This window comes from Nicotiana tomentosiformis, chromosome 4, assembly GCF_000390325.3.
Source record: "Nicotiana tomentosiformis chromosome 4, ASM39032v3, whole genome shotgun sequence".
In the NCBI taxonomy this organism is placed as follows: Eukaryota; Viridiplantae; Streptophyta; class Magnoliopsida; order Solanales; family Solanaceae; genus Nicotiana; species Nicotiana tomentosiformis.
Window position 1 is genome coordinate 12,042,093 of NC_090815.1, and position 144,179 is coordinate 12,186,271.

The 144,179-nt window shown below is 38.2% G+C and overlaps 9 protein-coding genes and 1 long non-coding RNA gene across 12 annotated transcripts; 9 read left to right on the plus strand and 1 right to left on the minus strand.

Annotated features, from left to right (window-relative positions):
• The first annotated feature begins 17,880 nt into the window (after positions 1-17,880).
• On the plus strand, positions 17,881-18,411 carry LOC138908873 (uncharacterized). Of its 2 annotated transcripts, none has more exons than XR_011415268.1 (3): positions 17,881-18,065; positions 18,170-18,283; positions 18,391-18,411. It is a non-coding gene; the product is annotated as an uncharacterized lncRNA (long non-coding RNA). The 2 variants fall into 2 exon arrangements; XR_011415269.1 differs by lacking the exon at positions 18,391-18,411 and adding an exon at positions 18,354-18,373.
• Positions 18,412-19,299: 888 nt separating this feature from the next.
• On the minus strand, positions 19,300-23,155 carry LOC104088808 (actin-depolymerizing factor 2-like). The gene is made up of 3 exons (XM_009593546.4): positions 22,942-23,155; positions 19,657-19,922; positions 19,300-19,560 (listed from the first exon to the last, which is right to left on the minus strand). Exons 1-3 carry the CDS (start codon positions 22,942-22,944, stop codon positions 19,446-19,448), a joined length of 384 nt encoding a protein of 127 aa, XP_009591841.1. The 5' UTR covers positions 22,945-23,155; the 3' UTR covers positions 19,300-19,445.
• Positions 23,156-29,126: 5,971 nt separating this feature from the next.
• On the plus strand, positions 29,127-34,803 carry LOC104096016 (ras-related protein RABE1c-like). Of its 2 annotated transcripts, none has more exons than XM_070199562.1 (9): positions 29,127-29,314; positions 29,419-29,532; positions 31,242-31,314; positions 31,732-31,832; positions 33,529-33,594; positions 33,813-33,910; positions 34,165-34,227; positions 34,318-34,410; positions 34,540-34,803. In XM_070199562.1, the coding sequence occupies exons 2-9, from the start codon at positions 29,460-29,462 to the stop codon at positions 34,621-34,623; spliced, it is 651 nt and encodes a 216-aa protein (XP_070055663.1). In that variant the 5' UTR covers positions 29,127-29,314; positions 29,419-29,459; the 3' UTR covers positions 34,624-34,803. The 2 variants fall into 2 exon arrangements, with proteins under 2 accessions (XP_070055663.1, XP_070055664.1); XM_070199563.1 differs by having other exon boundaries at positions 29,441-29,532.
• Positions 34,804-35,763: 960 nt separating this feature from the next.
• LOC104096022 (uncharacterized) lies at positions 35,764-36,369 on the plus strand. Its single transcript, XM_009602303.1, has one exon. It carries the CDS (start codon positions 35,764-35,766, stop codon positions 36,367-36,369), a length of 606 nt encoding a protein of 201 aa, XP_009600598.1.
• A 12,985-nt stretch (positions 36,370-49,354) lies between these two features.
• On the plus strand, positions 49,355-50,296 carry LOC138909268 (uncharacterized). The gene has a single exon (XM_070200453.1). The coding sequence runs from the start codon at positions 49,355-49,357 to the stop codon at positions 50,294-50,296; it is 942 nt and encodes a 313-aa protein (XP_070056554.1).
• Positions 50,297-68,867: 18,571 nt separating this feature from the next.
• Positions 68,868-71,813, plus strand: LOC138909269 (uncharacterized). Its single transcript, XM_070200454.1, has 4 exons — positions 68,868-69,057; positions 69,514-69,944; positions 70,574-70,651; positions 71,466-71,813. The coding sequence occupies exons 1-4, from the start codon at positions 68,868-68,870 to the stop codon at positions 71,811-71,813; spliced, it is 1,047 nt and encodes a 348-aa protein (XP_070056555.1).
• Positions 71,814-71,816: 3 nt separating this feature from the next.
• On the plus strand, positions 71,817-72,871 carry LOC138909270 (uncharacterized). The gene is made up of 2 exons (XM_070200455.1): positions 71,817-72,196; positions 72,433-72,871. The coding sequence occupies exons 1-2, from the start codon at positions 71,817-71,819 to the stop codon at positions 72,869-72,871; spliced, it is 819 nt and encodes a 272-aa protein (XP_070056556.1).
• A 19,430-nt stretch (positions 72,872-92,301) lies between these two features.
• Positions 92,302-92,736, plus strand: LOC138909271 (secreted RxLR effector protein 161-like). Its single transcript, XM_070200456.1, has one exon. The coding sequence runs from the start codon at positions 92,302-92,304 to the stop codon at positions 92,734-92,736; it is 435 nt and encodes a 144-aa protein (XP_070056557.1).
• A 27,902-nt stretch (positions 92,737-120,638) lies between these two features.
• Positions 120,639-128,404, plus strand: LOC104116207 (uncharacterized). The gene is made up of 9 exons (XM_009627020.4): positions 120,639-120,779; positions 121,743-123,397; positions 123,608-123,834; positions 123,919-124,251; positions 125,825-126,071; positions 126,650-126,778; positions 126,859-127,074; positions 127,402-127,525; positions 127,809-128,404. Exons 2-9 carry the CDS (start codon positions 121,850-121,852, stop codon positions 128,045-128,047), a joined length of 3,063 nt encoding a protein of 1,020 aa, XP_009625315.1. The 5' UTR covers positions 120,639-120,779; positions 121,743-121,849; the 3' UTR covers positions 128,048-128,404.
• A 7,875-nt stretch (positions 128,405-136,279) lies between these two features.
• LOC104116206 (WAT1-related protein At2g39510-like) lies at positions 136,280-140,865 on the plus strand. The gene is made up of 7 exons (XM_009627019.4): positions 136,280-136,569; positions 137,309-137,371; positions 137,468-137,584; positions 138,352-138,589; positions 139,475-139,639; positions 139,782-139,933; positions 140,376-140,865. The coding sequence occupies exons 1-7, from the start codon at positions 136,361-136,363 to the stop codon at positions 140,557-140,559; spliced, it is 1,128 nt and encodes a 375-aa protein (XP_009625314.1). The 5' UTR covers positions 136,280-136,360; the 3' UTR covers positions 140,560-140,865.
• Positions 140,866-144,179: the final 3,314 nt, after the last annotated feature.

Sequence of the window (144,179 nt, forward strand, 5' to 3'; positions counted from 1 at the left end):
TACCCCACTCCCTAATATCATTGCCAATATAGGGTATACCATTCCTTGACCACATTATCCCAACATAATCCTTAGTTGAGACATCTTTTTGACAATAAAGGAACACCATCCAAAAAAGAAAAATCAAATTATCATGATCTTTTTAGGGTACACCATTCCCGATATTTTATTGTTTTTAATAAAGAAGTAGGTTAGAATTTTATTACAATAACTCACGAAATTTTTCTAGTAAAAATTGGGGCAGAAAAATTTTGTTCGTTTGTTTGTTTTGATGTCTGAGCAGGTTTTACCTCGAGGCATAAGGTTCGAGATGACCAAAGAAGAATTCTTAATCCAGAATAAAGAAAAGAAAAGGAAAAGAAGTGAATCCAAATGCATAAGCAGATAGAAGAGATATGGACTGCTCAAGACATGACTGAAGTCACGAGAATTGCATTTCCCGTTTTGATTAGAAGAAGTTGTAGAAGAATGAACTAGCACCTGAAGCTAGCAAGCATCAAGGTTCAGATAAGAGTGTGCGTAAAGAACCAATCAAGATTCAAGATTAAGTTTTAGAAGACTTATAAATAGGAATCTTGTAATTCATAGCTGATAGGCTTGTTTAGTTTCTTTTGATTTTGATGTAATAACAGGACCACAGACCGGAGCCTCGACGGAACCTCACTCGACTCTCCAACTCATCATTCCATCACTCTTCTTAAGCTACACAAAACCTGATTCCCTTATAACTCAGGATATATAGGTTGTCCATAACCAAGAGTTGGTCGCACTCTTTTCTCTTATCTCTTCCCTTTTGAATAATGGTATGGCTAAAAATTAGTCATATCACTCATCTTTTCTTTACCTGAAAACTCTTTATGTTTTCAAGCAAAGAGGGGCATGCTGTGAGCACCTAATTTTTGACCATGCTTGAATTGTTTCCCACTCATCTCACCAATACCTCACTTCTCACTCTATTTTTCCCGCTCCCATCTTCCCATGCCACTTTCCTTTGCTCCCCACTCTTTGTCCCCCGTTCTTTATCCCCATTCCGCTTTCCCTTTTCCCCTACTCACAACCCACATATCCCCATTTTCCCTTCACGTAAATAAACACACGAAAGGGGAAAGAAGGGAGAGATCTAGGAATAGGGAGAAACAAAAACAAACAAAAAAAACAATGAGGAAAGGGAAGGGAAAAAACGAGCAGATGTTTTCCTCTTCTTCTTCTTAATCATGCACTCATCTTCCTCGCCTCATCTCTTCCAATAACCCACCAAAAACAACCAGATCTTTACCACCATCTTTTCCGTCGAACTAGCTCCACAATTACCCCAAACTTAGCTGAAATTTCAGTTGAAAAAGTGCTGAAAAACAACCCCCTTTCCCAGCCAAAAATCAGTCGAAATTCGAAAACACCCCAAAAACACTCCAGAATCCATATAAACACTAACCCAAGACCCATTGGTTCCAGCAGATATTTTTAGTCCAACGTCTTCATCCATAACTTCAGTTGGGTTCAAGGTCGTAGTTCGATTTAGCCGGCGAAGCTCCGTTCGTAGTTCTTGTCTCGATCAAGAAATATGTAATTGAGATGCTATGGTTGAAAGCAGTAAAGGTCCTTTATTTTACATTCATTTTATCTCCATATTCATTTTGCTAGTTTAGCGAATGATTTTGATTAATTATTGCTCTTTTGTGTTAGTTTGCCTTTCGTAGTAGTCTTAATTAGTTAGTCTTTTGTGTCACGACCCGAAATTTACCACCGACTGGACCGTGATGGCGCCTAACATTTCACTTGCCAGGCAAGCCAACGTTAGAGAATCATTAGACCATTTCCTTATTTCGATTCAGTAAATAACAATAATTAACTCAAATAAAAAATAATATGTGTGGAATATCATAAAACTGTATTAATTACTACTACCCGGATCTGGAGTCACAATTCACGAGCATTCTAGAATTTACTACAAATAATAGTCTAAAAGAAGTACAATTGTCTGAATGAAAGAAAACAGTATGACATAAAAAGATAGACAGGAACTTTAAGGTCTGTGAACGCCGACAGATCTACCTTGAGTCTCCGGACAGCGGACCAATAGCAAATCTCGATCAACTTGAGCCCATATCAAAATCTGCACAGAAAGTGCAGAGTGCAGCATCAGTACAACCGACCCCATGTACTGTAAGTGTTGAGTCTAACCTCGATGAAGTAGTGACGAGGCTAAGGTAAGACACCTACAATCAACCTGTACAATTTAACAGTGTATACGCAAATAACAAGAATAAAGAACTAAACAGGAAATGTCAGGAGGGGAGAGATACTGAGGGGAATACAAGATAAAGAACTACAACAGAATGATCACCGGAGTAGTCAATATACCATGAATCAACAGGAATAATGAATACAGTAAAGAAAAATGCACGGCATCACCTTCGTGCTTTTACTCTCAATCTCACCATAAAAATAATAGAAACGGCACGACATCACCATTTGTGCTTTTACTCTCATATCATGACACGACATCACCCTTCGTGCATTAACACTCACAATATGGCACGGTATCACCCTTCGTACATTAACACTCACAATATGGCACGGCATTACCCTTCGTGCATTACCACTCACAATATGGAACAACATCACCCTTCGTGCATTAACACTCACAATATGGCACGACATCAACCTTCATGCATTCACACTCTCCCTTACCATAATACAATGCATAAATAACAACCGGGAGATAGAATAACAAGTACAAACTTTACTTCAACATTTGATTCCATAATATCAATCTCAACTTTGAAATAAAAAACTCAATTATCACTAGAAAATTCCGTAAACATGATAAGAACGATAATTTGAACAACACTAGTATAACACATAACAATTTGGCATAGGAATGAGACAATATAAAAAAAAAATAGAGAAACATGGAAAAATAGGTAAATTGGCGGCGCATAGGTACTCGTCACCTCACATATATGCCGCTCACATGAATTTCACTTAGCAAATAATCTAAGGTTCCTAATTCCTTCAAGTCAGGGTTAGACACAACACTTACCTCGCTCCGAAGGCCACTTAATTCTCAATCACAGCTTTTCGTTTAGAATTCACCTCCAAACCACACGTATCTATTCAAAAATGACTAAATAATATCAAATATTGCTAAAGGAATCAATTATATTGCATAAATTAAATTTCCCAATTTTCCCTACAAAAAGTCGAAAAATCGACCCCGGACCCGTTTGGTCAAAACCCGAGGTTCGGACCAAAATCCTTTTACCTATTCACCCCGAGCCCGAATATGTAATTAGTTTTGAAATCCGATCTCAAATTGAGGTCTAAATCCCCAAATTCCCGAAATCCCTAGTTTCTACCCTAACCCCTAATTCTACCACGAAACTCTAGATTTTTAGGTTGAATTCTAGTAAAATGAAGTAAAATATTGAAAGAAACGAGTTAAGGAACACTTACCTATGATTTGGGGAAGAAAAATATCTTTGAAAAATTGCCCTAGGCCTCCTACCCTTTTGAAAACAAGAAGAAAAATAGCTGGAGTCTGAAATAAATGCTCACTGCCCAGTGACATTCACACCTGCGGTGCTTTGGTCGGACATGCGCATCCGCATCTGCGGACAGAATATGCGCTTCTGCGGAGAAGGACTGGGCCAACTGAGGCCGCACCTGCGGACAGGGTTCCGCTTCTGCGGTCCCGCTCATGCGGAGAAATGTCTGCATCTGCGAAAAAAATGAAGTCCGGGCCTGAGTCGCATCTGCGGGGCTTTCGCTCGCCCCTGCGACTAAAGGCTCGCAGGTGCGGGCACACCAGATTTGGTGCAACAGCAACCTTGTTGAGGTTTGAACTCAACTTGCGCATCGTCTGAATGGCACCCGAGCCCTCGGGGCTCCAAACCAAACATGCACGCAAGTCTAAAAACATCATACGGACCTGCTCGCGCGATCAAATCGCCAAAATAACACCTAGAACTCTAAATTTAGCACCAAATCAAATGAAATTCTCAAGAATACTTTAAAATTTCTATTTCCTCAACTGGACGTCCGAATCACGTCAAATCAACTCCGTTTCTCACCAAATTTCACAGGCATGTATTAAATATCATAATGAACCTGTACCGGGCTCCGAAACCAAAATACAAACCCGATACTAACAATGCCAAATATCAATCAATTCTTAAAAATAAATAATTTCCAAACTTTTAATTTTCATCAAAAATTCATAACTCAAGCTAGGGACCTCCGAATTCGATTCCGGGCATACATCCAAGTTCCATAATTCGATACGGACCTACCAAGACTGTTAAAGTACGGATCCAGGCCCGTTTACCAAAAATATTGACCGAAGTCAACTAAAATCAACTTTTAAGGCAAAAATTCTTATTTTCATTAGTTTTCAACATAAAAGTTTTCCGGAAACCTGTCTGGATTGCGCAAGCAAATAGAGAAGGGTAAAAATGAGATTTTTAAGGCTTAAGAGTGCAGATTCGAGTTCTAAAATATAAGATGACCTTTTGGGTCATCACATTTTGTCTTATGCCATGACTTGATTTGTGAGATTCATGATCAGTTTATTATTTACAATTTAATATTTGTGATATGTTGATTTGCCATCTCCCCCTCGTTATAGTTGATATATTAGCATCATTTTTGATTAAAAACGCTATTGTTTGAATTCATTAAAAGTTTAGGATAATTAATCGTGTTGGGCTTTGCAGATTCATGGTTTTGTGTTAATTGATTTAATTTTGAGTTTTAGTTTATTCTTACCCTTTAAGAATCGGGTCATTAACATTTGGTTTGAAATAAGTAAGTTGGCCTATTTTACAAAATAGATGATTGTTTAAATAGCTCCAATAATTTCCATAACTCTTGAGTCTCACAACAATCTCAAATGTAGCGAAGAAACAAGTCTTGAATACGGGTCTTTACATTTTTGTTTATTCTTACCCTTTAATAATCGGGTCATTAACATTTGGTTTGAAATATGTAAGTTAGCCTATTTTACAAAATATATGATTGTCTAAATAGCTCCAATAATTTTCATAACTCTTGAGTCTCACAACAATATCATATGTAGCGAAGAAACAAGTCTTGAATACGTTAGTATGATTTTAGGCACGTTGTTTATTTCAAATTATCGTGATTATGTATATGTTCGCGTGACATTATTACGATTTTCAAAATTAAAGGCAAGGTATGCGTTTACACAACTTTGACGGAACAATCTTAATAATAATAAAAGTGTTATCAATTGTGTACACGTACGTGTGATATGATTTTTAATGCGCCAAAAAAATGGATACACGTACGCGTGACTCGTTTCAAGATAATTCCTTAATTACGAATAATCAAACTATAAAAATGGATAGATAAAACATAGAAATCAATAAAGCACAGTTTATCCAAAAATTAATTCAAGCCAATTTTACTCAATAAAAGCGATTGTGCTAGAACCACGGGACTCGGGGAATGCCTTACACCTTTTTTCTGATCAACATAATTTCTTACCCGAACTTAATTTTCGCAAACCAATAATAATAGAGTCAAACCTTTCTTTGAATAGGGATTCAAATAAAAGGTGACTTGGAATACCCAAAAATCAATTCCAAGTGGCGACTCTAAACAATAAAATAATCCCTATTCAAGTTTGTCACTTTAATTGAAAAAATTCTTTAACCCACAACGATTCCATGACATATATATCTTTGTGGGATAAAAAAGGGGTGTGACAATAAGTGTTTTAGGGAAAAGTGATAAACTTTTGAATACAAATAAAAGGAGAAATTCAAAAGCTGTGAAAGGGAAAAGCCTTATATATATATCAAAAATTCTTTACAAGGGTTGAATACCCCCGATACATATTGTTTACAAAAGCTGAACGACCTCAATAAAAAGATAGTACAAAAAGCAAAAAAATCCTAAATGGCCTAATCTTTATCGAGGGCTACATCATCGCCTACGCGGTCTTCGACACTATCGGACCTACTCGACTCTTCGGATCCCTTGGGATAAGCCACCTTTCGGGCCTTGGCTTCGCATATCTTGGCATTCTCGATTTCAGCCAATATGTCAAAATTCTGAGCATGGACTCCCTCGAGGGCCTCCCTTCAGGATTGCCACCTCGCATGCTTCACCGTGTTTCTTGCTTGTTCCTGAATGGCCTTAACATCGGCCTTGAACTGGGGCCACTTTATCATTAGCCTCGGCCTCGGTCTTGGCCACGACGACCTCTAGCTTGGCCGCCTCATGCTCCTTGGTCAGGTTCTCTTGACCAGAAACAGTCGAGTTTAACTGATATTGGACTTCCTCAATCGTATTGACCTGCACCGAGTATTTCTCCCTTATAGCCCGAAGCTGAACCTCAGCAGCTAACTGCGCCCGAGTAGTCTCTTTTTCCAAGGCCATGCGTTCCATATTTTTCTTCCATTCTTCGGCCTCAGCCTTCACCGTGTCCACCTCCACCTGGAACTGCTCGATCCAGTCAAGTCTCTTTTGAACTTGTGGGTTTGGGTCTTTAGCCAATGTGTCTGAATCATCCTTACTAAGTTCGAATATTCGTCTTACCTGCTCGACCAAATTGGCATGCTCCTTCCAAGCCGCTTCAAACTCGGCCTGGAGCTTCTCACTAAGAAGCTTGTAAACATCATTCTTCTCAGCAAGCTCCCGAGTCACGACCTTGTGACGCTTGAACTCCTCTCGATATCGGAGAAAGGCCTCGTGATGAAGCACCGAGGCCTGTAAGCACAAAGGAAAATGTTACGATTGTTCATGATTAAAGCTAAGTACATAATGGAGGGACATTCAAAAGTACCCGATTCAATGCTTGTTGAGCTTCGTTGAACATGTAGGGCGCTTCCGCCCCGTTCATTCTAGCTTGTTCCTCTTCGGTCACCAAGCACCGAAGGTAACTGGAAATCCCCACCGGGGCAGAGAGAACTCGGGCGTCCTCCGGAATGGACATATAAATTGCTCGTCTCCGAGTAGGATCAACACTCGGAGCTGGGAACCGATTCACTAATTTTGGGCTTGAAGAAGACCTTCCAGCTCTCGGGAATGGTATCTTCTTTAGTACCGGTAAGTCGCCCAACCTGGTAACATCCTCCGAAGTTGTAGAATACATGCCATCGAAGAAATTGTGGAAAGAATCGGCTGCTCCTTGGGCCCTTTCGCCGAGGTTACCTTTCAACGTCTGAGCCTCGTTTATCATAGAATTGGTAAACGAAGGCGATCCAGAGAGATCGATCACCGCAAGCACCTCCTTAGGCATATTACCTTATGACCGAGACGTACTGTTCACAGTTTCTTTTTCGACCTCCCTAGCTCAGGGCAAAATGATCTCGACCCTCCCTCATACGGAGACTTCAGCCACAACTTCTTTTACGACCTCCATGGCTTGAGGAAGTTCGGAACCGCTTCTCACGCGGGTCACCAATTCAGAATTTTCTTCTTCAGACTCATGCCTCAATTGGCATTCTTAGGTTTGCACGCCAGCCGCTTCCTTAGTCTCTTCTTTTTAGGGCTCGAGGAACTCAGATCTTTTCCTCTTTTCTTCTCTTTATCCTGCTTCGGAGTTGGGCGATCGGCGTATATGTCATCGTCAACTGATAGAGGCCTCATTTTGACATCTTTTGGTAAACCTACAAAAAGAAAGTAAAACGATTCATAGATCGATGATGTGGAAGTAAGATCAAATATAACTTAGAGAAAATATTCTCACCATGGTTATGGGCCTCCCATCGGCCCTTCGAGAGCTCATGCCATAAGCGTTCGGAATACGGTCTCTTTGTCACAATGCCCTCGACCCACTCCTCGAGTCGAGGAATGACATCTGACATCTGGGCAACAACTACATCATCACATAATATCGATGAGAAGGGAGGGAAACATAAAGCAATAAAAGAAATTTTGAAGGCGAAGTTACACTTACGTTTCATGTTCTCAGGAAATGGCATGTCCACAACCGAGATTAAGTCTGATGTCCTCACTCGAACAAATCGGCCCAACCAGCCCCAGTCCCAATCCTTGTCGATGCTCGAGAATAAGGCCTTAGTTGCTCGACGTGCGAGCTTGATTAATTCCCCTCGGTAAAGTCGAGGGCTATATAGGCGCATGAGGTGGTCAAAGGTAAATGGACACCCCTCAAGCTTGCTCACAAAGAAACGAAGCAGAATTACAATCCTCCAAAACAAAGGATGGATCTTCCCGAGCGTCACTTCATACCTATTGCAAAAGGCTATGATAACTGGGTCTAAAGGACCCATCGTGAAAGGGTAAGTAAGTGTAAACACTTAAAAACCCCTTCTCGTAGGTGGTGATCGATTCCTAGGGGTAAGGAACCACTACGAGTTTATCTTCCCAGTTGCAGTCCTCTTTGACCTTATCAACGAAGCTGGGAGTAATAGTACATATGTACCTTGAGACCGGCTCACACCGACTCGGTACCAAGGGGGTTTTCTCGATATTGAAGTCGGCCCCGGTTGGGCACCCCAAAGGGAGAAACGACTTTAGAGGGGGTTCCGGTGTTTGTTCCTCAGTAGCAGCAGACGAAACATTTTCAGATGGTTTTCAGGAAGAAGGGGTTTCTTTTTTAGGAACAGATTTTGAAGTCTTTGCCATTTTTCATGAACAATGTAGAAGAAAGTGTTAGCAAAAGAGGATGCGTGCTTAGCGAAATAACTTATGTAAACTTTCAAAAGAACTAGAAGAGAAGGTATAATTATCAGATAACTTGTAAGAACTCTCAGAAAACCAGAAGGGAAGGAGCTTGAACTTAAGCTTTCAGAAAACCAGTCGATGAGGGTGATGAAGTTTTCTCAAAACACAAGAGCGAATCTTTGAATGTAAAAGTTCTGGATGAAAGGGATATTTATAGTTTTCTCAAACGGCGGTTCGCTTCCTGTAGCGGCCGACCATCAACTGACACCCATTTAATGCCTTGAAGACTGGACCGACGAGATGTTTTCAACTGTTCTTATCACTTACGTCATGAATACGTCGTCATGATTTATCAGAGTGAGAATCGGGAGCCCGTATCGTTTCTCATCATTTACTCTCCGAAAAATAAAGGGATTTGACGTCATATTTTGTCTCTTACGTCATGATATATCGAAATGAGAATCTGAGGCTCATATCGTTTTTCGTCACCTACTCTCCAAAAAAAGAGGGGACTATCTATGTACGGGTAAAACCGAGCTCGATGTTCGATTGAGCCTGAGAAATAGATAGCCAAGATCGGTACATCTGTAATAGGGTAAAAATCGAAGGCTGAGGTTCGATCTGACATCCAACATGGTCACCCGATGGCGGAATATAATATTTAAGATCGGACCCAAAGCATCATCAAAACTAGCCATCGAGATTATCAGATTTGCCCATAAGTCTACCGAAGGCGTAACCTGTCCTGTTTCTGACGGTCTCGAAGAAAGCTCTGCCAACTAATCTGCCAAGGGTCCGTGATTCTTGCCATTGACCAATAATTATAGCATAAATCACAGAATTAGTCAAAAAGGGAACCAACGGTCTTCAAAATCAAGGACTTATATTTTTTATAGTACAATTAAATAATACTCTAAAGGGTAGGTCTCCTAAAATATATAAAGGGGACTTGACAGTCCATGAAAGACATTGTAACATATACTGATAAGCAATATATTCTCTAAGTTCTTACTCTTTGATATTTTGGTGTCAAATAAAATGCATTCAATTCAAGGGGTGGCATGCTTTCCTAAGCCGAAATCATCCAACTCACGTGGTTTACAGTTAATCTATCGTTATTTATTTCAATTGCAATCTAATTTATCGCTTTGTATGAAGTTAATCCACATATAACCACTAACAAATTCAATTGTTATTCGATTTTGAGGGTAAACAAACTTTATTGTGATATTTACTCTCTCGTTTATCTGTTCTCCTGCCGAGTGTCTATCAAAACAGTCTCTCTGCCCTTCCATGCTAAAGGATGGAAGCGTACATCTTACCCTCCTCAGACCCCACTTGTGAAAAATCACTGGGTTTGTTGTTGGTATAAACTACTAGCACTTTAATATTTTATTATATTATATCAATTAAAGCATATTAAATTTGTTCCTAGTTAAACGCTAGCATAAAACAAAATAAAAGCTATATTTATTATTTATATTTAAAATATTGTTTAGTTTTGATGAGGCGAGCTTCAAATTGGACATAATCTTTGATTTTTATCATGCTATTCTAGTATATGCATACAAAATTTATTGGGGTTATGAAAAGAATTTCTGTTGGGTGACCCTTTTGTATTTCGCGAGATACATGAACCAACAGTAATAGTATTTACCTTGGATCCTCTTTTTGTCACGACCCATCACGAGGTCGCCCCTTAAGACAATATCTATGCTCTCACGTGCTCCTTGTACTGTTCTACTTTAATATAATATAAATAGTTATCCTTTGAACTAAAAAAAGTAGATTAAGAACTATTGACCGATGAGTAAGTGTGACATATGACATCGACAATTAAAGGGTAGTACAATTAAATAATACTCTAAAGGGTAGGTCTCCTAAAATATATAATGGGGACTTGATAATCCATGAAGGACATTTTAACATATAGGCTCTATGTTTTCTTATTCCAAGATATTTTCAAGAGTTTCAAAAGCTGCTCATATACAATTTTGCAAAATATGGTGCTACTTCCTAAGATGTGTCCGGTGACGTGATGCACTTGAATGCACTTTAAAATGACATCCCATTTTTCTTATTTTCTTTTATCACTAATTAAAGGAGACTTTACGATTATAATTGAAATTGTATTATATGAGTTTAAAACTTTAAATGCTTTTGCTCTCGTGGTTGATGTTGATTGATTGACTTTTTTATTCTTATTACGGGGAAACTTTCGGCCGTAAATTTACACTTCCAATAATACAAGGACTTTTCGATCTTTTGAGAAATGTTATGAAATAAAAGCAGATTAGTAAAACATGAACAAGATATGTTGTTATGAAATAAAAGCAATTTAGTAAAACATGAACAAGAAATGGAGATAGAGAGAAGGAAGAGATTTTCTTCTTCAATTGTGTGTATTTTCTTATCTATTACAAGGCCTTTATATATGCATGAAAAGTGAAGAAAAATATGTCATTGAATATGTCATTAAGCATAGAAACATGTCATTGAATGTCATTAAATATTTGAGAAGATCATGGAGAAAGAGTAGACATCCACCATAATTTAATTTTTCTTATAACACCCCTCTTGGATGTCCATAGATAAAGTGCCTCGTTAAAACCTTATTAGGAAAAAAAACTATGGGAAAAAGATCCTAGTGAAGGAAAAAGAGTACACATATTTAGAAATACACCTTTTGACTGCCTCGTTAAAAACCTTGCAAGGAAAACCCAATGGGACAAAACCTTGTAAGGGAAAAAGAGTACAACGCGTATTAACTCCCCCTGATAAGAGCATCAATTCACATCTTTGAGCCTTCGCTTCCCAATCTTGTACACTAGTTTCTTGAAGGTTGATGACGGTAGAGATTTGGTGATCAGCCATATTATCACTTGAACGGATCCGTTACACATTGATATCATCATTCTTTTAAAGATCATGTGTGAAAAATAACTTTGGTGAAATTTGCTTTGTCCTATCCCCTTTTATGAATCCTCCCTTCAATTGGGCTATGCATGCTGCATTGTCTTCAAATAATATTGTGGGTAGTTTGTCATACTTCAAACCACATTTGTCTTGAATAATGTGTATTATAGACCTCAACCATACACATTCTCGACTTGCTTCATGAATAGCAATTATCACAGCATGATTAGATGAAGTAGCTACGATTGATTGCTTAGTCGATCGCCAAGATATGACAGTTCCTCCATATGTAAATACATAGTCTGTTTGAGATCGAGCCATGTGTGGGTCAGATAAATACCCAGCATCGACATAACCAACAAGATCGGAATTGCAATCATTGCTATAAAATAAGCCCATATCGGTAGTCCCTATTAGATACCGCAATATGCGTTTGATTCTATTTCAATGTCTCCTTGTAGGAGCAGAGCTATATCTTGATAAGACATTAACCGAAAAAGTTATGTCAGACCTTCTAGTGTTAGCAAGATACATTAGCGCACCAATTGCACTAAGATATGGTACTTCAATACCAAGAAGCTCTTCATTATTTTCATGAGGTCAGAATTGATTTTTATTTATATCGAGTGGTCTCACAACCATCGGGGTACTCAATGGATGTGCTTTATCCATACAGAATCTCTTTAAAATCTTTTTAGTGTACGCTGATTGATGATAAAAATTCCATCTTTCATATACTCAATTTGTAGGCTAAGACAAAATTTTGTCTTTCCAAGATCTTTCATTTCAAATTCTTTCTTTAAACAGTCTACTGCTTTAGGAAGATCCCCAAGAGTTCCAATGATATATAATCATCAACATATACGACGATTATAACAAATTCAGATCCAGATCTTTCTATAAAAATACAAGGACAAATTGAATTATTTTTGTACCCTTCTTTCAACAGGTACTCACTCAGGCGATTATACCACATGCGCCCTGATTGTTTCAATCCGTATAAGGATTTTTGAAGCTTTATTTAATAAATTTCTTGGAAACCTTAATATGCTTCAGAACAATTTAAATCCTTCAATGATTTCCATTATACGCATATCACGTTTTTCTTGTATTGCCAGATTAAAACCTGAAATGGCGACATCCACCACAGGAGAACATGTCTCTATATAATCAATGCCAGGATATTTAAAAATCTTCTTGTGACATAAGTCGTCTTTATGTTTATCGACTTGACCTTCTTCCTTTTTTTGCACAAGAACACATTTATACCTCCACTGACTTTATACTTTCAGGTGTTGGGACTATCCATCCAACTTCATATTTTTCAGGTGAAATCAATTTTTATTACGTATTTTTCATTTGGCCAATCATTTATTTGTCCAAATTTCATGACAGATTTGAGCTCAAGATCCTCGTCAATATTAATAATATTGAGAGCTACATTATATTAACAATATCGTCGACGGTCATTTTATATCGGTTCTACTATTACCCAATAAAGACATAACTTATTGAGATCTCTTTATCTTATTATTTTCAGGTACCTGAGCCTCTCCCACGAGGTCTTATAAAGTGTTATGTCGTGGTGCTCTTCTGGAGCACTTGCCTCCTTATTGTGACCATCTTGAACATTTGCTCCTCTATTTCTTCAAGGAGTTTTATCTTTGGAACCGATTAATCTATTATGCTTCACGCATGTCATAGACTCTATTCATTATGAACTTTATTTTATTTGGAGCATTAGCAGCTGACTATGATATTTAGCTTTGGGTCGGCAAATACGCCTGGTAATATTTTTCAAATGAATTATCACTTGAACTTCAAGTTCACATTTTGTCGTAAGAGGATCTAAATGTACTCATCATAATTCATTACATGCATTACTTTTTCAGCTGCCCATTTTCTTCCCATATTGTTGGTATCACCAACACATATCCCTAACCTTATTTGGGGATCCATCTTTGTGCATTGTGGTGGAACAATTAAATCATATAGCACATTCATATTTCTAGATAGAAATTATTTGGTTCCTGACCCTGAACCGATTGTGATAGGAAGAACTTATCATAACTTGGCTAGATATGTACAAGTGATGTTGTATATTAAATAATACATCACATATCAAATTTTATTTTGGCAGTTTTGTTCTCATAACCAATGGTTTAGATGTAATTGGAGGCATACAATTTATGTTAAACCAACTTGGATTTAAACCAGTATTATCAAGATAAATCATCATAATTTATATTCTGGAACCATGCTCTAATAATTTGAGCAATCAATATTGCAAAAGCCAAACTACAAGTTGATAACAAATGCACATGTGCCCATAGAATAGATACATATATTAAAATCATATAATAGTAAATAGTCCACGTGGAAGGTGACTGGGCCCATATATTTATCACCTTTTATCCGTTCCAGAAATTAAGGGATTCAATCCCAACCTTAACTGGTATATCATGAGAATAAGCAGCACAGGAAAATTCTTGAAGAATCTTATATTTCTTCAATATATGCCAATGTAATTCTCAATTAATTTTTCGCATCATAATTGAACCGAGATGGTCAACCGGTCATGCCAACTAATATTTGTTTCAGTAAACCTCTAGTTTACTTGTGACATATGATTCCATCATCATGCTTGTATTTGTGTAGTACAAATAGAAAGAAAATTGGGTAATCTTTCATATTTACCCGTTATGATTATAGAAATATGAAGATATTCAATATTTCATTCATTTGTAGTCTCAAAATGCCAACCACTTTGACTTATACATTTTGAAACTCAAATAGTTTCTTTTGAGACTTTACAATATCAATGTCGTGAATAATTTTATTCATCCGGGTAGTAACAAATTAATTTTTTCGGAGCTCTTAACAACTTTTGTACTACAAGATCTTTTGTCACACCATTCATATGGTAAATGTCTCCTTTACGGAGAAACTTATATCTTAATAAATTATCATGGTTAAAATCATCATAAGCAAAATCACTTCTTGCTTTAATTTTGCCTTTAATAACCTTTTATAAGGCGCACCAAAATATATTTTTTGGCGTATCACATGTACGCGACCAATGACATATTCATGTAACCACACAATAATATTTATTCTCTTTATTTCACTCAAACCTTCCTTAGAGGTGAGTTATGTGGTATTCATCTAATCATGCATTGCATGTCTTTATTCATTACTTTTATCATATATTGCCACATTCACCTTTAGGAATGAGTTTGCATTCTCAATGCTTATCACAAGTCACATTCTCTTTGAATCATAATCAGCGCCGTGCTTTATTATTTTTCATATCAATTTGATGGCAAACATTGCCTTCACATTTTGAAAGACTATTTTGAGAACCCTTATTGTTCTCCTTTTATAATCATAGTGATAATTATTATTATTTTGATCTTTGGAACACCCACGTTCATTATTCAACCACTTGTCTTCATTTAGACTTGTTATGCACCACTACCACATTCACTTCAAGAATGGAGCAAATCAAGTGGGGCAATATTCATGCCTTTTCATGAGAAATATATTATTTTTCTTTAGTCATTACTATATCATCAATATGGTATAGTGGGACTCAAACCTAATATCTTACCAATATAAAGACATGTTAGGCCATAATAAATTGTGAATCAAACCCAACTCTTATCATCATGGAGCATCAAGACTTGATCCTGATGTCTTACCCTCATGGTTCATTGCGACTTGAACTCATTGAAGTTGATATCATTAATAGCAAAGGACAAAAATAATTTCAAATACGAAAGAAATGCTTACCTTTTGAGTTAAACTCTTTATAATGTCATTTTAATATAATTCTCAACAATAGACTTTTCGTTTACTCAAATCAGCTAAGTAATTAGTGTTAAACAGATATATGAAAATATAAAATAATATTAAAAATTCACATGTGGTCTTAAAGAAAAATGATGTATCAAATAGAATAATATAGTACTACTAGTTACCATACATTTTTGTGAAAACTAAGTATTATGCTCTCTAGAAAAATAAAGAGATATATCAGAACCTTTAGGTTAATCAGGAATCAAAGAAAAATTAGGGGATAAATCTCTTTCTACTATCTACTACTATATGCTTTCCATATAGAAATTATTCAATGTGTTAATTTGATAAGAACTATCACAAATGAAAATTTGGTGTAGTACATACTTCTTGTACTAATATTTTATCTTATTAAAATAAAATAATTATGATTATTATTATTATTATTATTATATTTTAATGGTGTGAATCGTTAAAATAGTAAAGAATAATTTTTTACTTATCCTACTCAATCCACAAATAAGTTTTACTAAACATTAAAGCTACTTTTGATATAATAAGACAACAATGTTCTAATCAGATATATATGGAATACAAGTGTTAGGAATTCTTTTTCTTTTCTAACCATGTAGGCATAAAAAAATAATTAAAGCTAAGTGTCACACATATATGCAGATTAAGATTTTTGGTTTGATTATCATGTTGTCATATTGCATATAAGTGTAAACTCAAAGCTAGACATGAATTAGCAATCATATGCTGACATAAGAATTTAAAAGTAAAGCTTACTGGACCGAAAAGAAATTTGACTAACTCTGGTTGAAAAAAGATAAAATCCAATTAAAGCACATAATCTCAGTTGGTTAGAGTATCGTGCTGATAACGTGTTATGAAATAAAAACAGCTTAGTAAAACATGAACAAGACATGTTGTTATGAAATAAAAATAATTTAGTAAAACATGAACAAGAAATGGAGATAGATAGAAAGAAGAGATTTTCTTCTTCAATTATGTGTATTTTCTTATCTATTACAAGACCTTTATATAGGCATGAAAAGTGAAGAAAAATATGTCATTGAATACGCCATTAAGCATAGAAACATGTCATTGAATGTCATTAAGCATTTGAGAAGATCATGGAGGAAGAGTAGACATCCACCATAATTTGATTTTTCTTATAACAAGAAACACTTTTAAAAAAAAAAAAATTATTTTGTTACTAGGAGCTACCTTTTAGCAATTATGCCATGGTAGTTTCCTTCGTAACAAAAAAAAAAATGGGATGTCATATACATATTATTTTATCGAGTAGTTACATCTTGGTAACTTTATAGTTGTAAAATGCTCATTTGGTTATAAGGAGATTGTGGCAAAAAACATTTCTAAAGTAGACCATAACCTAAATTACATCCTTAGAATACTATTGTGAATTACCAATATATATGAACAAATACATTCTTGATATTTTTAAAAGTGAGAAAGTTTTATCCTTCATTTAGTCGCTATTAAATGACTAAGGGCAAACACATAAACGATCCTTTATAGTTAGCTCCAATTTGTATTTTAAGTTTTTAACATAACTAAAGCTAATACTATCGACATAACTAAAGCCGGTACTTGTCGATGCAAATCTAAATTAGGACTCCAAGCTAGAGATATGCATAATTTAGTAAATATCGAATTATTGTACCGAAATCGAAAATTTTAGTATTTGGTATTTGATATGCTATTTGGTTTAAGTTTAAAAAAAAAATTGGTATTAGATATGGTATTCAGTAATTAAAAATAAAATATTAAAATACCGATACCGTACCAAAATATATACTAAGCTAGAAAATACACATATAATTGATTATAACATAAAATATTAAAGTTCATTATTTTTATAGTTTTCTTTAACCTTTATCGGTTTTTTTCAACTATACTTGCCTTTCTCCCTTTTTTTGGTTGTCTACTTACGTTTCAAACTTTCTCCTGTCTAGGTTTAACATTTTTGGTTTCCCTCATTTTTTTACTATATTATAATAGTTTTATTTTTATATTTGTGAATACATTACTTAAAAATATTAAAGTCTATGGCTTTACGCACTAGTTAATATTTGAACCAAACAAACGAAGTTACCGAACCGAGTAAGTTGAAATCGAAAAAAAAAGGTATCGATTTTAATTATGTATGGTATTGGTATAACATTTTAAGAAATTATTTGTTGGGAAATAAGTTATCCCGTGATTCATTATCCCACCCTCCTGTATGAGGATAAAGAAAATATTACAATCTCGAGGATAACTAATCTTACCATAATTTTATTCCAACTAAATATGGATAAACTCATCACAAATTTAATTCTAAAATTAATTATTCATTATCTCTCGTACCAAACTAGCCCTAAAATCGAAGACAGACAGTATTGAACCAAGCCAGTATCAAATACCGAATAGAAAATAATAAATAAAAAAACTCTTTTGTTTTTCCTTTAAAAAAGAGAATTGGAGGAAGAAATGGTCCAATTCCCAAAGATTACAAATACCAATAACCACTAGTCCTAAACATAGACAAGAAACTATACTTAACCCCACCCGGGCTTCGTATATTCTTGTTCTGACCATTTTTCCCCTTCAGCCAAATGTTGCCGACGACTTTCTGACCTTCTCAAAAACCTCTGTATTTCTCTCACATTTCTGGTCCCTATCTCTTGGTACGTATATTTAACTTTATTTAATTTACAACTTTCATTATTTTTCTATACGAAAACAAAAAATGCAAATTGATTTATGATATAATCAATTTTCTGATTTCTAGGGTTTTGCATTTGGTGATTCAGACATCTATTGGAGAAGACGATGGCAGCTCCACCAGCTAGGGCACGAGCAGATTATGATTATCTTATCAAGCTCCTCCTCATTGGCGATAGCGGTTAGTTTTACTTTTTCTTTTTTACTCGTTTTGTTTTCAATTTTTTTTAATTTATGTACCCATTTTCAAGCAAATAAGATTAACAAAAAACAAAATTTGGAGCTTAGGGACGGGGACAAATTGGATATTTACTTGAAATTGGAGAGATTTAGTTAAGATGTTAGAATGAGCTTTGGGTAATATGTGATATATAGGCACCCAAGGGTGTGGCCTAGTGGTCAATAAAGTTGGGTTGGGAACCTAAGGTCTCAGGTTCAAATCTCAGCAGAGACAAAAACAGTAGGTGATTTTTTTCCACCTGTCCGAACCTTGGTGGGTAGAGTTATCTGGTACCTGTTGCTCGTGGGAGGTGTCAAGTATCCCGTGGTATTAATCGAGTTGCGCGCATGCTTGCCCAGACACCACGGTTATAAAAAAAAAGTGGTATATAGCGAACAACACACATAAAAATTGTTTGTCTGGAATAAGTTTATCTATGTACTCTTTCATCTTTTGATGGCATCTTAGATAAAATGTTGTTACAATCTCTTAAAACATTGAAATATGGATTGGGATAGCGTTTCTGTCAAAGTCAGTTAAGAAAACTGGTATACTCCCCACCGCAGTATCTATGGACGTTAATACTTTCACTATACTTCGTGGATCACTTAGATCTTGATGAATTTGGTGCTATTCATAAGCTTGACCAGCTTCTACCAAAATGCTTGATTTGTTAAATGATTTTGTAAGGCATTGCAAGATATTCGACGTTACATTCATAAAACTCCCTTTAATATTCACTCCGGCTCTCATGTATGATGTATTCCCCCCCCCCCCCCCCCCCCCCCCACCCACACACACACACACACACACACCAACACCAACACCACAATACGCCTTTCTCGTTTTCTTTTCATTTTCTCCCTTTTTCCACTATAACCAACACCGAACCCTATACCACAACCACACCCCCTTCATGCCTCTTCTGTAACTGCATCTTCAATTACGAATTAAATCTTGAATTTTTAGGAAGTAGCTGAAACTTAAAAGTTCCCTCTTATGATAATTGTGGAATTAGTTGAAAATACAATTCTAGTAAGTTGTTATATTCAGAAAGTAACTAGGAGTACTATTATTTACAGGTTGAACTTCAGGTACTGCCGATTTTTCAAGGAAAAGCTTTTCATAAGATAAAAATTTCCATCTCTGTAGGATCAGTTGCTTGCAGCTCTCTCTTGAACCTGTCTTTGGAGCTTGCATAAATCATCTTGCTTCTCACTCTTGCAGTGTCAGGTGACCTTCAACAAGATACACAAAAAGTCACCCCCTCAGGCAAAGATATAAACAGGCAAGATGGAAGTTTAAATCACTATATATACTTTTAAAAGGATTACCACGCAATGAAGAATATTTTGCTCTTCTGGACGTTTTCTTCGGTCGTGAAATCAAAGTCATAGACAGCATATCGACACTCATCAGCAGGGAGGCCTGCGGTGAAATCCTCATAGCTTTCAGTTGGTTCACCAAGCTTTTCCACAACAACCTGCTTTTGCTTCTCTTCAATCTTATAGATGATGAACCGGTGAGTTCTTTTTGCCTTCAACTCCAAAAACTTCAGCTTGCAATCGTCATGCACAGCCATCCCAGATGCTGCGTTAGCCTACAATTTGTACGACATACAACATTACCCCAAATGTAATACAAATACAGGGAATAATGATGGGATAAATACCCCTGTATCAGTCTAATGACTCTTCCAGATGCTACTCCTCCCCCAAAGGAAATAGAATCAACAAATAGAAGAACAAAGAAAGGACCCACAGCCTCCAGTATTTCAGATTTTCAAGTCTTATTCATTTCTTCTAGAATTTACAATTCCCACTTAAAAGTCCTCCATCCAATGATTGTGAAGAAAACATATACAAGAGAAAGAAAACAATTGCATTTTCAACTTAACAAAAATTAGGTTGGTTATTCTTCTGCCTCAGAAGAGCAGAATACATTATTTTTCAGATGTTAATTAAAAAGACCAGTATGCATAATAAGTCAAAAAGATGATTTCATTTTCTTTATCTTTTACTCTTTTCTTAATGACAAAAAACGAAGATGGCGGAACAAACTCCTCCACAAGTAGATATTGAAATTGCCATAGAAGTTGAGGCTAATCTGGAATTAGTCTCTTATTACCACCTAGAGGGAGGAGTAACTTAACAAAATACAGGGGACAGTGGCATCAACCTGTGAGACCTTACTATCACATCAATGAAATTAATACAAACTCGAAATGCAACTTCCAAGGTACAAGTATTCCGGCACCAGAAAAACCGTATATTCAAGGCCAGTGTCGTTCCAAAAACATCAAGTCAACACAAAGCCATAGATTCTTTTTGGTGTTCGAACCTCAATAAAACTCAGAACAGAATAAAGCACAGGCAGAAACATAGCAGGTGTTTGGACATACATGATTTGCACATCAAGGTCTGTTTTAAATCTGACTTTCAAAAATTAGTCCGAGGAGTATTTCAAGTGAAATAATGATTTTTACTCAAAAAAATTTCAATTCTTCCAAGTGAAATCCGAGCAAGAAATTTATCCAATAAATCAAAGATTTTATCTCTCAGACATCTCCTATTGTGGGACCTGAGATTTACCCTGAACTTTTAAATAAGCAGAAGTCCTACCAAGAATAATATCTACATGCCCAGACATAGAAGGGTTACATAGTCAAACTCACATGGGACGATTGTGCATGCAGGACAGGCCTTTTGAGATATGTGGTCTTGAATAAGCCATAGCATTAGTGTGACTGTAAAACTTTTGAAATTTATGGTTTTAAACCTGCCATAGCATTTGCGTGGTTATAAATGCTTCCTATTAAAGAAATATTGAAAGGTGCCAATCTTTTGAAATTGACTAATAAGGAAATAGTGTCAATCTTTTAGAAACAGAGGGAGTATCATTTTTTGGGAGAATTCCTAGCCTCAGCATATGTTGTCAACACAACACATGTTTGTCCAAACGGCAGACTACATAAGTTTGCAGCCGCAAGTTCAATGCAGTCAAACAAAACGCAGTTAAAGATCATTCAAGTAAAGCAAAGACATTCCTGTATGCTTTTCAATAGAAGTTACTTAGAGCAACGGAATCCATCAACTCCACATTGCATGATATATTGATACTTGACAACCCATTACAACAATCAAGTCAGTTAAAGTAACTTAAGATTTGATTGAAAAAATACAACTGAAATAAAACTCATATAATACATTAGCAAGGCTGCTCATCAAAGGAGGAACAGATGGTTAGTGATCAAACTCTTAAACTGCAATATCTGGTAGCACACATGAATTCATATCCACGTATCAACAAATAAAGACTAATATCGATAACAATGATATTCATTTGTATGACGTACAAAGAATTTTGCATAAATGATATTGACCTATTAGCATAATTCAATTTATACCTCGTTTCAATATGAAATTACGGAGAGACATAGATACTCCGCAGGAGGTGTGAGCGATTGTCCATGGCGGGTCTAAGGAAAGGAAGGGGTAGGTCTAAGAAGTATTGTGGAGAGGTAATTAGGCATGACATGTCATTGCTTCAGCTTACCGAGGATATGACCCACGATAGGAAGGCGTGAAGGTCGAGGATTAGGGTTGTAGGTTGACAGATAGTAGTGTGTTCCTCCTAGGCTTACCAGTAGCACTAGGACTATTTTTGTAATTTCTTAGTCATGGTTCTTTATTATTACATGTTGTGTCATTTTCGCCCGTTACCATATTACATTGTTGCTACTATTATTTGCTATTTGGTTGCTTTATCTTCCACTGTTCCTTGAGCCGAGGTCTATCGGAAGCCTCTCTATCTCTAAGGGGTAAGGTCTGCGTACACACTGCCCTCCCCAGACCCCATTTATGGGATTACACTGGTTTGTTGTTGTTTTAAAGATTTATTTCTTAAATTGAAATTAATGAAAAACTGAAAGGAAATGGTACATTTATAATTGCATATTTCACTTGGGAGTAAACTAGAGAAATTAAATGAATTTTTTAAAAAAAAATAAAAAAAAAATAAACTGTGATTGCGGTATGCCCTTGGTGACTTGGTTAAATCATTCGTATCATTCAAGCAATGACTTGGTATGCATCACTGGGCGACACCCATTTTCGACACGCTGGTGTTAACCATTTTTTTGAGCAGATAATATGGGTTGATCCATATTTGACCCACTTTCACGTATCCAACCCATTTTTTAGCGGATAATATAGGCGGATACTTGCAAATTGCATCCATTTTGCCATCACTAGCTATGCCATACCCTTGAGTTAAATACTTTTAAAAAAAAATCACCACAACCAACTGGCTACTGAAACAAAGATCTAAAGCTGGACTTTCAAAATGAGATTAATGCCTATCAAAAAATCTCACAAGCAGAAAAGAAAAGTGTCATACAAAAACACCTAATATTCATCAATCTATAGTATCAAGTGAAATCAGATCCATAAAACATTAAAACAATCGGCAACCTAACTTGTAAATTTCATTAAAAGTCTAGAAATCGTGTCTATTATGCATCTCCTTTAACAGATCGAACTAGTAGCTAAACTGGAAAATTTAAAGATAAAATTTACATTTACGCAAAGAGTTAAAACGAAAAAAGAGTATTGACTAACCATGATTTTGAAGGAGAGAGATCGGATTGAAGAGAGGAGAAAATCTAGGGCTCCGATAAAGTTGGTCTTTTCTTGTCGATAATGAGACCGGATACGAAGAAGAAGGGTCCTTGTTTTTTCCTTTCTTTTCCTTTTTATCTTTTTTTCTCTAAATTTATGTGATATGCTTTTTTTTCTTTCATTTTAACACGTCTCAAAATACTTCGTTTGGAATGAAAATAAGGTGAAAAGGTTTGTGGCTAAACTTTTTTAAAATTTGACTTCAACAAAAATTTGGCCAAAAGAAGTTTCGCCTTTCACAAATTTGAAGAATTTATAAGTAAGTTTGTATTAAATTACTCACTCATTAGCTTTAATGTGATATTTACTCTCTCTTTTTTATCCTTTTTCTAGCCAACTGTCTATCAAAAACAGTCTCTCCGCCCTTCTATGTTAGGGATATGGTTGTGTATATCTTACCCTCCCTAGACTCCATTTATAAAAAAATATTGAGTTTTTTATTGGTATAAACTACTAGCACTTTAATATTTTATTATATATCAATTAAAGCATATTAAATTTGTTCCTAGTTAAACGCTAGCATAAAACAAAAACGAAAGCTATATTTATTATTTATATTTAAAATATTTTTTAGTTTTGATGAGGAGAACTTCAAATTGGACATAATCTTTGATTTTTATCATGTTATTCTAGTATATGCATATAAAATGTATCGGGGTTATGAAAAGAATTCCTCTTGGTAGATTAAGAACTATTGACCGATGAGCAAGTGTGACATATGACATCGACAATTTTTTTATTGTTTATTTTATATATTTTGTGCCTACCTAAAAGATGGGGTCTAAGTTTTCTTACTCCAAGATATTTTCAAGAGTTTCAAAAGCTTCTCATATAAAATTTTGCAAAATATGGTGCTACTTCCTAAAATTTTTGCAAAATATTGTGCTACTTCCTAAGATATGTCCGGACTCCGGTGACGTGATGCACTTGAATGCGCTTTAAAATGACATTTCATTTTTCTTATTTTCTTTTATTATCCCTAATTAAAGGAGACTTTACGATTATAATTGAAAATGATCATAATTGAAATTGTAATATATGAGTTTAAATGCTTTTGCTCTCATGGTTGATGTTGGTTGATTGACTTTTTTATTCTTACTAGTTTCTATGTACGTATCTTTTGCTAGTAAAACGTCCAACTTAATATTTAAAAAAGAACCTTTATTTAATTTTGGCAAAAGGGCCTAAAAGTTACTTAAACTTGTACCAATTTACCAATCCGGTAAACCAACTTATAATTTTTTTATTTGAACACCTCAAGTTAACTATTTGCACATTAATAAATACATCTGACCGTTGACCGTGCTTATGTAGCAGTGATGTAAATGACGTGGTAATAATACTTGTCAATCACACACAAAAAACGCGTGAATATAAATTTTTATTAAAATAAAATACTTAAATCAGAAATAGAAATTAAAAATAAAAAGGAAAGACCCAAAAGAACAAAAAAAATTCTATCATATCCCTCACGCCTCCTTTTTCTCCCTCCCCTTTTCTTTTCTTTCTCTCCACACCCACCTCCCCCCATCCTAGCACCTTAATCCCTTCCTCGCCAGATGTGTTTCCCCTTGCATTTCAACCGCCACCCCTTTCTTCCCATCCATATATTCCTTTGTTTACAATGGTGGTGGCAGTGGTGATAAATACTAATGTATATTGGGGTTGATAATTGGAGTAAAAGAAATATTTTTGAGGGTTAGAGCATTTTTTCTTTTTGTTGAAATCACTAAATCATAGTTTGCATTGGCGGAATTTTCCAATTTTGCCGGCGCCATTGAAATTGAGTTTGACATTGAAATTTTATCGGTTGGAGTAGCTAAAGGTTGTTGTGGTTGATTTGGTATTTTTTTCTTTTCTGGTGATAGGTCTAAATGTCTAATTAGTATTTATGGCTGGAGCTTATGGTGCTGGTAGATGAAGTTGGTGGTTCTGGACCTTCTGATGGTGCTTTGCTTCACCATTGGAATTGTTTTGATAGAGCTGGAGAAGAAGAGATTAAGAGAATGATAATGAATTTAAAATTTTCAGAAATTAATTTAAAAAATATTTAAAAATGGGACTCACTAGTTACACATGTCAAATAATAAAATGTTTAGCATGTGATTTGCAATCCTTGTCGGCGCAATTGAGGTTCACGCTCTGGTGGAGGTGTTTAAAATATGGGTTTTGATCAAGTAGATGTAAGTTCAAATGAAAAAATTATAAGTTTATTTACTAGGTTGATAAACAGGTACAAGTTTTAAGTGGTTTCGAGGCCATTTTGCCTTTAATTTTAGACAATATACATTTTCTACATTTTTTTCAGAAAATTGTATTTTCTACCCCATGTCTCAAAATATTCGGTGTCAACCAAGCAATGATTTTTGAACGACAACATCACTTAGTACATAAGTAAATAACATGCAGAAAGTGCTGGGAGAAGAACATAAAATAATAATTTAGCAGTGGCGGCCCAAGAAGATTGGTGGCCTAAAGCCAATTTTTAATTTGAGGCATTTCAAAAGGGAAAAAAAATTATCATAACATCGCTGATTCATTTTGATATTCCTACACATAGAACAACACAATTTAGCGCAATTGTCGCATAATAGCTCACTTAAACCAACAAAATATATGACGAATAATGTGCTAAAAGTATAAAATTTTGGCCTAACATTAGTTGTTAATAGTTTCTTTTATAAATAATTTAGTCTCTCCTAAGATATTGTTGATCTTAAATAATAGAACCAAATTCATATAGAAACCTCGCTAATGATGTCACTCGTAAAATTTAAATAATGAAAAGTTTTATATTCGCGACAAGGGTTTAGGGGGAGTGATTCTCTTTCTGCATTTTTTTTCTCAAATGGTTACATCACTACTAAATTAAAAGTTATCTTGAATTTTTATAAAATATTTTATTTTTTATTTTAACATACCCAATATATTTAGACCCCGTCTCTAAAGATTGTTGTGAGATATATTTGATCCAACTTACCTTAATTAAATATATTGGGTTCGAGTCCTGTGGTTAAAAAAAATCCTGTTAAAACGTGTTCTCTCTTTTACTAGGTCTTACGCGGTACGAATCTAGATTAGTCGGGGTCTCAATACAAATACGACTAAAAAAATAAAACAAAAATTGGGACCTTCAAAATTTGGAGGCTTAAAACGTTTGCTTTAGTGGCTTGACCCTTGGGCCCCTGTAATTTAGCTAAAATATATTTGATAGCATTGGCTTTCAAAGATTCAAAAGATTCTAAAATATAGAACTCATGAAGAAGATAACACGGGTAAACAATACAAATTACAAAGTTAAGAAAATTATGAAAGAAGCCAAGAACATACGTAATAACTCTAAGAGATAATCAGTTTCAATTATGGTTAGGTATATAGATACATGCACGGCGATATTTGTTTCCTTTGCCGGGTCAGACCTAGCCTTCTACTTACGGGTTTGGTAGAACTAATTAATTAATTTTGACTCAAATTTTATATTTATATTAAAAGATTCACTTAATATGTATAAATAATTCATTCAGAACGCAATAAATTATCTTTTTTAAAATCTAAAAACTATAAACTCAAAATTCTGGCTCTGCTTCTGCGGTCTTTGATACATATGAGCACATTTGTATATTAAGATAGTAATATATAGCACATCGAAGTTTTACAATAATGCCTAAAACATACATCAATAAATAATGTAAATTTAAAGTAAAGAAAATAATAATAAAATATTTACATTCCTCACACGTAACACTCCAGACATGAGAAGAGAAAGATGAGAAAACAAAAGTCATATTATGGTATGAAATAATACTACAGATATTAGGACCGTATAACAATACGCGACTAATTAATGATTCACGCAAAATAGGCGAATACTTGTAAGGAGAAAAATATTGATAATTTCATGAATGTTACATATGAAGATATTAAAGATGCTACTTTGTATATTTACCTGACCTCTATGATGATTTATCTCTGAGAAATTGTTGATGGATTGTTTTACTCTATGAGATGCAGATTTGTTGTCCTTTGCAGTTACCGTTTCCAACAAAGTCTTTTATTTCTACTAAAAGTTGGATTGCGTATGAATTTTTATTTAAAAATATATTAAAAGGGACATAAGCGAACAAATTTGCATATTTTTTTAACTTGGTTTGCTAACCACGTGTCTTGTTTATTTTTGAGTTCATAAAGGGATTATATTGCACATAGTAAAATTTATAAAACCTTTCAAACTGTTACCGCTAGTCTACCAAACATAGAAAATATTGCACAAATCATCTAAGCCTGATGGCTTCCCGCGTAATGTGCACCATTTTTTCAAAAGAAAGGTCATGATTAGCATAGGTTATTTCCTTTGCTTAGTAAAAAATAATGCCAAATTAATTAATTATATTATTTTCATTCTATAAATAGGTAAAGCTTTATTGATCATTTAGTAGGAATTGTTTGTTGGGCACCAAATCAGCATTCAGAGACCGCAATGCTTAATAAAGAGGTACATAGAACTCTCTTCTTTGTATGTTATATTTGCCAAATTGTCTACAGAAGTATAAATTCTTTTTTATTACCTTGTCAGCCTATATGGTTAATATAAGAGTGATGTGTTCGTCGTAAAAGTCTTACCATACTTAATGTGAATAGGAATAAAATCAATCCACAATTTTTTACCCAAATTCTAAGTGGACATAATTCTCGTTCAATATAAAGTTCGATTAATATTAGGTAAAGTTTAAAAATTACGATTTTATCCAATTTTGAATTATTTATTGATCAATTATTTTGGTAAATCAATATTGTATTCATGTTTTTATAATAATATAGATAGATAAATTACGGAAAACTTTTTGCCGTAAATTTACACTTCCAATAATACAAGGACCTTTCGATCTTTTGAGAAACATTTTTTTTTTTGAAAAATTATTTTGTTACTAGGAGCTACCTTTTAGCAATTATGCCATGGTAGTTTCCTTCATAACAAAAAAATGGGATGTCATATACATATTATTTTATCGAGTAGTTACATTTTGGTAACTTTATAGTTGTAAAATGCTCATTTGGTTTTATATATATATATATATATATATATATATATATATATATATATATATATATATATATTAATGTGACTAAGGCCAAACACATAAACGATCATTTATAGTTGGCTCCAATTTGTATTTTAACATAACTAAAGCTAATACTATCGACATAACTAAAGCCCGTACTTTTCGATGCAAATTTAAATTAGGACTCCAAGCTAGGGCTATGCATAATTTGGTAAATATCGAATTAGTGTACCGAAATCGAAAATTTTAGTATTTGATATTTGATATTTAGTATTTGGTATGCTATTCAGTTTAAGTTTTAAAAAAAATGGTATTAAATATGGTATTCAGTAATTAAAAATAAAATACTGAAATACCAATGTTGTACCAAAATATATACTAAGCTATACAATACACATATAATTAATTATAACATAAAATATTAAAGTTCGTTATTTTTATAGTTTTCTTAAACCTTTACCATTTCTTTTCAACTATACATGTCTTTTTCCCTTTTCTTTGGTTGTCTACTTAAATTTCAACCTTTCTCCTATCTAGGTTTAACATTTTTGGTTTCCCTTATTTTTTTTTACTATATTATAATAGTTTTATTTTTATATTTGTGAATACATTACTTAAAAATATTAAAGTCTATGGCTTTACGCACTAGTTAATATTCGAACCGAACAAACGAAGTTACCAAACCGAATGAACTGAAATCGAATAAAAAAGGTATCGATTTTAATTATGTATGGTATTGGTATAACATTTTAAGAAATTATTTGTTGGGAAATAAGTTATCCCGTGATTCATTATCCCACCCTCCTGTATGAGGATAAAGAAAATATTACAATCTCGAGAATAACTAATCTTACCATAATTTTATTCCAACTAAATATGGATAAACTCATCACAAATTTAATTCTAAAATTAATTATTCATTATCTCTCGTACCAAACTAGCCCTAAAATCGAAGACAGACAGTATTGAACCAAGCCAGTATCAAATACCGAATAGAAAATAATAAAAAAAAAAACTCTTTTGTTTTTCCTTTAAAAAAGAGAATTGGAGGAAGAAATGGTCCAATTCCCAAAGATTACAAATACCAATAACCACTAGTCCTAAACATAGACAAGAAACTATACTTAACCCCACCCGGGCTTCGTATATTCTTGTTCTGACCATTTTTCCCCTTCAGCCAAATGTTGCCGACGACTTTCTGACCTTCTCAAAAACCTCTGTATTTCTCTCACATTTCTGGTCCCTATCTCTTGGTACGTATATTTAACTTTATTTAATTTACAACTTTCATTATTTTTCTATACGAAAACAAAAAATGCAAATTGATTTATGATATAATCAATTTTCTGATTTCTAGGGTTTTGCATTTGGTGATTCAGACATCTATTGGAGAAGACGATGGCAGCTCCACCAGCTAGGGCACGAGCAGATTATGATTATCTTATCAAGCTCCTCCTCATTGGCGATAGCGGTTAGTTTTACTTTTTCTTTTTTACTCGTTTTGTTTTCAATTTTTTTTAATTTATGTACCCATTTTCAAGCAAATAAGATTAACAAAAAACAAAATTTGGAGCTTAGGGACGGGGACAAATTGGATATTTACTTGAAATTGGAGAGATTTAGTTAAGATGTTTTGTACCCAAGGGTGTGGCCTAGTGATCAATGAAGTTGGGTTGTGAACCTAAGGTCTCAGGTTCAAAACAAAAACAGTAGGTGATTTTTTTCCATCTGTTCGAGCTTTGGTGGGTAAAGTTATCTGGTACCTGTTGTTCGTGGAGGTGCCAATATCCCGTGGTATTAATCGAGGTGCGCACATGCTTGCCCAGACTCCACAGTTATAAAAAAAAAGTGGTATATAGTGAACAACGCACATAAAAATTGTTTGTCTGGAATAAGTTTATCTATGTATCCTACATTAGTAGAAACACTTTCTTTTCCCTTTTTCTGTTACTCTGTGCTTCACATTTTATATGATTGGACACGAAGTTTAAGATGTTACTTGACATATCGCTATGAATGATTATGTTAATTTGATTTATATATTTTTTTAATAATGAAGGTGGAAGAAATGTATTTAAGTAATGGTTGAAAGGTTAGTTTGATGCACAAAACATTATATATTCAAAATTTAAGTACTCTTTCATCTTTTGATGCCATCTTAGATAAAATGTTGTTACAATCTCTTAAAACATTAAAATATGGATTGGGATAGCGTTCTGTCAAAGTCAATTAAGAAAACTGGTATACTGCCCACCGCAGTATCTATGGGCGTTAATACTTTCACTATACTTCGTGGATCACTTAGATCTTGATGAATTTGGTGCTATTCATAAGCTTGACCAGCTTCTATCAAAATGCTTGATTTGTTAAATGATTTTGTAAGGCATTGCAAGATATTCGACGTTACATTCATAAAACTCCCTTTAATATTCACTCCGGCTCTCATGTATCTCCCCCCACAACACCAACACCACAATACCCCTTTCTCGTTTCCTTTTCATTTTCTCCCTTTTTCCACTATAACCAACACCGAACCCTATTCCACGACCACACCCCCTTCATGCCTCTTCTGTAACTGCATCTTCAATTACGAATTAAATCTTGAATTTTTAGGAAGTAGCTGAAACTTAAAAGTTCCCTCTTATGATAATTGTGGAATTAGTTGAAAATACAATTCTAGTAAGTTGTTATATTCAGAAAGTAACTAGGAGTACTATTATTTACAGGTTGAACTTCAGGTACTGCAGATTTTTTAGGGAAAAACTTTTCATAAGATAAAAATTTCCATGAGAGTATTTGTAGTTAATATATTTGTAACTAATTTAAGCCTAAGGGGAAAAAATTGAATATGAAAGTTAAGACCACGACCTTTTTTTAATACTTATTTTGGTAGTATTACAGTTAAAAATGTGAAATATATTAACGAGAGGAGTGAGGATGGTCATTTTGTCCAGATTTATCGAGGGAAATTGGGGATAAATATGGTCAAACTCTCATTCTAAATACATGAGGCTCACGGTTGAATTGGAAGGAAAATGTAACAGTTTCATTTCATTCATGATTGAGTAGGTTAGTTATTGATTTTCAAAATAGAGGGACGAAATTTGCCACAAAGGAAATATTTTCTATGTATAACATCTTTTATCAGTTCCTTGCACTTTATGATGGTTTTATTTGTAGGTGTGGGAAAGAGTTGTTTGCTTCTGAGGTTCTCAGATGGTTCCTTCACAACAAGTTTCATCACCACTATTGGGTTTGTATCCTCGACCATCCCTCCCTCCCTCCTCTGGAAGTACTAATTAGATTGTGTTTGAAACACAAAAAATGCATCTTTTGGGATTACCACAGTATTATGTCATAAGTTAGTTTTTTTATTTTGGACAAGGCTCTCTTTTTAGTCGAATAAAGGGCAGAATATTAAGAAACTGGTGAAGAAGTTACACATCAATCTTGATTGGTAGCAGGAAAAACCATGTTTGGCCAAAAAAGTAGAAAATTATGCTCTCTTATGCAGGAAGCTAGATGAACTGTCTAGTTTGGGAATCATCATTTTTGAAAAATCTAATAAATTGTATACCTTATGCACTATTTACTGCTTTCTCTCAACCTTTTCTCGGCCTTGCATTTTCCTCTTCTCCTCCAAATTTACAGGATTGCTCTGCTTTTACAGAATTGACTTTAAGATAAGAACAATTGAACTTGATGGAAAGCGGATTAAGTTACAAATTTGGGATACAGCTGGTCAGGAGCGTTTCCGCACTATCACGACAGGTATATCTAAATCTAGTGTGTATTCGGTAAATGTCATAGGTTCCTAACTTTTTGTAAGGGTGAAAAGAAACAAGATAAGTTTTTTTGGATCTTCAGATGTCCTAGAGTGCTAGCTTCTTGCACTGGTGAAAGGAAACAAGGGCTTCTTTTTTTGTAACTTTTGTCTTGAAAACTTGAGTTTTGAGCGATCACATGTACTGGCTGTATTTATTTGAAGCTTGTAGGTGGCTAATAGTGAAAGTCATGACATTTAAGTGGTACTCCCTCTGTCCCAATATATATGGCACCCTTCGTTTCTTGAGGGTCAATTTGGCTATTCTTTGAAGCTAAATTGTTTACTGGGTGGTTGTATGTGTGTATGTATGTATTTGAAGCTAAATTGGATTAGATCAACTCGATATTTCAAATTTAAAATTTAGACATTCAAAAACCATATGAAAAGTACTGTAAGTTGCAAATCTTCTCATGTCAGTATGATGAAAAATTATATTTTAAAATACTTGTTAAAGTTCACATAGTTTGGATTAGAGGTGTTTAACGGGTGGGCTGTACACAAAAAAGCCCGTCCGTTTAACGTTCAGGGCTGTTAGCGGGCTGAATTAGCGGGTTGTACTTTTTCGGGTTTTTTGGTCCGTTCTTGTTCGGGCTTAGCGGGCTAAACCGGGCCGGCTAATTTTTTTTTTTTTTAAAAGTAAATTTTGTTTTTCTTATTTAATGTTATTGATACTTAAGTGTTTGCAAACTTTTAAGGCTTAGAATTAAACTTTGAAGTTTTAAGTTTTAAATTTGAATTTTAAAATTGAAATTTGAAAGTGGCTACAAAAAATTATTTAATAAGACCAATAGGCAATATGTAAGGATCAAGCTCCGAAGGCTTTCATTTGATATTTTTATTGAATAATATATAATACTTCAAATTAAGTTGCAAGTTCTTAAGGGGGTAGGCCGAAATGGCCATTTCTGCAAAAAAGGGCCGTTGGCCAACAGTCATTTTTGAATTTGACCGTTGGCAACGGTCCAGAAAATAAAATAAAATAAAAAATTGTAACGGATACCGGGTTGAACCGGGCTGTAGCCCGTTAAAAACCCGTTAACGGGTTAGCGGGTTCCGGTGCACCAGTATAAAAAAACTGTTAGTTTGAAACCCGCTCCCCGCCCAACCCGTCCCAGCCCGCCCCCAATGCTACAGTACCGGACTGACCCGGGTTGTAAACGGGTCAGCCCGGCCCGATTAACAAGTATAGTTTGGATCGAGAAGTGGAAAGTGCCACATAAATTGGAACAGAGAGAGTACTTAGTTATGGTGCAAGCTAGGAGCAGACCTAGGATTTTCATTAAGGGGTCCAAGAAAAGCCAGGGAAATGGTGGTTGGATTGGAATACAAGATCTCATACAGATCTTGAATCTCCTTGAACATTGTTGTGGAGAGAATCCTTGTATCAAGGGGATTTAATAACATGTATATACACGTACTTCTATTTTTCAAAATGTACTATACCATATAACAATGAAACTTTTTGATGATGGGGACTCAGTTGATGACCCCCTTCGGCTACGTAAGTCCGCCCCTGTACAAACTTCTTGGACTAAAATTGCTAGGAGATTGAATTGAATTAGAAGGTCTGTTCAAATGTGAAGTTCATTTTTCATTTTCAATGTGTGCCTCTCAATCAAGTTTGAATTTTGTTGTTCACAGCGTATTATCGAGGAGCCATGGGTATTCTGCTGGTGTACGATGTCACGGACGAGTCATCTTTCAATAGTAAATTCTCTCACTATCTTGCTTTAGCGTCCTGCTTATGTCAAATGTTCTATCCTTCAGCACTATTTAGGTTTTCTTTTGCAGCAGAGATGTGATAATTTTGTTTCCAAATTTCAATCTTTAGCTGGTTTTATGGTCTGATTTGCAGCTTCATGCCCAAATCTAGCATTGGTGAGGCAGATTTAACTTATTATTTAATGTTTAACTGAATCATTCAGACATCAGGAACTGGATTCGCAACATAGAGCAGCATGCTTCTGACAATGTCAATAAGATTTTGGTTGGGAACAAGGCTGATATGGACGAAAGCAAAAGGGTAGGTTATTGTGATTCTGAAATTGTCACTGTTGGAGTTTCTCATCTTCCTGAATATGGCTAGTTCTATAATGGGCATTCACCTCTCTATGGAACCTTGGGCATCCATCCAACCTATGGAAATTTTACCTCCTCCCGTAGTCTGTTTGTATAACTAATTTGCTTGGTTTTTCTCACTCCTTTGATCAGGTACTTATTTTCTGATGCACAGTTTCCATTAGATGCTGTTGATATTATTCCTTTTTTCCTATCTAGGCTGTTCCAACTTCCAAGGGTCAAGCTCTTGCTGATGAATATGGCATTAAGTTCTTTGAAACAGTAAGTCCAAGTTTTTCTGATGTTGAAATTGAAATTTTCTGCCGGATGGAGTAAGTTCGGGTCGCTTATAAATGATAAAATCTGCTGCAGAGTGCAAAGACAAACATGAATGTGGAAGAAGTTTTCTTTTCAATTGCTAGGGATATCAAGCAAAGGCTTTCAGAATCTGATTCCAAGACTGAGGTACAGAGATATTTCTTTTCTTTATTCTATTGTTTCAATGGACTAAAGTTATCAACTTCTACTCAGCTCTAGAATGTGTTGTTATTATTACTTCATCTCGTGATGAATATGTTGTCTCGGTTCGTGCAGCCTCAGGCAATCAGGATCAACCAATCGGATCAGGCAGGAACTTCTGGTCAAGCTGCCCAAAAGTCTTCTTGCTGTGGTTCGTGAATGGAGCCAATCGTGTGGGAAGAACATTCGTTAGTTGCATTTGGATGTAAAAATTGGATGGGATGAAAAACTGATTCCTGTTAACTTCATTACCAAATATTTATTCGCCATCTGATGGCAAGCTTGATGTGTCAAAGGTTTACTGCTTTCGTTTTGAATCTATTGTCATACAGTTAACTACCCTGTGTTTGGATATCCTCCCAGAATTTCATTTATTTTTCGTCTTTTAAATATTGGAGCTCTTAGTTTTTGCTCCGAGTAGAATGTTAAAAAAGTAGAAACGTAATGCAGGAGTTTTACACATGCTTTTACCTTTCACTTGAATTCATAATCCTGCTCGTTCCAGCTGCATGTCCTGATGAAATAAAAAAAGCTATATTGTGTGACCGCATTTTTGCCATTTAACCTGAAATTTTTATGTAAATAAATAGATTTATTTGATGGCGAAATATCTTAATTGTTAGAAGAGTCAAGGTATAAACTTTAATAGATGCTAAATCAGAGAGTAATGGCGATAGTACTGATGGGTGAGAAACCATTAGATTTTCTTTGAAAAAGATGTTTCAGAATTTAACACAATTTAACGGTGAGGAATGATTAAAACAAGAGCAAACCGTTTTCTTTCATATTAAATTCGGCCTAAGACCTATCTGGAGGTAGCTGTGGGTCGATAAATGACAACAACCGTCAATTAGTTGAGCAACACATTTTGAAGGACGAGAGAATGTAGAGAGAGAAACACCGGCGATCGTTGAGCAAGGTAGTTAGCCTCGCCGATCAGAATGGCTCACCATAATAATCTTCATCTCCCTACACAATCATCTCTTTCAATTGACACTATGACTAGGTTAATTACACCGGAAAGTGATATCCCCCCCGAAATTAGCCCCAATGCAACTGTTACATTGGTTGCCAGGCATGGGGAGTGCCCCTACTATCATGCAAGCACCACCGGAAAAGGAGAAGGATGAATCGCAAGTAATGGAACCATGAATGCTTACAACGGCGTGGAAATTAACCTACTCAGCTGGGTCTCAAAGTACAAAGCAGACCATGGCAGAGGTAGTGAAAGGCAACAGAGCTCAAACATAAGGCATGCAACTGAAGTTCTACCCTCCGGTAGTGAATGATGGAGTGAAAATGGCCAAGTTAAACCCAAATGAGGTAGAACAACAATGCCAGCGATGGAAAACAACTTTGATTGGATACGTTCTAGGGGGAAATCCGTCGTTCAAAGAGATGCTCAAATTTGTCTATGGCGTTTGGAATCTAGTCACGACACATACGGTCCTTCTACATGACGACGGGTATTTCATTTTCAGATTTGAATCTGTGGAGGACAAAAACTTAATTGTGCAAAATGGCCCTTATACCTTCAATAGCAGACCTATGGTATTGAAGGATTGTGATCCGGATTTTCAGATTCAAAATGAATCTATGAGGATAGTTCCTATATGGGTCAATTTACCCGGGCTGCCTGTTCAGTGTTGGGCCGAGGAAAACCTAGGTAGGATTGCTAGTCTGTTAGGCAAACCTATTTGCACTGATAAGCTGACAACAGAATGTGAAAGGATTTCATATGCTAGAATACTTGTTGAAATGGACATCACACAACCATTACCAGAGGAAATTCTCATAAAAAAGCCAGATGGGAGGAGCTGGATGCAGAGAGTAGATTTTGAATGGAAACCAAAGTTTTGCTTGGATTGCAACAAATTTGGTCATAGTACTGGTGAGTGTCAATAAGCAACACAACAGGATGAGTGATGTTTGGCATATTTCGATATGTGTTGATGTTACTTTACCCATGTTTTAACCACTTCTTGATGTTATTTAATCTTTAAAACGCCCAACATGGTGTAATTATTGGTTTGATGACTAATTAAGTTATGTGTGACGATTTAAGGTGTTCGGAGTGCAAAATATGAAGAAAAGGTGGTTTAGCCAGAGGAAGAAGGGTTGGATGCGTCGCATCCAACCTAGGAAAACATCATCCTGCATGCAACCTTAGCAGTGAAGTTGGGCCATAGCGTTCGCCATCGCGTGCGAAACTGGGAAGTAGAAGAGAAGGCTGGATGCGTCGCATCCACCTTCGCAGGCAAAAATTGAAATGGAGGACAAGGTGGATGCGTCGCATCCACCTTAGCATCAATCCCTGAAGCCGATTTGGACTAGGAATAGGAGAGCTTTGGCCCACGACTTTTGTACGCAATATATAAGCTAAAAACGCCTCTTTTAGGTTATCTAACATAGTGGGAAGGGGAAAAAAGCCACGACAAAGCTGTGGAGGCCGGAATTCATCAAGTTCCATCTTTCTCCCACCAAACTTAGTAATTTTTATGTTTCTTTATATGATTTGTTGTTTGGCTACCATGTCTATATGGAGCTAAACTTCACGTTCTAGGGTTGTGGTTCTTTCATGACTATTGTTATTCGGATATTGATTTTGACTTCTTGATTTATCATATTAGTTTATTTATTCAATCTTGTACTTAATTATTTAATTGCTTGATCACCAATTGAATATTATCTACGAATCTAGAATTGAACTCGAAAGTGGGAATTCTATATTGCATATAGGATTGAGTAGGGCAAGTTCTTGAACTCGGGCATCGGGGGACGGATTCGTAGTTAGGATAGACATATACCTAATTGCCTTGCTTAGTTGATTTACAGGAATTATAAATGCGTTCTTGTTGATTCTAACTCCATAGACATATAGGCGTTAGGTTAGCTTGAATAGGCGAGTAAGAACTCGACAGATTCTTATGAGCATTAACCCTGTCAACCAATAAGCTAGATAAATTAGTCGGTCAATTCAATTGAAGAATACAATAGGATTGTTAGATAGCCCATAACCCTAGATCGTTTTCATTACATTGATATCATTAAAATCTGCTCTCTCTCTGTTCAAAGTTTATTATTTATATTTTTCTTATTTAATTAGTTTAGAATAAAATATTTTTAGATTTAATTCTTGTTTAGATAATTAGGATAGTCTAATTTAGTTAATAGTTAATCACAAGTCCTCGTGGGTTCGACATCCGACTTTTAGTCACTTTATTACTTGACGACCACGTATACTTGCGTGTGCGTTTGGCTCGCAACAAGTTTTTGGCGCCGTTGCCGGGGACTTAGAAATTAGCTACGTGACTAAGTTAAGCTTTTATTAGATATTTGTTTTCAAGTTTTAATTTTCAGTTTGCCTGGTTTGTGTCAACGCAGGGTCTTCTCTCGAATGCAGAGGAGTAGAAGTGCAAACAACCTCATTCCTCTTGATCCAGAAATCGAACGAACACTACATAGAGTGAGAAGGGAACACGAAGCTAGAACGAGAATAGAAAGAGAGTTGGACATCGCAGTCCAACCACAGCCAATAGATATGGCAGGCAATGAAGAGCGTCCGGTAATTGAAGCCGCAAGGCCCAATCTTGCGAATATGACTCAGGCTATTGTGAAGCCTGATATCACTGGGCATTTTGAACTCAAACAGTACATGGTACAGCTGATTCAGTCCACAGGACAATATGTGGGTCTATCTCATGAGGACCCGCAGAGGCATATTCAGAACTTCTTGGAAATCACGGACACTTACAATTATCCGAACGTCTCCAAGGACTATGTCAGGCTGACACTATTCCCTTTTTCACTGTTGGGGGAAGCTAAAGAATGGTTGCAAAAGGAGCCCGCGAACTCTATCCACACTTGGGATGATCTAGCAAGGAAATTCCTGATCAAGTTTTTCCCAACTAAGAAGACAAAGTCGCTGAGGAGCCAAATTCTTGGGTTCCAACAACGGGATGGCGAGACACTTCGTCAAGCTTGGGAAAGATACAAGAAGCTACTCAGAGACTGCCCGCATCATTGTCAAACTGATGAGGTATTGGGTCACACTTTTGTTGATGGGTTAGATGAAGCATCAAAGATGAATCTTGACTCAGCTTGTGGGGGTAGTTGCATGGCAAGACCGTATAGTGAAATACAACTCTTGCTAAATAATTTCACTGCTAATGACCATAATTGGCAAGGAGAGGGGGATTCACGAAGGGGAATTAAACAGAAGGCCGCCGGTTTGATTGAGCTTGATGACTTTTCCGCCATGAGAGCCGATATAGCAAAATTGGCAAATCAGATGAATAGAATGACAACACAACAAATGCAACATGTACAGCAGATGTCTATTTGTTGCGAACTATGCGGAGACAGTCATATGATTGACATGTGCCCCACGAATCCTGAATCTATATACTATGTGGGGCAACAAAACAGAGGTCCTATGAATCAACATGCGCAATATGGGAACACTTACAACCCAAACTGGAGGAATCATCCTAACTTCTCATGGGGCGGAAGTCAACAGAATCAGTATAGGCCTCAAGGGAATTTTACTCAACCTCAGAAGCCACCCCAACAAATGGAAGAAAGTACGAATGACTTGCTGAAAAAGTTGTTGCTAGACAATCAACAGCTCAGGACCGATTTCAGAAATCTTGAGAGGCAAATGGGGCAGTTAGCAGCAAACCAAAATACTAGACCTACAGGCTCACTTCCCAGTGATACAGAGAAGAACCCTCAAATTAATGCAGTTACACTTAGAAACGGGAGGGAACTAGAGGAAGTGCCAAGGAAGATAAAAGAAAAACCTATACCTGGGGGGAGTTGACACCTAAGGCAACACAAGAGTCAAAGGAAGATGATGCAAGTTCAGAGCGAATGGAGGTTACAAGGCCACCACCACCTTTCCCCCAAAGATTGCAGAAAAGGAATGACGATCGCATGTTCAACAAATTTCTCTCCATGTTGAGTCAGGTTCAATTAAATATTCCATTAGTGGATGTACTTCGTGAAATTCCAAAGTACGCTAAGTACATAAAAGACATAGTGGCTCATAAGAGGAAATTGACTGAGTTCGAGACGGTTGCACTTACTGAGGAGTGCACATCAAGGGTCCAAAACAAGCTTCCCCAAAAGCTTAAGGATCCTGGCAGCTTCACCATTCCAGTACAAATCGGTAATATTGACGTGGGACGTGCTCTGTGTGATTTGGGTGCAAGCATAAATCTGATGCCTTTATCCTTGTTTAAGCAATTAGGTCTGGGAGCTCCGAGACCAACCACCGTGATGTTGCAATTAGCTGATAGGTCCATAGCCTACCCCGAAGGAGTGATTGAAGATGTGCTGCTGCAAATTGGAAAATTCATCTTCCCAGCTGACTTCATTATTCTAGACTTCGAGGCTGATGAACAAGTTCCAATCATATTAGGACGACCTCTCTTGGCTACTGGCGATGCAATAATTGAAGTGAGAGAAGGGAAAATGATTATGAGAGTGGACAACGAGGAAGCAGTCTTCAATGTCTACAAAGCAATCCAACTTCCCCGCCACTATGAGGAGCTCTCTATGATATCTGTGGTGGAGGTGGATGAGAAACTTCTTGACACGAGTGTATATCTAGACGACTGTTTAGAAAAAGCAATCATGATGTTTGATAGCTTGGAGATGGATGATGAGGTTGAGGAGATGATGCATATCCTAGATACATCATGTGGTTACATGCAAGGAATAATCCCGTTTGAGCCCCTGAATAGGCCAAGTGGCCCCCCACCAAAGCCGTCAATTGAAAAAGCTCCAAATTTGGAACTTAAACCCCTACCCCCTCACCTTCAATATGCTTATTTGGGAAGTTCTGACACTTTACCTGTTATTATTTCTGCTCACTTGTCTAAATTACAGGAAGAAAAGCTATTAAGGGTGCTACGTGAGCACAAGCGAGCAATTGGGTGGACAATGTCTGACATTAAAGGCATTAGTCCAGCTTTCTGCATGCACAAAATCCTCATGGAGGACGGACACAAGCCAAGTGTAGAACACCAACGCCGACTAAATCCAATCATGAAAGAAGTGGTAAGAAAAGAAGTGATTAAGTGGCTTGATGCAGGTATTGTATTTCCAATCTCTGATAGTAAATGGGTAAGCCCCGTTCAATGTGTGCCGAAGAAAGGGGGGATAACCGTAGTAGTTAATGAAAATAATGACTTAATTCCTACAAGAACTGTCACTGGATGGAGAATTTGCATAGATTACAGAAAACTGAACAATGCCACCCGGAAAGACCACTTTCCCCTTCCTTTTATTGACCAAATGCTTGATAGATTAGCTGGCCAGGAATACTACTGTTTCCTGGACGGTTATTCGGGGTATAATCAGATTGCTATAGCCCCAGAAGACCAAGAGAAAACTACATTTACATGTCCTTATGGCACGTATGCGTTCAAGAGAATGCCCTTCGGTCTTTGTAATGCACCTGCGACTTTTCAAAGGTGTATGATGGCTATTTTCACTGACATGGTTGAAAGATTTGTAGAAGTATTCATGGATGATTTTTCTGTGTTTGGATGTTCTTTTGATAGTTGTTTGATGAACCTTGATAAAGTGCTAGCTAGGTGTGAAGAGACGAACTTGGTGCTAAACTGGGAAAAGTGCCATTTCATGGTACGTGAAGGTATAGTTTTGGGGCACAAGGTTTCAAAAGATGGTCTACAGGTGGATAAAGCAAAGGTGGAGACGATTGAAAAATTGCCCCCGCCGACATCCATCAAAGGCATTCGCAGTTTCTTGGGTCATGCAGGTTTTTATCGTCGTTTCATTAAAGATTTTTCGAAAATTTCTTCCCCTTTGTGCAGGCTTCTAGAGAAAGATGTTACCTTCAAGTTTGATAATGCATGTCTGAAAGCATTTGAGGAGCTGAAGGGAAGATTGGTGACTGCACCAATTATCATTGGCCCCGATTGGGCACAACCATTTGAGTTGATGTGCGATGCAAGTGACATAGCAATTGGAGCGGTGTTGGGGCAAAGGAGGGATAAAATCTTTCACTCCATTTATTATGCAAGCAAAACTATGAATCCAGCTCAGATGAATTATACAGTGACTGAAAAGGAGTTGCTTGCAGTGGTGTGGGCGTTTGACAAGTTCAGATCCTATCTAGTGGGAACCAAAGTCATCGTCTACACAGATCATTCAGCTATCAGATACCTATTTGAAAAGAAAGACGCCAAGCCGAGGCTGATTCGTTGGGTCCTCCTCTTGCAAGAATTTGACTTAGAGATCCGAGATCGAAAAGGGACAGAAAATCAAGTGGCCGATCATTTGTCCAGATTAGAAAGTCGGGACCATGTAGCTGAAGGAGGGTCAATTAAAGAAACATTTCCGGATGAGCAAATATTAGCAATCACCTCAGGTGAAGCCCCATGGTATGCAGATTATGTGAATTTTATCGCAAGTGGGGTGACGCCACTAGAATGGACAGCTGACAATAGAAGAAGATTCCTACATGATGTAAGGTTCTACGTGTGGGATGAGCCATTCCTATATAGGCAGTGTGCAGATCAGTTGGTGAGAAGGTGTGTTCCTGAGGAAGAGATGAAGGCTATACTACATGACTGCCATGCGTCACCATATGGAGGTCATCACGGCGGGGATAAAACCGCCCAAAAAGTGCTACAATCAGGTTTTTATTGGCCAAAATTGTTTAAGGATGCACATGCTTTCGTTAAAAATTGTGATAGATGCCAAAGAACTGGAACTATCACGAGGAAGCACGAGATGCCCTTGCAAAATATTCTGGCGGTAGAACTTTTTGATGTTTGGGGGATTGATTTTATGGGACCATTCCCATATTCTAACGGGCACAGATACATCTTGGTGGCGGTCGACTATGTTTCTAAGTGGGTAGAGGCCATTGCTCTTCCTACTAACGACGCAAAGGTTGTGGTAGGCTTTGTAAAGAAGCACATCTTCACACGTTTTGGGACCCCAAGAGTGTTGATAAGCGACGGGGGAACTCACTTTTGTAACAAACTGCTGAATAATATTCTTGCAAAATACGGAGTCAAGCACAAAGTTTCCACTGCCTATCATCCCCAAACGAGTGGTCAAGTAGAAGTTTCCAACAGAGAGGTCAAGCAGATTTTGGAAAAGACAGTAAGTATGAATAGAAAGGACTGGGCCGGGAAGCTGGATGACGCATTATGGGCATATCGCACTGCGTACAAGACCCCAATAGGCACTTCTCCGTACAGGTTGGTTTATGGGAAGGCCTGCCATCTGCCCGTCGAGCTTGAACACAAAGCATATTGGGCGATTAAAAAGCTAAATATGGAGATGGACTTGGCCGGTGAGAAGAGATTGCTACAACTCAACGAGCTTGATGAGTTTCGATTGCATGCGTATGAAAATGCCAAATTGTATAAAGAGAAGACCAAAAGATGGCATGATAAGCATATCCAACATCGTGAGTTTGAACCAGGTCAAGAAATTCTACTGTTTAATTCAAGGCTAAAGCTTTTTCCAGGAAAGCTTAAATCTCGATGGTCGGGTCCGTTTGAAGTGGTTAGTGTGAAACCTCATGGTGCGATAGAATTGTGTGATAAGGGGTCCAATACGACATTCTTGGTAAATGGCCGAAGAGTAAAACACTATTGGGGTGGTGACATTGCACGTCACAAGACCACAATGGATTTAGTGGAGGCATGAAGAACATGTTGCGTCGTGCCGTGACGTTAAATCAGGCGCTTCTTGGGAGGCCACCCAAGTTAGTTAGTTTATTTTTATTTTTATTTTTATTTTTTTTGTAGGACATAGATCTTAAAAAAAAAAAAAAGTTCCCCAGATATGAGAAAACGAGGCGGATGCGTCGCATCCCCCTCAGCAAAAAAAAAAAAAAAAAAATTTTTTTTGACGGGCAAATTGCTCAAGGCAGTGAAGTCTGCCTATCGCGTCTGTGTCGCGTCCGAAATTTTTTTTGAAGGAAGACAAGGGGATGCGTCGCGTCAAAGCTCGCACGCACAGGTAAGTACTATATATTTTAACACATCTTAAGATAACGAATTCGTTAAAAACTCTTCTTGCGACGCATCCACTCGTCTCTTTTTGCGACGCCTACGAACGCAGAACAGATTTCTTTAATCGAAATTGTAACGCATACAAACGCGACAGGTACGCATCATCCTCTTCGTTCTTCCGTTGGCTTCTCTCCTAATTCTTCTCTCTTCCCTCCCTCAATGGTAGCAACAAGTAGGTTTTGCAATTTCAAAATTTTTTAGGGCTGTCGTTCTTGGTCGTTGTAATGGTTGCGAGATGATAAACTATAATTCCCTTCATCTCGTCAAACTTTGGGAGGGTAGTTGCATTGCTCAACTGATAGAATGAACTAGGCACACTTGTTGCATACCACATGTTCGACGAATTGTCCCTGAGAAAAATTTAGGCGTCGGTGAAGTCTGAGTAACCGAGCAACATTGGTGTATGCTTGAGAATAAGTGTGGGGTCGAGTGAGGGGCTATGTGAAATTGAATTTTTGAAGAGAGTTATCACATACTTGCTGAAAGTCATGAGCTACAATTCCATGAAGTAGTGAATGGCATGACTTTACGAATAAATTGAAGTCTGCAAGCTGTTGCAATTGCTTTCAAGCTGAACTTCGCTGTTTCATCTGCTAATTGTTGAATTCTTTGCATTGCAGGTACTTAGATTCGTAAAATGACAGCAGTGAGTAAACCATCCAAGCAACAAGACAAAGATGGTAACAAGCAACCGCCCAAAAAGCCTACCGGAAGGGCAGCGGGCGGTCCAAATCCACAGAAAAAAAGGAAGCGGACGGAGAAGGAAATGGAACTGCTGCCTAGGCAGTTAAGTGATGATTCAGAGCAAGAGGAGGAGGAAACATTAGTCAGGAGGACAGTGAAGAAGGGTATTACACCAAGCAAAGGAATAGAGATAAGAGAGCCTGTGACATACCAAAGAAAAGCTTCGAAAATGAGTGATCCGACTGATAAAGGGAAGGAGAAGATTACTACAGAATCTGAATCCGATTCCGATTCGGACAATGACCACCTACAGGTCAACATGAGTGATGAAGACGAGGGTGAACCCATAGACCGAGTTGATTGGGAGAAATACTTTGTTAATGAGAAGGCATTCCGAGCCTATAAGAAGATACTGGTTTCAAAGAAGTATATTCCGGAAAAGCCGATAAACATCGGACCACTTAAGACAAAGTACTCAGAGTTTCTAAAGTCAATTCGAGAGGTGCAAAAATGGGGACCCATCTTGAAAGGTCACGGCAAAGCCAACCTCACCATTGTTAGAGAGCTCTACGCCAATTGGCGTCACGCAAGGGGAAACATTGTGCGAGTAAGAGGGGTAGATATTAATGTGTCAGCTGAAGCTCTGAATAACTTCTTAAGGGTGCCACACACACTTACAGATAGGTTTGACTCCATATGCAAAACACCAGATTATGCACACATTAAGTCTGTCCTATGCCCTACCAGGAAGGATGCAGAATGGAAGCATGGGAGTATGGAGTACCACTCTATAGCCAAGGAATTCATGAGTGCGTTAGCACGTGTGGCTCTAAATTTCATTTGTAACCGCCTGCTGCCATGCCAACATAAAACTGATGTCCCTCGTTACCGCGCACTCGTATTATATGCTTTATTAGAGGGGATACCACTCAACTTCGGAGCCATCATGCATGATCAAATGCAGCGAACCAGGATGAATTACAAGTGGAGGCTGTTCTTTGCTAATACCCTAACGGCTTTTTTAACAGAGATGGGAGTACTATGGGACAAGGAGAATGACGACATTGAGGCTAAAGCTCCAGGACCATATGATGTCACTCATGTTCTAGAGCCGAACAAGGGAAGGTCTTCTAAGCTCACCATTCAACAATTATTTGAGCAAATGCAAGCAGATATGCAAGAGAACAGGGCTGAGCTGATAGCGACTCGTGTCGAGTTGAGTGCCACCAGGGATGAGTTGAGACAGACTCGTGCGGATCTAAGCCGAGTTCAGACCGAGCAGGCCACGATGATGAAGGAGATATCATTACTCCTCAGAGCTCTGGTTCAATGTGCAGGTACAGACATCTCCCAGCTGATTGCATCATCCACTGCCGGACCATCCACTCCTGTTCCTCCCATAGTCACTGAGGCTCCACTCAACAGGCCTACTGAGGTCGCTGTAACACCTGATACAGAATCAGCACCAGTTGTTGATGATAGGAATGCTATGGATGCAGATGCTCCTCCACAGACTGCGGATGAGCCCTCCACCTTGACTTGAGGGAGTTCTTCTCACCCTACTTTACCTTGTTTGTGTGCGTTGGGGACAACGCACAGTCCTAAGTGTGGGGTGGGGGTGATTCATGTTTTGATGTATGGATGAATGTACTAAAATATTCACTGGATTAATGGCATAAAATAGCAGTAAATTCATCTATATGGAGTAACTATCAGTTTATCTATCAGTTTATCATTATCAAAAAAATAAAAAAAAATAAAATAAAATAAAAATATATATATATATATATATATATAGTATCTTTGTAGATAGTAATAATCCCCTGTGGTTTTTCTTTGTGCCTCGGTTCTTTTTCATGGGATGTAGTTTGAACCGGGTAATTTTGTTTTCTTTTTAGAGTAGAGTAGGAATGTAGGGAATAAAAGGAGGAAGAATGATGAACCTAGGTAACCTTGACTTGGTTGATAATGGCATATTTAGGCTTTTACATATGTAATATCTTCCCTTCTCACTCTGAAATTATTGATGATGCCTTGTTAAAATGGATAGCATGTTTTGTGGCGCCTATTTCTCATTTTCTTGACTTGTGTTCACTTTGCGCTTAATGCTTAATATCTCGTTGCTCCGTGAATACTTGCATTGTTTGAGAGTCGGAATGTGACCGTCCTTAATGAGTCATGTGCCATGTGTGGTAAGGTTTTTGTGTAGTCCATGTAGTGTACTTGTGTCTAGAACTTGCCCAGTATGTGAGTTGAAGCGAAATTTTAGGTGATGCTCGGTTTGAAAAATAATTTTAGGCTTTCTTTGATCTTTTTGAGCTTATTGCTTATCACAAATAAAATCTATCCCTAGTTAACCCTTTTGAGCCTGTAGACCTTTTATTTGGTACCCACATTACAAGCCTATACCCTTTTTATTCTTAATTGACATTGTTTTGATCCTTTTACCTCTTAAAGCACTTTAATTGTTAGATGAGCGCTAAAAGAAGTAAGAAGGGACTAAGTGTGGGGTGACTTTTGAGTGGAACCAATGAAAGAAAGAAGGGTGCACTTATTTTGTAAAATAATACACCACTAGCGGAAAGTGAAAAAAAAAAAAAAGAGAAAAATCAGAAAAATCTGGAAAAAAAAGAAAGAAAAATATAAATGAATAAATTGTTGTCTTGTTCTTGCTAGTGGGTATGAATTAAAGTAGTGCTTAAAGAAAGAGGAAATATTGTTTGGAGTGATATTATTGGTGAAATTGAAAGGGTGTTGAAGAATTCGCGCTTAAGTTATTTGATGATGTGTTAAAGTGCTTAGGAGGGTGAGTCACTATTCCTTAAATATATCCTACCCGTCCCTTAGCCCACATTACAACCATGAAAAAGTCCTAATTGATTTTAGATCGAGCGAGCTTACATTAGTAGAGATTTACATTAAGGGCAAGCCTATGGTACCAACTACATGCATGTGACTTCTTTTGTGAGAGTGAGCGATTTTCTTTGTGAGCATGAGATTCGAATGTGTGGATTGATTTTACTCTCTCTGCTTTTGTTGTGAGGGCACATGGTTTCACGAGGGATAGGTAACGTTATTAGACTTCTCTATGATGTTGGTTGTTCAAGCCATGAGTGCATTGTGACATTGAGTCGGTTTTTGAGGTTAGGATTGTTGTGAGCATGTTGTCTTTGTTCGAATATGTTTAAAGAAGGGCATAAGAAAAGGGAAGTGTGTTGATGCATAGTCTAGAGCCTAATTGTAGCAAATAACCATGGTCATAGATGTAGTGTGCTTTGAATGATAAGAGCTTAATTTTATTTTGTTTACTATAGTGATGGTTTGTTCGAGGACGAACAAAGGTTTAAGTGTGGGGTAGTGATGTTTGGCATATTTCGATATGTGTTGATGTTACTTTACCCATGTTTTAACCACTTCTTGATGTTATTTAATCTTTAAAACGCCCAACATGGTGTAATTATTGGTTTGATGACTAATTAAGTTATGTGTGATGATTTAAGGTGTTCGGAGTGCAAAATATGAAGAAAAGGTGGTTTAGCCAGAGGAAGAAGGGTTGGATGCGTCGCATCCAACCTAGGAAAACATCATCCTGCATGCAACCTTAGCAGTGAAGTTGGGCCATAGCGTTCGCCATCGCGTGCGAAACTGGGAAGTAGAAGAGAAGGCTGGATGCGTCGCATCCACCTTCGCAGGCAAAAATTGAAATGGAGGACAAGGTGGATGCGTCGCATCCACCTTAGCATCAATCCCTGAAGCCGATTTGGACTAGGAATAGGAGAGCTTTGGCCCACGACTTTTGTACGCAATATATAAGCTAAAAACGCCTCTTTTAGGTTATCTAACATAGTGGGAAGGGGAAAAAAGCCACGACAAAGCTGTGGAGGCCGGAATTCATCAAGTTCCATCTTTCTCCCACCAAACTTAGTAATTTTTATGTTTCTTTATATGATTTGTTGTTTGGCTACCATGTCTATATGGAGCTAAACTTCACGTTCTAGGGTTGTGGTTCTTTCATGACTATTGTTATTCGGATATTGATTTTGACTTCTTGATTTATCATATTAGTTTATTTATTCAATCTTGCACTTAATTATTTAATTGCTTGATCACCAATTGAATATTATCTACGAATCTAGAATTGAACTCGAAAGTGGGAATTCTATATTGCATATAGGATTGAGTAGGGCAAGTTCTTGAACTCGGGCATCGGGGGACGGATTCGTAGTTAGGATAGACATATACCTAATTGCCTTGCTTGGTTGATTTACAGGAATTATAAATGCGTTCTTGTTGATTCTAACTCCATAGACATATAGGCGTTAGGTTAGCTTGAATAGGCGAGTAAGAACTCGACAGATTCTTATGAGCATTAACCCTGTCAACCAATAAGCTAGATAAATTAGTCGGTCAATTCAATTGAAGAATACAATAGGATTGTTAGATAGCCCATAACCCTAGATCGTTTTCATTACATTGATATCATTAAAATCTGCTCTCTCTCTGTTCAAAGTTTATTATTTATATTTTTCTTATTTAATTAGTTTAGAATAAAATATTTTTAGATTTAATTCTTGTTTAGATAATTAGGATAGTCTAATTTAGTTAATAGTTAATCACAAGTCCTCGTGGGTTCGACATCCGACTTTTAGTCACTTTATTACTTGACGACCACGTAAACTTGCGTGTGCGTTTGGCTGCAACAATGAGGAACCAAAACAACATAAAAGAAGAAGAAAGAAGAGAACAAAAATGGAATGGAAACCAAAAGCAACATATGCAGGAAACAATAACACACTGATTCTGCCTCAGGAGGAACATATACAACAAGAGACAATAGTAGAGATACATGTAACTAATAGAGGCAAACAGACAGTGGTTACTCAAGGATCAGCTGGCAAAACAAAGTATCAGGAGATCAATTATGAGGAACTAGCTAGAAGAAATGCATTTGTTCCCCTAACAATACTGGAAAGGCCATCAAATGAAAGACAACAGGGGCAGTCCTTTAGTAATGAAGAAGTCCAAAGGGCAAATGGGTGCAATCCCATTAATCATAATCCTCCATGATTGTTGTGTCCTGGAATATAAGAGGACTGAATAAGTCCTATAAGCAACGAGAATTCAAAAAGTTCTTATTGACGAATATGGTAGATATGATAGCTTGCCTAGATACTAGAGTTAAACAACAAATATCAAAGGCAATTCAGAGGAATATGGGTGCTGATTGGCAATTCAAAGATAGCTATGCTTATGCACCTAATGGTAGAATCTGGATAGGGTGGAAAGTAGCAAATATTCAAGTAACAATACTGGATGGCTCAGATAAGATGATACACTGCCTAGTTAAGGATAAGAATTCATCCTTTACCAGCTACATAACCTTTGTATATGGATTACATACTGTGCAACACAGAATTTCACTCTGGAGAAGCTTGAGGAATATGCAAAGTAATGGACCTTGTCTCATAATAGGAGATTTTAATAGTGTGCTACATGTGGAGGACAGAGTGAATGGAATTCCAGTTCATCAAACAGAAATGACTGACTTTCAAAGCTGTCTTGATGATATTGGAGTGGGACAAATTACAAAAAGAGGATGCAGATTCTCATGGAGCAATAAGAGGGATGCAAAGATTAGAATTTATAGTCATAAAGACTGGGCTTTTGGGAATGATGATTGGTTCAATGAGTATAATGGGGTGGAGTCCATCTACATGCTACCAGGTTGCTCAGATCACACTCCTATAATGATAAATACTGATGTTGATAAGATAAAAGTGAAAAGGCCTTTTAGGTTATTATCTACAGTGATGCAACTACAAGAGTATAAAGAAGTAGTTCAGGCTACTTGGAGTCAACAAATTCAAGGTCATACAGTGTATTCAATTTGGAGGAAGTTGAAGTTAGTAGAGCTACAAACTAGAGGCCTTCAGCAGGAATACTCCTCAGTTGATCAAAAGCTAATCCAACTGAGAGACACATTGAAGGAGGTGCATGGGAAGCTCAATGAAGATTATTTCAATAATTTACTGATTGAAGAGGAAAGGAAGACCTTGTCACTTATAGAGAAATGGGAAGATATTTAGGAACAAATAATGAGGCAGAAGTCAAGGGCCACATGGATCAAACTAGGAGACTGCAACACTAAATACTTTCATGCTTATATGAGAGCCAGACAAGCAAGAAACAACGTTAGCTGTATCTATAATGAACAACAGAAAAAGATCACTGAGCCTAAGCAGATACAAAAGGAATTTACTTAGTTCTTTCAACAACTACTGGGTAAAGCAGCAGATGAATTGCCAGGAATTGATGTTAATATAGCAAGAAATGGTCCTTGTCTAACTCTGAATCAGCAACAACAACTGTTACAGCCTGTAACACCAAAGGAAATAAGTCAGATTTTGCAAAGTCTCCCTAGTGACAAGGCATATGGTATTGATGGATACCCTGCTGAATTCTTTAAAGAATTTTGGCCAATCATTGGAGGGGAAGTCACAGAAGTAGTACAAAAATTCTTTGAAACTGGCAGACTACTGAAAGAAATTAATTGCACTACAGTTACTTTGATCCCCAAAGTTCAGAATCCTACTTATGTGAAGGAGTTTAGGCCTATTGCTTGTTGTTCTACACTATACAAGATCATTGGTAAGGTACTTACAACTAGGCTTAAACTAGTTGTGGATTTATTGGTAGGACCTTCAAAATCCGCCTTCAAAGAAGGGAGAAACATCCTTGACAATGTTATAATGGCTCATGAACTGATTAAAGGGTACACTCAAAAGACAGTTTCTCCTAGATGCATGATTAAGGTGGATATCAGAAAAGCATATGATTCACTCGAATGGAGTTTCTTGAGATCAATACTGCTTGAGTTTGGGATACCATATAATATGGTAACATTAATCTTGGAGTGTGTAATTGGACTAACTGACAAATTTGAAGCAAGGAAGGGGCTAAGGCAGGGAGACCCAATGTCTCCATATTTGTTTGTGCTGGCAATGGAGTACCTGATCAGATCTTTGAAGACACTCATTCAGAATCCAGACTTTAACTTCCATCCTAAATGTGCAAGATTACAAGTCCTACACATTTGCTTTGAAGATGATCTACTGATGTGTTGTAGAGCAGATGAAGTATCCATGAAGATAATGATGGGAGTTTTTGATCACTTTTCTACTGTTTCTGGGCTACAAGCAAATCTGGAAAAGAGTTCACTATATATAGAAGGAGTGCCTATGGACTTCAAAGATAAAATGCTAGCAGAGTTACATTTAACAGTAGGCAATCTACCATTTAAGTACTTGGGAGTTCCTCTATCCACAAAAAAACTCACTATTCATCAATGCATGCCACTAATTGAGAAGATTGTGGATAGGATCAGAAGCTGGACATCAAAGTTCATGTCCTATGCTGGAAGATTACAACTCATTAAGAGTGTCCTGTTTGAAATGCAGACCTATTGGGCACATGTATTCCTTATCCTAAAGAAAGTTATTAAGTTTGTCAATAGTATCTGCATGAGCTACTTGTGGACTGGAAGACATGATAATGCTCACAGAGCTCCTATTGCTTGGGAAACACTCTGCAAACCAAGAGTTGTTGAGGGTCTGAATATTATCAACTATGAGATATGGAATAAGGCTGCTTTGACTAAACTCCTATGGTCTATAATGGCAAAGAAGGATAAACTATGGATTAGATGGATCCACAGTCATTACATAAAATAGAAGGATATTACTACCATGGATACTCCAAAGCAGGCTAGTTGGTTGATAAGGAAACTATTCACTGCGAGAGAATGGTGGGATACTGACTTAACAGTCATAGAGTCTTTTGCTCTGAATAGAAAATTTAGTATTAAGAAGTCCTATCTACATGCTCTTCCAATGTAACCTAAAGTTCAATGAAAATCACTAGTCATGTTGACTGGAATTCTGCCAAAGCATCAATTCATTTTATAGATGGCAATACAAAGAAGGCTGGCTACTGTTGACAAATTGGCAAAGTGGGGAATTCAGGTGTCTCAATCATGTGTATTGTGTGAAAGAGATATAGAAGAAACACATGATCACTTGTTTTTTGAATGTCCATACTCACAAAGCTTATGGAAAGGAATGCTAGGATGGCTAACATATCAAAGAAATATTGCAAACTGGGAAGCTGAGGTGAAGTGGTTATTTGCCAATGCTAATAATAGGAATCCAAGAAAGACAATCCTAGGAGTGGTGTTTGCAGCAGCAATGTACCATATCTAGATGGAACGCAATGATAGAAGATTTCAGAACCAGAAAAGAGAGGCCAAAGACAGAGCTAAAGACATTACCATACAAGTGTACCTAACAGGGCAACAGAAATGTAACTGGAAACCTATATTGATTCACATTGAATAGTTATCCTAATTGTAAACCATAACAAATAGGATAGAAGATCCACGATTGTTAGTAGTGGTCTTGTTAGACAACCTCTTGGTTGTATAGCTTCTTGTTTTATTGGCTTAGTCATGAGACCTGTTACTGGAGTTCAAAAGTGCAGGTGATGTAAATTGAAAAACTGGTTGAAATAAAAATTTTCTTTCGACCAAAAAAAAGATAAATGACAACAGAAACAAAAGAAAAAGTTGAAAGCGTTTAAATGTAGTCAATTTAAGAAATATACTATGCTCTACAAATAAAATAGAAAAAGAAACAATTTAAAAGAAATTAAATTTAAAAATAAGAAGGAAATAAAGTTTGGTGTGCCTTTGACAATGTATGGCTTCCCATATCACTCTGTCGCCCAACACGCACAAGAAAAGACCATTACATGGGGCAGTTTATTTTGAAAAAGATGGATGTTGAATAAAAAGAAAAACGATAAAAATAAAAGGTAAAGCTTCGTAAGACCGTTATATTGGTGGATTTAAAGTTTCTATTAAAACTTTTTTATCTTAATGTAAACAATAACAATATTATCAAAGGCACCACCTGTAGAATATGGCCCACGTGTGGCTTATGAAATATTTTGGTTTAATAAATATATATTTTCTTAAATTAGTATTTGGATAAAATTAGGGAAAGTTAATTATGGTTATAATTCCCCACTAATCTACTTTGATGGAAAGTGTGATGGTCCCCCTCTCTCTGCCTATTAAAAGAAGAATAATGTAACTCCATCACACTCTATTCTGAAAAGAACACAGAAAAAGGAAAAGAGAGAGAAATACTTATTTTTCAAGAATAACAACGCTAAAGAAGGTTTCCGCTCAATATCATCCAGAGAACATATCATGAATTCGGTTAAGTTTTCTTGATTTAAATTATTGTATATGTATTTTGTGAGAAAATCATATAGTTCCACGATTCTAAATAATTGATAGGATTTTTATATAGATTGTTTATGAACCACAATCTAGAACATGAAAAATTCTTACATGTGGTATCAGGAGCGCAATGTTTGTGAACTTATGATTTTCCATTAAAATTAATGTTTTCTTTACGACTGACTATGCGACTTGGTTGTTTCGGATATTGATTGAATTAAAAAGTTTTCGAAGGTTCATAAGATTCTGCAAAGGACAATTAATTTACGTGTCATTATGTTTTCCATTTTTGATGATTAATGTTTAAAGATTGCCCATTTTCATCCATATAATGGGGAACATAATCTTTGTGGATCCTTTAACGTTGAGGCTTTTAACTTGTAACGTTAAAGTAAAAACTTTTGGCCTTAGACCTTGAATGAACATGTTATTCCTTAAATAGATTTATATTGGGATTATACTTTTTTTTATTTTTTATCTACGTACCTATTCTCGAGTCTTCTTCTGACTATGGACTCATAATATATTAAATTAAAGAAAAAAACTTGGTTATAGTTGAATCAAGTTTGAATTTGCAGTAAATAGATGAATTTGCTTGATGTTGTGTTTCATCAGTCTACTGCTGTGTTTCGAAGTGTTTGTACCTATATTGTACAGTAACGGAAACTTAAAGAAAATTACTATTTTCTTTATCCTCTTTGAAATTATTACGTTAGATTTGTTAATCACCAAAGTGATCGAATCTTTATGAATACTTAATTCCAAATAACGATTGAATCTATACTCAGTTACCCATAAATTGTGATGCTTATAAACGACATACTAGATATTCCTTTATGGGTAAATTGGAGTTCTTGGTTATAAGATATTTATGGATTGCCCAAAGGTTGATTGTTTGTTCTTGTAATAATTGAACATTAAGTCGATAATCTGAATGTGCTATTAATTTTATTTATATATACCTAATGATAATAAGTATTACTAATTGGCGCATTAAAAATTATCGAATTAAGTTAAAATATTTAAGCATCGTAATGTCTAAAGTTGTATTTTGATATATTGCCCAAAGGAGGACATCAATTTACTTTTAATAATACATAAATCATTATGAATCTAATAGTATATTTAATTTTCAACTCAAAGCATTAACGAATGAGCATATTTTATTTGCAGCACTTGCTCTTCATTCGCACTCTGCTTCTGTTACGACCTTTAACAGACTCAACTTCTCAGATTGGTGTGAACAGATCAAATTCTATCTCGGAGTTTTAGATCTTGATATTGCACTTTACACTGAAAGGCCAACTGCTATTACTGAAACTAGTAGTGCTGAAGAAATGTCTTATTTTAAGCACTGGGACAGGTCTAACAGACTAAGCCTAATGTTTATATGAATGAATATTGCGGGCAACATTAAGACTACTCTTCCCAAAACTGAAAGCGCGAAAGAACTTCTAAAACTTGTGGAAAAATGCTCCCAAACTGCTGATAAGTCTCTTCCTGGGATACTAATGGGTACTTTAACCACCATAAAATTTGATGGTTCACGTACCATGCATGAGCATGTCATTGAAATGACAAGTATAGCAGCAAGACTTAAGTCTTTGGGAATGAAAGTGGATGAGAATTTCCTCGTTCAATTCATCTTTAACTCATTACCATCTGAGTATGGTTCTTGTCAAATGAACTACAACACCATAAAAGACAAATGGAACGTGCATGAACTGTACAGAATGCGGGTTCAAGAGAAAACAAGACTAAAAAATCAAGGAACCCACTCCATTAACCCCGTAGGCCATCAAGGAGCTGGAAAGAAAGGAAAGAAACACGAAAAAGTTAAACAAAGGAAACATAATGTCAACGAGTCCTCTTCTCAAGTACGTAAGAAGGAACACAAGAATGATAAGTGTCGTTTTTGTGAAAAACTGGACACTTTCAGAAAGATTGCCTGACACGTAAGGCATGATTCGAGAAGAAACGTAAGCCTTGTGCTTTTACGTGTCTCGAATCAAATTTAACTAAAGTTCCTTTTAATACTTGGTGGATTGACTTTGGATCTACTGTTCATGTTTCTCATACGATGCAGGGATTCCTTACAACCCAGACCATAAATCGGAATGAAAGATTTGTGTACATGGGGAATAGAGTGAAGGCTCTTGTTGAAGCTATCGGGACTTATCATTTAATCCTAGATATTGGGTGTCACTTAGACTTATTTAAAACTTTTTATGTACCTTCTCTTTCAAGAAATTTAATTTCCTTGTCTAAGTTGGATATTTTTAAAATTTTGGCAATGGATGTTTCAGTTTGTTTAAGCATAATTGATGGTAGGCTATAATCTCGTATTTTAGTCGCTTATTGCACTCTAATTTACTTATGTTGAGCTTTAATTAGTAGTATTTTACACTTATTGTGTATTTTATGTCGTGTAGGAGTGATTTCGAGTAATTTAGATATTGCGGAGCAAATTTGAGCTATTTGGAGCTTTGAAGTCTGAGTAGAAGCCCAATAGATTAAGCCTAGATCGCCTTCCGGGATCGAGTACCAAGTTCGAATGTCAAAATATGGAAAAAACGAATTACTCTAAGAAGTTTACACTGCCGCGCCGCATATTGTGCCCAAAAAATGTTTTGTAAATCGTTCTGGAAATTGCCACTAGCGCGTCGCATGGTGCAGCGCGGTAGTGCAAAATACTTAGAGTATGTTCCCAATTCCACTAAAAAGGGTATTTTCGTTCGGGGTTTATTTGGAGGATAGTTAAATACACGAGAAAAACACCATTTATGGGACTTTGGACATACCTTAGACCTAGGGAAGCTAAGGAGAAGAGGGAGAACCAAGAGCACAAAGATTTCATCATTCCTTCCTCACTCAAGATCCAGGTTTGGATTGTATTTATATTTTTCTCTACTTTTATTTTATTTGTGAAGAACTTCTCCATGTCTATGGCGTAGTTCCTTTTGGGTTTTGATGAATTTGGTGTATTGATGATTGTTTGTGGATTATAACTCTATTTTTATGTATTTGAATTGTTTTTGGAAGATTTAATTGTTGCATCAATATTCACTTATTCTTGTAATCGAAAGAGGCATAACTTGTGATATCTTTGCACTATATTATTGGTTGAGTTCATAGATTCTTCTAAGTAATCTAAAGAGTCTAGTTTATCCTTGATTAAACCTAGTTAGGAGGATAATCGAAAGAGGTTTTCCTAAAGACCAATCCATTATGAATTCTTGCATATCTTCCCCGAGCTTAAATTGGTTCATATTGTGAGGTTGAGACTTAATCGAGAGAGGAGTTTCTACTAGACAATTGTACTGATAATCAAGTGAATTCGAGAGACTCACTTGAACATTAGAAGTTAATTATCTAGAGTTAGATCCCGAACAATTATCTTGCACCTATCCTATCAACCCATATTTTCTCCCATTGATAACTTCATTGCTTACCTTTGTTGAGATGGTCATTAGTCAATAGTTTAAGTTCTTATATAATTTCAATTCTTAATTGTATAAATCTCCATTATTGATCCTCCTGGATAGCAATCAAGCTACGAACTACGAGAATACTGTTTAAATCCAATCCATGCGAAGACGATAATTATACTATACTATATTTGACTAGCGAGCACAATTTGATTGTGTGTTTTGCGGTTCGTCAATAATCATTTTATTGATTCTGGAATTATTTGTGATAATTTATACAAATTAAACCTTGATAATCTGTTTTTCGAAACGTTCTTAACCGTGCATCATAATGTTGGAACCAAACGTAGTTTGGTGAATGAACATTATGCTTACTTGTGGCAGAAACGTTTAAGTCACATATCCAAAGAAAGACTGGAAAAGTTAGTTAAGAATGAAATCCTTCCACATTTGGATTTACATACCTTAATATTTTTGTGGATTGTATTAAAGAAAAACAAACAAAACACATAAATAAAGGAGCCACAAGAAGCACACAACTTCTTGAAATTATACACACCAATATATGTGGTCCATTTGATGTCACTTCTTCGAGTAAGGAAATATATTTTATCACCTTTATTGATGACGTTTCACGTTATGGATATGTCTATTTGTTACATGAAAAATCTCAAGCAGTGAATGCCTTAGAGGTATTTATTAATGAGGTTGAAAGACAACTAGACATAAAGGTGAAAATAATCAGGTCAGATAGAGGTGGTGAGTATTATGGAAGATATGACGAAACTGGACAACACCCTGGTCCATTTGCTAAATTCCTTGAGAAGCATGGCATATGTTCTCAACACACAATGTCTGGCACACCACAACAAGATGGTGTGTGATATCGTCCAATTTCACTCCTCTATTTGAGGATATAAAAACGGTTGATGCAATAGTAATACCTAAAAAGGAGTCGGTGTCGATTTTTCACAGGGAGCTATGAATGAGTTTTAAGAATATATATTATAGTGTATGTGCTTGAATTATCTCAAATTGCACTTTCACACAAATTTGGGTTGTTTCTAGGTCTAATTTAAATGAAGATTACAAACTAAGAATTTAAATTAGGAAAGTGTTTTTGTTTTTTTTAATTATATGAAAGGTCTAGGGCTATGACCTTCACCTAGGTATTCGCCTAATGGGTTGTAAATTTTAAAGCTTGTTTTATTGGTCGGGGTGTATTATAGCTATCAACACTCAAGTATCCACTCAATACCTCTCGGTCAGAGAGAGTTTTTTGCCCAATTTGGCTTTCTCAAGTCCAAATGGGTATTGAACAAAGCAGTTGATAATAAGCTCAAGTCAGGTTTTACTATCTCTAGGTTCAACCCTTTAATTAGGCATATCAATCTCTCGATTGACCCAATTTCTTGCTAGCCAAGTTTTCCTAGACTAAGTCTCTCTTTCTCAAGTAGAGACCAAGTCAAATAGGCATGAAATAATGTTTGCAACCATTAATTCTTCAAATAAAAGCAAGAACGAGGCTAGATAATCAACACCCAACCCTAAACAAGCAATAAATCAAACACCCATTAAGTTTACACACTAGGATTGAATCACAACCCTAGTGAAAATCTAGCTACTCATGCTTAAATTGGAAGAAAAGAAGAAGTGATAATTAAAATGATGAAATGAATATTCAAAAAAATCAAAATGGCAAAAACCACTAAAAAAAGTAAAAGAAAACGTCTACTGTAGTTGCCGATACCAAAACTTGACCTAAAAAAGTGAAACTCTTCTATTTATATAGTGCTAAAATTTTTGGACAAAAATGCCCTTTCGGAGGTTCCGTAGCCACACAATTCTATGTGCGGTCCGCACTTTGTTTCAGCTTGATAGGAATGTAAACCTGCGGCCGCATAATTCTAAACTGCGGCCGCACTTCTCTCTTTCTGCGGTCCGCGCATTTCTGAGTGTGGCCGCACATTGATCTTCTGCAGACCGCACAAATATGACTACGGCCGCACAATAATTATGCGGTCCGCACATCTGTTGAACTTGAGATGTAAGTTCTCTGAACTTTAGCTCCTTGCCCGGGTTCTGCGGCCGCACATTGCACTTGTCTCTGATTGGAGTTTCTTCACAATCTGCGGTCCGCACTTCTGAGCTTCTGTGCCTGTTTGTGTCCTTGAGTTCAGATCACTCCTTCTTGAGTTGGATTTTATCTCGGGGGCTCATTTTTCACTATTCGTGAAATTAAGCATATTTCATCAGTTTTCGGGAACACAATTAAACGCTTTTGGACTAAAATGAAAGCAAAAATGTGCTAATAAGTAGTCAAGATCCACATTTATCAACTCCCCCAAACTTAAGCTTTTGCTTGTCCTCAAGTAAATAAGGTAATTTCCACCTCCACAAGTTAAGAGCTATTCCTGCTAATCAAAGATGCATCAATTGGGACCAACAACTACCCACAACACTTATGAATATTTAACAAGGCAATGGGTTGAACTTTTAAGCACAAATAGTTCTAAAGTGACACTTGAGCATCAAGAGTTGACTTCATTTATCAAGGAAGCTCGCTCTTTCATGTAGATAATTGTTGATCCCAAACTCTTCCTCTCTACTCTCCGTTTGCATATCTCACTTAAGAATGTCGCACTCAATTCAAACATTTGTGAAAGGTTCGCTCATCTCTTTCAAAAGAATAACACAAGTACGACTTTAAGTACCATAGGTTGACCCTCGTGTAAATCACCACTAATGTAAACTCACTCAGCTTGAAATCACATAGGGCTTTTTCGGAATGCAATGAAGGCTTTTGGACTATGGTTGGATATACTATGATAGAACGTGTTCATATTTCCTTAAGCACTCCATTTTCTCTTTTTGGCTTATGCTTTGCCATCTCTTTTTGGCTTATGCTTTGCCAACTCTTTGAGGCATTTTCTTTTCCGCAGGGGGATTAGAGAGACTTAGCATCACTCTTTCTTGGTCATGATATTCATTTTCTCATTCTTTTCTTTCTCCATGCTTTGCATCATTACTTTTTTTTGTATTCCTTCAACTCTTTAACTTATTCACTTTCTTTTTGCATTTTTCTTTTTGTTCTTTCTTTATTTTTCTTGACTTCCCTTATCTTCATATATTTTCTCCTTTTGTGCCTTGATACCTTTTTCAAACTCCTCATCTCTCCCCCAAACTTACGTTTTTAGCCAATTGTTTCACCAGAGTGTTAAGAAAAGCTCGGGTGCCAAGAGAGGGTCACGACATAATTGTAACATGGTTATCAAATGAGAAAGGTTTTAGGCTCCAATGGGTTGACTAGGGATAAAAACATTGGTGGGCCATGAAAAATTTCAAGCGGGTCAAAGAGAGCCTACAATCACTTCTCAAGCCAAGCAAAACTTAAAATTTTGCCTAGAGACACATTCGGGGCAATTTCTAGACCATTCGCACGGGTACTTGGACTTGAATAAAAAATATCTCACCTCTCACGCATCAGGATTGTTAAAGAGGATAGAGTCAGGGGCCCACAACGACCATATTCAAGATTGAAAATCACTATAGTTCGACTAAACCACTCGATCATTGCCTAAGTCAACACAAGAGTCACAAGGTCACTAACTAGAGCTATATCTTTCCATAAACCTTGTTTTTAACCTTAAGCACATAGTTAAGTGTGCTGGTACCAAGTTAAGCATGTTTTACTCTTCGATCCTGACTCAATTAGGTCTTTTTATTCATTATTTCTACTAATCTTACCTAAACACCAAAAAACGGACTCAATCCCTTAAAAAGGTTGTCACATCATCCATCGTTGGGAAGAGTCACCCGGTTCACACAAAAATGATCTTTGGAAAGAACAATGGCATTAAGAAAACCAAAGGCTTATTGTTCACTAAAATATAAAGAAGCTACAAAATTAAAAAGAAGCTATTAGATTAAACATAGACTAATAAGAAAACAAAATAAATAAGCTAACGAATATACGTAATGAGAGAGGAAAAGAGAGAATATATACATCAAGAGAGAACAGAGAGAATATATATACAGAAAGAAGAGAAAGAAGAAAATATTGTCAGTTATTACAAACCAAATGTCTAAAAGTCATCCAAATAGCAAATCAAATAACCCCACCCCCGAATAAAAATAAGCATTGTCCCCAATGCTTAATCAAAACAAGAATAAAGAAGGGTAAGAGTGAAAAAGACTCCCTATGTGGCCTTGGACATCTCCGTGTCCATATCAGTGTCACCGCCCTCAGTTTCCTCTAACTGGATCTCATCATCGGCTCTGGGAGTAACTGGGTTGGCGAGCATCTGGCGCACTGCCTCAGTAGTGTTGGCAGCCAGGTCTGGCTTCTCAGATTGGCCAGCTGGTGCCAATGGAGCTGATGGTGCCGCTGGATCTGGTGGGTATGACCCCACGAGCATATCAAATGAAAGATCACAGGCTCCTGCTATCTTAGACACCTCTCTCCTTAGTCTGTCAACTGATTTCTTGGACGCCTGAGACTTTTTCATTTTCTTTACCTTCTTCCCCAGCTCATCAATCATTGCTCCATGTGCTACCAAGGTGTTCATGATGGTGGTCTGGTTTTCCAAGATCTTCTTCAATGTATCCTCCACTGTCGGAGGAATTTGGGGTGCCGAAGGTGATGACTGTGCTGCAACAACACTGGATATGTCAGACAGCTTTGCAGTGGCTGTCTGCATCCAATTGTTGAGGCTTTCTAGTGTTTGGGAGACTCGCAGTGTAGATAGTGGATAGGAGGGAATGGGTACCGGCTTCAAAACCTTTGTGGACGGCAAAGATGCTGAGGGAACTGAAGAAGGAGGTGGAGGCATAACTGCTGCACCATCAGCAGGCTATGTTGAAGTAGATGGCATGTCAACTGTCTCAGCAGCTACCCCGACGGGATCATCAGACTGTCTTGCAGTAGTATAGGGTTGACCCTTTTTCTTTGGGTTTCCTCCACCCATCAAAGAATACCACGAGAAGGGCTTCTTCACCCGCACCTTGGTATCAAAATCCCTCGGGTCCACACCCGCATCCGTAAGGTACTCAGTGATAGTGTTGGGATACAGGTATAAGGTGTCACCTTTCCTGGCAACCACAGACATATTAGCCGACATCACGACACCCACATTGATTGGGTACACGGCCATGATAGAAACGACTTGCACTTCCCGCTGAATTGGAAGATTTGTTTCATTTTGGCACGGGTTTGGTCTGCTACACACGAATGTTTGCTATCCCTTTGCCTCAAAATTTAGGGTGTTCCTCTGAATGGGAACCCCTGCTGTGATCCATGATGGAGGCGGCCCCGGAGCTGCAAGAATCTCAGCTAGCCATGGTCGAACTGCATCTCCCAGTGCTAACTTTTCCAAGTATTGCACAGGCTTCATATCCTCAAACCTTAAATACATGTTCAGGGTGCTCTGATCGAATCGCACCTTTAGATTTCTCACTTTTGTTACCTTGGTCCCTTTTTTTATATGCACCACATTGGCATAAAATTCCCGGACCAGGTATTTCCTGGCATCTACCACACTTTTAGTGAACCACATCCATTTCTTCCGCTACCGAAACTGTCTCAACACTGCCAGGTTGTATTTGTCAAGGTCTTTTATCATGAATTGACGCTCAAGAGTGAGCGATCTCTTTGGTTACCACTCTCGGAAGCTTGTGAAAGCAGCTAGACTGGAAAACCTATCTTCCCAAATCTCTTTCTTCTTCGACCTCTCAAGACCGACAACTCTAGTATCACTCCCTTGGCCATCATCTGGAATATCATTAACATCCACTGTAGTAGCAGGTGCATCGGGGGAATGTGTGGAAGAGGGCTCTAAAGCCTGACTATCACCTTCCGAACCCTCGTAAGTGCTCTCGAAGGAGGTAGGCTCGTTTCTAAGTTGGTATCTGCCCTGAGGCTACTGTGGCTGTGATTGCGTAGCAGGCTGCTCTTGCACTGAGTCGCCCTCCGAAGCTTCCCTAGACGGGGCATATGAACTAGATTCGGAGGGCTCAAGTTATCTTCCTCGGCCTGCTGCGGCTTTCTTAATAATTACTCTTTGGAGGGCGAGGGGTAAATTCCTTTTGCCTCTGCCTCTGGAAGGTTCACCCCTCCCCTTTGATGTATCACCACGACCACGTGATATAACTATTTTCTGCAACAAACAGCAGCATGAGTCAGTTCTAATTCAATTGCAGATAAATAGAAAGTCACAGAACAAAACATGTTGCAGGGTGGGGAAATGCGGACCGCACAATTGCAAGTGCGGCCGCTGGTCTGAAACTGCGGTCCGCATAATTTTGAGTGCGACCGAAGAATTGAAGTGCGGTCCGCACAATTGCAAGTGCAGTCGAACATGAAACTTTCCAAAAGTGCCAACTCTCTGATGACAGAGATTGGCCTGATCAGCGGTCGCACACACTTTTTTGCGGACGCGATGAAATTACTGCGGTTCGCACAATTTTAAGTGCGATCTGCACAATCTTGCCTCATCAACTGCCCTAATTTATACTTCTGCGGACCGCACATTTCAAAATTCCATCGAGCAGAGTCCTGCAGGTTTTTGATTTATGCACAAATCGGACATGGTGATAGCAATTAAATATGATAATCAAATTACCCACACCCCAAAAAGTAAGTAAGAGTTATCCCACACAATTTAAACCCCACGTGGATATAAAATTGAAAAATGGTCTAAACTAACTAACAAATTGTAAATTAAATTAAGAAAATTGAAGAATCCTAGAAATGATTTGAACATAACAGTGATGAAGTGGTGCGAAGGAATGATCACAAATGCGTAATTAGGTGGTAGATGATTGAATCATATGTGTGCAAAATTTTAGCCCCTTTGATTTCTCAGAGAATGGAAGGTTTCAACAGTAGCCTTAGGGTTACTATTTATACACAGTGGGTCTGGCTAAGGAATCAAGAGACGAGTGCGGCCGTAGATTTCCTTCTGCGGTCCGCACTCTGTTACCTGGTGTTCCACTTCCTTTTGATGATCTACGGTCCACAGATTTAGCTGTGCGGACGTAGATTTTGGTGCGGACCGCAGAATTTGCTGTGCGAACGCACTTTAGCTTTTTCTCTGACAAACAAACTTCAGAGAGTTTGCATTTTTCCATCTCAAGTTGTGCGGTCCGCACAGGAATTGTGTGGCCGCATTTGCCTTATGTTGTAGTGTCCAAAATTGTGCGGTCCGCACTTTTTCCATACTTAGCCTATTTTTCTAAACACAGTTCCTGTAAAGCACACACCTTCCTGCAACACACTTCAAATCGAGTTAGCACAAAATAAGACCTATCTAAAGAAGAAGAAAAGAAAAAAAAGAAAAAGAAACATGGGTTGCCTCCCAAGAAGTGCCTGATTTAACGTCGTGGCACGACTCAGATTACCATCACTTCAAATGAATCATTGCCATCACGTGGCCATCATCATCTTGTCCCAAATAATGCTTCACCCGGTGATAATTGACTCGGAATACCTCATCATTTTTGTTCTTCAAGTCCAATGCACCAAAAGGTGTCACACCCACAATTTCAAAGGGACCACTATATTTGGATTTCAGCTTTCCGGGAAACATCTTTAATTGTGAGTTGAACAACATAACAAGATCGCCCACCTTGAACTCCTTAATTTGAATGTATTTGTCATGAAGGTACTTCATTCTTTCCTTGTACAAGGACGAACTTGCATATGCATGGTACCAGAATTCATCTAATTCATTAAAATATGCAACTACCGAAAAGTCATCCATGAAGACTTCTAGGTAGTCCTCTACCATATCTGTAAAGATCGCCATCATACACCGTTAAAGAGTTGCTGGTGCATTGCATAAGCTAAATGGAATCCGCTTGAAAGCAAAAGTGCAATAGGGACAAGTGAAAGTTGTTTTCTCTTGATCTTCCGGGGTAATAAGGATTTGATTGTAGCCCGAATATCTATCTAGAAAGCAATAGAACGCCCGATCGACCAACCTATCAAGCATTTAGTCAAGAAAGGGTAGTGCGAAATGGTATTTCCTTGTGACTTTATTTTCTTCCGATAGTCCATACACACTCTCCATCCAGTCACCGTTCTTATTGGAATCAACTCGTTTTTATCATTGGTGACCACAATTATGCCCCCTTCTTCGGAACACATTGCATCAGAGAAATTCACGTACTGTCAGAAATTGGGTAGACAGCCCCGACATCTAACCACTTTATGATCTCCTTTTTGATCACCTCTTGCATGTCTTCATTAAGTCTCCTTTGATGTTCAATGGAAGGTTTGGCATCTTCCTCCAAATAAATCTTGTGCATGCAAAATGCAGGGCTTATTCCCCGAATATCCACCAAAGTCCACCCAATAGCTTTCTTCCTCTTGTGGAGCACCACCAATGTAGAGTCAACCTGCACGTTAGTCAAACAAGAGGAAAGAATAACCTGTAAAATAGAGCAAGGGCCAAGGAATTCATACCTAAGATGTGGAGGTAATGGCTTCAACTCCAAGATATGAGGCTCTTCAATTGAAGGCTTTGTAGGAGGAGTTTTCCTATTCTCAAGATCCAAGGAAAGTTTCCGAGGTGCATAATTGTATGACCCCATCCCTTGCAAAGAATTAACAATGTTCCATGAAACCATCCATTTCATCATCATTAAAATTAAGCAAAACGGCCTCCAACATGTCACCCACATTAATCGTGGCACTTGTATCATCAATAATTACATTGGTCACCAAGTCCATAAACGAACACACTTCATTGCTATTCAGTTGCCTCATAGATTTGCACACGTGGAACACCACCTTTTCATCACCCACTGATAAGTAGCGATTTGACCGCTTATTTGCTCTCATTTACTTACGTTTTAGCTCAAAAATGCTTAAAGGTATTTTCGAGAACTTATAAAATGTGCTTTCTTGCAAGAATATTGGGAAACGAGCCAAAGAGTTGAAAATTAACTCAAAAAGGAGTAAAATTGGACAAGAACCAAAACAAGGCAAAAAAGGGCACTGTTAGAATTTCTTCACAGAGTGTGGACCGCAAACTCTGAAGATGCACTGATAGAATTTCTTCACAGAGTGTGGACCGCACAATTATTGTGCGACCGCACTCATAAATGTGCGGTCCGCAGAATGAAGCCCAGATCCAGTCCAAAAGCAAGAGTGCGATCGCACTCAGAAATGTGTTGTCCGCACAATTAGAGGAAGTGCGGCCGCATCTCACTTTTATGCGACCGCAGAAATCCAACCTGACCAGTCAGTCTCACAACTTTTGCAGGGACAATTTTGTCAGATATTTTCAGCTGGGTATAAATAGATCTTTTTGTCATTTTTAGGTAAAGTTTGGTGCACCTGAACACTTAGAGTCGTTTATTTACTGTATTGGGTAACTTTGTACTAGTTTAGAATTTAAATATTAGATTTTCTTTCCTTAATCAATTATTATGCATTTTATCTTAGTTTCTTCTTTAATTTCTTCATTTTCCATGAATAGCTAAATCTGTTGTGACCCAACCCTAGTATGTGTACTTAATGGGTGACTGATTTGGGGCTTATTTATAATTGGGTATATAATATTTATCCTAGTTCTTGCTTGAATTTGAGAATTGATAGTTGCAAACATTGATTCATGCCTAATTGACTTAGTCTATGCTTGAGAAAGTGACACTAAGTCTACGAAAACTTGGCTAACAAGAAATTGGGATGAACTTAAGAAATTGATAGCCCCAATTAAAGGGTCGAATCTAGATATAGTAAGACCCGACTTGAGCATTTATCACTTGTTTCGTGAGATACCCATTTGGACTTGAGAAAGCCAAATTGGGCAAAATCACTCAAACTACCAAGAGGTATAGAGTGAGTAATTGCGTGTGATTTCTATATTGTATCCCGATCAACCAAATATGCCTTAAATCTCTAAATCCATTAGGTAACCAACTAGACGGAAGTCGCAACCCTAGATCTTTTATAAGTTCAAAAACAACCAAAACCAAAAACATTGTCTCTTAGCTTTAAAATTACAAGCATTAGCGTAAAAGTAGAAGTAGAAACAACAATTGAAAATGTGGAAGTCTAATCTTAGGCACGTCATACATTCACACTAGGTATATACCTAATCCCACATCAAGCTCCCTGTGGAATCGACCCCGACTCGCGTTGGGTATATACCTAATTTTTGAAGTCGTTGCCGAAGCGCTAAATAGATTTAGCTATATATCTAGATTTGTGTGTGATTTGTCTTCTTTTTCCTTCCGAGTCACTAATTTTGTTTTTGAATTGATTATAGGTACAAAACTGGCTCTCAACAATGAGCCTCTCGGGAATTTGACATTGGGGGAGGAAGTGGACGATGATCAAGGTGATGAGATTCATCCCGAACCTCAAGCAAATAGGCGAGGCCGACATCCCCAATCCTCCCCCACCTCCACCAAAGTGGCTGCACATCGGGTGTTGCCGAACGAGGGTTATGCAAGTGCCATAGTCCCGCCCCGCATTAAGGCGGGCAACTTCCAAATCACCAATGTGATACTTACACTTCTTGAGCAACGGGGATTTTTCACCGGGGCTCCGAGTCAAAATGCTTACAAGCATCTCAAAGGGTTCGTGGATACTTGTTGGGGGAGCAAACAAACCAATGTTTCCGAGGATGTGCTGCGGTTGAGGCTATTTCTCTTTTCTCTACGGGGAAAGGCATTCGACTGGTTTGAGAGATTGCTCAATCATTACATCCATACATGGGATGAGTTGGCGGAAATATTCATTGCCAAATTCTTTTCTCCGGAGATGAGATTCTAGCATTCAAGAAAGAACCTAATGAGCCCTTGCACGAGATTTGGGAAAGATATCGTACCATGGTTAAAGAGTGCCCGAATAATGATATGACTGAGGCCATGATCCAACAAACCTTCTACAGGGGGATCAATACGACAAATTAATGTGTGGTAAATCAACTCGCCGGTGGGAACTTCATGACCACGCCATATGCCGAAGCGTGTGAAATCTTGGATGAAATGACGGATACCTCATCAGCATGGAAAAGTAGAGCCAATGTTCCTCAAGGTGACCAAAATGTCATTTACCTACACAAAGAACTACATGATCATGGGCAAGCTATTGCCGAGTTGACGACCACAATGAATCAATTGGCTAAAGTTCAGCTTCAAAAAGTTCAAGGGCCGAAGCAAGTGAATGTGATGGATGGTGTGAATATGATAATGAACAAGAGATGACAAAAAGGTCAACAAGTGCAAAACCGTCCGGAACAATTTGTGCAAGATGATAGTGGGTACGACCAAGGTGAATCGTACAATAAGAAAGAAGAAGAAGTGCAATATGTCAACAATTATCAAGGCCAAATAAATTATGCTCATGGCGAATATCAACAACAATGGCGATCACAAGAAAATCCAGAAAATTGGAACAATCAAAGCCACCAAGGCAATTGGAGTGGTGGTAACAACAATCAAGGTAATTGGGGGAATAAAAATAATCAAGGCAGTTGGAATAATCAAAGCCACCAAGGCAATTGGAGTGGTGGTAACAACAATCAAGGTAATTGGGGGAATAACAATAATCAAGGCACTTGGAATAATCAAGGTAACCAAGGCAATTGGGGAGTCAATAATCAAGGCAATTGGGATGTCAACAACCAAGGGGGTTGGAATAATAATAACTAAGGGAATCGGGGGTCGGGCTTTCAAAGGCCCCCGATATATCAACAACCAAGAAAACCGCCTCCTTATCCGTATCAAGGTCCTAGTTCTTCCAACAATGAAATGGGACATATTGAAAATATGTTCAAACAAATGATTGAGAAAAATGCCGATTCCGATGCTCAATTATCCTCCCACAACACTTCAATCCGCAATTTGGAAGTTCAATTAGGGCAAATCTCGCAAGCTTTAAACACTCGTCCTAATGGGGCACTACCTAGTGATACGATGGTGAACCCGAAGGGCGGGAAAAACACAGGACATGCCATGGCCGTAACCACAAGAAGTGGAAGAGGTGGAGATGCAACCACCTTAACTCAAAGAAGAATTGTGAATGATGATGTGTTGGTTCAAGAAGATGAGGCTCTGAGCAATGTGGTTCAAGCTAATGACGAAGTGAGGATTTATAGTGACAAAAGTGTGGAGGAGACCCAAGAAGAAGTAAACTCGTCTAGGGAGCACGTGATTGACATACCGGAACCGGTAGTGCCAAAGGCCAAGGCACCAATTCCAAGGCCTCCTCCTCCATACCCTCAAAGGCTCGCCAAGCAAAATTGTGAGAACCAATTCAAGAAGTTTAATGACATGATGAAGAGCTTATCCATTAATGTGCCATTGGTTGAGGCGTTGGAACAAATGCCCGGTTATGCAAAGTTCATGAAAGGTTTGGTGACAAAGAAAAGATCAATTAATTGTGAGATTATCAAGATGACACATCAAGTGAGTGCTATTGTGCAATCAATGGCTCTGAAATTGGAAGATCCCAATGCTTTCACAATCCCTTGAACTATTGGGAGCACCGACTTTGACAAAGCTCTATATGATTTAGGGGCAAGTATCAACTTGATGCCCTACTCGGTGTTCAAAACTTTAGGAATTGGGAAACCAAGACCCACATTTATGAGGTTGCAAATTGCGGATCGGACTATGAAGAGACCATTGGGTATTATTGATGATGTGTTGGTTTGTGTTGATAAGTTCATCCTTTCGGCCGATTTTGTGATTTTTGATTGTGAGGTTGACTATGAGGTGCCTATTATCTTGGGTAGACCTTTCCTTTCAACAGGGAAGGCTCTTGTTAATGTGGAAGCCGATGAGCTCACCTTCCGGGTGGGCGATGAAAATGTGGTTTTCCATGTATGCAAATCTATGAGACAACCGAATAACAATGAAGTTTGTTCGTTTGTGAATTTAGTGACTGAAGTGATTGTTGATGATGCTAGTGCCGTGATGAATGTTGATGATACCTTGGAAGCCGTATTGCTTAATCATGATGATGATAAGAAGGAAGGCTTTGTGGAATGTGTAAATGTTTTTCAAGGAATGGGGTCGTACACCTATAAACCTTGAAAATTGTCCTTAGATATTGAGAACCGGAAGACTCCTCCAATAAATCCCTCAATCGAGGAGCCTCCCACTTTTGAGTTAAAGCCTTTGCCTTCACATCTCATGAATGAGTTTCTTGGCCCATGTTCTACTTTACATGTTATTATTTCCTCTTGCTTGACTAACGTACAGGTAGATTCTGCTTTGGCGGTGCTCCAAAAGAGGAAGAAATCTATAGGATGGCATTGACGGATATTCGGGGTATAAGCCCCGCCTTTTGCATGCACAAGATTATTTTGGAGGAAGATGCCAAACCCTCCGTTTAATCAAAGAAGATTAAATGAAGTAATGAAAGAGGTAGTGAAGAAGGAGATCATTAAATGGTTGGATGCTGGGGTTGTTTACCCCATTTCCGATAGCTAGTGGACCTCTCCGGTGCAATGTGTCCCAAAGAAAGGGGGCACGACTGTGGTAACGAATGACAAGAATGAGTTGATCCCCACAAGGACGGTCACTAGGTGGAGGGTTTGCATGGACCATAGGAAGCTCAATAAAGTCACTCCGAAAGATCATTTTCCACTTTCATTTCTTGATCAAATGCTTGATAGGTTGGCCTTGATGGATACTCCGGTTACAATCAAATTCTTATTGCTCCTGAGAGAAGACTACTTTCACTTGTCCCTATGGTACTTTTGCATTCTCGCGGATGTCATTTGGGTTATGCAATGCACCGGTAACTTTTCAACGGTGTATGATGGCCATCTTCACCGATATGGTGGAGGATTTTCTTGAGGTCTTCATGGATGACTTTTCCGTAGTGGGGAATTCTTTTGATGAGTGCTTGGGCAACTTAGACAAGGTATTGTCAAGATGTGAGGAAACAAACTTGATTTTGAATTGGTAGAAATGTCACTTCATGGTCGAGGAAGGCATAGTCCTCGGCCACAAAATTTCAAAGCATGGTATTGAGGTCGATAAGGCCAAAATTGAGGTGATATCCAAACTCCACCCCCTACATCCGTGAAGGGAGTGAGGAGCTTTTTGGGTCATGAGGGGTTCTATCGCCAATTCATCAAGGAATTTTCTAAGGTGGTAAACCCCTTGTGCAAACCTTTGGAGAAGGATTCCAAGTTCTATTTCAATGAATATTGTATGAAGACATTCGAATTGCTCAAGTTTAAGTTGACTACTACTCCTATTATCACCGCACCGGATTAGAGCTTACCTTTTGAGCTCATGTGTGATGCAAGTGATGTGGCGGTTGGAGCGGTGTTAGGGCAACGTATCAACAAAATCTTCCATCCGATCTACTATGCTAGTAAGACCATGAATAATGCCCAAGTCAACTACACAGTGACCGCAAAAGAGCTCTTTGCTATTATTTTTGCTATGGATAAGTTTCGCCCGTACTTGATGGGTACAAAGGTGATTGTTCACACCGAAAATGTGGCGCTTTGATATTTGATGAGCAAGAAAGATTCTAAAGCAAGACTAATGCAGTGGGTGCTTCTTTTGCAAGAGTTTGATCTAGAGATTCAAGACCGCAAAGGTAGTGAAAACCAAGTGGCGGACCGCTTGTCTCGTTTGGAGGAGGAGGGGAGGCCACACGATGACCTTGAGATAAATGATTCATTTCCCGACGATCAACTCCTATCCATTTCTATGACCGGGATGCCATGGTTCGCCAACTTAGCCAATTATCTTGTGAGTGGCATTGTACCGAATGAGTTCTCTTCAAACCAAAGGAAGAAGCTCAAACGAGATTGCCTTGACTATTATTGGGATGAGCCTTATCTCTTCCGAATTTGTACATATGGTGTGATTCGACGATATGTACCGGAGGAGTAACAAATGGAAATTCTTGAGGCTTGCCACTCTTCGCCATATGGTGGTCACCATGGTGGAGCTAGAACGACAATAAAAGTGTTGAGTTATGGATTCTATTGGCCTACTCTTTACAAGGACGTTAGCAATCTCGTCAAGCGTTGTGATGAATGTCAAAGGGCTAGTGGAATTTCTAAGAAAACTGAGATGCCCCTCACCACCATCTTGGAGATTGACATTTTTGATGTGTGGGGCATTGATTTCATGAGTCCTTTTGTGAGCTCTTGTGGGAACACTTACATATTGGTAGCTGTGGACTATGTGTCAAAGTGGGTTGAAGTCGTGGCTTTTCCCAACAATGAAGCTAGGAGTGTGGTGGCATTTTTGAAAAAGAACATCTTCACAAGGTTTGGTGCTCCAAGGGTCATTATTAGTGATGGGGGATCGCACTTTTGCAACAAAGCTTTTGATACCTTACTAACAAAGTATGGTGTTACTCACAAAGTGTCGACCCCCTATCATCCTCAAGCAAGCGGGCAAGTTGAAGTTTCCAACCGGGAGATCAAGAGTATTTTGTCAAAGACCGTGAATGCCAACCGGACGGATTGGTCAAAGGAAATGATGATGCTTTTTGGGCTTATAGGATGGCTTACAAAACACTGATTGGTATGTATCCACATTGGTTAAGGTTCGGGAAAGCTTGTCACCTACCGGTGGAACTTGAGCACAAGGTTGTGTGGGCATTGAAGAAGCTTAATCTTGAATGGGATGTCGCCAACAACTTAAGGGTGGCACAATTGAATGAGCTTGATGAATTCCTGTTCCATGCATATTCAAGTTCATCCTCATACAAGGACAAGATGAAGTACATTCATGACAAGTACATCCGGAACAAGGAGTTCAATGAAGGCGATCTTGTGCTATTGTTCAATTTTCGATTGCGGATATTTTCAGGAAAGTTGAAGTCCAAGTGGAGTGGTCCATTTGAGGTTGTGCATGTGACACCTTTTGGTGCATTAAACTTGAATAACAAGAATGATGAAGTGTTTAGAGGCAATGGTCACCGGGTGAAATATCCTTAGACAGTTTCGGGAGCGCAAAGGATGGAAGTGGTTCACCCACAGTGTCATCAATGCAAATGAGCACTTGGTTAGGGAGTTTGAAAGTCCGCTTCGACACATGCTCTTTGAACACTTATGTGGGATTTGAAGAAGTGAAGGCAGTCCAGTACCTAGAGAAGTTGTCTTTGGGTGATGCAGCTCGCCCTTGGCTAGCTGAGATTTTGGTCGCCCGAGGACCATCACCACCATGGATTACAAAAGGAGTTCCTATCCTCTGGGCCACCCTCAATTTTGAAGCTAGAGGGTGGCAAACCTTTGTGTGTAGCCGGATTGATCCGAGTTTGAATGAGAACAACCGCCCACTTCCCCGAGCAGTTCTGGTGGCTTCTATTATGGTGGGGTACCCGATCAATGTGGGTGCCATCATGTCAACCAATATCACATTGGCGGTCTGAAAAAGTGAAAAGTCCTACCCTTATCCAAACACCCTCACAGAGTATTTCAATGATGCCAAGGTGGAGCCGAGGCCATATGACACAAAAGTAAAGGCCAAGAAGCCTTTCTCATGGTACCACTTGCAGGGTACTGATAACCCAAAGTTTAAGGGTAAGGTCACTACTACCGTTGGTTAGTATGACGAGCCATCAGTGGTGGGTTTCGAGGTTGCTACTGAGCCATTTAAACTCCTATGCCTTCTGCAACAGCCGGGCCTTCCACCGAGATAGCCGCCATGCCACCACTTTCATCTTCTACGCCATTAGTTGCAGTACCAGTGCCAGCCTTATCCACTTATCTTCTTACTGTGCTGCGAGTCTCCCAGAATTTGGCGAGCCTCAACAACTGGATGCAGACAACCACTTCTAAGCTATCTGACATATTTAGTACTGTTGCAGCACAATCCTCTACCCCAGCAACACCACAGGTCCCTCCGTCAGTGGAGGAAACATTACAAAAGATTCTGGACAACCTGAAGACTATTATGGATACACTTGTGACTCACGTGGGTGCTATTGAGGAGTTTACCATGCAGGTGAAGAAGATGAGGAAATCCCAGGCTTCAAAGAAAGTAGTGGAGAGTTTTAGAAAGGAGGTGACGAAGATAGCAGCAGCAGGTGATTTGCCCTTTGACCTACTGATGGAGACAGATCCTTCAGTACCAGTTGACCCAACAGCACCATCAACAGAGGCACCAACTGGCCAGTCTGACGAGCCAGATCTCACTGCCCCCACTGCTGAGGAGATGCTTCAGATTCTCACCAACCCTTTTGTCCCTCAGCCCGATGATGATGAGATACAATTGGAGAAAACTGAGGGTGGTGATGCTGCCAGTGACCTTGATACCACATCAGGAGTTTTCTTTACTCTCTACCCTCTTTTGTTTTGATATTGCTAAGCATTGAGGACAATTCTTGTTCTTATTCTGGGGGGTGGCCTATTTTGGTTCATTTTGGATGACTATGATGACATTTTGATGACATTTGATTACTTTTGGGTCTGTAATAACTTTAATAATCTTTTTATTTTATTTTTATTTCCCCCCTTATTATGTATATATTCATCCCTCTTGTATATATTCTATTTCCCTCGGTTTGTATATTCACTTGCCTTACTTTTAGTAGTTTATTTCATAGCTTCTTCATTTTGTTTTCTTAATAGTATAACTTCTTAGTTACTTTATTAGCTTCTTTTTGATTTGTTAGCTTCTTTTTATTTTTTGGTGAACAATAAGCCTTTGGTTTTCTTAATGCTACGGTTCTTTTCAAAGGTGGGTCTTGTGTGAACCGGATGACTCTTCCCAACGATGGATGGCGTGACAACCTTCTTAAGGGATCGAGTCAGTTTTTGATGATTAGGTAGAAACAAGTAGTATTAATGAATAAATAAGGGTCAAGCATGCTTCACTTGGTACCAATACACTTAACTACGCGCTTATGATTAAAAATAAGTTTTTGTAAAGAAATAGCCCTAGTTAGTGACATTGTGACTCTTGTGTTGACTTAGGCAATCATCAGGTGGTTTAGTTGAACCATTAGCGATTTTCAATCTTGAACGCGATTGTTGTGGGCGGGGACTCTATTCTCTTTGACAATCCGGTTGTGTGATAGGTGAGGTATTTTGCTACAAGTCCAAGTACCTGTGCGAGTGGTCTAAAACTTACCCCGAATGTGTTTCTAGGCGAAATTCTAAGTTAGCCTCGCTTGAGAAGTGATTGTAGGCTTTCCTTGATCCGTTTCGAAACCGTCCATGGCCCACCAATGATATCATCCTTGGTAAACCCTTTTGAGCCTAAAGCCGTTTTATTCGATAACCACATTACAAGCCTTTACACGTTTTATAGTGACTCTCTCTTGGCACTCGAACTTTCTTTAGCACTCATGTGATTCAAATGGCAAAAACATAAGTTTGGGGGAGAAACGAGGAGTTTAAAGATGGTCTCAAGGCACAAAAAGAGAAAAGAAATGAAGAAGAGGAAAGGCAAAGAAAAAGAAAGGAAGAACAAAAGAAAAACACAAAAAGAAAGTGAATAATGTGAAAGGGTTGAAAAGATGCAAAAGATAGAAAAAGTTCAAAGTATGGAGAAAACAAAGAAGGAAAGTATGAATAGCATGACAAAGAAAGAGTGATGTCAAATTTCTGTAATCCTCCCAAGGGAAAAGAAAATGACTCAAAGTGTCAGCAAAGTAAGAGCCAAAAAGAGAATATGAAGTGCTAAAGGAAAGATGAACCAATTCCATTCCGAAATTTCTCTCCTTAGTCCAAAAGCCTTCATTACATGCCAAAAAGCCCTAAGTGATTTCAAGCTGAGCAGACTTACATTAGTGGTGATCTACATGAGGGGCAAGCATATGTTACTTAGAGTCGGGCTTGTGACATTCTTTTGAGAGTGATGAGTGAATCTTTCTCGGGTCATTGAATTGAATTCTTCATTCGTGAGTGAGATGAGCTTCCTGAGAGTATATGAGTAGGAGTTTGGGATCCACAGTGACCTGCATGAAAGTACGAGCTTCCTTGATGAACAAAGTCAACCCTTGATGCTCAAACATAACATTAGAACCATTTGTGCTTTAACATTCAAATCATAGGCTTGTTAACGATTCATGAGTGTGTGGATAATTGTTAGTCCCAATTGATTTGTGTTTGATTCAACTTAGGCCAGCTGAAATAGCCCTTTTCTAGTGGAGGTAGGAAATTGCCTTAATTGCTTGAGGACAAGCAAAAGCTTAAGTTTGGGGGAGTTGATAAGTAGGGATTTTGACCGCTTATTTTCTCTCTTTTACTTACATTTTAGCTAAAAAATGCTTTAAGGTATTCCCGAGAACTAATGAAATATGCTTTCTTGAAGGAATATTGGGAAACGAGACAAAGAAGTGAAAATCAACTCAAAAAGGAGTAAAATTGGACAAGAACCAAAACAAGGAAAAAAGGGCTGCAGTGCGGACCGCACAATACTGTGTGCGGCCGCAAACTATGAAGATGCACTGATAGAATTTCTTCACAGAGTGCGGACCGCACAATTATTGTGCGGCCGCATAAGACTAGATTCAGAGACTTGTAGTTTGGGAGCTTGAAGATGTGCGGACCACAATATTATTGTGCGGCCGCAGGATGCCAAAATAGGGCCGCACTCATAAATGTGCGGTCCGCAGAATGAATCCCAGATCCAGTCCAAAAGTAAGAGTGCGGCCGCACTCAGAAATGTGCGGTCCGCATAATTAGAGGAAGTGCGGTCGCATCTCACTTTCATGCGACCCTAGAAAGCCAACCTGACCAGTCAGTCTTAAAGTGCAGACCGCATACAAAATTGTGCGGTCGCACAACCTTCGCAGGGGTAATTTTGTCAGATATTTTTAACTGGGTATAAATAGATCTTTTTATCATTTGTAGGTAAAGTTTGGTGTACCTAAATACTTAGAGCCGTTTTTATTTACTGTATTGGGTAACTTTGTACTAGTTTATCATTTAAACATTAGATTTTCTTTCCTTAATCAATTATTATGCATTTTATCTTAGTTTCTTCTTTAATTTCCTCATTTTCCATGAGTAGCTAAACCTTTAGCTAGGGTTGTGACCCAACCCTAGTATGTGTACTTAATGGGTGATTGATTTCGGGCTTATTTATGATTGGGTATATGATATTTAGCCTAGTTCTTTCTTGAATTTGAGAATTGATGGTTGCAAACATTGATTCATGCCTAATTGACTTAGTCTATGCTTGAGAAATTGAGACTAAGTCTACAAAAACTTGGCTAACAAGAAATTGGTGTAAACTTATGACATTGATAGCCACAATTAAAGGGTCGAAACTAGAGATAGTAAGACCCGACTTGAGCATTTATCACTTGTTTCGTGAGATACCCATTTGGACTTGAGAAAGCCAAATTGGGAAAAATCACTCAAACTACTGAGAGATATAAAATGAGTAATTGTGTGTGATTGCTATATTGTATCCCGATCAACCAAACATGCCCTAAATCTCTAAATCCGTTAGGTAACCAACTAGGAGGAAGTCGCAACCCTAGATCTTTTATAACTTGAAAAACAACCAAAACCAAAAACATTGTCTCTTAGCTTTACAATTACAAGAATTAGCGCAAAAGTAGAAGTAGAAAAAACAATTAAAAATATGGAAGTGTAATATCTGGCACGTCATATATTCACATTAGGTATATACCTAATCCCACATCAAGCTCCTTGTGGAATCGACCCCGACTCCCTGTGGTGTGAGTTTGGGCGACATCACCCACCCGAAAAGTGAGTTCACCAGCTTCTACATCAACAAGAGCCTTTCCCTTAGTAAGGAAAGGTTTACCAAGAATAATAAGCACCTCATAGTCCACTTCACAATCAAGAGTAACAAAATCCGTCAGGAGAATGAACATGTCAACTCGAACCAATACATCCTCAATCACCCCCAACGGTCTCTTCATTGTACGATCGGCCATTTGTAATCTTATAGATGTGGGTCTTGGTTACCCAATTCCCAATATATTGAAAACCGAATAGGGCATCAAGTTGACACTCACCCCAAGATCACAAAGAGCTTTTGCAAACTCGTCACTTCCAATGGTACAAGGAATTGTAAAAGCACCAGGATCTTCCAACTTAGGAGGCATCGAATGCACAATTGCATTCACTTGGTGAGTGACATTGATAGTTTCAAAATTCATCGATCTTTTCTTTGTCACCAAGTCCTTCATAAACTTTGCATATCTGGGCATTTTCTCCAAGGCTTCAACTAATGTCACATTTATAGAGAGACTCTTCATCATATCAATGAACTTCTTGAATTGATTCTAACCATTTTTCTTGGAAAGCCTTTGATGATAGGGATGAGGTGGCTTAGGCAATGGTACCTTAGATTTTTGCACTACCGTTTTCGGTATGTCAATCACATGATCCCTAGATGGGTTCACATCCTCTTGAGTCTCTTCCGCCGTGTCATCAATATCAATTAGCACTTCATCATTTTCTTGCACAACATTGTTCAGGATCTTCTCTTCTTCTACCACTTGCTCATCATCCACAAGATGCCTTTGACTTGAGGTAGGTGCATTCCCACCTCTTCCACTTCTTGTAGTAACGACCATGGCATTCCCCGTAGTGTTCCCACCGTATCACTTGGTAGTGCCCTCTTAGAACAAAAATTTAAATCTTGAGAGATTTGACCCATTTGCACTTCTAAGTTACTGATTGATGTGTTGTGTGAAGCAAGTTGGGCATCAGAATTGGCATTTTTCTCCATTATTTGCTTATACATGTTCTCAATACGACCCATTTCATTGTTGGAGAAACTAGGACCATGATAAGGATAAGAAGGTGGGTTGCTCGGTTGTTGGCACATCGAGGGCCTTTGAAAACCTGACCCCCAATTTCCTTGGTTGTTGTTCCACCCACCTTGGTTGTTACCTCCCCAATTTCCTTGGTTATTATTATTTTTCCAATTCCCTTGGTTATTGCTTTCACTACAATTGCCTTGATTGTTTCCACTATTCCAATTACCTTGGTTGCTAGAATTCCAATTGCCTTGATTATTCGAAGGTCTCCATTATTGTTGACTAGGGACTTGGTAGTTGTTTATTTACCCTTGAAAGTTGTTCACATGTTGGACCTCTTCTTCTTGATCATTGTAAGAATCTCCTTGATCAAACCCACTATCATCTTGCAAAAAATTGTCCACTCTTTGTTGCACTTGTGGACTTCTTGTTTTTCTCTTGTTTACCATCATATTGACTCCCTCCATAGCATTGACTTGCCTCGGGTTTTGCACTTGTTGAAGTTGAGCCTTTGCCAATTGGTTCATGGTGGTTGTAAACTCGGCTATGGCTTGCCCATGGTCATTTAACTCTTTATGAAGAAGAATCACATTTTGATCACCTTGTGGAACATTGGCTCTAGATTGCCACATCGATGAAGGATCCGCCATCTCATCCAAAATATCACACGCCTCCACATAAGGCGTAGTCATGAAGTTCCCACCGGAAAGTTGATTCACTACACATTGGTTGGTGGTATTGATCCCCTGATAGAAAGTTTGTTGAATCATGTTCTCCATCATATCATTAATGGGGCACTCTTTCACCATTGTCCTATATCCTTCCCATATCTCGTGTAGTGGTTTATTAGGCTCTTGCTTGAATGCTAGAATTTCATCCCGAAGAATGGCCATGTGCCAGGGAGAGAAGTACTTTGAAATAAATTTCTCCGCTAGTTCATCCCAAGTTTGAATGGAATGATTTGGCAAACGTTCCAACCAATCTAAAGCTTTCTCCCATAGAGAGAAGGGAAAAGTCGTAGCCTTAAAGCATCCTCGGAGACATTTGTTTGTTTGCTTCCCCAACACATATCAACGAACCCCTTCAAATGTTTATGTGCATTTTGACCCGGTGCACAGGTGAAGAACTCTTGTTTCTCGAGCAAAGTGAGCATTACGTTGGTTATTTGAAAGTTGCCCGCCCTAATACATGGTGGGACGATAGCACTTGCATACCCTTCATTCGGCAACACCCGGTGTGGAGCTGCTCGTGGTGGAGGTGGGGGTGGAACGAGAGCATTGTCTTGAGGCAGTCGGCCTCGCCTATTGGCTTGAGGTTCAAGAGGGACCTCATCCATTGCATCATCATCAACGTCCACATTCCCCACGTCTATGTTTCCGAGCTCATTATTTGCCATGATTGCACCTGCAATACTCACACGTTAATAACAAGGAAGGAAAAGAATATATTCCAAAAACACACCTAAATATATAGCTAATACTGTCTTTTAGCTCCCCGGTAACGACGCCAAAAATTGATCTCGTCTAATTTCACTCCTTCATTTGAGGATATGAAAATGGTCGATGCAATAGTAATACCCAACAAGGAGTCGGGGTCGATTTTCCACAGGGAGCTATGAATGGGTTTTAGGAATATATATTATAGTGTATGAGCTTGAATTATTTCAAATTGCACTTCCACAAATTTGGGTTGTTTCTAGGTCTAATTTAAACGAAGATTACAAACTAAGAATTTAAAGTAGGAAAGTGTTTTTGGTTGTTTTTTTAATGATATGAAAGGTCTAGGGCTATGACCTTCACCTAGGTGTTCGCCTAATGAGTTGTAAACTTTAAAACCTTTTTTTATTGGTCGGAGTGCATTATAGCTATCAACACTCAATTACCCACTCAATACCTCTCGGTCAGAGAGTGAGTTTTGCCCAATTTGGCTTTCTCAAGTCCAAATGGGTATTGAACAAAGCAGTTGATAATAAGATCAAGTCGGGTTTTACTATATCTAGGTTCAACCCTTTAATTGGGCTTATCAATCTCTCAATTGACCCAATTTCTTGCTGGCCAAGTTTTCCTAGACTAAGTCTCTCTTTCTCAAGTAGAGACCAAGTTAAATAAGCATGAAATAATGTTTACAACCATTAATTCTTCAAATAAAATCAAGAACGAGGCTAGATAATCAACACCCAACCATGAACAATCAATAAATCAAACACCCATTAAGTTTACACACTAGGGTTGGGTCATAACCCTAGTGAAAATCTAGCTACTCATGCTTAAATTGGAAGAAAAAGAAGAAGTGATAATTAAAATGATGAAATCAATATTCAAAAAGATCAAAATGGCAAAAACTACTAAAAGAGTAAAAGAAAACATCTACTGTAGTTGTTGATGGCAAAACTTGACCTAAAAAAGTGAAACTCTTCTATTTATATAATGCTAAAATTTTCAGACAAAAATGCCCTTTCGGAGGTTCTATGGCCGCACAATTCCATGTGCGGTCCGCACTTTGCTTCAGCCTGACAGGAATGGAAACTTACGGCCATATAATTCTGAACTGCGGCCGCACTTCTCTCTTTCTACGGTCTGCGCATTTCTGAGTGCGTCCGCACATTGCTCTTTTGCGGACCGCACAAATGTGACTGCAGCAACGTAGCTGTTCTTCTGCGGCCATACAATAATTATGCGGTCTGCACTTCTGTTGAACTTGAGATATCATGTGCGGACCGCACTTTGCACTTGTCTCTAATAGGAGTTTCTTCACAATCTACGGTCCGCATTTCTGAGCTTCTGTGCCTGTTTATGTCCTTGAGTTCAGATCACTCCTTCTTGAGTTGGATTTCATCTTGGGGGATCATTTTCCACTATTCGTGCAATTAAGCATATTTTATCAGTTTCGGGAACACAATTAAATGCTTTTAGACTAAAATGAAAGCAAAAATGTGCTAATAAGTAGTCAAAATTCCCCCTTATCAGTGTGGCAGAAAGGCGTAATCATACATTAATGGATATGGTTAGGAGTATGTTAAGTGACTCATCTTTACCTATTTCATTGTGGATGTATGAATTAAGGACTGTCGTTTACTTGCTAAACAGGGTTCCTAGGAAAGCAATTCCAAATATCATTTGAACTTTGGACTGGTAGGAAACCTAGTTTGAGGCACCAACATGTTTGGGGTTGCCCGGCAGAAATAAGAATTTATAGTCCACAAGAAATAAAACTGGATTCAAGAACAATCAGTAGTTTCTTTATTGGTTATCCAGAAAAATCAAAAGGGTATAAATTTTATTATCCTAACCACAGTACGAGAATAGTTGAAACTGAAAACGCTAGGTTCATTGAGAATGGTGAAAGTAATGGGAGTAAAGAACCACATAATGTGGAAATTAAAGAAGTTAGGGTGCAAGTTCCTCTACCCTGCACTTCTTCTAAAATTATTATTCCTGAGATTATTGTACAACCTAACAATCAACAAGAACAACACATAATGATCCTACTTTTGCAAATGAAGTTGTAGTTGATGAACCTACAGTAGATGAACCACAAGAAGTAGCATTAAGAAGGTCTCAAAGACAAAAGAGATCTTGTTACATCTCGCGTTTTCATACGTTAAAGTTTTGTCGTAAGTTAATCGACATAAGTTCGGGAAGGAAATTATTTTGAGATTAGGAGTGCTATGCTATTTCAAAGAAGGGATAAGTAAATTCGTGAAGGCGAGAGGGTAAGCGAATCGAAGAAAATAAGTTTCGTCAAAGTTTGGCAATTTGGGATAAAATACGGTCTGAGCGATAATACCCGGTATTTATGGACTAATGTCATACAAGGTACTACATGACCGTGATAGTATGATGTATAAGGTGTATTAAAAATGAGTAGCATTTTAAGTAATTTGAGATAATTCTTAATTTCGTGGGTAATTGGTTAATTATTGGTTTAATGGGAGATTAACCATGTAATTAAGGATTTGTGGATAATTGTAGGTAGGGACAAAGACCCCCCCTCCCCATGTAGCAGCAAGTAGAGGAGGATTGGTTTTGACTTGACTTTGAACAATTAATTAAGATGACACATGGAAAGAGAAGTCATAATACTTATCCCTACTCTTGTCTTGAATGAATACCAAGAATCCATTTCGTAAGTGGGTTATACAAATGCAAAGCCAAGAACTCTTATCTTGAATGAATACCAAAATTCATTTGGCAAATGAGTTATACAGAATACAAAGCCAAGGACGATAGTCACTCCATAATATATTAGCAACGACATGAACTTCATGTAAATATGAAGTTTACATCACGAGACTTCATGATATAATAGCAACGATATTTCAACACAATTTCTTGAAAATCTTATAACTTTCTTCCAAATTCAAACATTGCAAAACATATGTTAACATCAATCCAACGAGATTTCAACACAATTTCTTGAAACAAAAAGTTCCAACGAGAATTCTTAACACCTTAGCAACGTGAGAATTTGCGATTCTAAAAGAGTATGGTGCAACCTTTCCAAGAATATCATACGGATTTTTTCCTACTCCAGGTATGTTAAGGCTAAGCCCTTCCTTCATTTTGGCCTGATCACGTAATTACATGCGTTTGATAACGAGACATAAAGAGAAATTCATATTCCAGAATTTATGTATATTTTCCTAGTCTCGTAAATTACAGTGTTCTCCTGATCGGGACTTCATATTTAATTGAGTATTGTCTTCTTCTAGTCAAGAGAGCAAAGAGCCTATATATACAGTATTACAGTATTTTCATTACCATTGAGCTATAATCAATAGGCAGGCCCCTATTGGGCAACCTCTGATCAGATAGTAAATTATATACCGAGCCTACTGTGGTCGAGCGCCTATGAGCGAGCCCAGTTCGTCGAGATACAAAGCCTAGTATGGCCGAGCTCCTATGAGCGAGACTACTACGGGAGAGCAAATATATATATATATATACCGAGCCTTATAGGGTCGGACAACTATTTTACTTACTATATTGAGAGAGTTGAGTCAGTATCAGCAGGTAAGAATATCTTCAGATTATCTTGACTCCCAGTTACTTCAGTTATTATATTATCAGTTCAGTTTTAGTTTTTAGTTATTTTATTACCTTGCATACTCGGTACATCATTTCGTACTGACGTCGCTTTTCCTAGGGACGCTGTATTTCGTGCGTGCAGGTTGAGACAGATAGACGGGTAGACCTCCTCAGTAGGTGTTGCCCGAGTTCAGCTTTATCAGTAAGCTCCACGTCCTTCAGAGTTGCCGGGTCTAGAAGTTTTGTGTACATATCGTGTATATATGTATATAGACTATGGGTAGGTCGGGGACCTGTTCCGATCACAGTATATCCATCAGTAGAGGCTTGTAGACATAACCTGTCAGTTAATGCAGTATATTGGTCTTGTAAGCCTTCTATATATATTTTGTTGGTTTGTCAGCTGTAGTAGTTAGGACGGCCTTACCGGCCCAGCTTCATATTGATGTTTAGTCAGCATTAGTTTCCGTTCAGTTTTATATTTTGCTTCGCAAATTATCTTGCAATGTGGCCCGTGACCAAAGTATGACATTATATGTTCAGAGTCCCTTAGTCGCAAGTTGGTACGCAAGGATAGGTGAGGCACCGGGTGCCGGTCTCGCCACCCAGGTTCGGGGCATGACAAAAGTGATATCAGAGCAGTTCTGTCCTACGAAGTCTACAAGCCGTGTCTAGTAGGATCTTGTTTATAGATGTGTTGTTCACCACATTATATAAGCAGGAGACTACAGGGCATTTAAGAGTTGGTTACCCTTCTTTCAAATCTAACTTGTGTTGTAGAACTGAGTTATAGGAAATTTGAGTTAAACTTACGTGTTGGCGTTTGCATGCACAAATGACGATGACTAGGAAGACTACAGCTAGCCAGAGGAGAGATACAGCAGTAGGTGAGGGGACTAGTAGGGTACCCCCCAGTAGATGGGGCCCAATCAGAGGCCCAGGGAGAGACCCCTACTCAGCTATTACCGGCTCCTCCACCACCTGAGGAGATTCCTAGGGAGACCGCACATCCAGTTCTCCCTTCGCTTCCATCAGATCATGACTTGAGGAGTGCGGTGCATTTGTTGACACAGTTGGTAGCTACCCAGCAACATGCTAGGGCGCCTGCTAGTGCAGGATCTTCTGAGGGGTCTGGGAGTTCAAGGGTCCGAGAGTTTATTGCTTTGAGTCCCCCAGAGTTCACGGGGACAGATCAGAGGGAGGACCCGCAAGATTTCATAGATTAGCTTCACAGGATCTTTCAGGTTATGCATGCCACGGAGAAAGAGGTAGTTGAGCTAGCAGGTTTTCGAATCCAAGATATAGCCATCCTTTGGTAAGAGGGATGAGAGAGGTCCAGGGGACGTGATGCACCTCCATCTATTTGGGAGAATATTTCGGATGCCTTCCTTGAACAGTACTTACCGCGAGAGATTCGACAGGCTCGAGTCGATCTGTTTCTAGCTCTCAAGCAGGGTAATATGAGTGTTCGAGAGTATAGTCTCCGTTTTGACTTATTGGCCCGATATGCACCATCCATAGTTGCTACTATGCGGGACATGATCCACATGTTTATAGTAGGTTTGGCCCCAGAGTTGACCGAGGCATGTGCCACCGCTGCACTACAGGATAATATGGATATCTCCCGGTTTCAGGGTTACAAGTATGACCGTTATACTCAGTCAGGACCAGATGAGAGCTCACGGGCGTCGTGTTTGCAGCGTCAACGAGGTTCAGGGAAGACATGGTCATTTCCGTCGTGGTGTGACATTTGTGGTAGAGGACACTTGGGACAATGCTGAGCTGATTCTGATGCTTGATATACATGTGAACGTCCGGGGCATATGACGAGAGATTGCCCAAATAGAGATTCTGGGGGTATGGCACAACCAGCGAATTCAACAACAGGATTATCTATGTGTGTGAATCCTTCAGGGCTCGAGTCTCAGTCTTCGGCAGGTAGAGATCGAGGCAGAGGTAGAGGTTCCAGTTCAGGTGGTAACCAGAATGGTAGCTATGCTTTATCGGGTCGACAGGACCAGGAGTCTTCACGAGACATTGTGACAGGTATGTTGACCATTTTCTCTCACGATGTTTATGCCTTGATAGACCCAGGATCTACTTTATCGTGTATCTCCCCATTTGTCGCGGGGAAGTTTTGTATAGTGCCTGAAATACTAAGTTATCCTTTTGTGGTATCTACACCGGTCGGAGAATCGATTATTGCTAGACGGGTTTACCGAGGTTGTACGGTGACAGTTTGTGGTTGTCAGACCTCAGCCGACCTAGTCGAGCTAGAGATGTTGGATTTTGATGTTATCATAGGCATGGACTGGTTGGCAGCTTGTTATGCCACAGTTGATTGTCGAGCAAAGACAGACATATTTCATTTTCCAGGTGAGCCAGTACTTGACTGGGTAGGTAATACAGCGACACCCAGAGGTAGGTTCATTTCCTATCTTAAGGCGAGGAAAATGATCGCAAAAGGGTGCATTTATCATATTGTGCGAGTTAGAGATGTAGATGTTGAGATACCTACACTTCATTCTATTCCAGTAGTAAAAGAGTATGCAGATGTATTTCTAGATAAACTTCCAGGTATTCCTCCAGAGCGAGAGATTGATTTTGGCATTGATATGCTTCCGGGAACTCAACCAATATCCCCCCCTCCGTAGAATATCACCTACCGAATTGAAGGAGTTGAAAGAGCAGTTAAAAATATTTGCTGGAGAAAGTTTTTATCAGGCCCAGTACCTCACCTTGGGGTGCACCGGTACTGTTCGTACGGAAGAAAGACGGCTCGCTGAGGATGTGTATCGATTATAGGCAGCTGAACAAGGTAACTATTAAGAATAAATATCCATTTCCAAGGATAGATGATTTGTTTGATCAGTTGCAGGGAGATAGATGCTTTTCAAAGATAGATTTGAGGTCGGGGTACCACCAGGTCAGAGTTCGGGAGAAAAATATTCCCAAGACAGCCTTCAGGACCCGATATGTCCACTTCGAGTTCCTTGTTATGTCCTTCGGGTTGACGAACGCACCTGCCGTATATATGGACTTGATGAATAGCCTATTCCGGCCATTTTTAGATCTGTTCGTGATAGTATTTATTGATGATATTTTGGTTTATTAACATTTAGAGGATGAGAATGCGGACCACCTGCGAGCGGTACTCCAAAGCCTCTATGATAGTAAATTTTATGCTAAGTTTTCTAAATATGAGTTCTGGTTGAAGTCTATAGCATTCTTCGACACATTGTATCCGATGGCGGTATAAAGGTAGACACTCAGAAGATTGAGGCTGTGAAATCCTGTCCTAGACCTACCACTTCAACAGAGGCTCGTAGCTTTCTAGGCTTAGCAGGATACTACCGGAGGTTCGTAGAGGGTTTTTCTTCCCTTTCGGCACCATTAACAAAGTTGATGCAGAAAGCAACTAAGTTTCAGTGGACGGAGGCTTGCGAGCAGAGTTTCCAGGAGCTTAAGAACAGGTTGACCTCAGCACCAGTTCTAGCACTTCCAGAGGGTCCAGATGGTTATGCCACGTATTGTGATGCCTCAGGTGTCAGGTTAGGATGTGTCCTGATGCAACATGGGAAAGTAATTGCGTATGCTTCAAGGCAGTTAAGGAAGCACGAGCGGAATTATCCAACCCACGACCTCGAATTAGCTATTGTTGTCCATGCACTTAAGATATGGCGGTATTATTTATATGGCGTTCATGTTAATGTATTTACAGATCATAAAAACCTGCAATATATCTTCAAGCAGAAAGAATTGAATTTGCTACAGAGGAGATGGCTTGAGTTATTGAAAGATTACGATGTTAACATTCTCTACCATCCATGCAAAGCTAATGTGGTAGCAGATACCTTAAGTCGATGATCTATGGGTAGCTTAACACATGTAGAGGCCGAAAAAAGACAATTAACTAGATAGATTCATCAATTGGCTTGTTTGGGGGTTCGGTTAGTAGACTCTGGCGATGGTGGAGTTGTACTCCAAAATACTGAAAAATCATCTCTCATAGCTGAAGTAAAGGAGAGGCAGTACGAGGACCCAGAGTTGGTCGAGTTGAGAGAGCGAGTTTCGCAGCAGAAAAAGCCATTGTTAGAGATCAAGGGAGATGGAGTTCTCAGATATAAGGGTCGTCTGTGTGTTCCAAATGTAGCAGGTCTACGAGACAAGATTATGTCAGAGGCATATTATTCATGGTACTCCATTCATCCTGGGTCGACGAAGATGTACCATGACATTAAGGATGTGTACTGGTGGAACGATATGAAGAAGAACATTGCTGAGTTTGTCGCTCAGTGTCCTAGTTACCAGCAGATGAAGGCAGAGCACCAGAAGCCCGGAGGGTTAATGCATATTATAGAGATCCCGACATGGAAATGGGAGGCGATAAACATAGACTTTATCACGGGTTTACCTCGTTCTCATCATAAGATCGATTCCATATAGGTGATAGTCGATAGGCTCACAAAATCAGCTCATTTCTTACCGGTCAGATCTACATATACAGCAGAAGACTATGCAAGGTTATCTATTAAGGAGATAGTGCAGCTACACGGAGCACAGTATCTATTATATTTGACCGAGGGGCCCAGTTTACAACACATTTTTGGAGGTCATTTCAGAGAGGTCTAGGGACTCAGGTGAATCTCAGCACAACTTTTCATCCACAGACTGATGGACAAGCCGAGCGCACAATTCAGACGCTCGAGGTTATGTTACGAGCATGTGTGTTGGATTTTAAAAGAAGTTGGGATGAACATTTACCTCTTATCAAGTTTGCATATAATAACAATTACCACTCCAGTATCCAGATGGCTCCGTACGGGGTTTTGTATGGGCGTAAGTGCAGATCTCCTATAGGGTGGTTTGATGTTAGAGAATCTGGGTTACATGGGCCAGACCTAGTTCAGCAGGCCATAGAGAAAGTAAAGCTTATCCGAGAGCGACTGCTGACAGCCCAGAGTCGTCAGAAGTCATATTCTGACATACGGCAACGAGACTTAGAGTTCGGGGTTAATGACTGGGTATTCTTAAAGGTGTCGCCTATGAAGGGCGTGATGAGGTTTGGCAAGAAAGGCAAGTTTAGCCCACGGTATATTGGGCCTTATACGATCATTCGAAGAGTGGGCCAAGTAGCTTATGAGTTAGAATTATCATCAGAATTAGAGTTTGTCCATTCGGTTTTTCATGTATCTATGTTACAGAAGTGCATTGGCGATCCTACCTGGGTGGTGCCCACAAATGATGTAAAGATTACGGAGGACTTGTCATATGAGTAAATTCCGGTTACCATCCTAGACCGACGAATCCACAAGCTACGGAATAAAAAGGTAGCCTCCGTGAAGGTTTTATGGAGAAGCAAGAATGTGGAAGAGATGGCGTGGGAAGCGGATGAAGAAATGAAGTCTAAATACCCCCACCTATTTCAAACTAAAGATATGGCTCGAGGTGGGATGCCTCAACACAGCTCTATTCAGGCTAGTAGGTCATCATGTAAGCTCTTATTTTTGACTTTCAGAATTTATAATGGACAGTTGTGTGAAGCCAAGTGTTGCTATTTATAAACATTGGCCATGTGTGGCATGTATAATATATTTTCTGGCTGCGTACATGTTGGTTTTAATCTAATGTATGAAAGAGACTCTGGTAAAGTTTTCCCAAAGTCTCTAAGAATAAACATTCGAGGACGAATGTTTCTAAGGGGGGAAGAATGTTACATCTCGCATTTTCATACGTTAAATTTTTGTCGTAAGTTAATCGATATAAGTTCGGGAAGGTGAGAGGGTAAGCGAATCGAAGAAAATAAGTTTCGTCAAAGTTTGGCAATTTGGGATAAAATACGGTCTGAGCGATGGGATAAAAGGTACTACATGACCATGATAGTATGCTGTATAAGGTGTATTAAAAATAAGTAGCATTTTAAGTAATTTGAGATAATTTTTAATTATGTGGGTAATTGGTTAATTATTTATTTAATATGAGATTAACCATGTAATTAAGGATTTATGGATAATTGTAGGTGGGGAAAAATTCCCCCTCCCCCCCCCCCCACATGTGGAAGCAAGTAGAGGAGGATTGGTTTTGACTTGACTTTGAACAATTAATTAAGATGACACATGGAAAGAGAAGTCATAATACTTATCCCTACTCTTGTATTGAATGAATACCAAGAATCCATTTCGTAAGTGGGTTATACAAAAGCAAAGCCAAGAACTCTTATCTTGAATGAATACCAAAATTCATTTGGCAAATGAGTTATACAGAATACAAAGCCAAGGACGATAGTCACTCCATAATATATTAGCAACGGCATGAACTTCAAGTAAAGATGAAGTTTACATCATAATACTTCATGTTATAATAGCAACGAGATTTCAACACAATTTCTTGAAAATCTTATAACTTTCTTACTTATTCAAACCTTGCAAAACAGATGTTAACTTCAATCCAATGAGATTTCAACACAATTTCTTGAAACAAAAAATCCCAACGAGAATTCTTAACACCTTAGTAACGTGAGAATTTGCGATTCTAAAGGAGTACGGTACAACCTTTCCAAGAATATCATACAGAGTTTTCCCTACTCCAGGTATGAGGCTAAGCCCTTACTTCATTTTGGCATGATCACATAATTACATGCGTTTGATAACGAGACATAAAGAGAAATTCATATTCCGGAATTTATGTATATTTTCCTAGTCGCGTAAATTATAGTGTTCTCCTTATCGGGACTTCATATTTAATTGAGTATTGTCTTCTTCCAGTCAAGAGAGCAGAGATCCTATATATACAGTATTGCAGTATTTTCATTACCATCGAGCTATAATCGATGAACATGCCCTTATTGGGCAACCTCTGATCAGATAGTAAGTTATATACCGAGCCTACTATGGCTGATCGCCTATGAGCGAGCCCAGTTGGTCGAGATACAAAGCCTAGTATGGCCGAGCGCCTATGAGCGAGCCTACTATGATAGAGAAAAAAAAAATATATATATATACCGAGCCTTATAGGGTCGGATATCTATTTTACTTACTATATTGAGAGAGTTGAGTCAGTATCAGCAGGTAAAAATATCTTCAAATTAACTTGACTCCCAGTTACTTCAGTTATTATATTATCAGTTCAGTTTCAGTTTTCAGTTATTTTATTGCCTTGCATACTTGGTACATCATTTCGCACTGATGCCGCTTTTTCTGGGGACGCTGCATTTCGTGCGTGCAGGTTGAGACAGACAGACGGGTACACCTCCTCAGTAGGTGTTGCCCGGTTCAACTTTATCGGTAAGCTCCACGTCCTTTGGAGTTGCCAGGTCTAGACGTTTTGTGTACATATCGTGTATATATATATATATAGGCTATGGGTAGGTCGGGGACCTGTTCCGATCACAATATATCCATCAGTAGAGGCTTGTAGACATAACCTGTCAGTTAGTGCAGTATGTTGGTCTTGTAAGCCTTCTATATATTTTTTGTTGGTTTGTCAGCTGTAGTAGTTAGGACCGCCTTGCCGGCCCAGCTTCACATTGATGTTTAGTCAGCGTTAGTTTCCGTTCAGTTTTATATTTTGCTTTGCAAATTGTCTTGCAATGTGGCCCGTGACCAAAGTATGACATTATATGTTCAGAGTCCCTTAGTCGCAAGTTGGTACGCAAGGATAGGTGAGGCACCGGGTGCCGATCTCGCCACCCAGGTTCGGGGCATGGCAGATCTGCTATTCCAGATGATTATTTAGTTATCTACACGAGTCAGAAATTGATTTTGGAATTGATAATGATCCAGTTTCATTTTCACAAGCCATTGAAAGTAATAATTCTGATAAATGGTTAGATTCTATGAAAGATGAGTTGAAGTCTATGGAGCAGAATAAAGTTTGGGACCTTGTTGAATTACCGAAAGGTTGCAAAAGAGTCGGGTGTAAATGGGTCTTTAAGACGAAACGCAACTCAAATGGCAACATAGAATGTCACAAGGCCAGACTTATTGCCACAAGTTTCACTCAGAAAGATGGCATTGACTATAAAGAGACTTCACCGGTATCTAGAAAGGACTCACTTAGAATTATAATAACTTTAGTAGCTCATTATGACTTAGAGCTACATCAAATGGATGTAAAAACTGCTTTTTGAATGGAAATTTAGTGGCAGAAGTTTATATGGATAAACTAGAGGGGTTTGCCACTAAATAAATGGAGCACGTGGTGTGTAAACTTAAGAAATCAATACACAGACTTAAACAAGCTTCCCAACAGTGGTATCTTTAATTTAACGAAACTATTGTCACCTTTGGATTTAAGGAAAACACCGTTGATCAGTGTATATATCTGAAGGTCAGTAGGAGTAAGTTTATTATGTTAGTCTTGTATGTTGATGACATATTTCTTGCTACTAATTATCTTGGTATGATGTATGACACCAAGAAATTTCTCTCTAACAACTTTGAAGTGAAAGATATGGGAGAGGCATCCTATATGATTGTGATTGAAATATTCCGGGATAGATCACAAGGATTATTGGGATTGTCTCAGAAAGCCTATATTAATAAAGTGTTAGAGAGATTTAGAATGGAAAAATGCTCATCAAGTTCTGTTCCAATTCATAAAGAGGGATAAATTTAGCCTCAATTAATGTCCAAAGAATGAATTGGAACATATGCAAACGAAAGATATTTCTTATGCATCTATAGTTGGAAGCCTAATATATGCCCAGACATGTACAAGACCAGACATCAATTTTGCTGTTAGAATGCTGGACAGATATCAAAGTAATCCAGGGATGGACCACTGGAAGGCTGCAAACAAAGTGTTGCATTACTTGCAAGGAACGGAAGATTATATGCTCACTTATAGAAGATCTGATCATCTTGACGTGATTGGATATTCAGATTTAGATTATGCTGGTTATATGGATACAAGAAAATATACATTTGCTTATTTGTTCTTGTTAGCCGAAGGAGCAATATCATGGAAGAGTGCAAAGCAGTCTATCATAGTTGCATCCACTATCAAAGCTGAATTTGTGGCATGCTTTGAGGCTACAGTTCAGGCTAATTGGTTGCGTAACTGTCACGACCCAAAATACAACTAGTCGTGATGGCACCTAACCCAACCCTCTAGGTAAGCCAATTATCAACTATTCAATTCCAATGAATTTAATAAGGTAATTAATTAAAAGAAAATATATGAAACCAATACATTTTCCCAAGAACTACTAGTACAAATCATGAGTTTCTAAGAATAGAGTTTACAAAGCTGGTATGAAATAAATACATCATCTGTTTGAAAAGTACATAAACAGAGTTTTATGAATCTAAGGCTGCCATAAACAAGAGGCAGCTACAACCGGAATGCAGGTACACCTTCAGATCCAGTTCCCGACGAACGCAACAACATCAACAACCAACATCTGCACGTAAGGTGCAGAAGTGTAGTATGAGTACAATCGACCACATGTACTCAATAAGTAACAATCCTAACCTTAGGTTGAAAGTAGTGACGAGCTTGTACCAAGGTTAGAGTCCAACTCCAATAACCAACAACAGTTCATAACCACATAAAGCAAGTAATGAAAGAAGTAACCCAAGGAATAAATGCTCAGCTAAATCATGATTTTCAAAAATAATTCTGCCTTTCAAGTGAATCAGTGAAAGTCCCAAGTCGTTTACCGAAGTTGCCAAAAATACAAATAAGTTTGAAAACAGAAATTTTCCCCCCAAAATCCTTTCAACAATGATAAGATGTTTTTTTTTTTTTCAGATAGTCAGTGGAAAAATGCATCACTATGCCCGTAGGCCAATATGTGTGAGAAGTCATGAATGACGTGATACTGTACAACATGAGGAAAATATATCTCTATGTCTGTATGTCAATGCAATGTATCTTAGTGATAAAATTATATGCATACTTCTCAGAGTATCAATTCACTTAGTCCTCCCCATCACTCAGTCCTCACATTTACTCAATCCTCCCAATTGCTCGACACTCGCACTCAGTAGGTACCTGCGCTCACTAGGGGTGTGTATAGACTCCAGAGGGGCTCCATCAGCCCAAGCGCTATAATCTGTATGGACAACTCACGTGCTGCACGGACAACTCACGTGCTATAATATCAATATCTGGATCCATACGGACAACTCACATGCTATAATAAGCCAATCTGGCATGCTGCAGCGTGCATCCCGATCCCATAATAATAAAGTATATAAATCAAATATGGGCTGCTGCGGCGTGCAGCCCGATCCCATAAGTATCCTCACAATGAGGCCTTCAGCCTCACTCAGTCATCAATCTCTCCAGTCTCTCGGGCTCACAATGTCATGAAACTAGCCCAAAATGATGATACGATGAATCAATAAATAGCAACAGAGGCTGAGAGATGATATGAAATGAATAAACATGATTGAGTATGAAATTTTATTTTAAACAAATAATTCACAGCAATATGGCCTCTATGGGTCTCAATAATACTGGCACATAGCCTCAGCATGATTTTTAATATGATTCTCAACTCAATTTCTTTAACACATAAAACTACATAGAAAATGCCAAGATTATTTGACTACAAAATTTCACGAAACCAATTACGTCACAATTTCTATAGTGCATGCCCACACGCCCGTCACCTAGCATGTGCGTCACCTCCAAACAATTCACATAATACATATATTCAGGATTCATACCCTCAGCTCCAAGATTAGAAGAGTTACTTACCTCAAGCCGTGTAATTCTTTATTCTTCAATGTCTTTTCCTCGTGAATTGGCCTCTAAACGCCTCGCATATAACCACAAATAATTTGATTCAGTCAATAAAATTTATTGGAATTAATTCCATAAGAAAATACTAATTTTCCAACAAAATCTGAAATTTATCTCAAACATCGCCCGTGGGACCCATGTCTCGGAACCCGACAAAAGTTACAAAACCCGAAAGCCCATTCACTCATGAGTCTAACCATACCAATTTTACTCAAATCCGATAACAAAATCCCATTCAAAACCTCAAAATTCTAGTCCAAGTACTCTCTCTCATTTTCCCCAAATTTCCATCTCAAAACACTAATTAAATGATGAAAACAATGATATATTTGTGTATATTGACCAAATTCGAGTTAAAATTATATACGGTCGAGATAGATTTCGGCCTTCGCACGTCTGATCGAGTTCGAAAGATAATCGATATAAGTGAGACTTCGAGATGGGTTCCGAAGATGGAACAAACAAGCTTCGAACCCGAGGGGACGATCAATGTCGAGTTCGATATTGTTATCGAGCTCGAATCCAAATCGAACTATGTCGCAGAGTAAAGCTATCAAACTTATAATCCAGAGGCCGACCGGCATTGGCCCCAAATCAATTCAAGGGTCCGAGTCAGAATCGAGCTTAAGCCAAAGATCGAGAGCTTGAGTTAGAATCGGGCTCAAGCCGAGATCAAGAGCTCGAGTCAGATCGGACTCACATAAAGAAGCCGTTGCAATCCCACTAGATAAGAGAATCTTGGCAGAAATTTGGGAAAAGCTATTCTATCATAGGTTCCCCAATTTATTTTTCTTTCTAATTATATCCAAAGTAGGATCCCTCCATATAAGAAGGATAAACTATTATTTCTGTAAGGATCCAAGATAATAGCATACATACACTCTTATATTCAGATATTACTATTGACAGAGAAATAGAGGAGAGATTATCCTCTTGTGAGCTTTATACATTGATTCATTTTGCTAGTTCATTCAATCACTTTCTAATTCAATATTGGTTCGTATTTCATTCTTTACGGGTCAATATTCGATATATTTCTACTTACTTTCTGATTTGTGCCAAGTTGTCCCACGTATCCTTAGAACTACGTATAAATTCAACTCTATCCATTTTTCGGGTAAACAGTTTGGCGCCCATCGTGGGGCTAAGGATAATAGTGGTTATTTGATACGAATCTGAAAAAACACGCCATTGTGTTTTGTGCTTGTTTCCGAAAATATCTTGAGTTTCGGATTAGCTACGATTAACCATCAATCAAATGGTTTCACCAATTGATAACGGGTCCGGTCTTCAAGATGAAAAAAACAACTTGACACCCAGTACTGAGAGACCACTTTTAAACACCGTTGGAGCTCGAATCAGAGTGCCAATTGATATCAATTCGCATGTGGCCATTGTGGCGAACCTACATGCTGAACCCGAGAATAGCATCCATGGTGACACTCGGTCTGCGGCTCGAGATACCCATAACGTCGAGGAAAATCGGCATTAGCTAGCGTATGATTTTCGAAATGTTGCAAGCCAAACAGGTAGCAATAGCTCAGTTGTAGAGCCAAACCCAGCTACAAAGCAGGCCGGAGCCCAATCCACCCCGAGAAATCACCCACAGAACAGAACCAACCATAGTGAAGTCAAATGAGCAAGAATCAGGGACTACTCCCGAAATTGCTAAATTGGTCGAGGAACTCACAAAGCGAGTCGAAGCCAACGATAAAAAAGTAGAAACTTATAACTCTAGGGTCTATCAGATCCCGGGCGCTCCACCAATGATGAAAGGGTTGGATTCGAAAAAATTCGTGCAAAAACCTTTTCCCTCGAGCGTAGCCCCGAAACCAATCACCAAGACATTGCGTATGCCCGAAATTCCCAAATATAACGAAACGACCGATCCCAACGAGCACATCACTTCTTACACATGTGCCATCCATGGCAATGATTTAGAAGACGATGAAATCGAATCTGTGTTGTCAAAAAAATTCAGAGAGACTCTTTCGGGGGGGTGGGGGCGGCAATGATTTGGTATCACAACCTACCACCAAATTTCGCAACAAGGAAATCAGACCTCTTCAAGGTAAGACAAAAGGATAACGAGATACTGAGGGAGTTCGTATCTCATTTTTAAATGGAACGAATGGACTTGACACCAGTCATAGATGAATGGGCTGTTCAGGCTTTCACTCAAGGTTTGAACGAGCGAAGTTCGACAGCTTCATGGCGATAAAAACATAACCTGATCGAATACCCAGCCAACACGTGGGCCGACGTGCACAATCATTACCAATCAAAAATTAGGGTCGAAGATGATCAATTGGGGTCTGAACCCACTGTTAGAAGGGATACTAATCGAGAACGAGATCCGATCGGGGATCGATACCAACCATACAACGGAAGCCACAGAGTCAGTGAATCGAGACATAACCTCAGACAAAATAACAAAAGAAGTGCTTGAGGTCAAGGGTCCCGGGGGATGATGAACATAGGTAGGTTCGATAAGCCTACTAGATCTAAAGAAGCACCTCGGTTATCGGAATATAACTTCAGCATTGATGCATCCGCCATCGTATCGGCTATCGAACGCATCAAAGACACCAAATGGCCTCCACCCATGCAGACCGATCCTGCCCGGAGGAATCCCAATCAAATGTGTGAATATTATGGCACCCATGGCCACAGAACGGAAGGTTGCAGGCAACTAAGAGAGGAAGTAGCTCGATTATTTAACAAAGGGCACCTTTGGGAATCTTTTAGCGATAGGGCGAAGAACTATTTTAAAAACAGGGATTTCGGCAAGCAAAACGAACAAGAAGAACCACAACACATCATTCACATGATCATCAACGACGCCGATACACCTCAGGGACCAGTGCTTAAACGCACTAAGACATCGATTGTGATAGAAAAGCGATCTCGAACTCAAGATTACACACCCATAGGAACTTTGTCCTTCAATGATGAAGATGCAGAAGGAGTCATACAACCTCATAACGATGCACTGGAAATATCCGTACTCATGACTAAAACTAAAGTTAAGCATGTGTTGATTGATCCAGGTAGCTTGGCCAACATCATTAGATTAAAGGTTGTAGAACAGCTCGGCCTGCAGGACCAGATCATACCCGCAACCCTGGTTCTAAACGGATTCAATATGGCATGTGAAACCACCAAAGGCGAGATAATTCTACCAATAAATGTGGCCGGAACCATCCAGGAAATGAAGTTCCACGTGATTGAAGGCGACATGAGATACAACGCCCTTTTCGGGAGGCCATGGATCCACAACATGAGAGCTGTATCTTCGACCCTACACCAGGTCCTCAAATTCCCAACATCGAGAGAAGTCAAAATAGTGTACGGAGAACAACTATACGCAAGAGAAATGTTCGCCGTCGAGGAAGCAAAACCGATATCCTCGCCTTCGCCAGTAAAGGGATCAAGATCAGAAGAGGAACGGGATACCAAATAGCAATCACAGACATCGGCTTTGACCCAACCAGATAACCAGAAGATCAAAGATGATGATGATCAGAGGATCCCTCGATCCTTCGTGATTCCCGATGACTCTGACACCACCAAATCAACAATTGAGGAACTGGAGAAAGTCACACTAATCGAGCACTGGCCCAAACGAAAAGTATACCTGGGAACGGGGTTGAGCCCCGAACTCAGAAAGAAACTTATTCGATTTCTTATCGATAACATTGATTGCTTTGCCTGGTCCCATTTAGATATAACAGGGATCCCACCGGACATAACGTTGCATCGGCTAAGCTTGGACCCTAGGTTCAGACCGGTGAAGCAAAAGAAAAGACCCAGTCCGAGGTAAAACACGCATTCGTAAAAGATGAGGTAACCAAACTTCTCAAGATAGGGATCATTCGGGAGGTGAAATATCCCGAATGGTTAGCCAATGTAGTTATAGTACCTAAAAAAGGGAACAAACTTATAATGTGTGTGAACTATAAGGATTTGAACAAAGCATGCCCCAAAGATTCTTTTCCGCTGCCCAACATAGATCGATGCCACGGCCGGCCACGAGATCCTCACTTTTCCTGATGCCTATTCCGGGTATAATCAAATCTAGATGAACCTGGAGGACCAGGAAAAGACTTCATTTGTCACCAAATATGGAACATATTGTTATAATGTGATGCCCTTCGGGCTTAAAAAATGCAGGGGCTACTTACCAACGCCTAGTAAATAAAATGTTCGAAGAACAAATAGGTAAATCAATGGAAGTTTATATTGATGACATGCTAGTTAAGTCCCTGCGCGCAGAGGACCATCTGACCTATTTACAGGAAACGTTCGAGATTTTGAGGAAATACAACATAAAGCTCAATCCCAAAAAATGTGCTTTCGGGGTTGGTTCAAATTGGCTTCATGGTGTCAAATCGGGGAATCAAGATTAACCCCGATAAAATCAAGGCCATAGAAGACATCACCATCGTGGACAGCGTGAAAGTTGTACAAAGGCTAACGAGACGGATTGCAGCCTTAGGCCGATTCATTTCGAGATCATCAGATCGAAATCACAATTTTTTCTCTCTACTCAAAAAGAACGATTTCGCTTGGACCCCGAAATGCCAACATGCATTAAAGGAACTAAAGCAATATCTATCGAGCCCACCACTACTTCACACTCCAAAAAGAGTCGAAAAACATTGCTTGTACTTGGCAGTATCGAAAATCACAGTAAGCGGTGTCCTAGTTTGGGAAGAGCAAGGTACGCAATTTCCCATTTATTATATAAGTCGGACCTTAGGAGAAGCAGAAATTAGATATCCGCACCTAGAAAAATTGGCACTTGCACTGATAAGCACCTCTAGAAAGTTATGACCGTACTTTAAATATCACCCCATATGCATATTAACGACTTACCTGCTTCGTAATATTTTGCACAAATCCCGAACTATCATGCCGAGTGGCCAAATGGGCTGTCGAACTCAGTGGGTACGATATCGAATATCAACCTCGTACGACTATCAAGTCTAAAATATTAGCAGACTTCGTGGCCGATTTCACGCCAACCCTCGTACTCGAAGTCGAAAAAGAACTCCTGTTGAAATCGAGTACGTCATCGGGGGTATGGACCCTATTTACGAACGAGGCTTCGAACGTGAAAGGGTCCGGGCTAGGCATAGTTTTAAAGCCACCCACAAGTAACACTATTTCAACAGGAGTTCCTATTAAAACTATCAGGTTGACTAACAACGAGGCCGAGTATAAAGCCATGATTGTAGGTCTCGAGCTAGCTAAAAACTTGGGAGCATAAGTCATTGAAGCCAAATGTGACTCTTTGTGTGTGGTAAGTCAAGTAAACAAAACCTTCGAAGTTCGAGCAGATAGAATGCAAAGGTATTTGGACAAACTACATGTCACTTTGCACCATTTCAAACTATGGACTTTACAACATGTTCCACGAGAGCAAAACAGTGAGGCTGATGCACTTGCGAATTTGGGATCATCGGTCGAGGAAGGCGACTTGAGCTTGGGGACCGTCGTTCAAATTTCGAGATCCGTGATCAAAGAAGGTCACGCCGAGATAAATTCTACGAGCTTAACCTGGGATTGGAGAAATAAGTATATTGAATACTTAAAGAACGGAAAGCTCTCATAGGACCCTAAAGATTCAAGGGCCATACGGACTAAAGCTGCTCGATTCACATTGGCTTTAGATGGAACGTTATACCTAAGGACATTCGATGGACCATTGGCAATATGCTTGGGTCCAGGAGATACCAATTACATCCTACGTGAGGTGCACAAGGGCACTTGTGGGAATCACTCCGGTGCCGATCTATTATTCCGAAAAATAATCAGGGCAGGGTATTATTGGATCGATATAGGAAAAGATGTGAAGGAATTTGTTCGAAGATGTGACAAATGTCAATGGTTCGCACCAATGATCCATCAACCCGGAGAGCAACTTCACTCAGTCCTATCCTCATGGCCATTCATGAAATGGGGAATGGATATCGTTGACCCTTTGCCATCGACCCCAGGTAAAGCTAAATTCATTTTATTTATGACTGACAATTTCTCTAAATGAGTTGAAGCACAGATGTTCGAGAAAGTAAGAGAGAGAGAGAAGTTATAGACCTTATCTGGGATCATATCGTATGTCGATTCGGGATACCCGCCGAAAATAGTATGTGACAATGGGAAACAATTTGTTGGTAGAAAAGTGACGAAATTCTTCTAAGATCACAAAATAAGAAGGATATTATCAACACTGTATCACCTCAATGGAACGGACATGCCAAATCAACGAACAAAACTATAATTCAAAACCTAAAGAAGAGGTTGAACGACGCTAAAGGAAATTGGAGAGAAATCCTACCCGAAGTCCTTTGGGAATATTGAACAACATCAAAATCTAGTACGGGGGCATCCCCGTTCTCTTTAGTATATGGGTCTGAAGCATTGATACCAGTCGAAATCGGTGAACCCAGTACCAGATTTTGATACAAAACAGAAGAATCAAATAACGAGGCTATGAACACTAGCCTCGAATTATCGGACGAAAAACGAGAAGCTGCTCTCGTCCAATTGGCCGCCTAAAAGCAACGAATCAAAAGATACTATAATCGAAGAACCAAGCTCCACCATTTTAAGCCCGGGGACTTAGTGCTAAGGAAAGTCACCCTCAATACCCGAAATTCGAACGAAGGAAAACTAGGACCGAACTGGGAAGGACCATATCAGGTTCTCGAGAACGTCGGAAATGGATCATACAAGCTCGACATTATAAATGACAAACAATTATCAAGCAATTGGAATGTGTCACATCTAAAATGATACTACTGCTAAGGTACGACCCTCCCATGTTCATTTGCATTTCAAAACTGACCCCTGCAGAAGTCCGATCAGGAGCTAAGATGGATCCTTCAATACGAAGACTTAGATTTGAAAGTATGCGTTGCACTCTTTTTCCCTTAGACTGGTTTTATCCCAAATGGGTTTTTCGGCAAGGGTTTTAATGAGGCAACCAATGATCGTGCTGTACTTACAACAGTATCTGAGGACTCTTTACAATCGACCTCGAATACTGTGGGGGCATTAGCCCTCAAATATATCAAGTTCTGATGCAAAAAAGTTATTTTGCAACAACGGGGTTCCAATAGGAAAAGTTGTAAGAGCCAAATGGTCAAAACGAATCATGCTCATGTAGTTGGACCGAACCCATACGCGAAACATGAACACATATATAGTGACTTGCAAAGAAAGTTCTCCTCTTTACCAACATCTTATATCCAAGAAATATTCCTCTATTTGGAGATTTATTAAGCAAACAGAATTAAGATAAACTCAATGACTAAGCCTACGGGCTAATTTCATTTCTAGTTCGAGCAAACAACTCACTCGACCATTATGCCTACGGGCTACATTGCTTCGAGTTCGAATCATTCACTCGACTACGAAGCCTACATGCTACTTTGAATTCGAGTTCGAGCAAACAACTCACTCGACCATTACGCCTATGGGCTACATTGCTTCGAGTTTGAATCATTCACTCGACGACTAAGCCTACGGGCTACCTTTATTTCGAGTTCGAGCAAGCACTCACTCGACCATTACACCTACGGGCTATTTTACTTCAAGTTCGAATCATTCACTCGACGACTAAGCCTACGGGCTACTTTTATTTTGAGTTCGAGCAAGCACTCACTCGACCATTACGCCTACGGGCTACATTGCTTCGAGTTCGAATCATTCACTCGACTACGAAGCCTACATGCTACTTTGAATTCGAGTTCGAGCAAGCACTCAATCGACCATTATGCCTACAAGCTACATTACTTCGAGTTCGAATAATTCACTCGACGACTAAGCCTACGGGCTACTTTTATTTCAAGTTCGAGCAAGCACTCACTCGACCATTACGCCTACGGGCTACATTACTTCTAGTTCGAATCATTCACTCGACTACTAAGCCTACAAGCTACTTTTATTTCGAGTTCAAGAAAGCACTCACTTGACCATTACGCCTACGAGATATATTTCTTCAAGGTCGAATCATTGACTCAACTAATAAGCCTAAGGGCTACATCACTTCAAGTTTGAATAAGCGCTCGCTCGAGGCTACGGAGTCCAAATTTTATTAAGTTGTTTAAATCATTGTGAAAACATTCATAAGGCATGAATAAACTCTTCATAAAACAGAAGCAAGTCGGCAAAATCATCTATATACAAAATTGTCTACATGATTGATTACAACGTAAAAATTAAGGACTAAGCTTCCTGGTCATCCTCAGGGGCGGTCTCTTCTCTATTGGGCTCCCCCCATTCTCGGATCCTCTCTTACTCCCATAATCATTATCATCATCATCGGAAACTAGTGCTTCATCATCGGCTTCGAGTTCTTGGCCCTTTTTATCTCTTCAACGAGGTCAAAACCACGAGCATGGATCTCCTCGAGGGTTTCCCTCCGAGATCGGCACTTAGCAAGTTCAGTGACCCAATGTGCTTGAGTATCGGCGGTCTCAACTGCCTCTCTTGCTTGGACCTGGGCAGCTTCAGCATCGGCCCGATAGACGGCCACGAGTGCATCCGCATCGGCCTTTGCCTTTTCGGCATCAGATTCGACCTTAGCAAGTACATAGGCCAATCGAGCCTCGAGCTCCTCTATTCTTCTTGCTTGAACCAGGCCTTTTTCCTTCATTCTTTGAAGTTGGGTTTCGACCGATAATAACTGGACTCGAGCAGTTTCTTTCTCTGCAGCAAAGCGGTCCATACCTTATTTCCACTGCAAAGACTCCGCTTTTATCACGTCGACCTCCTCACGAAGCTTCCCGATCATCTCAATTTTTTGCTGCAACTGTGAGACAGAAAAATTAGCCATCATTCTGGTATCAAGCCCATAGGTTTTTAAAAGTATCATTACCTGCTCAGACAAATCAGTTTGATCTCGGTAAGCCTTGGCCAACTCAGCTCGGAGGTCTTTTATTTCCTCTTCCCTTTGCCCTAAGAGAAGTTTTAGGGAGTTCCTCTCATCAGTAACCCGTTGAAGATCGGCCTTGTATCGACGCAACTCGTTTTGGGACCGAGAACATGCTTCTCGATGAACTTCCGCTGCCTACAAAGAAACAAGAAACGAAGTTAACAAAAAGTAAACATAAAGGTAGTACCAACAAAATAATTTTAAGGCTTACCTGATTCAAAGCCTACTACATCCCGTGAAAAAGATCTGATTCATCACTAGTACCGGCAACGTCCTCGATTCCGGTAAATAGGTCACGAAAGGGATCCTCTCCATCGTGAGGCCTGTCTAGATCGAGGGCCCCCAAAGCTTTGGTTTCCCGAATCACCCCTGCGGAAAAAGCAGAAAAGGTGCGTGAATCTTTGATTGCTGCTACCCTAAATGAATCACTCGGAGCATTCTCTTCATGTCGAAGGGATTCAAGGGTCCCTTCAGACATATCCCCTATCCGTTGGCTCCGATGGGATGCATCTTCGATCTCCAATAATTCGGGGATTCCACCCGAATCATTCTCCAGTATATCCTTAGTTCGAGGCGGAGCCTCATAAAGCATCATCGATCCAGCTACCGATGGGGCATCGGTGGTTCTCTTCGTTTGGGCTGCCAGCGCGGACCCATCGTTTTCTTTTTTTTCTCCATCTTCATCCCTTAGACGCATAACAGATTCCACGGTCAAGGGAATGTCATTCTTGTTCGCCTTACGAGCCGTCCTCTTCTTCAGTTTTGGATCTTCGGGAACGGAGGCTATCTTCCTTTTATTTTCCTTCACCGGCTTTAGGGCAGAGGCCAAAGTTTCTTCCTCATTGGACAATGGCCTCAAAACCCCATCTTTGCCCAAACTTGCATATGAAAAATTTTATTAAAATATTTGGAAACCATCTCGTCCGAATTATCAAAGAGTACGAGAAAGGGGCTTACCATGATTTTTGGCCTCCCATCGACTCTTTGACAAATCACGCCATAAGCGCTCGGCATATGTGGAGGTCGAAACAAGAGCTCGTACCCAGTTCTTGAGATCGGGAACTGCTCCGGGCATCCAGGGAACCGCTACATCACAAAAAGAAGAGTGTCGATGAGAAAAGAAATGAAAGAACAAAATAGAAGTAACAGCAGGATCACACTTACGTTTCATATTCCACTCCTCGGGAAAGGGCATCTTTTCGGTCGGAATCAGGTCCGAAGTCCTCACTCGAACGAACCTGCCCATCCAGCCCCGATCCCTGTCCTCGTCAATGCTCGAGAACAGGGCCTTAGTAGCCCGACGTTGAAGTTTTATTAACCCTCCTCGAAAAAGTCGAGGACGGTACAATCGGAAAAGATGGTCGAAGGTGAACGACATCCCCTCGATTTTTCTCACAAAGTATCAGATCAGGATAACGATCCACCAAAAAGAAGGATGGACCTGACCTAGGGTTATTTGGTATTGACGACAGAAGTCAATAATAACGGAATCGAGGGGACCTAATGTGAAAGGGTAAGTATACACATTCAAAAACCCTTTCACGTAAGTGGTGATATCTTCGTCAGAAGTAGGAATTATTATTTCTTTTTTATAATAATATATACACACACCCCGGGAAAGGGTAAGTATACACACGCCCTGGGAAAGGGTAAGTGTACACACTCCCCGGGAACGCACTCCTTAGGCCGTGGTTCTATCGGTGTCTCATCGGTGGCACACTGTGAAGATGAAGCCTTCTCTTTCTGAGGAATGGTTTGTGATGTTTTTGCCATTTTCGAATTCAAAGGTGAGGAATAAAAGAAAGTGACAAAGATTTGGTAGAACTGAAGAGGGGCTTTTGCAAAGAGAAATCACAGATTTGCGGGTAAGTCAGAGAATACGAAAAGGGACTTGGGAAATTTGGAAGATTGAAGATGTAACAGTGGTAAGTGATAAAATGAAGGGTTATTTATAGGTTTAAGCGATGGCGGTTCAGTATCAGCAGTGGACGACCGCCGTCTGACATGCATTAAATGCCTTGAAAGACTAAATCGACGAAACAGCTATCATATGCGTCATGATCGAGCCCGATGGAAATGTTAGGTTATAATCCGATCGAGCCGTTGAAAAATCATATCGTTTCTCACCACATTCTTCCTGAAAAACAAGGGGACTATCTGTATACGATCGATATAGATTTTGGCCTTCCCACATCCGATCGAGTTCGAAAGATAATCGATCGAAGTGAGACTTCGAGGCCTCAATTTTCATGACCTCGATTTTCTCCGACCTCGATTTTCATGACCTCAATTTTCTCCAACCTCGATTTTTATGACCTCTATTTTCTTCAGCCTCGATTTTCATTAGCTCGATTTTATCTAGCCTCGATTTTTATGACATCGATTTTCATGACCTCGATTTTCTCCAGCCTCGATTTTTATGACCTCGATTTTTCCAGCAACAGAAATTTCTAGGAGTTGTTTAAGTCCAAATTTTGATCAGTTAACCATCCGAAACTCACCCGAAACCTCCTGGATACAAACCATATATGAATTTCAATCATAAAACACGCTACGGACCTGCTCGCGCACTCAAAATACTTATTCCACTAATGATCCAAAAATACACCCAAGCCCCTCGGACCTGTCAAATCATACCAACAAGTCCTAAAACATCATACGAACTTAGTCGAAACTTCAATTACGTCAAACAACACTAGAACAACGAATCATACATCAATTCAAGTTTAAGGAACTTAAGAATTTCCAACTTCTATATTCGATGCTGAAACCTATCAAATCAATTCCGATTGACCTCAAATTTTACACACAAGTCATAAATGATATAACATAGCTATAAAAAATTTTAGAACTGGATTCCGACCCCGATATCAAAGAGTCAACTCCCCGGTCAAACTTCCAGAATTAAATTTCTATTTTAGCCATTTCAAGCCTAATTTAGCTACAGGCTTCCAAATAATTTTTCAGACACACTCCTAAGTCCAAAATCAGCATATAAAGCTATTGGAATCATCAAAACTCTATTCCGGGGTCGTTCACACATAATTCACCATCTGGTCAAATATTTCAACTTAAGCCTTAATTCTTGGAGCTAAGTGTTCCAATTCATTCTGAAACGTCCCCGATAAATCTCATAATTATACTTGAACATATAATAAGCAGTAAACGGGAAAACGGGACTGTAATATTCAAAATAACCGGTCGGGTCGTTACGGGAACTTTATTTCAAGACTTGGACTAGTCGATAATATTGCCAGGCCACTAAAAATTTATTGTGATAATTCCGTAACAGTCTTCTTCTCTAAGAACGACAAGTATTCGAAGGGTGCTAAGCATATGGAAGTGAAATATTTTTAAAGAAGAAGTCCAGAAACATAAAGTGTCAATTGAACATATTAGCATTAAACTTATGATTGCCAATCCTTTGACGAAAGGATTACCGCCCAAAATATTTATTGAACATGTTGAAATAATGTGCATTCTTAATAGCAATGTATGACTTTATGTAAAGGCTTTACTATGTTTATCCAATTGACATTTTGAGCTCAATTAAGCATATGTTTTTGGTATTCTATACATGTTTTCTCTTGTATACATAATGTTGAGAATAACGATGACGGGTTCTGGCTTAGATAAAGATATTCTAAGCATTAATGTTGGACCAATTAAGTATTGCTTTTACAGGTTGTATTGGGTAATTGACTGATACTGTAATACATGGAAGGGACTATATCAAGTAAGTGATGTACGACCGCCATGACTCATATTAGTTTACTTATTCAATAACAACGAGTGATGTTTTCAATGAAAGGAGAATTTAACATTTTATTATGCACATAATGATTGAAATATTTATTAAATCATTAGGAGAATAATATCACGTGCGCCAAGTGGGAGAATGTGAAATATGGCCCACATGTGGCTTATGAAATATTTTGGTTTAATAAATATATATTTTGTTAAATTAGTATTTGGATAAAATTAGGGAGAGTTAATTATGGTTATAAATTTCCACTAACCCACTTTGATGAAAAGTGGGAATTAACCGATGGTTCCTCTCTCTGCCTATTAAAAGAAGAATTGCGTAACCCCATCACACTCTATTCTGAAAAGAACACAAAAAAAGAAAAAGAGAGAAGTACTTATTTTTCAAGAACAACAACTCTGAAAAAGGCTTCCGCTCAATATCATCAAGAGAACATATCATGGATTCAGGTAAGTTTTCTTGATTGAAATTATTGTATATGTATTTTATGTGAAAATCATATTGTTCCACGATTTTAAATAATTGATAGAATTTTATATAGATTGTTTATGAACCACAATCTAGAACATTACACCACCATGAATGTATTCGGAAGCAATAATAAAATTTAACATCATCTTCGAAAGCATAATTCGTGCTTGTTTAATAGATTATGATTTGTTGCTTTTTCCATGAAAATGAACTTGTGATTTTTTTTTTTGGTAGTATGTTTATGTAATAGAATTAATATAACAAGTCAAATCTAAAATAGTAAAGAAACATCAAATGAAATGGAGTATGTGTTAAAAGTCTACCGACTACTAGTCTTATAAGATACCGACTATCTACTAATCTTATTTTTAGACTTGGACAATGTTCCGCAAAAAATATTCCTATTTTTTATTCTGGGAGAAAAAAAAGTTCCACTTTAGAAACTAATTAGGGAAGTACTGTTTCACAAGTTCCACTTTATTTTCATATTTGGGAAATTATAACATTATAATTTTTAACAATATTATTTGGAGTTATGAAAAAAGGAGTCGACGAAAGAGGTACATAATTTATTTTGTGACTTTTAAACACAAAAGGGCACACTTCTGTTCTTCACACCCTTTTTGATTTCTAAACGCCAATCTTTCCTTCACGTAAGCTCAACGTAATTTATTGTTATAATTTTAAATAATAGCAATAAGTTTGACTTATTTTCTTTTAGAGCACAAACCTGCATGAAGAAGAAAAAACTAAAAATTCTTAAAACTTTAATAGCCTTTTGGCAGAAAATAATTCAAAAAATTGGGGGAAAAAAACTTTTTTATTTGTTTTTGATACAAATATCAACACATTACAAAAGTCTCTTTGGTCCATACCTTTTAAACATAGCACAACTTGAAAGCAATGATGACGAAGTTACATAAGATACAAAGGCATAATTCTTAGAATATAATAGAACTATATATTTAACAAAACTTTCCATTATATTTGTTTACCCGAAAAATCGGAAAACGTTGAATTTAGGTGTGGTTCTAAGGATACGTAAATTCCTTATGATACAAAAATGACAATACCAGTATTTTGCTATAAAATGAGAATAATCAATAGGAAGGCTCAATGAGCAACATGAACTCTTAATGTATCTTGGGGAAGATGAGTCTATTATAGTCTATGCCCCCTTTTTATAATAGAGTGTCATTACTTTATCTATAACAACATAATAAAATAATGCATATAGTGGAGGACCAATGATGATTTGTCTCTTCCTTGATTCCTGCCAAGATTCTCTCCCTTGGTGCGGTTATGATGGCTTTTGTCGGCGGGCTCGGCACTGGCTCGAGCTTGGTGTTAGGTCGAACCCCCGGTCTTGGTCCAAGCCCGTTCTGCCTTGGGCATCGATATTCGGGGCCTGTGTCGGTCGGAGTTGCCTCGTAGTTCGATTCGAATACGGGTTGGATAATGATACCGAGTTTTGCCGTCGATCGGTCTTATAGCTCGAAACTCGACGCCCTTACTCCGAAATTTGTCCGAGCTTGATATGTGGATACCCTTCGATCGATACGTCATTGTCTTGGTCAATCTTTATGACCGAGAATCGATTTTGACCGTACACAAATAGTCCCCTCGTTTCTCGAAAAGGATGTGGCGAGAAACGATATGATTTCTCTACGGCTCGATCAAATTCATGTCGACGTTCCTATCGACCCCAATCATGACGTATGCGATAACTATCCCATCAGTTCGGTCTTACCGAGGCTTTTAATGTGTGTCAGATGGTGGTCGACCACCGCTAATACCGAATCGTCATGCCTTAGCCTATAAATAGTCTTTCCAAACAACTTTTACCACTTCTCTTCTTCCAAATTTTCTTATTTATCCTCTCTATTTCGCTGCTTCAGGGCCGCTTATACCAGAGTTTTGGTGTTGTCCCTTATTTCACCTTCCATCGCATTCTTTCCTTTCATATCAATGGCGAAAACTTCCAAAATCGTACCTCAGAAGGAGAAAGGTTCTTCCTCACGGCCGTTTGATGATAAGGCACCGGCGGAGCCGTCTGTTTATGACTATGTTCCTGGCCCGTGTATTTTGAAGACCGATTTTAGGGTGGAGAATCCTTCGTTCGTTCCGGGTCGATGTGAGCACGTATCGATGTATATGTGCTCTATAACGGAGGATAATCTCGAGGCCGTCAGAAAAGATTGCGACTGGGGTCCCGAGGTTGTGTTGCAAATTCCATCCTCCGATGAGAGCGTCACTACTTATGTGGAGGGATTTTTAAGTGTTTATACTTATCCCTTCACATTGGGACCCGTCGACCCGGTGATTATCGATTTTTGCAAAAGATACCAGGTCACTCTTGGCCAAATTCATCCCTCTTTATGGCGTATAGTGATCTTGTTGCGCTTCTTTTCTATCAAAGCCGGGGGTGGATTTTTCTCTGAACCACCTCATACGACTATACCGGCCTCAAATTTTTCGAGGACTAATTAGACTTCATCGTCGAGCATCGAAGGCTTTGATGTCGAGCATCTATGAAGACAAGGATCGAGGTTGGATGGGTCGATATATTCGAGTGAGGACCCGTGATATTATTCCGGAGGATAAGATGTCGTTCCCTGAAGAATGAAATTTTGATCGTAAGTGATTCTTGTTTTACCTTTCATGTCTTTTTTCAGATTTTTTCTGATGTCCTTCCCTGATGTTCAGCTGCCCCTTGGATGCCACAAGCCGTACCTGACCTCGAGGACTGGGTTCGAAAGTTAGCCTCGAGCTCTTCTTATGCCGAACGCGCTTGGCATGATTTGGCAAAAGGCAGATGGGAGGCCAAGAGTCATGGTGAGGTTTGCTTCTTGTTTTCTTCGAAGTGTTCTACGCGTTCTTTTTGTTACCGGCTTTCTTTGTGTAGGCGTAACCAGGGATGCCGCTCTGAGGCCTTTGAGCGATGAAAAAGAAAACAAGTCCCTGGTTCTCAAACAGGGGTAAGATAAGAAGCGAAGAGCTTCCTCTCGGTCAGAGGACCCGAAACCCAAAACTCGAAGGGTGAGGAGAAAAGCAATCGCCCTTTCGATGGACTCGGTCCAACGACTGAGAGAAGAAGGAGAAGAAGATAGCTCTTCGGCTTTGGTAATTCGATCTATAGATGCCATCGAGGTTGCTAGAACTCCTGAGCCGATGGCGGCTGTGCCTGTCGGGGTTGGTTCCGAAGACCTGAGTCTCGACCGGAGTGCTCCGAGTGATTTGCTCGGGGCTATGACAATGGGTCATTCTCCTTCTCTTCCATCTTTTTCCGAGGAGGCGTTAAAGGAAGCTCGAGAGTTGAAGACTCCCGATATCGGCGTTGGCTCTGGTGCAGGGGGTCCTTTTAGGGATTGTTTTACTGGGGTCGATGATGGTTCCGATATCGGTGATGCTTCTCTTTTATTAAAGGAGGCTCAGCGTTTCATTACTCGGGTAATGATTCTTCCACACTTGATTTCTTTGTTCTTTTCCATACTTGACTCCTGTTTTTTTACTGTGCAGGCTATTAATAGGTTTCGAGTCGATCTTAGCCAGTGTGAGACCGAGCTCCGGAAGGTCTCAGGTGAGAGAGATGCCCTGCGGCTTCTTTGTGGCCAAAAGGACGAGGCTATAAAGGATCTCCAAGCGGATTTGGCTAAGGTCCGTGAAGAAGGGGTCGAGCTCGATAAGCAGGTGAGCCTCCTTCTATTAAAGTATGGGTCTACCTCAACTGTGGAAGTTAATCCTTCGTTGTCTCAGTTGCAGCAAAAGATCGAAAAGATCGGGTTGCTTCGAGAGGAAGTCAATCAAATCTGTGCTGAATGCAATCGCTGGAAGGAGACCATTGACCGCCTCGCAGCGGAAAAAGAAACCATCTCAACACAATTATTATCGGCCGACGTTCAACTTTGAAGTGTCAAGCAAAAGGGGTTGGTTCAAGCTAAGTAGATCGATGAGCTTGAAACACTACTTGCTGAGGCTAAGGCGGAGGTTGAGTCGTCGAAAATCTTGGCGGATAAGTCCATTGCCATATATCGGGTTGATGCTGAGGCTGCTCAGATGGAGGCCCGGGAAGCGGCGAAGACCGCTGATGCTCGAGCTCATTGGGTTGCTGAACTTGCCAAGTGTAGGTCTCGGAGGGAGACCCTCGAGGAGATACACGCTCGAGGTTTCGACCTTACCGATGAGATAAAAATGACAAAAGAACTCGAAGCGGAAGCTGAAGCCTTGGTTTCTGATGATGATGATGACGATGGTAGCAAAAGCGGATCCGAGGATGGGGAAGAGCTCGACCAAGAAGCTTAGTTTCTAGTTCTTCATGTTTGTAAATTAATTACGTAGGCAATTTTGTACACATACATATATAAATTAATTGCGTAGGCAATTTTGTACACATACATATATATATAACAAGGCAATTTTGACCCCGTAGTCTATGATCGATCAAATTTGTAGCCCCTAGGTTTGCTTGTTGAGTCGATGATTCAAACTCTGAAGGAACATACTCCGCAGGTGTAGTGTAACAGTTGAGTTAATGTAAACTCAGAATAAAAGTAGCTTATCAGCCGTCGAGTGAATGTTTTCAAACTTGAAATAAAGGTAACCCGTAGGCTTAATAGTCGAATGAGTGTTTCGAACTCGAGATAAAGGTAGCCCATAGGCTTAATGGTCGAGTGAATGTATCGAACTAGAGATAATGTGGCTCGTGGGCTTAATAGTCAAGTGAGTGTTTCGAACTCGAAATAAAGGTAGCCCGTAGGCTTAATGGTCGAGTGAGTGTTTCGAACTCGAGATAAAGGTAGCCCGTAGGCTTAATGGTCGAGTGAATGTATCGAACTCGAGATAAAGGTAGCCCGTAGGCTTTATAGTCAAGTGAGTGCTTCGAACTCGAGATAAAGGTAGCCCGTAGGCTTAATGGTCGAGTGAATGTATCGAACTCGAGATAATGTAGCCCGTAGGCTTAATAGTCGAGTGAGTGTTTCAAACTCAAAATAAAGGTAGCCCGTAGGCTTAATGGTCGAGTGAGTATTTCGAACTCGAGATAAAGGTAGCCCGTAGGCTTAATGGTCGAGTGAATGTATCGAACTCGAGATAATGTATCTCGTGGGCTTAATAGTTGAGTGAGTGTTTCAAACTCGAGATAAAGGTAGCCCGTAGGCTTAATGGTCGAGTGAATGTATCGAACTCGAGATAATGTAGCCCGCAGGCTTAATAGTCGAGTGAATATATCGAACTCGAGACAATGTAGCTCGTGGGCTTAATAATCGAGTGAATGTATCGAACTCGAGATAATGTAGCCCGTAGGCTTAATGGTCGAGTGAATGTATCGAACTCGAGATAATGTAGCCCGTAGGCTTAATAGTCGAGTGAATGTATCGAACTCGAGATAATGTAGCCCGTAGGCTTAATAGTTGAGTGAATCTTAATTCTGGCTGCACAATAAATCTCAAGTCATTGTACATGTGTTCATGTTTTGCGCCTATGTTCGGGCCAATCTATATGAGCATGGTTCGTTTTGACCATTTGGCTCTTACAATATTTCCTCTTGGAACCCTATTGTTGTGAAATGACTTTTCCTGTATTTGAATTTGATGTATTTGAGGCCCTGATGCCCCCCGGTATTCGAGGTCGAATGGATAGAGGCCTTGGATACTATTTAAAAGTGCACCGCGATCGATGGTTGCCTCATTAAAAACCTTGCCGAAAAACCCATTTGGGATGAAACCGGTCTAAGGAAAAAAGAGTGCAACACGTGTTTTTAAGAGAAAGATCCATCTCAGCTTTGTGGTCTGGGTTCAAAGGCTCTGGATGGTTTAGCGATCGACTCCACATAGCAGCATTTAGCTTTTGTTCGGACTTTCTGCAGGGGTTAGTTAAATGAATGTGGGAAGTTCGTACCTTAGCAGTAGTACCGTTTTAGATGTGATACATTCCAACTGCTTGATAGTTGTTTGCCGTTTATGATGCCGAGCCTGTATGATCCTTTTCCGACGCCCTCGAGCACCTGATATGGTCCCTCCCAATTCGGTCCTAATTTTCCTTCGTTTGGATTCTGGGTATTGATAGTGACTTTCCTTAATACTAAGTCCCCGGGTTTGAAATAGCGAAGCTTAGTTCTTCGATTATAATACCTTTCGATTCGTTGCTTTTGGGCGGCCAATCGGATGAGGGCATCTTCTCGTCCTTCGTCCGATAATTCAAGGCTGGTGTTCATGGCCTCGTTATTTGATTTTTCCGTCATGAATCGAAATCTGGGACTAGGTTCACCGACTTCGACCGGTATCAATGCTTCGAAACCATACACTAAGGAGAATGAGGTTGCCCCCGTGCTGGATTTTGACGTTGTCCGGTATGCCCAAAGGACTTCGGGCAGGATTTCTCTCCATTTTCCCTTGGCGTCGTTCAACCTCTTCTTCAGGTTTTGAAGAATAGTCTTGTTCGTTGATTCGGCCTGTCCGTTCCCACTAGGGTGGTATGGAGTTGATAGTATCCTTTTTATTTTGTGATCTTCGAAGAATTTTGTGACTTTGCTGCCAACGAATTGCTTCCCATTCTCACATACTATTTCTGTGGGTATCCCGAATCGGCATATGATAGGATCCCAAATAAAGTCTATAACTTCCTTCTCTCTTATTTTCTCGAACGCCTGCGCTTCAACCCATTTAAAAAAATAGTCAGTCATAAATAAAATAAATTTGGCTTTACCTGGTGTCGATGGCAGAGGGCCGACGATGTCCATTCCCCATTTCATGAACGGCCATGGGGATAGGACCGAGTGAAGCTGCTCTCCGGGTTGATGGATCATTGGCGCAAACCTTTGACATTTATCACATTTACGAACAAATTATTTCATATCTTTGCTCATATTAATCCAATAGTATCCTGCTCTGATCACTTTTCGAACTAATGTGTCGGCATCGGAGTGATTCCCACAAGTGCCTTTGTGTACTTCCCAGAGGATGTAATTGGTATCTCCCGGACCTAAGCATACTGCCATTGGTCCATCGTAGGTCCTTCGATATAGTGTTCCGTCAGTGGCCAACGTAAATCGAGCAGCTTTAGTTCGTAGGGTCCTGGAATCTTTACGGTCTGACGGGAGCTTTCCATTTTTTAAGTATTCAATATACTTGTTTCTCCAATCCCAGGTTAAGATAGTAGAATTTACTTTGGCGTGCCCATCTTCGATTACTGATTTTGAAAGTTGAATGACAGTCCCCGAGCTCAAATCATCTACCTCGACCGACGATCCCAAATTCGCAAGAGCATCGGCCTCATTATTCTGTTCTCGTGGAATATGCCGTAGAGTCCATTGTTTGAAATGGTGCAAAGTGATAAGCAGTCTGTCCAAATACCTTTGCATTCTACCTTCTCAGACTTCGAAGGTTTTGTTTACTTGACTCAACACCACCAAAGAGTCACAATACGCCTCGATGACTTATGCTCCCAAGTTTCTAGCTAGTTCGAGACCTGCAATCATGGCTTCATACTCGGCCTCGTTGTTAGTTAACCTGATAGTTTTAATAGCTTGCCTAATAATGTTGCCCGTGGGGGGTTTCAAAACTATGCCTAGCCCGGACCCCTTTACATTCGAAGCCCCGTCTGTAAAAAGTGTCCATACCCCTGACGATATACCTAATTTCAGAAGGAGTTCTATTTCGATTTCGGGTACGAGGGTTGGCGCGAAGTCGGCCACGAAGTCTGCTAAAATTTGAGACTTGATGGCCGTACGAGGTTGATATTCGATATCGTACCCGCTGAGTTCGATGGCCTATTTGGCCAATCTGCCTGATAGTTCAGGCCTATGTAAAATATTACGGAGTGGGTAGGTGGTTAATACGCTTATGGGGTGACATTAAAAGTACGGCCTTAACTTTCTGGAGGCGCTTACTAGCGCAAGTGCCAATTTCTCTAAGTGCGGATACCTAGTTTCAGCTTCTCCTAAGGTCCGACTTACGTAATAAACGGGAAATTGCGTACCTTGCTCCTTTCGAACTAAGACACTACTAACGGCGACTTCCGATACCGCCAAGTATAAGTACAATTTTTTGCCTGTTTTTGGAGTGTGAAGCAGTGGTGGGCTCGATAGATATCGTTTTAATTCCTGCAATGCTTGCTGACATTCTGGTGTCCAGGTGAAGTCGTTCTTCTTTTTAAGTAGGGAGAAAAATTTGTGACTTCGATTTGATGATTTTGAAATGAACCGGCCTAAGGCTGCAATTCTTCCCGTTAACCTTTGTACAGCTTTCACGTTGTACACGATGGTAATGTCTTCGATGGCTTTGATTTTGTCGGGGTTAATCTCGATTCCCCGATTTGACACCATGAAGTCGAGGAACTTGCCCGAGCTAACCCCGAAAGCACATTTCTCGGGGTTGAGCTTCATGTTGTATTTCCTCAGAATCTCGAACGTTTCCTGCAAATGGGTCAAATGGTCCTCTGCGCGCAGGGATTTAACTAGCATGTCATCAATATAGACTTCCATTGATTTACCTATTTATTCTTCAAACATTTTATTTACTAGGCGTTGATAAGTAGCTCCTGCATTTTTTAGTCCTAACGGCATTGCGTTGTAGCAATATGTTCCATATTGGGACACAAATGAAGTCTTTTCCCGGTCGTTCGGGTTCATCTGAATTTGATTATACCCGGAATAGGCGTCGAGAAAAGTGAGGATCTCGTGGCCAGCCGTGGCATCAATCATGCGATCGATGTTGGGCAGTGGAAAGGAATCTTTGGGGCATGCCTTGTTCAAATCTTTATAGTCCACACACATGCTATGTTTGTCCACCTTTTTAGGCACTACAACCACATTGGCTAACCATTCGGGGTATTTTACCTCCCGAATGAACCCTATTTTGAGAAGTTTGGTTACCTCATCCTTTATGAATGTGTGCTTTCCCTCGGACTGGAGTCTTCTTTTTTGCTTCACCGGTCTGAACCTAGGGTCCAAGCTTAGCTAGTGCGTCGTTATGTCCGGCGGAATCCATGTTATATCTAGATGAGACCAGGCAAAACAGTCGATATTATCAATAAGAAATTGAATGAGTTTCTTCCTGAGTTCGGGGCTCAAACCCGTCCCCAGGTATACCTTTCGCTCGGGCCAGCGTTCGATCAGTATGATTTGCTCCAGTTCCTCAATCGTTGATTTGGTGGCATCGGAATCATCGGGGGTTACGAAGGATCGAGGGATCCATCGATCATCATCTTCTTCAATGTTCCGCTTACCTGATGGGTCGAAGCCAATGACTGTGATTGCTATTTGGCGCTCTGCTCTTCGATTATGTTTCCTTCTGAACCTGATCCTTTTATCAGCGAAGACGAGGATATTGATTTTGCTGCCTCGACGGAGAACATTTCCTTTGCGGCCTGTTGTTCTCCGTACACTATTTTGATGCCTCTCGATGTTGAGAATTTTAGGACCTGGTGCAGGGTCGAGGGTACGGTTCTTATGCTATGGATCCATGGCCTTCCGAAAAGGGCGTTATATCTCATATCGCCTTTGATCACATGAAACTTTGTTTCCTGGATGGTTCCGGACACGTTTATCGGCAGGGTAATCTCGCCTTTGGTGGTTTCACATGCCATATTGAATCCGTTTAGAACCAAAGTCGCGGGTACGACCTGATCTTGCAGGCCGAGCTGTTCTACGACCGTCGATCTGATGATATTGGCCGAGTACCTGGATCAATTAACACACGCTTAATATTAGTTTTATTCATGAGTACGGATATTACCAGTGCATCGTTATGGGGTTGAATGATTCTCGCTGTATCTTCATCATTGAAAAACAAAGTCCCTATGGGTGTGTAATCTTGAGTTTGAGATCGTTTTTTGATCATGATCGATGTTTTAGTGCGTTTAAGCATTGGTCCTTGAGGGGAATCTACACCGCCGATGATCATGTGAATGACGTGTTGCGGTTCTTCTAGCTCGTTTTTCTTGTCGATGTCCTTGTTCTTAAAATGGTTCTTCGCCCTGTCACTCAGAAATTCCCGAAGGTGTCCTTTGCTAAATAAGCGGGCTACTTCCTCTCTTAATTGCCTGCAATCTTCCATTTTGTGGCCATGAGTGCCATGATGTTCGCACATTTGATTGGGATTCCTTTGGGTAGGATCGGTCTGCATGGGTCGAGGCCACCTGGTGTCTTTGATGCGTCCGATGGCCGATATGATGACGGGTGTATCGATGCTGAAGTTATATTCCGATAATCGAGGAACTTCTATAGGATCGACATATTTATCAAAGCCGCTCTTACTCATAAGTCCCCGAGAATTTTGCCCCCGATCAGTCCTTCGGTTGTTCTGAATCGTATCACGTGCTGAACCGTTATCCATCCGATCTGTGACGTATGGTTGGTATCGGTCTCTGTTCGATCTTTGTTCTCTGTTGATTTCCCTCTGATTTTTAGTGGCAGTGCGGTTCTGACGCGCGGGTCCGTATGAGGCTCCCAATTGATCATCTTCGACCCTGATTTTTGATTGGTACCGGTTGTGTACATCTGCCCAGGTTATTGCCGGGTACTCGATCAAATTTTGTTTCAGCCGACGTGATGCTGTCGAACTTAACCCGTTCAACCCTTGAGTGAAAGCTTGTACGGCCCAATCGTCTATGACCGGCGACAAATCCATACGTTCCATTTGGAATCGGGATACGAATTCCCTCAGTATTTCATTACCCCTTTGTTTTACTTTGAAGAGGTCTGATTTCCTTGTTGCGACTTTTATGGCACCAGCATGTGCTTTTACGAACGAATCTGCTAACATGGCAAAAGAATCAATGGAATTTGGAGGCAAATTGTGGTACCAGATCATTGCTCCATTTGCGAGGGTTTCTCCGATTTTTTTCAACAACACGGATTCGATTTCATCGTCCTCCAAATCGTTGCCTTTGATGGCACATGTGTAGGAGGTGACATGTTCGTTAGGATCGGTTGTACCGTTATATTTGGGAATTTCGGGCATACGGAATTTTTTGGGGATTGGTTTTGGGGCCGCGCTCGAGGGAAAAGGTTTTTGTATAAATTTTTTCGAATCAAGCCCTTTTATCATCGGCGGAGCCCCCGGGATTTGATCGACCCTAGCATTATATGTTTCCATTTTTTGTCGTTGGCTTCGACTCATTTTGTGAGTTCCTCGAATAATTTAGCAATTTCAGGAGTGGTCCCTAATTCTTGTTCGTTTGATTTTACTATGGCGGGCTTCGTTACGGGGGTGACTTCTCGAAGAAATGGATTGAAGTTCGGCCTGCTTTGCATATGAGTTTGGCTATATAACTGAGCTATCACTGCTTGTTGGGCTTGTAGCATTTCGAAAATCATATGCAACCTGACCCCGATTTCCCCCGTGTTGTGGGTGTCTTGGGCTATGGGTCGAGCACCGCCCTGAATGCTTCTTTATGGTTCAGAACATTGATTCGCTTCTAAAGCTATTTGTGAATTGATATCCAATGGTACTTCGGCTCGAATTTCGGGTTCTTCGATCCGAGCCTCGTTACCGTTGTCAGGTAGCCTTCCGGCCCCGGGCGCCAAGTTGTTGGTTTCATCTTGAAGGCCGGCTTCGAGGTCAATAGGTAGAGCCATTGCTGATTTGAGGTTGTAAGCTGGAGTGTACTGTAAATTTATATCAAATAATCACTGTTACCCTTAGTCCCACGGTGGGCGCCAAACTGTTTACCCAAAAAATCGGGAAACGTTGAATTTAGGTGTGGTTCTAAGGATACGTAAATTCCTTATGATACAAAAATGACAATACCAGTATTTTGCTATAAAATGGGAATAATCAATAGAAAGGCTCAATGAGCAACATGAACTCTTAATGTATCTTGGGGAAGATGAGTCTATTGCAGTCTATGCCCCCTTTTTATAATAGAAGGTCACTACTTTATCTATAACAACATAATAAAATAATGCATATAGTGGAGGACCCATGATGGTTTGTCTCTTCCTTGATTCCTGCCAAGATTCTCTCCCTTGGTGCGGTTATGATGGCTTTTGTCGGCGGGCTCGGCACTGGCTCGAGCTTGGTGTTAGGTCGAACCCCCGGTCTTGGTCCGAGCCCGTTCTGCCTTGGGCATCGATATTCGGGGCCTGTGTCGGTCGGAGTTGCCTCGTAGTTCGATTCGGATACGGGCTCGATAATGATACCGAGTTTTGCCGTCGATCGGTCTTATAGCTCGAAACTCGACGCCCTTACTCCGAAATTCGTCCGAGCTTGATATGTGGATACCCTTCGATCGAGACGTCATTGTCTTGGTCAGTATTTATGACCGAGAATCGGTTTTGACCGTACATAATATGAAAAGAGAAAGAAGAGGGAAATGACTTCTTAATACTTGATTAATTGACTTGATTAATAATAAAAAGAAGTTCCTAGATTACATGTGATATGATGATTAATTAACTATCTATTGGTTTCTTAAGAAAAACTCACGATTTATTTTTCTTCCAAACCTAGAATGAGAGTCTAATAAAGAACAAAAGTTATTAACTTATTACTACTTGCATCAAATATTTATGCCTAATTTAACTATAGCGTTAAAAGTTAAAGAAAAGAATTATATACCTTAACAACATCGATAGAAACTTACTCGTTCTCGATCTTTACACCACATTATTTATTAGATGCATGATATTTGTTTGCAAATATAATTCTCTCACGTAGCCGTGGTTAATTTATACTCTATCCGGTCCATTTTGTTATTATATTTCTCTTTTATACGTCATTTAATTAATAAGAAGATCGTTTGACTAATATACTCTTATTTACTTTTAACATTTAATTTTTTTTTATTGTTATGTAGTAATCAATATTTTTTACAAGATGGGAAAAAATTTAATTATACCGGAAGAGTATATATTACTATCATCTTATTAAATTATTTAATATGGTAAATTAATATTATTTGATATAAATACTGTAACAACTTATACCATAAATGTGTGCAGGAAAAGTATATAATATTATATTGCATTTATTAATTTTTTGATGTAAATAAGTGTAACTTTTGCCCTTTTTGTTGGGAGGTAGGAAGCCGAGGGGAAGAATAATGGTGAGGTTCGAGAACATGGGAAGAAAAGTAGCTTAAAATATAGGCGCTGATACCTCAACTTTGAACGTGGCCTTTGTCCACTCTCTCTTAAAAAGTCGTTTCCCTGAACCCACAAACCCCTCATTCATTTTTTTTTAATTACTCACTCCTCAAGGTATTATTATTCTCCATCGAATTCTCATGTATTTATCATTTTCCACTGATTATTTTAAATGCTAACTCGTAATTTCATATAATTTAGCGTAATCTGTATTCCGTTTGAATTTAAATCTGCTTTTCTCGGTTAGATTTGGTGTTTTTTTGAGATTAAAATTGTAGATCCTGTTGCGTTTTGAATTGCTGTTGTAGGGGAGAGTGCTGGATCGTAAAATTTTGCTTTTATAGCTATGTACTGTTGTGCCTAAAAATGAAACAAAATGGTGAAGGAATTTGTTTTTACATAAGTAAATTATTAGATCAATTGGTTACGTGTTAATCACGGATTAGTTGGGATCAACTGTGTGAATCCTCTGTAATTATTGTGCTTCATTTGGGCCCAGTTCATTCTAATACTTAAAACTAAACTATTCAATCAATCAACCAACTATACCTCGATCCCAATCTAGTTGGACCGTCTATATGAATCCTCTGTAACCATTTTGCTATGCTCAAAAACTATTTAATACCCTAGGGTGTGGCCTAGTGGTCAATGAAGTGGGAGGAGAACTATGAGATCTCAAGTTCAAATCCTAGTTGAGCAAAAAACACTAGGTGATTCTTCCATTTGCCTAAATTGTAGAGGCAGAGTTACATGGTTCCTGTGCCGGTGGAAGGTAGCAGGTACTCAGTGGAATAGTTAAGGTGCGTGTAAGCTGGTCTGGACACCACCGTCATAAAAAGTGGAAGCTAAACTATTTAATTAATCCACTGCACCTTAATTCCAACCTAGTTGAGGTCGACTGTATGAATCATGCGTAACCATATTGCTCGATGCGGAACTATTTCATTCTAATACCAAAAACTAGACTGTTGAGATTACTTGAATTCTAGAAATTGATTTTGATTGTTGAATGATTTCTGTCTGTTTGCTGTTCCGTTCAAATTATTGATTGTTGTATTTTCCTGTTGTTCTTACTAGGTTATTTCTCAAGGTATAATGATTGTGTTTTGAAGTTTAGTTGGTTGAGGGTTTATTGAAACTAGTGAAGTACTTTTAAATTCAATTTGAGGGCTTGATTTACAGCAATGGCATGGTTTAGAGCTGGATCTAGTGTGGCAAAGCTTGCCATTAGAAGAGCTGTGTCTCAGGGTGGTTCTTACGTGCCAAGGAGTCGCATTCTTCCATCACAAAGTAGATATTTTCATACCACAGTTATCAGGCCAAAGGCGCAATCTGCACCTGTCCCGAGGCCTGTACCACTTTCAAAGTTGACTGATAGCTTCTTAGATGGTACCAGCAGTGTCTACCTTGAGGAGCTTCAGCGGACTTGGGAACAAGATCCGAATAGTGTGGATGAATCATGGGACAACTTTTTCAGGAATTTTGCTGGCCTAGCCGCCACATCGCCTGGGATTTCTGGCCAGACGATTCAGGAAAGTATGAATCTTCTATTGCTTGTGAGAGCTTATCAGGTTAATGGTCATATGAAAGCCAAATTAGACCCGTTGGCTTTGGAGGAGAGGGAAATTCCAGATGTTCTGGATCCAGTATCATATGGGTTCACTGAAGCTGATCTGGACCGAGAGTTCTTCCTTGGTGTTTGGAGGATGTCTGGTTTCTTGTCTGAGAATCGCCCCGTGCAGACCTTGAGGGCGATATTGACAAGGCTTGAGCAGGCTTATTGTGGCAGCATTGGTTTCGAGTACATGCACATTCCCGATCGTGATAAATGTAATTGGTTGAGAGAACGTATTGAGACTCCTACACCGAGGGAATACAACCGTGAACGACGTGAAGTTATTCTTGACCGGTTGATGTGGAGTACTCAGTTCGAAAACTTCTTGGCGACCAAGTGGATGGCAGCCAAGAGATTTGGGCTTGAAGGTTGTGAGACCTTGATTCCTGGCATGAAGGAGATGTTTGATAGATCGGCAGATCTGGGAGTTGAGAGCATAGTAATTGGGATGCCGCATAGAGGTAGATTAAATGTTTTAGGTAATGTTGTTCGAAAGCCACTAAGGCAAATTTTCAGTGAGTTTAGCGGTGGTACAAAACCTGCGGACGGAGCTGGCTATGTGGGAACTGGTGATGTCAAGTATCATTTGGGAACCTCGTATGATCGACCTACTAGAGGTGGTAAGAGAATTCATCTATCATTGGTTGCAAATCCCAGCCACTTAGAAGCTGTGGACCCCGTTGTTGTTGGAAAAACTAGAGCAAAGCAATACTATTCTAATGATGTGGATAGAACAAAGAACATGGGTGTTTTGCTCCATGGTGATGGTAGCTTTGCTGGGCAAGGTGTTGTTTACGAGACATTGCATTTGAGTGCTCTTCCAAATTACACAACAGGAGGGACCATTCACATTGTAGTGAATAATCAAGTGGCCTTTACTACTGATCCAAGGTCTGGAAGATCTTCTCAGTACTGCACTGATGTCGCTAAGGCTTTGAGTGCTCCAATTTTCCATGTCAATGGCGATGATGTTGAGGGTGTTGTTCATGCCTGTGAACTTGCTGCAGAATGGCGCCAGACGTTCCACTCAGATGTTGTGGTTGATATTGTCTGTTATCGTCGATTTGGACACAATGAAATTGATGAACCATCTTTCACCCAGCCCAAGATGTATAAGGTTAGTAGCTCTTGAAATTCCTTGTGCTCTATGCAGAATTATATTCTCCACATATGGGGCTGAAGTTACTCATTTAACTTCCTGTTATCAGTTAAAACTGATGTAACTGAACAATATAAATATGTTTACCTTCTCTTGAAATCAATTGATCTTTTTCTATTCCTCATAACTGCAGTCAAAGCATTATTATTTTTCTTCAATGGTTGTTAGGTCATCAGAAGTCATCCTTCTGCATTGGAGATCTATCAAAACAAACTCCTACAATCTGGTCAGGTGACAAAAGATGATGTGGAGAAGATACATAACAAGATCAATACGATCCTTAATGAGGAGTTTGTTGCTAGTAAAGACTATATCCCTCAAAAAAGAGATTGGCTTTCAGCTTTTTGGTCTGGATTTAAGTCACCTGCACAGCTTTCACGTGTCAGAAACACTGGGTATGACTTTTATTTTTCTTTTTGCTGTAAATAGTTTATTTTCAACCTTGAATTGTGAGACTCAAGATAAATGCTGGTTTGTAGTGTCAAACCTGAGATCTTGAAGGACGTTGGAAAAGCAATCACAACTCTTCCAGAGGACTTTAAGCCTCACAGAGCAATAAAAAAGGTTTATGATGAGCGTAAGAAAATGATTGAGACAGGGGAGCGTGTTGACTGGGCATTGGGAGAAGCACTTGCTTTTGCAACATTGCTGGTGGAAGGAAATCATGTTAGGTTGAGTGGTCAGGATGTTGAGAGAGGTACTTTCAGTCACAGACATTCTGTTCTTCATGATCAGGAGACCGGGGCAAAGTACTGTCCTCTTGATCATGTTATGATGAACCAAAATGAAGAGATGTTCACCGTGAGCAACAGGTATGTTCTGATGGTTGTCTGATTATGGAAATTTTGCAGTGTTTTATTTTCATATATTTCAGTTTCTATCTGGATATTTTGTCTAGGCATTTGGATTTTGTGTTTCCATTTGATCTCTGCCGAGTGTATCTAGTTGTGGTGGGTAGATTACTACTTATCGTTGCATAACTAGAAGTGCTTCCGGATGCTTACGAAACTACACTGTAACTGATCCTTGATGTTGTCATTGCAAAATTCTTCTGCCTAGGAACTTCACAACCCGCTGAACAGTTAGTATTCAAAATGTTTCAGCTCGTGATTTGGAGAAAATACTTACCTTACAGATGACCTAACGATATATATCTTTACCTTCCGGGCTACAGTATTGTGAAAGGTGAAAAGTGCAAAAATGCACCAAGACCTGCTGCCCTTAAAGCACAAATTGTGATTTAGTCAATAGAAGCGAAAATTGAAGACCTTCTACACACACACACACACACACACACACACACACACACACTCACACATACACACACACACACACACATATATATATATATATATATATATATATATATATATAATGCTAGAAAATTTACATAAATTATTCTGAAATATGAGTAATTTTTTTATTTATAAAAACAAAGAAATTCATCCGTATGAAAAGTATAGCAATGTAATAGAAGTCTGGTAAGGCAAAAGCGCATCAAAGCATCAATGAAGTTTATTACTCGTATTTGTAATAATCCATAACATCATCCTCTTCTTCAAAGGGTAGACTCTCATTGGCATCGTCATAGTTATACATCTGAATCTCTTCTTGATCTGATTCCCTCTTCTTTATTAGTATGTTGGGATTGAGATTTTGAAGCTGTGGTTGGCTAGCTCTTGTTCTTTCTCCTTGTCGCCTTGTAGGTCCCTTTTGACTTCCTGAAGCCCTTGCCACACTAATCTGTTTTAAATTATCATCTCTTCCTATAACCAGTTGTCCAGTTCATCTTTTGCCTCAGCCACTCACTACCATAATCAAGATTATCCAATGAGGTTTGATCAGTGATGTTCTACTGCTTGAAGTGAGCTTCCTAGAGCACAATGTACTTGTCATACACTAGATCGTTCAATCTTTTCTTTCTACCAGGAATTAAAAACGATTATTGCTATGACAACAAAATAAAGAAGTAATAAAACATCAGAATAATTTGAATCAACTTAGAGAAAATAATATGTAATGGGACTCAATTCTCTTTTTCAATTGATATACAATAAATAATAGAATCAGGAAATCTTTTATTTACTGAATTAAAAAGAAGATAGTGAACCTTTATTGTGAAGAGGTTAAGACAAAGAACATATTGTGTTCACTAAAGCATGCATTTATCGTGACATCATAGAGCCAAGGGGGTGGGGCCTCTCTGGTGGCAAGAAAAGCACACATGCTTGAATGAGTATAACTAAGTCAATCACTTCTGTAGAGTTAACTCTTGCATGAGTTTAATTTGGAAGTGGTTATGTCTCAAATTTTTTAATATATAAGGGCTGTGTAAGGACCAAGGACTATATATGACTCTATGTTTGCTCTTGTATTTTTGTGCAGCTCCCTTTCAGAGTTTGGTGTTCTGGGATTTGAACTGGGTTATTCAATGGAAAATCCAAACTCTTTGGTTCTCTGGGAAGCCCAATTTGGTGATTTTTCCAACGGAGCTCAAGTAATATTTGACCAGTTTTTGAGCAGTGGAGAGGCCAAGTGGTTGCGCCAGACTGGGTTGGTTTTGCTTCTTCCACATGGTTATGATGGCCAGGGCCCTGAGCATTCCAGTGCACGTTTGGAACGGTTCCTCCAGGTATTGTAGCTAATTCCATTTTCCTCAAGGCATTACTTCTTATTTGAAGAACTTGCTCCTTCCTCTTTGGTTAAGGAGCCTTAAGATTCATCTGAAATAAATATGATTTGACATGCTGACTTTCTGTGTGAGAAAAAAGGTCAAGTTGGAACAAGTCAAGGCCATGTGAATCTAATGAATGCAATCATTGTGCGATGTATGCTAGATAGTAATAAGGCCCAATTACATACTACAGCAATGCCGTTGCATTTATATCCTATACTTCAAAGCAGTTTTGAAGAGTATCATGTTCCATCTTCCCTTCTTTACAGAGTTGTTGCATCTTACACTGTTAGGTTAGGATATCTTTATTTGTCTTTTGCTAGTGACTAGCTACATGTTACTGTGTTAGTTAACCATGGAGATCAATCGCAATTAGCCGCATGGTGGACATGGTGTTTGGGTTCTCTATATATATTCTCCTCCAAAAAGTGGGGAAGATCTTTACTTTACCCCGGGGGCATTATGAATGTGTGTTACTTTGATGCTTCTAAAGTATATAGCTCATTTCGTCATTTGCTCAATGATTTTCATGGCAGATGAGTGATGATAACCCCTTTGTCATTCCGGAGATGGAACCTACATTGAGGAAACAGATCCAGGAATGTAACTGGCAGGTGGTGAATGTGACAACTCCTGCAAATTATTTCCATGTGCTCAGGCGTCAGGTATGTCTGATTGCAAGTTTTTTTATTTTTTGAGCTCGTACACTTATGTATTCTCATGTAGCGCATCACCACCTTCTTAGATTCACAGAGATTTCCGTAAACCTCTTATTGTGATGTCCCCGAAGAACTTGCTCCGTCACAAGGAGTGCAAGTCAAACCTGTCTGAGTTTGATGATGTCCAAGGTCACCCAGGTTTTGACAAACAAGGTACCCGGTTTAAGCGTTTGATAAAAGATCAGAACGACCACTCAGATCTTGAAGAGGGTATCAGACGCTTGGTCCTTTGCTCTGGAAAGGTGCTTTTTCTTATTTCTTTCTTATGATTGACCCCTTGCTCTGTTGTATACTTGTATTTCCTCTCAAGTTTGTTGATATTCATGTCAGACACAAATAATTGCTTCATTTAGCAATAAACGTGTAGGTGCAGACTGGGTGACAAAAGTAGCATGGATAATAGTAAAAAGTATTTGAGTTTATTTTACTTGTTCCGCTCTTTATTTTTTTAATCAAGAAACCTTTTTACTGAATGTCCCCTAAGGCACTGCAGCACTTTTCTTTGAATAACTGTTCTTTTGTGCTCACAAGTTGCTAGTATTGAAGTATGCTTTCATGCCTTATCCCAGGTGTATTATGAGCTTGACGAGGAGAGGAAGAAAGTTAATGGGAAAGACGTTGCAATCTGTCGGGTGGAACAGCTTTCTCCTTTCCCATACGACCTTGTTCAACGTGAATTGAAGCGATATCCAAGTATGTCTTCTGAAATATTTGGCCTATCCTTTGTTGTCAAATCACAGGGAATGCTACGTTTTCTTTTAAAACATTCAGAAACTGCACTAAACATTTATAGCAAATACGATAAGTTTCTGCACCTGAAGCACAGTTGCTAGCAATACCTTTAAGGCAGTAGCTCGTGTAGACAAACACCAACTGATTTGGCTTTGATGGCACCTTTTATTGAGGTTGCTACTATAAAGTTATGTCAAATGTTTAGCGAAGCTAATTTAATGTCGTTTAACTGTCATGTTGTCAGATGCGGAGATTGTTTGGTGCCAAGAGGAGCCAATGAACATGGGTGCATACAGTTACATTGCACCACGTCTTTGTACGGCGATGAAAGCACTGGGCAGAGGTGATATGGATGACATAAAATATGTTGGTCGAGCTCCTTCTGCTGCCACAGCTACTGGTTTCCAGCTGGTTCATGTGAAAGAACAGACTGAGCTTGTCCAGAAAGCCTTGCAACAGGATCCAATTAATTCTCCATTCTGAAGCTGAGGCTTTGTTGTATTCTTTGCACTAAGTACCAAGACTGATGGTGAAATAAGAGATCTAACTCTTTACAAACTACTTTCTGGTGAAAGTTTTGATTCTTTGGGAAACAGGGGCATATTGTTTGTGCTCTTTTTTCTTTTTTATTGGTTAAACTCAATTAATGCTTATAGTATCCTAGATCTGTACAAATAAAATGTCAGAACTAAGTGTCCTGTTCTCCCTTCAATTCTTGTGAGAGAATGAACTCCACTATTTGTCCTCAGAGCTGGCGATACATTTGCAGATTTTGTTTCCAGTTTGTCATTGACCCATTTAAAAGAAGAATGAATGAAAGCTCTCCTTATTCTCCTATAATTTGTATTATCTTCTTCAATTTTTTTTTTTTGCAATTGCTTATTAGTATTTCCTAGACTTGATTTAGAGAAAAAAGGCTTCCCTAATCTAATGGTAGTCCTTTAATCTCCTGTTACCGTAGATATTTGCTTCTTGGGTTTATGTCTTTTTTGATGTAATGCAATTCGTCTAAAATAATGATTAAGTTGTTCTAGCATTAGGAAGAAACTGCTGAAACTTTTGACGATTCTTTATCTATTAATTTGAAGGAACTAAGTTTGAACTGAGAAAAGTAAATCTCTTTAAAAAAATCATCAATGTTGCAAGATTGAAGAAGAGAGTCATGAATTTTTAATCTGAAAAGTGAGTTAAATCAAGTGAAAATTATTGGAAAAGTTTGGAAACATTGGCAGGGATGAATATTGATAGTTCAAACTTGAGAAAAACTGCTTAGCTTCAAACATATATTCAAACTTCAGAAATACATGTTTACATGTTTGAAGTTTGAGAGTTCCAAGCTTTAACTTCATATAAGTATGTTAGAAGTTAGGCCTTGGCAAACCAAACTTCAAAGGCCAAACTTCAGATGCGTATATCAGAAGTTTGCTTGCACAAACGTTATACCAAATTTCTGACATTGGTAATTCAAACTTAGAGATATACATATTTGAAGTTTGAGACTTCCAAGCTTAACTTCAGATGCGTGTGTTAGAAGTTTGTCCTTGGCAATCCAAACTTTAAAGGCCAAACTCCTGTTGCGCATGTAGGAATATGCCAAACTTCTGATATTGGTAGTTCAAATTTCAAAAATACACACTTGAAGTTTGAACCTTCCAAACTTCAGACGCGTATGTCGAAAGTTTGCTTGCACAAGTAATATGTCAAATTACAAGCAAAATTTGTAACTTCGTACACGAATATTTGCAACTTCAATCGCGTATGTTGGAAGTTATTTCTAAAGTGGCTAAACTTACAAATATTAATAAATTTCGGCTACGCCCTAAATGGGGTTCCTAAAATCGGCTATATGTGTACTTGACCCGTTAAACTAGAGATGTAATCCCCTTTCTCCAATTACAATTGTGGAAACAACTCATAACTTATTCCCGTTTTATTGATTTTTGAAATATTCATATCAATATCGTAAAAGAGATTTATAATTGACGATATTAATTTGATAAATTTGATAAAGTTCCCATATTATTATATTCATGGTGGTGCTAACAAATATAAACATTATCAGGTCACATATAATGTAAGGCAAACTACTTTATTTATTAAGCAGTAACTGATAACCTAAAATAATCAGTTATACTGGTTAGGGGTATACAAACTGAACCGGAAAATTGCGCCAAACCGATTAAAAAATCTGACTAGGTTTGGTTTAATTTAGTTTGGTATTGAGTAAAAAAATTCGAACCAAACCGACATATAAATATATAATTTTAAGACTTTATATAGAATTTAATTTAAAAGATGTCTAGAAATATTTGAGATCCTCTCATGTGATATAATATTTAATAGAACTATAAAGTGCATTCATTTTTATTTACTTTAAATAATAGATTGTATCACTTTCTTATTATGTATTATTGAAATGCGTCAATCATCTCTTTGTTCTTTCATATTCATATGTCAAGATTTATTATATGTTTTTCGAATTTGAAGTGGTATTTTGATAATCTAAAATTACATAGAACATTTCATTATTTAGGTATCATATTGATTTTTATGTTTAATTATTAAATTTGGTTAACCCTGAAAGCGTACATTAACCAAAAATTATTGGTAGACGACTAAGAAAATAAACTATTATGTGTTACTAAAAACAATTCTCCCATAAGATCACTTTAATAGATCATATGTTTGTTACTTTTTTTTAAAATATTTAGTAAACATATATTCAATTATCAAAATTTATCTATAACTTTAATAATGCAAGATTGAAATAATATTCATGTAACAAAAAAAACCCGGAAAATCCAAAAAATCCGACAAAACTGAACCAATACAAATCGATATAATTGGTTTAATTTGATTTTGATAAAATCCGAACCAACCCGATATACATCCCTCGTACCGGTAATGAAAATTTCTTTTGGACCGTTACTGCATATTACTTAAGTCCAAAAATGAAGTAGCTTAGTCACATCACACTACAAAACCTATGGAAAAACAGATAGGGATAAGGTGAAAGTATGAGGTGTATGTCAATTAGACTAAATCTGGAGGCGGTAAAAATGAAATGAGCCCTTTTCCTTCACCTTTAATTTCCAGCACTACGTTTTCCTTCACCTTTAATTTCCAGCACTACGTTTTCCTTCCTTGTTTTTTTTTTTTTTTTTGTTTCCTATTCGATTTTGGTATCTGCGTAAGGGTTCGATCACATCGTGTAAGGCTTATTAAAAGGAAAAACATATTTTTTAACCAGGATGTTTTTCATTTGCAGGACTCGAATTCAAAACTTCTAATTAAGTACGGGGGAATCTTATTCATTCCACTATTTCGCTTGGGAGTAGGTTTTCTACAGCTTTGACATTTGTGTGAGGCACAAAGCAAAAGTTTTTTTTTGACAATGTGTGTGTCAACACATATTTACTTCGCTTAGATTGTATACAAAAACGAATTTAGAATTTAGATAAATTCAGAGTTATTGTGAATTTATTATATTTATATATCATTTTTGAATAATTTTGTACACACATATGTGTGCAAGATCATTGAATCTAATTGAACCCATTACAAGTGGTTAGATCTGCAAATGATCATATACTTAATTTTATTTTATTTTAAAAAATATATATAAACATTTGAGTTTGCATCCAATCACAAAGAAGTAGCCTGTGCAGTGGTACTACCTGACTATAAACTTGGAATCTTGAATTTACCAGTAACATATGTAGGATTTGTATAAGCGGCATCAGTACGTCTATTGTCACACTTTCACTTTTTAGTTTTGATTTAAGATTTACTATGGTTTTAAAACTTAACTTCCTATCTCAAATTGATTGAACCTTATTAAGATGGTCTCAACCTTGTGTATACATACATGTTAATACTCAAAAATTATTATACGCACAAATATAAGAAAACGTATCTTTTTATCTGCAGATTTCTTTTACTATATGCTGGTTCTTTCGTTTCGGTTATTCTATCAACTTTATCTTGTTGTTATGTTTGTTGTTTTTGCTTTTTTTTTTCCTCTTCATTTTTTTTTGAACTGGTGTCTATCGAAAATAATTTCTATACCTTCATAGGGTAATGATAAGGTCTACGTACACTCTACCCTCCCAGACCTCACTTTATAAAATTATACAAGAGTTTTTTGTTATTGTTACTGCACAAATATAAGAATAATTCTAAGTGAAGCGGTATCGGATTACACCCCAATAAAGGATATGTCCACCAATTTGAATTCTCCTCTATCTAGTCGTGCTTTTACTTTTACATTTTTCCCCTTTTTGTGGTGGAAAAAGTCCTTGGCGTAATTAGTAAAGTTGATGTCATGTGATCAGAAGATCACGGGTTCAAGTCATGAAAATAACCTTTTGTAAAAATGCAGAGTAATTAGACTGCGTACGATAGACTCTTGTGATCCGTCTCTTTCCGGACCCTTAGCATAGCGGGAGACCAATTTAGTATACCGGACTGCCTCTTACCGTGGGAAATAGGCATCTGGTTTCAAGGGAATCACAGCAAATGTCAAATAGTAGGTATTCATTGCCCAAGTGAACGCGATCTGACTAGGAGTGATTTGTGTTTGCCAACAGCTAATATTTGTGAAACTGTCACATTATAGTTTGTTGCATACTGTTTTAATTTATCTACTGATGGGATGTAAAGTACTTTAATTTGTCACATTAACGTGTCCCTGCATTTTCCTGTTTTATCTGATCAATTACAAGATAATGAAAAAAATCTGAAATCCTATGTAAAAGTACTGACCTAATTTACTCCAAATTATGGTTCCTAACGAACTGAGACAACCCATTACTCTCCCCCCTAATTCTTTGTAATCGTGGTTTACGTTGTATCTTTTACTCAATTTACAATAACAATATTAATCCTTGAGTCGTGGATATATCGGAAACATCGTCTTTACCTTATTAAGATAAGGGTAAGGTTTGTGTACACACTACCGTTCCAAACCTTATTTGTGGGATTGCACTGTGTTTGTTGTTGTTGACAACAACGATATTAATTAGAGGAGATCCAGGATATAGATTTTATGGTTTTGAGTTTGAAAATTTACCCTAACTTATTTAATAAAGTGAATTTAAAATCTATTACTTGTATGTATTTGATGAATTTTTTAACAAATATACATGAATTGAGCCAAAGTTACTATATTCAGATGAACCGTAACATATACACTACATTCGACCTTAGTTAGTACTAATAAGGGTTCAATTCCACGACCGAAAGTTAGTCTAATTCCTCCCTATTTACAAAACTTGGGAACAAAATTGAGATTATATGATATAAATTAAGAAAAATAAACTTAAAGTCTTATCTGCGAAGAGGAGTCTTGGCGTAACCGGTAAAGTTGCTGGCATGTGACCATGTCACAAGTTCGAGCCGTGGAACAGTATCTTGCAGAAATGTAGGGTAAGACTGCGTACAATAAACCCTTATTGTCCGGCCCTTATTCGGACCTCGCACATAGCGGAAGCTTAGTGCACCGGGCTGCCCAACTTAAGTCTTATATGCACATGTATCATCACGTGCCAGTATTTACCATCTAAATCGATTTAATTAATGATTAATATGTCTTGCTAATAAAAGATACTACATGATTATGGAAACATCGAAAGTTGTACTTGTGATTTTAATAAAAATGCACTCTACTGATATCGTTGTCTTTTCCAATTAACAAAAATATATTGCTCCACTATTGATCTGCAACATATTACTCTTTCTTGACAGAAACTGAACACTCAAGAAAGAATATATCAAGAAAAAATTAACTATTTAGCAATGTTAATTTTGGCAATGTAATGTCTAAAAATTGTTTTAATAATTTGATTATACAAATAGAGTTCGGAAAAGAATGAGTCTTGGTTACAATTTTAGTATATCCGAAACTCATTAATTGTGCTCTTATTAATTGAACCAATTCAATTTTTTGCCAATTAAATTGCCACTCTAGAGCAATAATTTTAGTTGGTTACTACTCTATTTTCCAATTCGTTACTAACAGATTTATAATGAAAGTATATATTATGTTACTTAGCATGATATAAGTCGTTATCTTGTCTTATCATTTATGGGAGATGACCTTGTATGCGCCAGAGTATGGTTAGTATTAGGGGTGTACATGGACCGAGTTTGTTCGACTTTTATTAAAATCAAACCAAACCAAATCAACTATATCGGTTTGGATTGATTCGGTTTTATCGGATTTTTCGATTTTTTTGGATTTTTTTAATTAAATGAATAATATTTCAATCTTACTTTGTTAAAGTTATAGATAAAGTTTTGATAAGTGAACATATATTTAGTAAAAATTTTAAAAACTGACAAATATATGGTCTATTAAACTATTCATATGGAAGAATTCTTTTTAGTAACACATGATAGTTGTTTTCTTAGTCGTCTAACAATAACTTTTTTATGTATGTTTTCGAGGTAATTTAATAATTAAATATAAAAATCAATGTGATACCAAAATAATAATATGTTCTATTTAATTCTAAATTATCGAAATACCATTTCAAATTCGAAAAAATATAATAAATCTTGATATTTAAATATGGAAGAACAAAGAGATAATTGACACATTTCAATAACACTTGATAAAAAAGTGATACAACCCACTATTTAAAGTAAATAAAAATAAATACACTTCATATTTCTATGAAATATTACATCCTATGAGAGAATCCCGAATATTTCTAGATATGTTTTTTTATAGAAAATTCTATATAAAGTCTTAAAAGTATATATAAAAATTATATATTCATATGTCGGTTTGATTCGAATTTTTTTACTCAACACCAAACCAAATCAAACCAAACCTAATTAAGTTTTTTAATCGATTTAGTTTGACTTTTTAATTTGGTGCGATTTTTCGATTCGATTTGAACCTCCTAGTTAGTATACTTCCTTACAACTTTACCTAATTACCTTAAACGTAACGTGCAGGTGAAATAATGTTGAAGCAGAAATGATCTAGCATTCATTCATGCAATTTTTTTGGTTTCCCATTCGATTCGATGCTTATTATTCGTATTGAAATTCCGATTAATCTAAATTCTAACTAAGCTCAAATCCAAGACCTCTAATTAAAGGTGGATAAATCCTGTCCATCATACCATAATTTTTTCTTGGGTGGTTAAAGATTTTTTTATTAATGCATGTGCACTTTAGTTCCTTCCAATATTCTTTTTATTCTCAGGACTCAAACCCGAAACTTCTAGTTAAGGATGAATAAATTCTATTCATCATACCACAATCCATCTTTCGTGGTAGAGAATTTCTTCGTTAATGCATGTAGAAGCGGACCCAGGATTTGAAGATCGCGGTCGCACTTTTGGATTCAACCAAAATCTACTTTGTATATATGGTGACCACTACTAATATATCACTATTTTTTAAATATATATATATATATATATATATACACATAAAATTTTTGCCAAACTTTACGAGTACCGTAATCACTCTCTGTATAGCATAGGTCCGCCTCCGAGTGCATGTGCACTTTAGTTCCTTTTTGAGTTAAACTTGAAACTCCCTTCAGAAAGTATCAAAAGGTCTCTTCAACAAATATTTCAAAATGCCTAACACCAATTTTCAGCTATTAAGAAATTTTAATAGACAACGCAAAGTTAACGTTTAACTTCAATTTCCCAATTTATCCAAACAAACAAACTCCAAAACCATAGTGGTGTACACTTCATAGCTTAATAATCATTCACTTTTCACATGTAATACAAGTACAAAACATTATCTTGATTATTCACTCAATATTTATACTGGTTTTGATTTTTATAATCTTTTTTTATTTATGATATAAATATTTATTTCATAAAGCAATATATAAAGTAATATTCCGATTTGTTGTTTCTATTATTCTAAAGATTTTAATCTGACTGAATGTCCACTCAGATGATATCTTTTCTTAGTGCAATTATAATTGAAACTTCTATCTCCTTCTCATCTCAGCACATATGTTTTATCATATTTTATGTTGAAACTGCCACCTGTTTTGTTGGTTTTGATATTGTTTTCTTTGTAAAAAAAAAAAAAAGATTTTACTCATACTTGTGTACAAGTGAAATTTACAAATTGATCACGTAAAAAGCAAGAATCTAAACATGATAATAATGCATACTTTTTTCGTCCCAATTTATGAGATTTATTTTTCCTTTTTAATCTAATTAAAAAAGAATGACGAATTTTTTTCCTGGAAACTATTTAATCTTAGCATCCTCATTATAAACTATAAACATGATTTATTGGGATCTCCTTGATATAATAGTTCTTTTCTAAAGAGGGAGAGAAAATGAAAAGACATATGAAACTCTCACGACCACTCAATTAAAAAGATAATTTTGGTGTTTTGTAATTTAACTTATACTTGTCAAAACTTTCCTTCAATTTTTTAATCTTAGCGTCCAGTCAAATGCCGTCACATAAAATGAAATGCAAGGACTACTTAATTTACAATAAGCCAACTGAATGTAAAAGATTGTCTTTAACAAGTTGAAACTATTAGGGGAAGAGAGATTATTTATTAGTGAACCTCTTCCTAACACCTTTTAATAGAGAAATTAAAGTTGTTTAGCTAGAAGAAAGTGTTTAACTGAACACTCCCATTATAAGATAGTGGAATCCATAGGTTAATTGATATAAGGATTACGTGCTTAAATCACTTTAATTTGTTCCCTATATATACCACTCAAGATCACAGAATTGTTAATTACAAAACAATATCATTTGTTATTAGAGAAAAGAGAGGGAACAGAATTAAGCATGTCAACTACTACAAAGGAATGCTTAATTAAGTTTTTGAAAGAAGCAAAGCCATATTTGGCAGTCATATTCTTGCAATTTGGATATGCAGGCTCAGCTATTATAGCTAAATCTGCTCTAAATCATGGAATGAGCCATTACGCTTTTGCTGTCTACAGAAATTCTTTTGCTGCTGTTGTCTTTGCTCCTTTTGCTGCTATCTTAGAAAGGTGATCTTTACTACCCCCACCCCCTCCACCTCCACCTCCACCTCCAATTCCCCTTCCTACCTTTTTCCTCACACACCAGCAAACAATGTCGAAATCAGAAATTTTGTTAAGGGTGTTCAAGATTTAACATACTGTAAAAGGACATCCCGGTGCACAAAGCATCCGGCGTTTACGCAGGGTTCGGGGACGGGCCGCACAATAAGGAGGTGTGATGTAGGCAGCCTATACTGATGTAAGCATCAATGGCTGATTCCACGGATCGAACCCGTGACCTATAGCTCACACGGAGACAACTTTACCGTTGCTCCAAAGCTGCCCTTCAAGATTTAACGTATTGAACATATATAAAAAGTAAGAGCGATATTTGACCTTTCTACACGGTATAATTTTTCGGACAAAGAGTGTTTAACTGACCATTCTTGTCCGCCACTATCCACAAACACACATGAATGCATGCAAGGCAAAAGCCTAGAGCTAGTGACAAAATCCAGAATATAGACGTTGTGGGTTCTGAGTTAAAGAGATTGAATTTTATAATTTATATCTAACTCTATCTATATATAGAAGCATTTATTTTTTAAAAATATATAAGATTCTGCCTTGAAACAATGGGTTCTACCGAACGTATGAACCATGGTTGGATCTGCCACTATACCTAGAGCATTGAAATATTATTTTATTTTAATGGATTATTTGGTTTGAAATTACTAATGTAATCTCTGGTTGTTTTAACATGCAGGAAAATAAGACCAAAAATGACTCTATCCATATTCTGGAAGATTATGTTGCTGGGCTTGTTGGAGTAAATATTCCTAATACTACCAACACATAATTTGTTTTCTTGATTTAATTTATTATATTGAATCTAATGGATTTCAAATGAAATTATTATTTGCAGGCCTGTTATCGACCAGAATTTGTATTATGCTGGGATGAAATACACCACTGCAACTTTTGCAACAGCAATGTGTAATGTTTTACCAGCCATCACATTTTTATTAGCCTGGATCCTAAGGTATATAAATAACTTTTTTTTAACTTAGTTAATTACGTGCACTAAATTTATAAGCCAACATTTTTCCATAAATTAAATATTATTTCTATTAGATTGTTGGAAATTGTTGATTAATAAAATTCACAAGTATTTAAAAACTCAAGAAAATGGACTTAAGTCGAGACAAATGCAATCCTAAGATACAATGATTAATGCATAAGTGTGATGGGATCCAATATTGTCTTTATCAAAAAATAAAAGAAAACATAGAAAAGTACAGATGTAGGTTAGTTGATCATGTCATCTCCAATGATATGGGATAAAGTTTAATTTCGATAAATAGACAATATAAAAGTTTTTTTTAAAAATAATTATCAGGTGATTTAAAATATAATAATCGATTATTATTCATAATAATCTAAATTAGTACTTAGTAACATAAGCTTAAGACAAATCAATATCCTTCTATAATATGCTGACTTGTCGGGCAAGGTTTGCGTACACCCATCCTTCCCAAACCCCACTTGTAAAATCATACTGGTATATTGTTATTGTAATATGTTCCCCCGATCCTCCCCGATCCCCCCCAATCCCCTTTGTTGGAGCTGTTACTTCTTTGATGACTCGAACCCATGACCTTGAAATTATAGGTTGGGGGAGGGAGATGCTAACCATCTGAGCAACCTCTTGTCGTTGTAACATGTTGAATTATTGTACTGTAAATTTTTTATTACATAGTTAGTATAAGGTAATTACATTGGAATAATGAGTGATGAGTTGAATTATAGGCTTGAGAATGTGAATATATGGAAGATACATAGCCAAGCAAAAATAGTGGGGACAATAATAACACTTGGAGGTGCAATGGTAATGACACTTGTTGGAGGACCTACAATTGGATTGCCTTGGACCAAACATTCTACTACTACAACTAGTGTTGCTTCTCCTACTGAACTGAATCCTGTTAAGGGTGCTCTCTTCATTTTAGTTGGTTGTTTCTGCTGGGCTTGCTTTTATAACCTTCAGGTATATACTATACCTCCCCTTTTTCTCGTATATATGTTGATCGAAATCTTCAAAAATATTATTGGATACATGCAGATCTTCTAAAAGTAGTATATTTTTTAGAGAATCCAGCACGGGTGCGATAATAACTTTGGAGAGTACGACAACATAGTTTTTCTCTATCAATGTGCTTATTCTTTTAATTGCGATTTAACTTATGTATACCGATAGTAGTAATTTTTTTTTTATATGTAGTATCAGTCACCTAAGACATGATTATAGGTAATCATATGTACGATTAGTAACATGGAAACTAAGACAAGTAATATGCTACGTACAATAGGTAAAAATACATTGAGAGTGTTACAATTATTTACACTATCAGTATATATACTATAAGTAAAAAATAATGCATTTTGGATGATTCGATATGGATGCGATAATATTTTTGAAGAGTCTTGAGCAACATAGTTTTCTCTATCAGTGTTTGTTCTTTTAATTAGAATTTTAATTGAAGAATTAACCCAAATAGCCACCCACCCTACCACTTAAATTAAAAATAGTCGGGAAGGTATAATATATGCAAAACCTATGTATTACATGTGTATAATCAATGTATAATCTGTGTATATGACTAGAAAAAATAAACAATTAATATGACCGACTATTTGTATAAATATCGTAAAAGAACTTTTACAGTATCAGTCACCTAAGAGATGACCCAGAATAAGTACGGTTAGTAACATGAAAAGTAAGACAAGTAATATGCTACAAATAGGTAAAAGTACATTCAAAGTGTTAAAACTATTTAATATTGTAATGTATATAAGTTAAATCCGTTCTAATTAACTTGTATATATGACGACTGTGATGTCTAATCGAATAACGTCACATAAAATGAAACAGATGATTACGTTGAAGGCATACCCAGCGGGACTGTCCCTCACTTCTTTAATATGTATGGCTGGGGCTTTGCAAGGCACTGCACTTACACTTGTGGTTGAAAGGGGAAATTCTGCAGTCTGGTCTATTCAATGGGGAAGTAGTAAATTATTTGCATATGTTTATTGTGTAAGTTTATTGGAAAATCATAATTCCATTTTTTTATTACTAATTATACTGTATTATCATTTTTGTTATCAGATATATACTAGTCATTATTTTAATTTTTCTACAGCTTAATTTATGCATAAAAAAATTATTATGGATGCAGGGAATAGTGAATTCTGGAATTGGCTATTATGTTTCGGGATTAATAATGAACGTCAAAGGACCGGTTTTTGTCACTGCTTTTAATCCTCTCAATATGGTTATTGTTGCAATTTTGGGTTCATTCATTTTATCAGAGCAGCTTAACTTGGGAAGGTATTTTAGTAATTATTTGCCTCTTTTTATTTCTTTTTATGAATTTGAGTTATATGCACCAACACTTTTAATATTATCCTTCTTATTTAACATGTTATAGTATGTTAGTTACTATTTTTATCAGGTTACTGATTATTTTTATCGTAAATATTTTATGTAATGACAAATGATATGTTAGTGTACATATTGTTTAGATCGAAAGACGGTTTTTGAAATTCATTTATGATGGTTTATTTTTCAAAGAAGAATTAACTTAAATAGTCGTCCACCAATCACTTAACTAAAATTAGCCGGTGGATATACAATATATATATAATCCATGTATAATATGTAATGTATATCATCATGTATAATCTATGTATACCGACTAGGAAAAACAAACAGAGAATTCAGCCAGCGATTTATGTAAAGATCCTTGACAATTGGTGGTGTTTGAATGTAGGGTTGTTGGAGCAGCTGTTATTGTAATTGGATTATACCTAGTAATATGGGGTACGACAAAGGAACAAAAATCCTCAAAAATATTGAGCACTACTACTGAAGAAGAAGAAGCAGCAGTTGACAAAGAACTAGCTGAGATAAAATCTTCAAATCAGGCAGTTATAACGGGAGATGAATCTGTTTAAAACCATGTTTGCACTCTATTATCATTATGAAGACGTATCACGTCCAGATCTGTTGTTCAAATCGAATAACGAAAATGAAAAATATTAGAGGATAAATACTATTACTAAGGCTTACAGTCTAGTGGTGTCGGTTTGATGTCTCTCATTCTATAGATGTCGGTTTAATTCTTACTGTCTTTTTTTTCTCTTTTTTTTTTATGATCTCCTAATGTAATAAATTTTGTCTTCTATATTGAGAAAACAAGTTGAGCACACCTAGCTAGAGGCTGGGTTTTAGTATAATGATCAAATTCCAATTACAGAGGATATATGCTACTTTTAGTTTCCCTTTCTTATTAACTATTTTTTAGCATATTTCTCTTTTGTCATATGATTTAACGCCGTTTAAAATTTGTTTTGTTAACTTCTACTTGGCACCTAGTTATTTCGATCATAATATATATATATATATATAGTATAAGGGAAACATCAATAGTTATAGGGATATTAGGAGCTATTGCTGTCTCATTAATAATAAAATAAAAAAATTCCTAACAACTTGGCTCAAATGGTAAAATAGTACAAAAAATTATAAGAGAAAGCAAAAGAAAGACGAAAAGAAAACATATATACAACAACATATATGAAGCTGCCTAACGCAACTGTATTCCCCGGCTAAATATGTATCTATCTATATTGTTCGGATTTTATCAAAAATACTGTCCGGTGTATACCAAATCTTCCAAAATTAATATATTTTGGAGGATTCAAAATAGGTCGCATTTTTCAAGAAGCCGAACAAGACTTTTAACACACAAACGAAGTGTTTGTATGCACATGGATATGACCCTTTTGCTTGGATGATTTTTCTTTCTGAGTTAAACTTCTTTTGCGTGTACACATGTTTACATTATCGGGTTAAATGACTTACAACCTGACATATAATTGTCTATACTAATCCTAATTTAATAACCCAAAACATATATAAATGACATGTTATAACCGATTAAATACATTGATCGTGTAAAATAAAAGTTACACTGTGTCATTTTGTATAAATTAAATCCTTTTCTTTCATTTTTCTATAATATTCCTAATTATCTGTGTTATGTAGAGAAAGAGGCAAACCCAAAAATAAAGAAGATAAAGAATACCAAATTTTAACGTGAAAAACCCTTCAAATCGAAGGTAAAAACTACGGGATCATAAAGATCCAAAAAACTCTACTATAACAATAAGAGGGTTACAAAAGATATCTAAATTGGCTACACAATAAGTGCCAAACACGGAGCAACAATAGCAACAAGAGCAACGACAAATCAATTGAAGAAAAAGGAGAAGTCACAAAATTGGAGCTGCCGTTCGGGGCACAAAATCTGATATTACATGTCACAAAATCCGATCTCCACCATTCAAATCAAAGACAAATTGTTATTAACACTCAGTCAAAATTTCAGCCCGATCCAACGGTTAACGAATCGGTAAACGGGATTTGAAGTTGGCTGGTCGGAATAAAATCTGCAGCAAAACGAATACTTTTCTTCTCTCTTCTCTCTTGATGAAAGCTCTCTCAAAAACCACTCTTATGTGCTTAAGTCTTTCAAAGAGTTGTACCAATGAGCATGGAAAATTCTTCAAGGTTGTCCTATTTATAGATAATGAGTGGTGCTTTCTCGTAAAGCTAAAACCAACTCTAAATAGGAATAAAAATCGAATCCAATTCCGAATAGGAATGGAAACCAAAAAAGAATAGGATTAGGCCATTGAGCCTTTGGTTGGACAACATGGGCATGGGCCCAACAAACTCCGCCTCTAGCTAAGGGGCCAAATATGTCTTCAAGTAGAGGATAGAGTTATGCACTTCTGTAGTTTATATTGCCAAGAAACATCCCCCTGCAAAAGTGATCAAATAACCGGAAGTGGATCTTGAATTATCAAAATTGCCTCATAAATCAGAGTCTTGTAACAAACAAGTTCAGGCTTGCCATTGCCAAAGCACAACTTCAAATCTGCATTACCTTTCAAATACCTTAATATTTATTTTACTGCATCCCAATGTTCTTTTCTAGGATTAGAAAGGAATCTACTAACAGTACCAACGACATGTGTAATATCTGGTCTAGTGCAAATCATAGCATACATCAAGCTACCAACGGCAGAAGAGTAAGGAATACGAGACATTTCCTTTTTCACTTCATCAGTAGATGAACTCTGACTAATACTCAATTTGAAGTGTTTAGCAAGAGGAGTGCTAACCACTTTTGCATCTGTCATATTGAACCTCTTGAGTACCTTCTCAATGTATTACTTTTGGGATAAAAATAACTCCTTTCTATCTCTATGTCGGTGGATTTGAATGCCCAAATTTTTTTTTTCTGGCCCCAAGTCCTTCATCACAAATGATTTGCTCAACTACTTCTTACGGACTGCAATTCTGGATTTATTCTTGCCAATAATAAGCATATCATCCACATAAAGCAATAAGATAATAAAATCATCATAAGAGAACTTTTGGAAGAATACACAATGGTCTGAAGAAGTTTTCTTGTACCCTTGTTCTTCTATGACAGATTCAAACTTCAAATACCAGTGCCTTGGAGCTTGTTTCAATCCATACAGGCTCTTTATTAATTTGCAGACATAGTTTTCTTTTCCCTTAGTTACAAAACTCTCAGGTTGCTCCATGTAAATCTCCTCATCTGAATCACCATAAAGAAAAGCAGTCTTGACATCCATCTGCTCAACCTCTAAATCTACACTAGTGGCTAAGCCTAGAACCACACGAATAGAAGACATCTTCATAACAGGAGAGAAAATTTCATCAAAGTCAACTCCCTTCTTCTTGCCAAAACCTTTAACAACTAACCTTGCCTTGTATCTACGCGCAGAGGTATGGTTATCTTGCTTTATTCTGAATATCCATTAGTTAGATAAAGCTCTCATACCTTTCGAAAATTTCACTAACTCATATGTGCCATTCTCATGGAGTGACTTCATATCATCTTCCATGGCTTCGATCCATTGATATTTGTGAGTATCTTGCATGGCTTCATCATAATTCTCAGGTTATCCCATGTCAGTCAAAAATACATACTCATCGGGAGGATAACGCATAGATTTTTGCTTCTTCCTTGTAGATCTTCTAAGAGAGGTTTCAGGAGCATTCGAAGTAGTTACCTGAACAGGAATTGGTTGCTGATCAACCACAAATCCATCAACTGGAGCATCCATAACATCTCCACCATGACGATTATTTTGATCTTGATCACTATCTTCATTATTATCTTGGGTTCCTTCATGTGCAATAGGTGCCTTAACAATTGAAACTGGATCAATATCGACTAAACTCTCATTACTATGACAATCTATCTTCTCAGCTTTGTCAATATCTTCAATAGTCTGGTCTTCAAAGAATATTACATCATGACTTCTAATAAGTTTATTGTCAACTGGATCATAAAAACGATACCCAAACTCATCTTGACCATAACCGATAAAGATACACAACTTAGTTTTGACATCCAGTTTCGATCTCTCATCTTTAGGAACATGCATACGGGCTTTACACCCAAAAACTCTCAGGTGATCATAAGAAACATCTTTGGCAAACCAAACTCTGTCTAGGATATCACCATCCAAAG

What these genes read in the sequence shown, in the direction of transcription:
- LOC104088808 (XM_009593546.4), bottom strand. An exon ending in AAAATATTCTTCATTGCGTG is followed by an intron (nt 19,561 to 19,656) that starts GTAATCCTTTTA and finishes ATCTTGTTGAAG; the next exon opens with GTCACCTGACACTGCAAGAG.
- LOC104096016 (XM_070199562.1), top strand. Translation starts at nt 29,460, where the DNA reads ATGGCAGCTCCACCAGCTAGGGCACGAGCAGATTATGATTATCTTATC. An exon ending in AGTTTCATCACCACTATTGG is followed by an intron (nt 31,315 to 31,731) that starts GTTTGTATCCTC and finishes CTGCTTTTACAG; the next exon opens with AATTGACTTTAAGATAAGAA. An exon ending in TTTCCGCACTATCACGACAG is followed by an intron (nt 31,833 to 33,528) that starts GTATATCTAAAT and finishes TGTTGTTCACAG; the next exon opens with CGTATTATCGAGGAGCCATG.
- LOC104096022 (XM_009602303.1), top strand. Translation starts at nt 35,764, where the DNA reads ATGGCCAAGTTAAACCCAAATGAGGTAGAACAACAATGCCAGCGATGG.
- LOC138909268 (XM_070200453.1), top strand. Translation starts at nt 49,355, where the DNA reads ATGGTAGATATGATAGCTTGCCTAGATACTAGAGTTAAACAACAAATA.
- LOC138909269 (XM_070200454.1), top strand. Translation starts at nt 68,868, where the DNA reads ATGGTGAACCCGAAGGGCGGGAAAAACACAGGACATGCCATGGCCGTA. An exon ending in GAGGATTTATAGTGACAAAA is followed by an intron (nt 69,058 to 69,513) that starts GTGTGGAGGAGA and finishes TCAAAACTTTAG; the next exon opens with GAATTGGGAAACCAAGACCC. An exon ending in TACTTTCACTTGTCCCTATG is followed by an intron (nt 70,652 to 71,465) that starts GTACTTTTGCAT and finishes AGACTAATGCAG; the next exon opens with TGGGTGCTTCTTTTGCAAGA.
- LOC138909270 (XM_070200455.1), top strand. Translation starts at nt 71,817, where the DNA reads ATGGAAATTCTTGAGGCTTGCCACTCTTCGCCATATGGTGGTCACCAT. An exon ending in AAAAAGAACATCTTCACAAG is followed by an intron (nt 72,197 to 72,432) that starts GTTTGGTGCTCC and finishes TTGGGCTTATAG; the next exon opens with GATGGCTTACAAAACACTGA.
- LOC138909271 (XM_070200456.1), top strand. Translation starts at nt 92,302, where the DNA reads ATGCAAACGAAAGATATTTCTTATGCATCTATAGTTGGAAGCCTAATA.
- LOC104116207 (XM_009627020.4), top strand. Translation starts at nt 121,850, where the DNA reads ATGGCATGGTTTAGAGCTGGATCTAGTGTGGCAAAGCTTGCCATTAGA. An exon ending in TCCATGTGCTCAGGCGTCAG is followed by an intron (nt 126,779 to 126,858) that starts GTATGTCTGATT and finishes CCACCTTCTTAG; the next exon opens with ATTCACAGAGATTTCCGTAA. An exon ending in TGAATTGAAGCGATATCCAA is followed by an intron (nt 127,526 to 127,808) that starts GTATGTCTTCTG and finishes TCATGTTGTCAG; the next exon opens with ATGCGGAGATTGTTTGGTGC.
- LOC104116206 (XM_009627019.4), top strand. Translation starts at nt 136,361, where the DNA reads ATGTCAACTACTACAAAGGAATGCTTAATTAAGTTTTTGAAAGAAGCA. An exon ending in TTATTAGCCTGGATCCTAAG is followed by an intron (nt 137,585 to 138,351) that starts GTATATAAATAA and finishes GTTGAATTATAG; the next exon opens with GCTTGAGAATGTGAATATAT. An exon ending in GAGCAGCTTAACTTGGGAAG is followed by an intron (nt 139,934 to 140,375) that starts GTATTTTAGTAA and finishes GTTTGAATGTAG; the next exon opens with GGTTGTTGGAGCAGCTGTTA.